Source organism: Rhincodon typus, chromosome 21, assembly GCF_021869965.1.
Source record: "Rhincodon typus isolate 14 chromosome 21, sRhiTyp1.1, whole genome shotgun sequence".
Taxonomy (NCBI): Eukaryota; Metazoa; Chordata; class Chondrichthyes; order Orectolobiformes; family Rhincodontidae; genus Rhincodon; species Rhincodon typus.
Window position 1 is genome coordinate 25986803 of NC_063352.1, and position 139787 is coordinate 26126589.

The 139787-nt window shown below is 39.4% G+C and overlaps 1 protein-coding gene across 1 annotated transcript; it reads left to right on the plus strand.

Annotated features, from left to right (window-relative positions):
• The first annotated feature begins 12067 nt into the window (after window positions 1-12067).
• Window positions 12068-75036, plus strand: LOC109911753 (probable helicase with zinc finger domain). Its single transcript, XM_048609637.1, has 17 exons — window positions 12068-12479; window positions 22399-22602; window positions 37726-37762; window positions 37941-38065; window positions 38162-38218; window positions 39825-39873; window positions 44083-44158; window positions 46000-46198; window positions 50494-50601; window positions 52895-53192; window positions 53449-53716; window positions 57443-57782; window positions 63645-63772; window positions 64736-64915; window positions 65664-65771; window positions 66980-67158; window positions 74942-75036. The coding sequence occupies exons 2-17, from the start codon at window positions 22414-22416 to the stop codon at window positions 75013-75015; spliced, it is 2415 nt and encodes an 804-aa protein (XP_048465594.1). The 5' UTR covers window positions 12068-12479; window positions 22399-22413; the 3' UTR covers window positions 75016-75036.
• The last annotated feature ends 64751 nt before the right edge of the window (window positions 75037-139787 follow it).

Below are 139787 nucleotides of genomic sequence, written 5' to 3' on the forward strand. Positions count from 1 at the left end.
GATTGGGGTGAGCGCTCGAGCTTTTTTTTATTTCCCTTAGATTTAAGATGGCGTTCGTTGAAACGGCGGTGGGTATTTCCTGATTAAAGTTGTTTTTCTTCGGGTTTTTTGTAAAAAGTGGTTGTAGTACTGCTTTTATTGGCCAGCTAAGGGTCATTAAAGAACGCTAAGATCTGAAGCGTAGAGTGACAGTTCGTTTTAACGAACTATTTTTGTATTTAGTGTATTTCTGAATATTTTAATATGAGCCATGAAAGAAGTTAACTTGCTTTTTGAAAATATGCTGTATATCAGTATAGAAGTGGTTGTGTTTATACTGATACACTGCAATGGTGTACTTTATTTCACTATTAGCTGCTTATCCAGCCCCCCGCCCCCCTCCCGAGGAGCTACCCCAGCTTATTCCGGTGCCCTAACCTATCATCTCATACCCTATAATTTAACAGATTTTTGGATTTCAGGTAACTTTGATAAGATTGGTAAGTAACTATTTAATTTAAAGCATACAGTAACTGAGACGTAGATTCTGTCACCTTATTCCATCCTCTCTTCCCCCTCAAAAAAAAGTTTTCCTTGCATTCACGATTTGTCATTCGGCATGTGTTCATTTAAAAAAATTGAGGTAATGCGATATAGTTGGAATGTGAAAAGCTGTTAAACGTGCTGTGTTTGAGATGTGTAATGCTGATGTCAAATGGACAACATACTCCCAGTGACCACAGTTTACTAATCTACTGATTTGCACGTACTATTGGCAAATTGTAATTGAATATTTTTCATTTTTTAAAAAATGATTTCTTAATGACTGTCAGCAAGTTTCTTTTCTTGTTAGTGATGAGTTTGCAATTCCTAGTGCCTTATTTTAGTCCAGACGTAAATTGTCCAGTTACCCAAAAAGCAGAACAAAACCAATCCTGTCAGTTACTGCCCTATCAGTACACTTGATCATCAGTAATATGATGGGAGGTGTCATCACCAAGCTATCAAGCAGCACTTGCTTAACAATAACTTGCTTGCTGATACTCACTTTGGATTCTGTCAGGGCCAGTCAGCTCCTGACCTCCATGTACCCTTCACCTAGACATGGACAAATGAGCTGAATTGAGATACAAGGTGAGTGTGACTGCCCTTGACATTAAGGCCAAATTTGACTGAGTGTGGCATTATGAATCCTGGCAAACTTAGTTCATAGGAAGATGCTTATGTTTGTTGGTCAATCATCTCAGCTATCCGACATCTCTGCAGGAGTTTTTTGAATAGATATTTTCTTGTTTGGAGGTGTTATTACAAATACTGGAGGAGATGGGACTTGAACTGGCCCTCCTCGCTGAGAGGTAGGGACATTACCATTGGCCAGAAGAGTGTTTCAAGCTATTTAGGGTGTTGTTCTAGGTCCAGCCATCTTCAGCTACTTCATCAATGACCATCTCCATCTTAAGGTCAGAAGTGGATGATTGCAAAATGTTTAGTATCATTTGCAACACTTAATCATGAAAGCAATCCATGGCTAAATGCAGCCAGACTCAGACAATATTCAAGTTTGGGCTGACAAATGACAAGGAACATTTGCATCACACATGTGCTAGACATGACCATCTCCCAACAAGAGAGAATCTACCCATCACTGAATTCTCCCACTGTCAACATCTTAGGTGTTACCATTGACCAGAAGCTGAACTGGACTAGTTGTATAAATACTTCGGCTACAAGCGTAGATACATAGGATTGCCACCACAGCAAGTTCCTTCCCGATCTACTCACCATCCTGACTTTGAAATATATCATTCCTTCAGAGTTGCTGTGTCAATATCCTGAAACACCCTTGCTAATGGCATTGGCCGTCTGACTACATCAAATGGTCTGCCGTAGTTCAAGAAGACAGCTCCCCATCACCTCTGAAGAGCAAATAGCGCTAGACAATAAATGTTAGATCAGCCAGTGATACCTGCATTCCATGAATGAATTAAAACAATGTTCATTACTGATACAATCCAAATTGGGAAGGACTAATGTTTCCAATTATGCTGTTATTGTTTTTCTACAGCTCTGGTGCCTTCATTTATTTCATACAGGTAGAGTGAAAGCACGCATATTATAAGAGTTGGTAGATACTTTCATTGTACAGAAAACTTTGTTTTAACTGGCGTATCATAAAGTGGCAAAAATTACTAATGTACTGGTTTGCATGCACTGTTGGGAAATTGCAATTGAATATTTTTTCATTTTTTAATGATTTCTTATTGACTGTCAGCAAGTTGCTTGTTTTTTGGGTGGCACAGTGGCACCTGTGACCTGGATTCGATTCCATCTTTGGGTGACTCTGTGGAGTTTGCATGTTCTCCCCGTGACTGCATGGGTTTCCCCCGGGTTCTCCAGTTTCCTCCCACAGTACAAAGATGTGCAGGTTAGGTAGATTGGCCATGCTAAATTGCCCGTAATGTCCAGGGGTATGTAAATTAGGTGGCTCAGCCATGGGAAATGCAGGATTTTGGGGAAGGGGTGGGAGGATGGGTCTGGGTGGGATACTCTTCGGAGGGAGTTGTGGACTTGTTGGGCTGATTGGCCTGTTTCCATACTGTGGAGATTCTATGATAAAGGACTGCGAAGTTTACTGTATTATTCTATCCAATTTTTAGTGTTTGAATTTATTTACCTCAACGTAAATGTACTTGAATTGCCACATGAAATATCAACCGTTGATTCCATTGAGTCAATTTCTCCTCAAATGCCACAATGTCCAAGTAGTCAGTTGAGGGTGCAAGTGAGAACCTCTCGCCTGGTAAGTTTTATTTAAGGTAAAATTGCATTTTAATTTGTGGTTGATGCTGCGAGTAAAGTATAACCGTGATCTGTATACCTCCTGCATTATGTTTCTATTGATTAGTGCGTGTTTTTACGTTAATTATGTGGACCTGTAAAATTTTGACGGAGCTTGACAGGGTGATGCTGAGAGGATTTTTAAAAACAGATGACATTGGACCAGCTTTTATTGCTCATCGCTAATTGGTAATGACACTGAATGTCAAGGGGTGATGGTTAGATTCTCTCTTGCTGGAGATGGACATTGCCTGGCACTTGTGTGGTGTGAATGTTAATTTGCTACTTATCAACACAAGTCTGAATGTCGTCCAGGTCTTGCTGTATTTACACACAGCCTACATTGGTATCTGAAGGGTTGTGAATTTTGCTGAACATTGTTTGTTGATTGCACACTCCCACCTCTGACTGTATGGTAGAGGGAGAGACATTAAAGCAGCTGAAAATTATTGGGCCTATGACACTATATCGTAAGGAACTTGAGGGTTTGTGTGGTGCAATGTTAGTGTTCCTACTTCTAGACCAAGAGGTGCGGGTTGGAGTCCCACCTACTCCAGAGATATTTAATAACGTTTCTAAACAAGTTGATTCTGGGAAATTGTCCAGAGCTGTCTCATGCATTACACATCTGGACAAGTTGAATTTTTTTAAAAAGGCATCCATTTACAGTGCCTTTTGGTTTTTGTGGTACAATGGTCATTGCCCTGACTTCTGAGGCAGGAACTCTCGCTTCAAGTTGCAACTGTCTCAGGTGTTTCATAACATCTCTGAACGAGTTGATTAGAAAACTGTCTGGAGGAGCTGCGGACTCTTGTGGTGCAGTGGTAGTGTCCCCTCCTTCTGAGCTAAGAGCCCTGTGTTCAAGTGCCACCTGCTCCAGAGGCGTGTAGTGACATCTCAGAACACGTTGATTAGAAAATAACTCTTCTGAGGAACTGTTGGGACTGAGATCATTGACTTCCACCAACCATGGCTATCTTCATTCATGCTTGGTATGATTCCAACCAATGGTGAATTTATATCCCATACCCTACCCTGCCCGATACCCATTGCCTCCCATTTTGTTCAGGCTCTTTGATGCCATATTTGATCATATTTTACCTTGAAGAGGACACCGTTGAAAACTAAAATGTGTTACCTATAAGGAACTGAGAAAAAATATTGCAAGAAACACACAGAATGTGCCATTCCTGATCTCTTCAAGATTACACAATTGAAGAAGTGATTTAAGGACCTGAAATATGACAAAGCAGCAGCACATGACAAGAACTAGAAGTTTTTCGACAGACTTGGCCCCTGTGCTCAGGCTGAGCTGACTTAGTTTGACACAAGAATTATCAGCTTGAACACGCTCCTGATTTCAACTCCACATTTAGTTGTGATTCAAGATAAACTTTTCATCAAATGTTCCTAGAAGGATAAAGGTCAAAACCAGAAAAAAAAAGACTGCTGGATTGGCCACTGCTACAACACACTTGACTTCTGTACTTTCCCTATTTGGCAAAGGTCATCGCTCGCTGGCATGCAATTGAATGTAACAATGGTATCATATCTGGAATTCTCTGCTGAACACCTTTCAAGTTGTCTGTCTTCCTGAAACATTATTCCTTTGGTTTCAAACACAGTGCAATTTTTCTCATTTGTGCTGCAAATGCAGGTAACCTGTTCAGGTCCCCCTACTCCTTGCACTCCATTTTGGCACCCTATAGGGATTAACTTTGAGCAAGATACCAGTAGACATAATTTAGATCAAGGAATGGGAAACATGGGAAGTGAGTGACAAATTTCCTATGACAAATCTGATCTGTTAAATGGAAAGCTTAGCAGAGGTGTTAAGTGACAACCGGTATCTGTCTTTACAAAATGGGAGATGCTGCCCAGGGCTCATAAATTGAAGAGGAAACTGTCACTAACGGGTTCAGAATTAATCAGGAAGAAGTCTTGGGTAGACTGTGGGCTGTTAAAACTTGATATGGCACTGGGATTGTATATGATGCATTTAAGGATTTTAAAAGAATGTGTAGAAATTGTGGGGGCACTGGCCATAATTTTTCAGTTTTCTCTGGACTCTGGGCGGTACCAGGAGACTGGAGAATTTCAAATATTGTTCAACAAAGTTTGTAAGAACAATCCCAGCTATTACTGACCAGTCAGTATATCTTCAGTGGTGGGAAAACATCTAGAACTAATTATTCAGGATAGAATTTGTTGTGAAATTTACATGGTGGGGGAAAAAATGGTTTGATTAGGAAGAGAGTCAGCATAGATTTCTAAAGGAGAAATTGTGCATCTAACTTGGAATTTTCTTTGAAGAAATTACAGGCTCAATGAAGGTTATGTTGCTGTGATATACGTAGATTTCCAGAATGTGTGGCACTGTGTCACGCAATAGACTTGCGGAAAGTTTTTTTTTGTAGGTCATGGCATAAAAGGGGCAGTAGCAATGTGGATTCAAAGTTAGCTGCGTGATAAGTAATAGAGTAATTTTCAAGCGGGAGGAAAATTTGTAGTGGTTTCCCCCAGGGGTCAGTATGGGGCCCTTGCCTTTCCTGATGTATATTAATGATCTGGATCTTGGTGTGCAAGGACAATTTAAAATTTTGCACTTGACACAATTTGGAAGAGTTGTAAATAGTGCAGAACTCCAAATGAACATTGACAAGTTGATACAGTTGTATGATAGGTGACAGATGAGGTTCACTGCAGAGAAAATGTGAAGTGATACACTTTGGTCAGAAGAACTCTGGAAGATTATATACATTTTTAAAGGAACTGAGGGACCCGGATATGTTCGTGCACAGATCATTGAAGGTGGTAGGATAAGTGGAAAGAGAAGTTAATAAACATAATGCCCAAGCCTTTACTAATGGGGCACAGAATTCAACAGCAAGGTGGTGATGTTGAACTTGCATAAGAGACTTGGTGTGGAAATCAGCTGGAGCATTGTGTACAATTTTGGGTACAATAAAAGGAAAAATGCATTGGAGAGTGTCCAGAAATGATTTACTAGAATGAGAAATTGAGAAAATTCTGTTGAGGATAGATTTAAGTAGTTGGGACTGTTCTCTTTGGAGAGAAAACAGTTGAGAGGAAATTTGATAGAAGTTTTCAAAATCATGAGCAGGCTGAATAGAGAGAAACTGTTCCTGCTTGTAAAAGGAATGAGACAGCATAGATTTAGCAAGAGTGCATTCTGCTGAGATTTAGAATGAGGAAGTGTTCCTCCTTAGCCATCTTCCATTTGTGGAGCCTTGGTACAAAGTCCCTGTATCCTTGTGTGTGTCTTTTGCTTGTTTGTGTCTTTTCACACTTCTGGGACATGCCCTGCTACGGACTAAGTGACAGACTAATCACCTTTAAATTTAGCAAATGAGAAGGCTATTGCTTGGCTTTGGACAAATATGCCACAGCCTCCTTGTATAGAGTCATAGAGTTGCGCAGCACAAAAACAGACCCTTCATGGCAACTTGTCCATGCTGAGCAGATGTTCTAAATTAATAAAGTTGCAGCTGCCAGCATTTGGACCGTATCCCTCTAAATCTTTCCTATTCACGTACCCATCCAGATGCCTTTTTAAATGTTGTAATTGTACTTGTACCAGCCTCCTCCACCACCTCTGGCAGCTCATTCCATACACACACCACTCTCCGTGTGAAAACGTTGCCCCTGAGGTCCCTTTTTATATCTTTCCCCACTTGCCTTTAAACCTATGCCCTCTAGTTTTGGATTCTGCTACCTTGGGGATAAAAGACCTTGGCTGTGCACCCTATTCATGCTCCTCATGATTTTATAAACCTCTATAAGGTTTCCTCCCATGGCCTGCTGGGCTCCAGCGAAAATAGCCCCAGCCTGTTCAGCTTCTCCCTAGAGCTCAAACCCTCCAATCCTGGAAACATCCCTGTAAATCTTTCCTGCACCCTTTCAAGTTTAACAACGTCTTTCCTATAGCAGGGACACCAGAATTGAATGCAGTATTCCAAAAGTGGCCTAACCTGAGTCCTGTGCAGTTGCAACATGTCACTCTAACACCTACGTACTCAATGCACTGACCAATAAAAGCAAGTGTTTACTACCCTGTTTATCTATGACTCCACCCTCACAATAGTCACTTCTACCCCAAAGGAGATTCCAATGACCCAAAAATGTGCATCTCTGCCCCCTGTACCAGCTTCTCAGCCATGCATTGATCTGCTCTATCCTCCTGTTCCTACTCTCACTAGCACATGGCACTGGGAGTAATCCAGATATTAGTACCCTTGAGGAGCTACTTTCTAACCTCCTGCCTAATTTCCTATTTCTGTCTTCATGACCTCGTCCCTTTCTCTTGAAATGTGTACAATGACTTCCTGCTGATCACTCTCCCCTTTGAGAATATTCTACACCCTCTGAGATTTCCTTGACCCTAATACCAGGGAGGCAACATGCTATTCTGATGTCTTGCTGTTGGCCACAGAAATGTCTGTCTGGACCCCTGTCACAATCGATTGCTTGGAACCTGACATACACCTCATTACAGTACAGCCAGTCATGGTACTGGAAACCTGACTGCCAGTGCTGCATTCTCCTGAGAATCCATCATCCCCTGCATTTTCCAAAACAGCGTACTTGTTTGAGATGGGGATAGTCACAGAAGACTCCTCCACTACCTGCTCACCCCTCCCTACAAGTAACCCATATACCTGACTGTATTAGAGATAACAAGGTGTAGAGCTGGATGAACACAGCAGCCAAGCAGCATCAGAGGAGCAGGAAAGCTGAAGTTTCGGGTCTGGACCCTTCTTCAGAAATGGGTCTTTGTGCCTTAATCTACAGAACCGGAAAATAGCAGTCTTGCTGCTCTAGGATAAATTAATACCTGTGTTTTATATTAAAAAAATTAATCGAGACAGATCTCAGCAAAACATTAAAAATGTCACCCTACTCACTAAAAATCAAGATTTATAAGTTTTAAAAACAAACACTTAGCTGATCATTGAAATCCTGACATTCCCAACTGTGAGCAATTCTAATGCGGTCTCTCCAAAGTCAGCTGTGAAATTTCACTCCTTTTCTGGAATGAACTCCAATTTCCAGAGGTGCTTGTACTTTCACAGTCAGTCAACTGTCTAAGTTCACTGCTAGGTTTTTTTTTGATGAACTCTAGAGACGTTCTCAGACGTCCTACGTGGTCTCTATCTCCCAGAGGAAACTGGAAGTCTTTGAGGGGTGGGGGGGGAGTGGGTGAAATGGTTTAAAATTAAGGAATCTTGCTATTCCACTTGAGAAGGATATGGACAGGTGATGAGTGGGCAAAAATTTGGCAGATGGAGTACAATGTGGTAAAATGTAAGGTTGTTCACTTGCGGAGGAGTAATTATAACTGGCTGAATGGCCTGCTTATGTTGCTATGTCTTACGGTCAATGCATTTAGATCCTTTTTTAAATGAAGAGACCAAAACTGCAGTGTATTTGAGATGCAGTCTCACCAATGCCCTCAATAACGGAAGCATGACCTCCTCACTTTTATACTCGAATGCTCTTGTAATGAAGAGTAGTGTCCAAGTCACCTTCATGACATACTGATGCTGCAAACTTACTTTGTGAAACTCGTGCACTCAAAACCAAAACCCATCTGCACTTCAATTCTGCAGTCATTTTCCATTTAGTAATACTCTTTTTCATTCTTCTTGCCAAAGCGAACAACTTCACATTTTCCCATATTATACTTCATCCACCAGATTTTCGCACACTAACTCAACCTATTTTTATTTCTTTACAACCTCCTTATGTTTTCACATCAAACTTTGCTAACAATCTTGGTGCTATCTGCAAGTTTAGCTACCATGCCTTTGCTCCCCTCTGTTAAGTCATTGGTGATAATTGTACTATTCAATTTTGTGATCCAATTGACAGAATTTGTTGCAGCATAGGAGGTTATTTGGTCCATTGTGCCTATACCAGTGCTTCAGAGCCTTATTACCTAGAGCCAATCTCCTGCTTTTCCCCCAAACCCTTGCACGTTATTTTGATCCAAATTATCATCTAATGGCCTCTTAAGTGTTTCAATTGAACCTGTCTCCACCATCCTTTCAGGCAGTGCAATCAATATCCTAACTTATTGCTGAGTGTTGAAATTTTTTCTCACATCATTCTTGCTTCTTTTGCATGTGACTTTAAATCCTCTGCCTCCATGTGTAAATCCCTTTTGGTCTCTGGCCCTACTCCTCCTCTTACTACTATTATTTACTATTTAGATGCCTTTGGAAGACTTTGGGATTCCCCTGTTTGTTAGCTTCTAGTCTTCATATAATTTCTCATTGCTTCTCTTTGCTTTTTCACCTCCACTGTGAACGTTTGGTATTCCTCTTTGCTCTCGATTGTATTCTCTGCCTTACACTGTCACAAGTACTTTTTTTTTCTAATGTTAATTTCTCTCATTTGTTAACCAGGGAACTTTGGATTTGTTTGTCCTGTCTTTATCCCATTTGAAGGATGTACCTTTTGCTGTGCTGACCCACTTCCTCTTTGAAAGTAGCCAGTTGTTCAGTTACTGTTTCTCCTGCCCACCTCTTGTTCTGATCGGTCCTACCCAGGTCTGCCCTTACTCTTTTGAAATCAGCTCTCTGCCAATTGGTTTTACTCTAGATTGTTTCACAACATTTTCTTCATCCATTGTGAACCTTATGATACAATGATCACTGCTTCCTAAATAGTCCTGAACTGATGATTAATTCACTTGGCCCAGGACCAGGTCCAATAATGCATCCTTTATTGTTGGACTGGACACATGCTGTCATGGGAACTCTTTTTGAACCAATTCTCAGGACATCTGCCCCTTATACTACCAGTATCCCACTCAATATTTGGGTCATTGAAGTCTCCCATTATAACTACAATGTTGGGTTTTTATCTAATTTTCTTGCAGATTTGCCTCTCTACATCTGTTCCTTGAGTTGGTGGTCTGTAGACTACACCAAGCAATGTAATTGTGCTTTTTTTAAATTGCTTAGCTGTAGCCAAGTTAATTCTGTCCTTGAATCCAATGAGACGTTTTTCTATTTCCAGCACTGCAACGCACTCCTTAACTAATACTGATACTCTTCCTTTCCCTGCTTTTTTTACCTTTCTGAACAACTTGTATTCAAGAGTATTTAACAGCTGGTCCTAGTGTTCTTTCAGCTAGGCCTCTGTTCTTGCCACAGTATCATGTTTCTATGTGGTAATCTGCGCCTGTATTCACCAACCTTACTTTCTATTCACTGTATTTACATACATGCATGCTAACTCTGTTTTGAACTTTATTTCTCTCTCCCTTACATCAGCTTCACCTATTAACTCGCCGTTCTCTATGCTGTTGCCTGCTGTACCCTCAAGTATTTTGTAAACCATGTCATTCTCCACTACTGTTCCCTCTTGGCCCCTGAACCTTTGCCACATTGGCATGAAGTCCTCCTAACAGTATGAGTAAAATGCCCCGCAAGGAACTCCATCCCAACTCTGCTTAGGTGCAAGCAATCCGTCTTCGTCCATCGTCCCCAGAGCCTATCCCAGGAACCTGAAGCCCTCCTTCCATCCACTGATTCATCTACCTTATCATCCTATTTCTGTACATGCATGTGGCGCTGGGTGTAATCTGGAGATTACTGCATTTGAGGTTGTGTTTGCTAACTTTCTACTTAACTCCCTAAATTCTGATTGTAGGACCACATTCCCCTTCCCATATCAGTCGTTGGTACCAACTGGACTATGCCTGTGGCTGTTCACCTTTCTCCAAAAGAATGTCCTGCAGTTTTTCTGACATTCTTGACCCTGGTTCCAGGGAGGCAACATACCATCCTGAGTTTGTTGCCAACCACACAAACACCTGTCTGTTTCCCCAACTAATGAGTCCCCTATACTGTTGCTCCTTCTTTTTCCTCCCCGCTGCACATTCGGGCTGCTTGCACTACAGTCTGAAGACTTCTACAAATTTTTCTTAAAAAACTGCTCTTTTGTTCGGCTGACTTTTCTTGAAATCAACCTATTAGTGGTCCCTGACCATCTATTTCCAAATCATAAAGCTCAGCCTTGTAAAAGTTCAGCAATTAACACTTCTAGTGAGCTGAGTCATTTTAACTTGAGTCCCATTGTTTCTTGGAAAACCTGTCAAACAAGTCAGATTCACAGAATTGAAAAGTGAAATCTATTTTTCTTTCACTCCAAGTTCCCAAATAGCAACTTAATACAAACCTACATATAGTACTGATGCAGTTGCTGCATCATTTAGCATCATTTAACAGTTAACGTTATTTTTCCAAGGGTTTTTACAGCAGAACAAATAGCACAAGAGTGAAGTTCTCATTTAATTCCGTATATTTTCATTGATTTTAAAGTATCAATAGCACACCCCATGGAGAAACACTGAATCACCTAAAAGCAGTTTTTGCACTTCCACATTGTTGACCTATTTGTGAACCCGAAAACCTGCTGTCAGTTATTGTGGAGCAATGATAGTGAACGCTGGCAATATCATCTTTGTTACATTTGTAAATCTTTGGCTTTTTTTTGTGACTCCCTCGTGATTTTTTGATGTTGTATTACATTTTTAATACAACTGCAAGTATATGTGTGTGTGTGTGCTCTAAATCTTTTTTTATATAATGTTTTGCCCTCTATCGTCAGTGTGCTTCAATTTTTAGTCCAAAATGTATAATCACACAATTCTCTCCATTTGATTTTATCAGAAATCTAACTTGTCTATAATCTCCTGTAGATACTTGCTGCTCACAGTTAAAAGAGAAACACTTCAATTTTGTGTCTTTGGCACATTGTTGATAGCTTTCAAATCCAGATCTTTTATCAATTTGTTATGAGTTGTAATCTTGTCGATGATCTCTTGGACTGTTATGGACCAGACCAAACCCCCTCAAGATATTCAGAAGATAGTCTCAACCCTAAGCTTTTCTTATTTTAAAGTAAATGTAAGATGTTGCATTTCAGATGCAATTCGATTTGTCCAACTCCTGGATTTAAAGCAAAACACACTTTTTGTATTTTAACGATAGTGTAAAAATAATGGAAAAAAAAAGGAATCAGAATAACTTACTCTGTTAAGCTTTCCAATAGAGTTAATAGATACAGTAACTATTAGTAATTAACTGTTCCAATATGGCAAAATCCAATAAATGCACCCTTGGCAAAAAGCAAATGCAGAAAACAGATTGCCTCCAATAGGATTCACGTGTGAGCCAGAGAACCCTTAGCTTTTGGCTGTAACCAATAGAGGGACACCTCTTGAAGAACCCAACAGCAACTGCTGAAAGCTAAATTTAAAATCCCTGATTCTTTGGGTGTAATCAAGCTCACACCCAATCAGGCTGTTTCTATGGTTCCAACTTTTCAAAAAAATAAACGCAAGGCTTCACAAGTTGTTCATTTTTTCATAGTTTGCCACCTGTCTCCAAATCTCTCTTTCTAAAAGAAACCAGGACAAAACACAACTCTTAAAGCCATAATATCATCTCAGGATTCCTCAAATATGGAAAGACCGTTAATCATTTCCTTTCCTAGAAGTATATCCACTCTTAATATTGATCTCATAGGGTCTTGATGCTTCACTAGTCGGGAGGGACAGTGCTCGAGGAAAGGAAATTAATATTGCAACCTCACAAGGGTGCAGTTGCTCGGAGGCAGAGAATAAAAAGGTCAGTCGTTCTCTTTTTCTGAAGAGGGAGACAGTGATGCAAGGATAATGGTTCTGTCACGTTTCCCCTGAGTAGGAAAGAATTTGACATAGGGCCTACATTTACAAATACTTGTTTGAATCTGTTACCTGCAGAGAAGGCAAAGTCGAGGGTGTTTTTTTTTAATTATAAGTATCCCTTTTCTTTAATAGAAGAAAATAAGTTTTCCTATAAGTTTCCTTTGTTTTTAAATTGTGAATTTGAATGTATTGCCCTCTTGGCAATTTCAGTATTCTTGTTATAAATGAGATAGTTGAATGATGATTCGTTGTCACTTGTACTCTACAATGAACAACACGGTAAAAATACAGTGAAAAGCTTCAACTGTCACCACAATCTGGCACCATTTTGAATAGTTTAAGAATAAAAAAAATAGCTGGAAGAATGTCCATCTTCATTCCACCGCCTCTGCCATGAGCCGTGAACCCAGAGCCGGCTCCCCAACAACACCTGCACTGCCACTCCTTGCTGCCTGCACCGAACCCACCAACGTCTGTGTCACCACTCTTCAGGTGTCATCTGTATTATGTGCCCACCTCACTAGGCAGCTGATGCTAGCTCCTGTGCTGGACCCACAGTGGCCCTGCAGCCAAAAGCAACCCCCCCCGCCAACCCCGGCCCTTGTTCCAGGTCCATTGCTGCTACGCCCTTGCTGATAACCAGGAGTCCCTGCATTGGGCCTACTGCGACCAAGAGTCCCTGGCTCCTCTGCTGCAGCCACCTCAACAATGCCTGGAGTTCCGCTCCAGGCATAATCCACACTGCTGCCTGATGTATGTTCACAGCAAATAGTGAGTGATTTGTGGGATTTCAAGCTTGCGTGCATCTATTGAGCAGGGCAATGCCAGAAAAATTTGTACTCCCAGCCTGTAGGTTAGTTTGAAATTGTTCTGCCTTCTGTTTACCTTCAGAATCTTTCTGGTGTGCAGTCTATTCTTGGTCACTGCAATAGCCTGGCAACAAGGGGAACTTAATTTGAAGATCTTATGTGGGAATAAACTGGCTTAAAAAGTGCCCTGCCTTCAAGGGTTCTTGATATAGTGGGCATGCTTGCTGCTGGATTTGTGAAATACTTTTTCTTTGCAGTTGTAAATGTGAATATTAGGTCCAGTTATTCCTTCTTGTCTTACCCAAACAAACTGTTGGGCTGGAAAAACAAGTTCCACTTGAATTTACAAGTTAAAGCTTACCAAGAAATAAAATTAATATTTTTTCTGAATCGTAGATTGTTGCTTGGTAAACTTATTGTATGGAGTGATCAAATGAAAATGTTTAATGGTGTGGGTGTTCTTCTGTCAGGATTGAGCCAAGAAAACTGTACACTGCAAGCTTTTGGGGAGGGGGGGGGAGTGGGGGCAAGAGAAAAGCCAATGCTGTTTAAAACCACTGTTCAGAAACTATTTTGGTGACTGAAAAGGGAAAAAAATACTGGTCCAGATTATCATCTTTGATTTCAGTTAAGTTTTTATGACCGAGGCCAGAGGAGTGCAATTTCCCTCCTCGTCCTTGTATTCCATGGTCACAATATAAAATGAAGCTAGTTTTTTTCCCCTAGTTATTGAGAAGACCAATAAATAGCTTGTTTATATTCAGTTTTAAATAAATAAAATGGCTTCTTAAAGATTATGGGCTTGACCTGAGGATATTTTGGCTAGCTGTCAATTAAATTGAGTTTCAGAGGGTTTCTTTCCATGAGGTCTAATGTAATTTCTTGCCACATATCCCAAACCCTTCTCATTAACTAACCACCATGCCATAATGGTGCCACTCTTGTCTGAAGCTAGTCTGATTCTACCGTCTCATAGTTGGAAGAATTGCCATTCACCTGATAACCTGGATTGTACCAACATCCCTGGTGACAGCGCCATCGTTAAACTGCAGCCAAATGCCTGGCCAAGCAGTAGCACAGTAGAGGTTCCCTTTGCCATCAAAGTAATGGCACGGCATCCCCAAACATGCTGCTCCATAGCTGGCGGACACTTCCTGGCATATACAGCTACACTTTCTTTCCCCAGTTGCTGTCTGTCCACCAGACCGCACAGTTATGTGTCTTTAGTCACATCTTAGCCTACCATTCTCTCAAAAATTGCTGCTTCTCAACCGTAAATGCCCACTGCAACCAGCACCTTATCATTGTCCAATGAGTGACATCACAGAAGGCAAGCATTCAGACACTTCCAAAGATGAGCTTTTCTTTGCAGTTTTCAAAACTGAACACAAACAAAAATAGAAGCTGTAATTTGCCCTCACAGTGCAAATTAAAAGCTAGCATGATAACCAATGACCATTTCACAGTTGTCTGCTGCTTTCAGCTCTCATTTGCTGGAACCGGGTGTCAGTCAAGTACTGATTGGCTTGTACTGCCCACTGCAGCTGAGCTCGGTTGTGCAGAAGGAGAGCTTCATCCAGCTTGATGTCCTTTATCCTCTTCCTTGGAAAACTCTGTTCCTAAACATCCAGCACATTGCTTGCTCCAGTTGTGCAGAGTGCAAGCATACTAGGATGATCCTGTACACTCTCTCCCATGTATTTTACAGCAGCACCCACCCCCCAAAAAAAGCAGAATTACATGTTCAGCCTTATCTTGTGCTCCACCATCGCCTTACTTGAAGTATATGCGGCATTGTATTTGTGATTCGCATCAGTTAGGGAGTTCTGTAATGCTCGCAGTTGGTAGCCATTGTCCCTTGGTTAACCAGCTTCGTAAGGCAACTGGACCCTCGGATGTAGCAGGTACATGAAAATGCTCATGATGTCATGGTGTCTGCCAGGGTATCCCATGAAGTGGAACCAGTGATTGCAGATCATCTGAACGTTTAATGGAGTGGAAGCCTTTCCTACTGATGAAGTCTTTATTGTTCTGGTATGGCCCCCTCCAGTGTGATATGCGTCCAGTTCAAGGTACCCTGCATCTGTGAGAAGTCAGCTATGTTACCAAATCTTCCTACCTGGATTGCAGCACTGACCTCGTGAGGAAACAAAATGAACAGGTGTAGTCTGCACAGATGGCATCAGTCACTGTCCTGATGCATCCATGTGTGATGACTGAGATTCCACACTGGTTACCCATCACTCCTTGGGAGTAGTTAGTCACGCACAAGATTCCAGCAGCTGTCACCTTCACGGCCACTGGGAGAAGAGGTCCCCCAACCCACGTCCTGGAAGCTAGCGCAGCGCGTTGCGGCTCCCTCGGATGGAGTCTTTGTTGATATCGGGCCTTGGTCATCCCGATCAAGTATATTTGAGGTTAAAAGATCCTGACCTCCTTTGCCTCCAATACATTCTGACGGGCTGTGCAACTGCATTTTTGTCTGAGCTGAGTGTTCCTTGGCTTCTGCAATGTCTTGCCACTGTTCTTGGAATTGTTGTGGAACCTGCTTCTCCTGCATTTGTAATCACTGCCTTAGCAAGGCAGCCACTGTGTACAACATTCAACCTGTGGCTGCACCCATGTCTCCAATGTTACAAGTGTAAGAAACAGACCAAGTTCTTGGGTCAGTGTTGGCATGCCTTGCAAAGACCATGACACATGCTTCAACGTACAATGACATGCAGCTCCCTGACAACAAAGGCCATATATCAAATTCCCATGGCTTGTTGGGATAGCCACTGAAACAGTAGAAGCGCTTACCAGTTGAATGAGCGACACTGAACACTCGACCTTTCGCATTCCCAGACTAGGGAACTCATCATTGCATGCACTAGTGTTTACTATTTTAAACTGAAAATAAAGCTCTGTCCACACTCAAACTCCCAGGACAGGTACATAATGGGGTTGGATACGGAGTAAAGATCCCTCTACTCTTTTAAACAGTCAAAAAGTCAAACAGATCCTGCTAGTTTCAGCGGAAGTGTAGGAGGATCAGTCTGTGTCCTTTGAAGTCTCCTAAGTACAGTGTTGGTTATGGCCTCTCTTAAAGTCAGTGGCAATGATTTCTTCATTGAGATCTCTGTGCAAGAATTGTATTGTGACATGGTGCATGTCATGTGACCAGCATTTGAACTTCAAATACTGTCAGACTGCATGTACTGTCAGTTATGCTGTAGCGCAATAGTTGCGTTACTGTGCAACATTCCATTATAGAAAATCGTGCTAAAGGAATAACAGGGCCTATGGGCAAAGCAGGATTGGGGCAGATCACTTAAAAATATCACTATCACTCAAAAAATCACTCAAAAGCCTAACACACAGGATAGTGCAATTTGAATAACTGTTTAATTCATACCTAATCATGAAATAAAAGTAAATTTAACACCTTATCTTAAAAAAACAAATGTCAAGATGACTCCGGGGGGAGGAGGTTTTGAGGTTGCTCTGTTGTTAATGCAGGGGCTGAGGGTCTTTACCATCGTCACCTTCAGGTGCAGTTGTGGTTGCAGGGTTAAGGCAAAAAAATAGTTAAACCAGAAGTGAATGGCTGTGATTCATTGTCTTCTGATTGTTTCTTGGAAGTTGGCTTAAAAAAGACATCCAGATTTTGCTGCTTTGCCCTTTTTTCTTCTTTCATGAAGTTGTCCATAGGGTGCCAAATAAGATCTTATTCCACAAGCTGCTACCCTGCTGCATTCTGCATTGTAATCATTGTCCTTTAAGAGCTGCACTGCTTCTCAATTTCCCTTAGGATAGAAGACAAAACAGAAGTGGAAAGCTCTCGTGGTGCTGCACCCTGGACTACTTCATCTTCATCCCCAGCTTCCATTTCCCATCTCAGCAACAAGTTGTAGTTCATCTGTAGAGAGGTCTTCACGGTGGGACTCGCAGCTCATCAACATCTTCACTCTCTGCTCTTCAAATAGCATTATAGCCAACACAAGTTTGCATTTTAAAAATAGCTTTTCCCATTCATCAATCGCATTATAGCCAATTTATGTTGCCGGAACACGCGTTATAGCAGAACTGGCTGTGTATTCCACGTATTCTCTGATATGATTGCAAATGAAGTGGATTTTCATTTTGCAAGTGTGTGATTGCCTTTGCCCCCTCTCTGCTCTCCTATTCAGCAGAAGTGTTCTTTTGCCCATCAAACTGATGCTGATGCTGACGCTGACACTGACCTGTCCGCCCTGGGCATTGTTCAAGGCAATTTATAATTTCAGGTGTTTACTAGAAACAGCAAGTGATGGCACAGAACGTAGCTCATGGTGGACACCCTCCGGACTGGGCGCGGCCTGATTGCCAAGTAACCTTTTTACCTTGTATTCCCAGATAACCAATTTCTAATGTGTTTCCACGTGGGAAGGGAAAACAATACATAGGACTGTGACTCTCCTGTTTGTCCCCCGAGCCTTGGAGTTGTACTTTTTAATAAGGCTCACCATGCTGTCTTCAGCACCACCTCACCCCCCCACAACACGCACGCACACACCCCCAGTGGGGGCCACGGACATAGTCATTGCCAATGCTCATAACCCCCCTCCCCCAAAAGGCCTTTGGAGTGATTGCAGGCTCTTCGACTTGATGTAGGACTGCCACTCCATGTGCTTTGAGACATGGCCATTTATATGAAAAGTCATGTGGTGTGTTTGCCATGTGGGTAGCTGACTCATGCTGTATGTGTGAGATTGGTGTATCACTGTGCCACAAAGCAATATGCCCATCCCTGGACTGTCACTAATGACAAGCAGCTTGGGTATGCGTGTGCTAAGCAGCAAGCCAGTATAGCAGTACTGTGAGGCTTTAGCTCTGGCTGAAGCCCCAATGTGCTCAATGTCTGGTTTCTTCACAACAGGTGATTGAATAGGAGGCTGCACGCCAATGAAGCAAGATTCATTGTTAGTTAAGCTGTCAACAAGCAATATTCCTCCTTAATTAGCATGTTACTGTTCTCTAGTGAGAATCTTTTCTCAACCCCTTGGTCCCTTTTGAAAATGCAACAAGTTGCTTCTGACAGGAATGCTTCACTCAACTTTGAGCGATTCTTCTAAATTTCTAGCCATTGTTTAGTTGTTCATGCCCCTATAAGATTCCACTGTACTGGTTTCTTGTCCACAAGTTGATGTAATAATCGTTTAACTTACTTTAGTAATACAGAATTATGAATGCTTACCTTAATGTACACACTTTTCAAGACAAGAGAGAACAGATGGATTTCTGTATAGAGGTTTCTTTTCTGAACAAGAAGTCAGCTTTTTAGTAACTGAGTTATTGTTGAAGGCAGAAGGATAAAGCATAGCATGTACTGACGTTTGTTGCGTGGTCAAGTCACTAATCCCGCACAATTGTCTCTGGAGTTTTCGTGGGCACATCTTACTTGGGGAAATACAATGATACGATCTTCATGTTCCTCCAATCACTCTTTCAAAAGAACAAAATAGTTTCCCCCCCTTAACTTCACAAAGGACTCTTTTTAGATAATAGAGATTAATTCAGCAGCCCTTCCTAGCAGGTTTCTTAACAGTCAACTGAAGACCAGATGAATCATGCACCTCTGCAGGACACATACTGTTCAAAACATCCCTGGATGGAGTCTACAGCAAAGCAAGTAAATTTCACCTATCATGTGAGTTTTAGAATGACCTTTTTAAAGAAAAGTCTTCAGTGTCCACCATGAACTTTCAACAGTCTCTTTTTAAAGAAACCACCGCAGTTACTTTGGCTAAGCTTGAAATAAATTTATTTAATCTTCAACAGATGGAAAAAGTGCTCCAAGAAATATTAAATATTAAGTGCTTTCATAACATCTGTGATTAGTTGATATAAATGTTTTTTTTTTTCTGTGAACTGAACTTTGTGTTTTAAATTAAATACCGTGGTGAAATGGGAGACTTTTGTTTTGGTCATCCATTTTCCAGATGCCTAGATCAATTTAGATTCATTAAAATGCATCTTTTGCATTATATTGCCTATTCCATAAATGGACTGCATTTTGCATCATTTTCATTATCAGAGAGTTGTGTGGCAAGAATCAATTAGCCCAAAGGAATAATTTGCCTTCTAAAATGAGATTTACGTGTGTTTGCATGTCCCTTCTCCACTTTGTCACAATTCCAAAAACACAAGGTTCAAGTTCTGTATTATTTTCTTGTTCAGTGCTTTGTCTCCTAATGTTGAGTTATGGTATTCATTCTGCGTATTTTAACAAAGCTGTGGTTTTTACATCTAGTGTAAGTTTCTGTAGATACTTATTAGTGACACCTCGTCTATTGCCATAGGAAACCACATTTTTGCTTAATGTTTCTTTTTCATGCAATTAAGAATATGTAACAGACTAATCAGACATTTTACACTGAACACTGCCATGGTCCATTTTCATTGTGCTCTCATTAAAGCTTTATCAATCGTTTCTGAACAGGATGTTGTCAGTTCATGGGCAGATTACAAATTTCCTTGATTTTATTTTTGTCCATATGCAAATGAACCTTCTAATTTGATTCTTCCTCCATCTTGTTTTTTATTGGGCTGCATCCCAGAAGGCCTCTTCCTCTTAACAATCACTTAGACCTTTGATCTTTGTGTAGTAGATTGAGCATGCTGTATCCTCAATGATGTGCAGTTATACAGTCTGTCTTAAGCAATCTTGTCTTTACTATTTTCATCAACGGAATTGTTCATGCTTTTTAAAATGTGTGGGATAAAGTTAACTTCAGCGAGGAAATTGAAGGTAAAAAGAATTAATGAATGTATGTTGTATTATGTGGGGCCCTTTATAGAATCAGATTATTGTGTCCAATTTTATTTTAACTCTTCTCAATGATAGAAAATAATCAATTACTTCTTGTTCAGAATGGAAAGAATCATCAAGCCTAGTTATGGAATGTACTGTAAGGAGAATTAAGCTGTTTAATGAGTCTGGCTCAAACAATCTGTGTACCACCATTTCATCCTAGTCAGGAATCCCACCAACTACAATAGATCTTTCCTTGTGTCGCCTGCTAAACTATGGCCTCTAAGCAATAACTTCAATTATGTACTAGTAATTAATACCCATTTCTCTTTGTACTCTTTCAACAAGTACTTAAACAGATATTTAGTATATCAGTTGTCCAAATGAAGTTGTGTGAAGCATGAAAAGCTAAAATTAAAGGAAATGCAGCAGAGATTATACATAGTGGGGTAGGAAAGGAGGTAAATTAGTCATGACCAGTTAACCCAGATGGCTTAAAATATTTACAGTGGCTGCACAGGGAACTGGGGGCAAGATTCTCTATTCCAGTCAAATGGAGAAGTGGAGTAGGAAACTGTATGTTAAGTCTTAGTTTAAACATGGTAGGGTTGAAATGAGAAGAGTAGGTAAGGGAACAAATTGGTTATATTACAGAGCTTGTTGCTCGGAGGCTTGGTTTAATATTTCATAGAATGAAAGTTTAAATCTCACCAAGGCAACTGAATTACTTGAATTTCACTGTAAGCAATGTTGTGGAATATTGATGTGAAAAAGTTGAATAATCCAAGAAAAATTTATTGTACAGACTAATAATGAAATATTGTGTGTGGATAAAGATATGGGGAAGGGAGTTGAGGCTCAGGAAAGGGTCCTATAGTATGGATGTGGCAGGCAAGATATGGAAAAGTGCAACTTGGAAAGAAGAGAACTAGGAACTAGTAAATTACCAAGCAAAGTTAATAATACAATACTTGGTTATTAGGAAACACTAATTTAGAATTGTGTGAATATGGAACTCCTCGTTATGATTAGTTGAGGTGGATAAATTGAACAGAAAGTTAGATAAGTTTGAGAGAGAATATGGATTTAGGAAGTAACCCTGACTGAGTTCTTTTGAGGAAGCAGGATTGGTTTGACTACTCTATTTCTGTGCTGGCCATTCTAAGTAATTCAGTTTAAAAATAATTTTGCCAACCAAAGCAGATAATAATATGTATTTGTACCTGTGATTAGTTTTAAAAGCCCACTTATTTCACTGCAGTTGCAAGAACAACTTAATTTACATTGTGCCTTTAACATCAAAACATTCCAAGGGGGTTATCAAACACATGTTGACACTGAATTGTGTGATATTAGGAAGGTGACCCTCCCATCTATTTGTATCTGCAAATTTGGATATGTTACACTGTGCTCCTCCCTCTAAGTCATTAATATGGATAATTAATAATCGAGATCCTGATTCTTGTGGTACACAATTAGTTGCACCTTTTTCCAATTCGAAAAAGGTACACAAATCCTGACTCTGTTTCCTGTGTGTTAACCAATTCTCAATCCATGCTGATCTATTCCCCCCCCCCACCTCCATATTATAAGTGCCAATGTTGTGCAATAATATTTTAGGTGGCACCCTATCGAATGCCTTTTGGAAGTCTAAATACATTGCATCTACTGCTTCCCCTTTTATCAAATCTGCATGTTATATCCTCAAAGAATTTGATCATATTTACCAAACATAATTTCCCTTTTGCAAAACCATGTTGACTCTGATTGCATTCAGCTTTTCTCAAATTCCTACTATTGCAGTGACATATTGTCAATGTCACTGGACAATAATCCAGGGCTCCAGGTTAATGTTCTGACAACACTGTTTGAACCCCACCATGGCATTGGATGAAATTTGAATTCAATAAAAATATGGAATTTAAAAAAAAACTATCTGGCCTAATGCTGAACATGTAAACATTGTTGATTTTAGTTAAAACCCACCTGGCTCACTAATCTCCTTTTTAGGGGAGGAGATCTATGGTCCTTAACTCCAGATCCAAAGCAATGTGGTTGACTTTTAACTGCTGTATGGGCAATTAGGATTTAACAACGAATGCTGGCTTTATTATCAATGACCACATGGAAAAAGATTTGGACCTTTCTAGGTCTTTTTTTAAAAAAAAAAAAAAAAAATCTATGGATGCAGTGGGAGCATGGAAGAGGGCTTAGTTTCAAAGTACAGAACAATAGAACTAGGCTTTCTTCAATTAATTTGTAACTATCTATTTCAGGTTGTCTTCTGAAACATGGCTGAAAGAAGATTTCAAGAGTTTTGTGACCAAGCATACGAGCAGACCTGCCAACAGAAGTGTAAACTGGCATATAGCTGCAAGGAAGGGCTGGGTGTAGCCAGCCATACTGATGGTTCTACTGCATCAGTTGAAGCTGTTAGACTTCAGGAATTACTGTACAGAATCTTATGTCTCATACGGCTGGTAAATACTTGATTTTAACCACAGTATCTATATCTTATTTCAAAAGGTTTCACAACACTGACATTCTTGTTTCTCAGAGTCCTTTTTTTGTTGATACACTGAGCTATACAGACTTGAGCAAAATGAGTGATTCAATTTTCTTCTAAACAAGTTGTGAAAACTTGGGTTCAAAAAGACAGAAAATTATGTCCATACAATGAAAAACCTGTAGTGGATTTTCTAATCCTTGTTTCAGTGATGTGCATGCCATTGTTCCATGGACAAAATTGATCCACCCCTGAAGTGCAAAGTATCTTCTGGACCAGAATTATGCTACAGTAAAATAAATAAAAAAAACCATGGTAACTTGGGTGCTGTGGAGAAGTCGTTCCTAACAGTTTTGCAGTACATATTTAAATTTTGTGGATATGTAGCAGTGCATCATGGGTAGGAATGACATGCACTTACGTTGAGGTACTTTGCAACTTGGAAAATGGTGGTGGGAGCTGGAGAAATACTCAGTTTAAGGAACTTATTAGAGATTGAAAAGAATGGCAACATGCAGGTATGATTAACCTGTTGAAAGGAACAAAAAAATCATGAAAGTCAATATGACTGACAACTAAAATGGAAATAAAGATTTGGAATGGCAGCAGCAATTCCGAATTCTTTTGAATAGCTTTTTGTGTTTAGGTTAAACTGCTATTTCTTTGAGTGGATTGGCTCTCATCAGAGCCAAGACATGTTTATTATTTACTACATATGATTAAAAGAGCCCAGGTTTTAACAGTTAGATTTCACTCATGCTGAATTGTTTGCTGAAAAGTATCTGAGATAGCTACCTCTATCACCTGAAAAGGTTGAGGAAAGCAACACCATCAGATGACTGCATTAAAAAAACATCAGAATTTATTTTAAATGAAAATAAATCTGGTCAAGTTCTATTCAATCCAAAACATCATGGGAAAGTAGAACCAGTTAATTTGCTCTATCCCAGAAAACATCAAACATCATTTTTACACCTCTGCCACTTCCTTTGTATGAAACTGTTTAGTTTTCTGTCCCCTGTTTTTTGTTTTGGATGAGATGTTGCACATGGAATTCAAGAGCTTCAAAAGCCCAAGAATTTTATGCAGGCTTAGGAGAGGATAGAGAAACATTGAAAAATAAACCTGTACTTTTGAAGTAGATAACACACTAATGAATAAAGACGTAATACATGAGAATAATATGTTAAGCTGAACACAGTCTGCATCATCAGTGTTGGTAAAATTTGACTATTGACCTGCACCTGGAATTAAGCAAACCAAATTTCATTTCGTTATCAGTAATTCCTGGACACAGCGGAAATTTGCTTACATGAATATGTTGGATGGTAAACTGAAAATTCCCCTTTTATCTGTATTTGTTTGCTATCAGAGTCCTTCTCTTCACTAATTTTTGGATAGAAGGCAGTGTTTGATTGCATGCAGTCATCAATCTCCTATCTTCAGTTATGGTCCTTAGATGAAGTGAAATGAAGATCAATTCCCAAGTGGACAAATGGGTTGTCAAATTGAAGCAATTAATACACCAGTTTGTGCTGAGGTTATAACATACATTGTTTTGAATTATCCAGAAGTATTGGGAGCCTGAATTCTCTGGTGCTTTCTCCATTGCAATGCCTTGACCAACCAGTCATTGACTCTGTCTCCTGGAGTATAAATTTGTTGTGATTGTTTGAAATTTGACATTTTTGTGTTTATCCTAATCAATGCAAGGTGAACAGCTTCAGCAGCATGTCTCTCCTCAGCAATATTCAACTTCAGTTCTTCCAAGCCACTGTTTAGATTCAAATCAAACATTTAGATTTTATCATATTGGTGGAAATATGTTTTGTATTCCATTTGGTTCAAACTTGAATCTCAATATTCAAAACCCAGTGATTTCAACTTATCTTGGTTAACTTGTGTGAACAATCCTACAGTACATTAACATGCTGCAGAAGCCACGTGAGTCCTTCCAGTATTTCTGTTTGTGAGGACAGAATATAAATTTATATGCTGACTTTGTGCTGTTAGAACGTAATTGTCAGATAAACTCCTGATACTGGCATGCTTGTAACAAATTGAACATTCTTCATTGTGAATTGTGCAGATTGAATATTTAGTGCATAGGCATTGCATGTAAGGTCATTTAAATCATGCAATCAAATTCATTTTTCTTTGTTTTTAATTTTGTTAATAAATTTTATTTACAAAAATACGTTGTCAAACTTTATGCATGTCATTCTCATGAGATTCATTTTGTTTTAAGAGTTATGCACTTCATGGAAGGATATCAATTTACAATTTTAAAAATATGTATATGTAATTGGATGAAGATATTTTTGGAAATAAAATGGGTAGGTCAAAAGTCACATGAATATTCATCTACAGGAATACTTATCAGAAACAAATCTGGTTTATTGCAAGATGATAAATGAAAGTTGTAGTTCTGTTACCAGAGTCTGATTCAGATGCCTTCTTATTCTGTTGCTGCTTAGTTTCTTTAGTGGGTCTTTTTGCACTTTCATTTTCTGTAAAATATCTACTTTGCTCCGCTCTTTACTACTACCAGCCTGAATAAAATAATGTCCTCCGTAACAGTAGGTAAGTGTCTTTTTCTTTGCCAAACCATTTTAATTTTAACTAGCTAGTCATAGTTGAGTCAATAACAGGCAAGAACTCTACCATCAAAACTTGGAAACAGGAAACTAGTTTTGGAAGTATGTTCCTGAAAACTAAACTGGAGGAGAAAGGGAGGCCAATGCATTTGTCCATCAACTAGAGTAGTCTTTTAATTCAAAATTTCTGCCCTTTGAATCCATTATATATTTTTTCCTTTCTTAATTGCTGAATTTCCCACTTAAGTTATGTACTTGCTATTATCTCAATAGTTACTGTCAGGTAGAATCAGTTAGCTCAGTTGGCTCGGTGGCTGTTTTGCGATGCAACGTGAAACCAACAGCACAGTTTCAATTCCCGTACCAGCTGAGGTTACCATAAAATCCCTCACCTGAAGTGTGGTGACTTTCAGGTTAAACTCAATACCAGTCATCTCTCCAATGAGAGAGCAGCCCAACAGTTCTCTGGGACAGTAGTGACTTTACTGTTTACTTGGAGGTAATAAATTCATATTTTTAGCTTATTTTTTCAGTCCAGTGCATTCATTATAAGAAAATGCTCACATTTATTAGTGAGTTCATGGTGTTAGGGTACTTTGTCAAAGATATTAATACAAAATTGAAAGGAGAAAGACTTCAATTTAAAAGGTTGAGAAACAAAGGCACCCTTTTAAGTTCCCTGTTACAACAGACTACCACTTAAGATGGAGTTGTTACTAAGATGGTAAGCATAGCAATCATTTCACATGCCAGGGCTGTTGTGAAATGAATGCCAAGTTAATGTTGTGGCTGAAAGTGGACATAAGGAAATGTATGTTCTTTGCTGAAGATTCTCTGGCATTCTTCAATGTTGTTACAAAGCAGAGATTGACCCCCGACCAGAACAGCCCCCCTCCTCCCAGAACTAAAACCGAAACACCCGAAGAGGAGCGCCTCACCTATAATCTGTTAAAGGAGTGAGAAAAGTGGTGTAACCTGCTTTTCAGCAACTTTTAGTGGTTAAATAAAATAAACCTCTAACACTCCCTCTACAATTAACAAGTAACAATTTATTTATCTGACTGAGTGAACAAATTATTAACAAACCAAATAAACCACTCTTAACTACTAATTATTCCTGAATAAAACAAGAGGCTACTGGCATGCTGTTCCAATAAATACAAGTCCCATATATATATATAAAATAAAATTTATTAAAAAATAGAATTTAGCCTCTCAAAATCACAGCAAGGTTATGTGTCTTCTGGAATGTTTTGTGCCTTCTCCCTTGAATATTCTGTCAGTAGTGTTAACTAGTTGTGCCGTAGGTTCCTTTGATTTAGATGGTGCTCTCTTTAAAACTTAGAAGACTGTGAGAGCTAGCGATTCTCTCTTGAGAGCTGACAGCTGTTAATTCTGATAGATGGCAGTTTTCTCTCCTGTCTTTGCCCAACTGCCACTTTTTTACCCTTGATGACATATCAATTTCTTACAATAGGATTGGTCCTATGTTGTCAAAATCATCAAATGTAAAGTTAATTGGTTTTTGGTATCCAGGTGCCTGGTTCAAATTGGCTAAATTCAAAACTTGTTGTCTTGATAACAAAACAAAATGCTGCTTGGCCTGCTAACTGTACGGTTTTTTTGATGCAAGTATTTCAATTCAAGCGCTCTCTGTACTTGCAGACTTTCAAGCTACCTACAGACATTTCTTCTAAAATCTCTATAAGCATAGGAAAAGCACATCATCCTTTAAAGGGACCATGCAGTGCTTTCCCTCCCTCTTTTCCACCCCCCCCCCCAGCATTTTACAAATGCCAAATTCTAACTTCCTGCCTCCCAATCCACAAGAACTCTACCCAATTTCGAAACATTCCTCCCTCTTAAGAAAGAAAGAACCATCATTACGAAAAGATGGCATCATTTTTTTTTTCTTGAAAAATCTAAACTCCATTATATTACTAGATCCACAGCTCATTAATCTAGAGTTACACATTTCATACTGGTTCTAAATACATAGGAACAGCAGTGTTCAATCTTATATAAGCATTTTTCTTTTAAACCCATGATAAAGCATCCATGATAGTATTTTCATGACCCTCAATATGTATAATGTGTGAGTTAAATGCTTGTAACATAAGACTCTAATGAAATAATCTGGTGTTCTTGTCCTTTTAAATCTTTCCAGAAATGACAAAAGATTGTGAGCAGTGTACACAACCATCTCTGATGCATTGTTTGCAACACAAACATTAAAATGTTGTAAGGCCAGTACCAAACTCAATAACTCTTCTTCAATGGTTGAATATCTTTTCTGGTGGACATTGAGTTTTCTTTTTTTTTTTTTTTTTGAAAAATAATTGGCCTTTCAATTCCAAAATCATCCTCCTGTAACAACACAGCTCTAACATCTACATTGCTTGCATTGATGGTGACTTTGAAGGGTTTCAAGAAATTTGGCATGGCTAAAACTGGTGGGGTGGTTAAGTTCTCAAATACCTCCTGCCATTGTTCTGTCCACAGAAATTTTGTGTTCCTTTTTAACAAGCCCATCAATAGTGCCACTATGCTACTAAAGTTTGGTACAAATTTCCTGTCAAATCTGCTCAATCTTAAAAATCATAGCACCTCCTCCTTCGAGGATGGTCTTAGAAATTCTTCAGTGGCCTTTGTCTTCACGTTTCTTGGTGTCATCTATCTGTGTCCGATGTGCCCTAAGAATGTCACTTCCGCCTTCGTGAATTTTGTTTTTGCCAAGTTTATGACCAACTTTGCCTTGCATTGTCTCTCAAAGAGCTTTGCTCAATGCTCCATGTGATTTTTCCACAATGGTTAAAGATCACCAAATCATCTATGTAGACAGCACAATTAGTCAATCTTGCAACAACTATGTTTGTAAGTCTTCGAAAAGTGGCTGGTGCGTTTTTTCATTCCAACGGGCATTACTTTTAAATTGATATAGCCCATTTGGCATTACAAAAGCAGAAACATCTTTCACTCTCTGATAAAAGTACTTGCCAGTAACCATGAAGTAAGTCCACCTTCGTGATGTAGGTGGCTCATCCTACTTTTTCCACATAGCCAATTCCACGGCTGGAGTACTATGAGTCAGATTTGGTCACAATGTTGTCCTTCCAACAATCTATCAGGTACTATCAGGTTTGGGAACCAACACGATTGGCAAACTCCACTCGCTTTGACTTGGCTCTATGATGTCTTCTTGGAGTATCACTTCTACTTCCTTCTGAACTTGTGTTACTTTGAGAGGATTAAGCCTGTGGGGCTGTTGTTTTATTGGAACAGCATTCCCTACGTCAACCTCATGTACTATGGTATTAGTCCTCCCCATTCTATTTCTGCATATGTCATCATAGTGCTGTAACAAGTCATTCAATTCAGTTCTGTGCTCCTGGGACAGACAGCTCACTACACTATTCCATACTTTAAAGACTTCCTCATTATTCGATTTATTCTGAGGCACGTCAAAATCTAAATAATCTGGATTTGATTCCTCACTTTGAGTGGCAGTAACTAATACCTGTTTCTCCGGTTCCATTTCCTTGTCACAGTAAGGTTTCACCATGTTCACATGACATCTGAAATTTTTTCACTATCTGGCATCTTTACCAGATAATTCACCTGACTTAACTTCTCGCTCTGGGGACCACTAAAGCTTGCTTTGAAGGGACCTCTTACCACTAGTAACAACACCAATACTTTATTCCCACAGGCAAATGTATGAATTTTAGATTTCTTATCTGCTTCCTGTTTCATTAGATGCTGTGCCACCTTGAAATGTTGTCTAGCTGATTCACCTACTCTGTTTAATCTTTCTCTTACCTCAGATACATAATCGAACTGTGAGATCTCTGACTTCGGACCATCAATTTTTCCTTAATTAATTTTAAAGGCCCTCTTACTTCGTGTCCAAATATCAATTCAAATGGAGTAGACGGAGTTGATTTATTTGGAGCATCTCTAATAGCAAATAATATAAATGGGATACATTTATCTCAATCATTTGGATAATCCTGGCTATAAACCCTCAGCATTGTCTTTAGGGTCTGATTCCACCTTTCCAATGCTCCCTGGGATTCAGGATGGTACGCAAAGGGGTTGATGCCTAAATTATCTATGACTTCCTTAAATAATTTGGCAGTAAATATGGACCCTTGGTCTGACTGAAGCTCCCTGGGTAGTCCATAACGGGTAAAGAAAGCAAACAACTCTTCCACCACCATTTTTTTGCCTTGACATTCTGCAATGGAATTCTGCCTGGTAGACACATCCATTATGGTTATTAAATACTGGTTCGCACTTTTGGTTTTAGGGAGGGGACCTACACAATTGATTATAACCTGTGTGAAAGGTTCTTCAAATGTGGGAATTGGCATGAAATGTGCTGGTTTTATTACTGCCTGTGGCTTTCCTACCGTCTGACACGTATGACAGGTACAGCAAAATTCAACAATGTCTTTATGTAATCCAGGCCAATAGAAATGCTTCCGTATCTTAGCCTGAGTCTTTATCACTCCTAGATGACCTCCTACAGGTAATTCGTGTGCTACCCATAAAACTTCCTGTCTATATGCTACCGGCAACACAATCTGGTGCACTTCCACTCTTTTCTCCTCGCACTAAACTTGCCAAAGTCTCCGTTTCCACCTTAAGATTTAATCCTTAAGGTAATAATGTTGTGGAATACATTCTGATTCCTTTTCAGAGCAGGCTTTATGACATAAATCCTTTATCATCTCATTATTAGTTTCTCACAACTAAACACCTCTGCCTGATCCTCTACCTGCTTAGGTTTTTCCTTTACCGTTTCTTCAAATAGAGTGCCAGCTAACTGGACCTCAACTTCTTCATTTTTCTCTTTTGTTTTCCCTTCTTGTTTTATCTTATGGCTGTGGGATCTTGCCACCACACAGCCTTGAAAAAATCCAGGATATTTTCCTTTTAACTCCTGAGTTCCCTGGTTTTCTTTTGGCTTCTCCACTACAATGGTCATCACACCCACCTGTGATTCGGCTATATCGTTTCCAAGAACAAACTGTAATCTTGGAATAGCCACTTTTTCAATCACTCCCACTAACACTTCCCCTGTCTTGATTAGACTCTCTCGTCTTATCTTAAACAGGGAAACACTAATTCTCTCTCTATTTATTCCACAGATTATCACTCTCTCTGGCAATATTTCAGAAGGAGTGCAAATATTTTCATCTCTTACTATTATAGACTGACCAGCTCCCCGTCTCTCAATATTTTAACTTCTTTACCTACTTCCCCCTGTTCTACCTGAGTAAACCTTACTGGTGAAGTCTTCGAAAAGATAGGGCACTATCTTACTATCCAGCTCATGACTAGCCTGTGCTCTCTGCTGCAGCTCCTGGATTTCTTTTGGGATTGTCTTCACTACCTTAAATAGTCGCACTGGTTTAGCCTCTTTTACCACATCCTTTTCCCGAGTGCCTTTCTTAAACCACCAGCACTGTGACTGTGTCCAACTTTATTGCAGTGAAAACTCCTGAGCCCCCAATCTGTTATAAAGTAGAGGTTGACCCCCCCCCCCACCCCGAGAGCTAAAACCAAAACACCCAAAGAGGAGTGCCTCGCCCTATAATCTGTTAAAGGAATGTGAAAAGTTTTGTAACCTGCTTTTCAGCAATTCTTAGTGGGTAAATAAAATAAACCCCTGACATTCACTTTACAATTAACAAGTAACAATTTATTTATCTAAATCTAAGCGTGAACAAATTAACCAAACTATTAACAAACTGAATAAATCCCTTCTAACTACGAACTATTCCCAAATAAAACAAGAGCCTACTGCTATGCTGTTCCAATAAATATAAGTTCCACTTATAGAAAATAAAATTTTAAAAAATTAGCCTGTCAAAATTACAGCCAGGTTACATGTCTTCTGGAATGTTCTGTGCCTTCTCCATCCAATATTCTGTCAGGAATGCCTTCTCTTTCAAATATTCTGTCAGGAGCATTGACTAGTTGTGCCATAGGTACCTTTGATTTAGATGGTGTTTTCTCTAAAACTTTGAGAAGACTGTGAGAGCCAGTGATTCTCTCTTGAGAGCTGTTAATTATGGCAGATGGCAGTTCACTCTCCTGTCTTTGCCCAACAGCCCCTTCTTTTATGCCCTTGCTTTCTTACAATAGGATTGGTCCTTTGTTGTCAAAACCATCAGATTTAAACTTAACTTGTTTTTCGTATCTAAGTGTCTGGTTCAAATTAATTGGCTGATTTCAAAACTTGTCTTGATAACAAAAAAACTGCAAATTAGCCTGCTAACTGTACAGTTTTTTGATGCGAGTATTTCAATTCGAGTGCTGGCTGTACATGCAGACTTTCGAGCTGCTCACAGACATTTCTTTTAAAATCTCTAAGCACAGAAAAGGCACATCATCTTTTAAAGGGACCATGCAGTGCTTTCCCCATTAGCATTTTACAAACACCAAATTCTAACTTCCTGCCTCCCAATCCACAAGAACTCTACCCCACTTTGCAACAATCTGACCCAGCAGACAACAGGTAGGGTCTTAGTTTAATGTCTGATATGAAGGACTCCCTGCCCAGTAGTGCAGGACTCACTTTGGTATTGAGTATTATTCAGCTTCTTGAACTTGTGTTGTTCTAACTGAAGGGGTAGGATGGGGTAACCTCTTAATTAACTAATTCAGACATGTTATTACACATTTCTGGAGCAGGTGGGACTTGACCTCTTGCCTAAAGATAGGGCATACATTGGCTATAAATTGTCTTGGCATGTTCTGAAGATATCAAAGACATATTATAAATGTGACTTTGTTTGTAAGATCCAGACTGATAAAACCAAGGATTAATGGCTAAGATTCCATGGATCTAGCATTACTGCTTATTCAGCTGAGATTGTCATATCCATCAGAAAGATAGGTTTTATTTAGCCAAGTATTAAAAATTCTGACATCTAGTCCCAGAATTTGCTTTCATTGGTAAAACAGACAAGCTGACCAACATCTGGGAGTAATGCAGACTTGTAGAATTCCTGAACTGAAATAGACCTATGGCAAATTTTACTGAGGTATAAGTGATGTGGGCTATGGCAAGCTGAGTGGCAGAATTAGGGGACACATGAAGTGAGGCTCATTTTGACATTTAGTTCACCTTGTTACATCTTTCACAATTTACACAAGCAGCATCTCCAAATTTACGCTTGCCAGTAACAGGATGCTAAATGGTCATTATTGCTTGTTAAATGCCTTGTTAACGTCACAACTTTCCTCATTAATACTCAGACTCCCGCCTTGCCAAATTCTTCAACAAGCTAAACATCCGGAAAACTCTATGGAAGCCAGAGCACCTGGCAGCCTCGGCTCACCACTTGCGCCAAATGACCTCCTTTTGAAAACTGAGCACCAACATTTCTGGGCACACTCCATTTACGTTGACCATATACACCCCATGTCTTGGAAATTAGCATCTGATGTACTAATGTCTGCACCTTAATGCTGTATAACAGGCTGCACTGGCAACTATCACTGTAATGCTGTAGCAAGGATATGCATCCAGCTCATGGACAGGTTGTATCTCCAGGCTTGTTGTTTGATGTCATAGTGTTCACTTCTTCTTAACCTACCTGGATTCTCATAGAATCCATGTCTTTCATTGCTTTGCCTATTTTGTGCTTTGACCCCTCCGCCAGATATGCAAAGCTCAAGTGACTGCTGCCTTGCCTCACTATTTAAGGTAAATGCAAAGCCATCTTGTCATAGTATCAGCAGGTCTTAATCAAGTGAATATGAATAGCCTGCTTTCCAGGGGGGGGTCCCAGCACAGTCTGACAAGGGCAGCCTTTGAAACCAGTCCATTGCCCTGTTGAAACAGTCAGGGTCTGGATGCTCCTGTAAGGGATGAGGAGTCAAATGATGGCAGCACCACACTTCTTTTGACTCTTTCTGCTCTACTGTGTGAGATGAAAGTGAGTGGCAAAGCTGTTCCTCTTGATACAGGTGGATAAGTGTCCTGAGAGAGAGCATAGGCAGCACAGTGAGCGTGCAGGGCTAGTGGTGTTGAGGGGTGGAGGACAGTGAGTGGGCAAGATATTGTAGGTAAAAGGGGCTGATAGAACATAAGCCATGATGGTACAGTAGTAGAGATAAAGCCAACGTGCGGTGTCTGAGAGAAATTGCATCACTTAACCTGGCAGAGTGGAGAAGGGCATTCATCTTCCTATAGTGTTGAACATTCCTTCAAATGGCTGAAGCTGCTTTAACCTAGGTGGCAACTTCAAACCAGATTTGGTCTTGTGCTGTGGCCTCCACAGCTGGTTCTGGGGGAGGGGTAGGTTTTGCCTGTCTACCACACCCTCCAGGAGCAGGGACCCTGCCTGCAAATTGTAGCACCAATCTCCCCCACCCCACCCCCATCTGCTATGTCTGGGACAAATATTGGGAATCGTGTGGGCAGTTCCAGACTGAGGCTACTGTTTGGGTGTACAATGGGATTTTAAAGATGGTGTGAGTGCAAGGAATCCTTGTAAATTCTGGGATAGCTGGTGAATAGTGAGTTGTTCCACAAGCAGCGTGTAGTAAGATGGGGCAGAAATCAGGCATGAGACACACTACATGGTGTGGTAGCTAAATAATGAGGGGAGTTTGGTAAGATAGGATGACAAAATCCACTAAGCCTTCTGGCGACAAACCCTTTGTTTAAAAAAAAATTCGATGCAACTTGGACTTAGCCAGTAAAAGTCAAATTCAGCTCTTGGACTTTTTTGCAGCTAGTGACACGTGAGGCAGATAAAGTTCTACAGCTAATTTGTAGTACTAGATTACCTCATCCTAAATTTTATCAACAGTTATGTAATTTTTAGGCCAAAGGGACATTTAAAAAAAATATTTTTGTGGTAAAGGGTGATAGAATTATCTCCTTTTTACAGTCCTGCTTTGACCAAGGCAATTTTTAAAGTAAGAATACATTTGCCAATTCAGTGTTTAACTGTTCAAACATTGTGTTTGTAGAAGTTTTTATTTTAGGTTTCTAAAAGATATCTAGAATATTATTCTACGGGAGGTGACAGCCTGCTGGTAATATTGCTGGCCAGTTATTCCAGGTAATGTTCTGGAGACCCTGATTTGAATCCCACTGTGGCAGCCAGTGGAATTTGAATTTAATAAAAATCTGAATCAAGTGTTGAATGATGACCACAAATCAATTGTCAATTGTCAGGAAATACCCATATGGTTCACTAATGTCTTTTTATGGAAGGAAATGGCCATCCTTTCCTGGTCTGGCCTACATGTGACTCCAGGCCCACAGCAATGTGGTTGACTTTTAACTGTCCCCTGGGCAATTCGGGCTGGGCAATAAATGCTGCCTAGTCAGCAACACCCTCATCTTGTATGTAATTAATACTCAATCTAAATAAAAATGATAACATCCTGTTTCTTTCTCCCTAAATTGAAGAGTTCCCACATTTTAAGTCATAATGTTGGAGAATAGGTTAAGTAGTTTAAATGTCTTAACCTTGAGCCTGCTCTGCCATTCAATAAGATCATAATTGATTTGATTATAACGCATTCTGGTTCAATTCTGGTCTCCCTGCTATAGGAAAGATGTTAAACCTGAGAGGGTGCAGAAAAGATTTACAAGGATGTTGCTGGGATTGGAGGAGTTGAGTTTTAGGGAGAAGCTATACCAGTCTGGGTTCAAAACTAAAACTGTTTCTTCAGTTTATTTGTCAGTTTAGAATATAGAACTTAAGACACCACAACATAATTGTCAGAAAATGTTCCACAGGAAACAACTGTGCATTTTTCTTGCTTCAGGCTTCAATGCTGAAATGGAAAAAGTCCTGTATACTCAATCCCAGCAAATGCCATTTGGTTTGATCAAAATTTTCATTCATAAATAGTACAATGTAAGCTTTTGTTATAAAAGCTTCATCCTGATGTGCTTATACTGAGACAGAAAGCCAATAAATAACAGTACAATTCTTGAACATTTTCTGATGAAGATTCATCTGGACTCAATGTTAGCTTGCTCTTTCTCCACGGATGCTGTCTGACCTGCTGTGATTTTCAGCATTTTTTGTTTTCAGTTTGAACATTTTCATATAGGGTGTGGTTGATGGCAAAATCATAACTTTTATTTCTCATCCTTACTTTATCCTGAAGAGGTGATTAATGGACTTTGCCTTGAGTTGCTGCAGTTTTTGTGCTAATGGAACTCCTATTGTGGTAAGTAATGAGTTGAAAGGTTTTAACTCAGCTTTGAAAAAACATAGATTGTGCTAAGGTTAGGATGGTGGAAAACTTGCAGGTGCTAGTGTTCCAATGATGCTCTTGCTTATTCTGTGGTAGAGTTTGCAGGGCTGGAAGATGCTTAAGATGTAAACTTTGCAAGTTGCGATTGCGTGCCCTGTGGTTCATACATTGTGCAGCCAGAGTGTACTAACAGCACACAATACTGAGAGATAACAAGCAGACTGCAGTGTTCTGATTGTTTTGAACGTACTGAATATTGTTACACCTGCACCCAACTAGGTGAGCACTGTATTCCATTGTACCATCAAGTAGATGTCAACAAGTCTAGGAGATGAATGACTTGTCGGAGTACCTAGTCTCAACCTTGCTCTTAAGTTTTGAAAAGATGTTGGTAGTGGGTTATTTGCAATCATGGCACCTTTTAAGGTCAGCAGGAAGTGTACTTATTTGCTTAGGATAGTTTTTCCCAATACTTAGGGACTGTGATGCTTTCTGTAACTTAGTTAAATGTTGTCCAGGTTCTGCCGTATGCTTGCATGGGCTCCCTTATTATTAAAAGAGCTAGGAATGGAGCTGTATATTACAAAATGGCTAATGAACAACGACACATGAATTTATATTACTGGCAAGGTCATTGAAACAAATAGAGACGTTGGAGCCAAGATTGCTGTTATGAGGCATGCTTGCAGCAATGTCCAGAGGCTGTAATAGTTGATCTCTGACAACCATGACTGTTTTCCTTGACGTTTGATTCTGGCCATTAAAGGGTGTTGCCTTTTAATCATTGTTGCTCTCTGCTCTGTCTTTTGTTGCCATGCTAAATGTCTTCATGGAATTTGCCATCACTTTTTTTCCGATACTGTACTTGTTTCACGATCTGGATAGTGGTGTGGCAAGATTAGAAGATTTTAAAAATTATAATATGCATTGAACATCTAAATAAAAATGCTCTCCTCTAAAAAGATTCTCTTGGATTTATGGTTGAAGTACAACATTTCAAAGCTGGAGACAGTTGAATGATCTTTTCAAATTTGCACTTCACTTGCAGTTTTGTAGTGTTTCATCAGTACTTTAAACTATTCTCATCTAATAAATATTTTTATCCTGATGAAGGGTGTAAACCCAAAACATCGACTTTCCTGCACCCCTGATGCTGTCTGACCTGCTATGTTCCTCCAGCTCCACACTGTATTGACTCTGACTCCAACATCTGCAGTTCTTGCTATCTCCTAATAAGTATTTCTTTTCCTGCCTAACTCTTGATCAAGAAGACTCTGCCTGGATTATTGAAGATCATTCTTGATACATCATTGTAAACTTGGGGAAGGGATATCCTGTTTTCAATTTGAGTTTCTTTTAAAGCCTTTACGTGTGGTTAGTTGTCTTATGAGAAATTACAAGGAAAACGTCATAGAGTGATTGAAATTACAGCATAGAAGGAATTTAAACGGTTCCATTAGTTATTCAGTGGTAGAATTCTCACCTACTATAAAAGAGTAGAAGGCATTTAATCAGCCATTATAATGATGCTAGATTACGAGGTCCTTGACAAAATCTGCTCCTTTATCACTAATTCTTAACAGCTGATCACCGTATCAGACTGCATTATAGTATTTGCATCCTTGGCATCCTATCAACCTTGAGTTGCACACAGTCCCTATTTCCTTTACATCATAAAGTCTGCTACTGTCACCTGTCCAACATTGCTCACCTTTTCCTGTTTCAGTGCCTATTCCATTGAATCCCTTGTACCACAACTTAGTTATCTTCAGATTTGAACTTTGAATGCTATTTTTGCTGTCCTTGTAGTCTTCATCCTGTCAGTCCCAGCTAATTCAAATCTGTTACAAATAATGCACCCCTCTTAACAACACAAAAATAAAACCAAGAATTGGTGATGTTGAAACCTGATTCAAAAACAGAAATTTCTCGAGAAACTCAGCACGTCTGGCAGCACCTGTGGAGAGAAAGCGGAGTTAGCATTTCGAGTCTAGTGACCCTTCTCCAGACACTTCTGTACAGTTGCAGATCCAGATTTGTCCTCAATTTTTGGAGGGGGGCTGATGAGGAAGATAAGAGTGATGTACATTGAATGTAATGGGTAATACTGCCATTGGGTGAATACAAGCCATGTAAATTTTTAGTTTTTAAATTGCGTCTTATGCTATGTATTTTGTCAAGAAACATAGTTTTTAAGTTTTACTTAGCATAAGTTATTTTTGCAACTAAATAAATGAAAACGCTTTTTAATGTCTTTACAGAAGAATTACAAAGAGGCCGAAGAAGATTGCAAAAATAGTAAGTTATGTAAAATAAATTACTTTAATTATATGTTTAAATGAAGATCATGAATCCAGTTTTTAAAGAATTATTCTTTGGTAAGAGTTTTACTATTAGGACAAAGTTAAACATGTCTAGTATTGTTTTTGGTTATAGCTGAAATCTTAACATGTTAAATTAATTGTTCTGTTCCAAGTTTTATGCTTCCATGAAATTCTGGGGGAAAACCTGTTAAGAGATGTGTTGGCATCAATGGTTCTAGAGGGAAAACTGAAGGATGTTTATGATGCTTTGTGCGATTGTAAGACTACGGACTGTATGGTAGGTCAGCATTTTGGCAATTGAAATTTTTTTGTAATTAATGCGATTTCAGTAGAATTCATAGCGCACAAAGCACATGTCGCTTTATGCTTCCAGAATGGAGCCTCCTTAAACCATCTGAGACGGTTACTTCACTTGCTGACGGAGTTGCAGGTAAGAGACTAATGAATGATTGTGGAACTTCATTCTTCCCTTCAGTGAAGTAATGCAGGAACAGAAAACTATGTTGTATATTTTTTGGAGGGTGAAAGATTGGATATTGTTATGTAATGTATTATTACATTAGATGTAGAATGGATGTTCTAGAAACATGAAGTTCCTCCTAGTATCACGAGCAATATGCCTTGTCACAGAATAACAACTGTTGCAGTGCTGACTCGCAAAATGGTCATCTCACTTTCGTGCTATTTCCCTGCCTTCTCCCTGTAACCTTGCATGTTTTTGCTTTTCAGATAACCATATAATTCTCTTTTGAATGTCTCAATTAAACTGTCCCACCACACTGTCTGAATGCATTCCAAACCCTAACTACTTGTTGCATGTAAAAGCATTTGCTCATATCGTCTTTTGCTGCTTTTGCAAAATACTTCAGATCAGTGCCCTCTTGTTCTTGATGCTTGTTAAAGTAGGAAAATTTTCTCTTTATTTACTGTATGCAGTCCTCTCATGACTTTGAATGCTTTATCAGATTTCCTCTCAGCTTTCTCTTCCCAAGGAAACCAGTTCCAACTTCTTCAATCTGTTTTTATAATTGAAGTTTCTCATTCCCAGAATGATTTTCATAAATCTGATCTGCATTCTCAATCTTATCTTTTTTCTCTAAGAAACACATTAATGTATTAATGTGTAATATAGTGTAATATTATAGTGTAATATTCTCACTGCTTAAATCAGCACTCTGTGGGTGACAATGCTGTATTAGATGCTGGTTCTAATTTGTGAATGGATTCATGGCTACTGGGGAACAACCCTACCTTTGAATCCAGTAGAGACCCATGATTATCTTAGCTAGATCAATTAAAGGTGCAGAAGATGAGACAGTGAATTTTGAGTGCCAATTTTGTAGTGCTATTATTAGTAGTTTCATATAACATTTCTTCTACTTTATCATCAAAGGTTCCTTTTGGCTAAGTTCGTAAAAATGGTTACCTTGAAAATGTTTTTTTAATTTAAACAAATAGAAGTATTCTGGCTATAACACAATGTGGAGCTGGAGGAACACAGCAGGCCAGGCAGCATCAGAGGAACAGGAAAGCTGACATTTCGGGTCGGGAGAAGGGTCCCGACCCGAAACGTCAGTCTTCCTGTTCCTCTGATGCTGCCTGGCCTGCTGTGTTCCTCCGGCTCCACACTGTGTTATGTCTGAGTCTAGCGTCGGCAGTTCTTACTATCTCTGAAGTATTCTGGCTGTCGTTGCAAAAGAGCTATGTGTTGTCATTTCACAATTTATTACAAGTTAAAATATTTGAAGCTTCATTATGCTACTATGTTAACTGTGAATTTCCTGGACTTTCTCAGAAGAGTATAACAAGAAAATTGCAATCTCTTAGATTTCCGGTTTTAGATGTGACAAGGTACCTTACTGTGTTCAAGTGGGACTAAATAGTTTTTGGTGTCAGACTAATTATGTGATTTGTGTGCAGCGGTTTTAATCAACTGTTAATAAATGTGCTGCAGATTCTTAGTCAAATTTGTAAAAGGTGATGCAGACTAGAAACTTTCAGGATGTTAAATATTTATATGAATTTTCTTTCTTCAGCAGGCAGCAACTAATGATGCTCTCTTTTCATCAGAGCAAGATGCCAAAGGTCTGTGCTGACATCATGGAGCTAAATGCAGTCATGCAACAAATTATGCTGGTTAAAATGAATAATATCAGCTATGTCACTGAAGCAACATTTTATTGACTGTCTCCCTGATCAGAGAAAATCAGAAGTTACACGACACCAGGTTTTAGTCCAACAAGTTTGTTTAAAATCACAAGCTTTCAGAGCATAGCCCCTTCATCAGGTGAAGTGAGAGAGAACTACACAGAGCACAGAATTTATAGGCAGAGACATCGAGGACAGAGAGATCAAAAGATCATACAAATGGTGTGAGTGGAGTGTCAAAAAATAAGTCCCTGCAGGTGATCTGAACTGTTAGACAATCTGAGTAAAGTGTCAACATCTGAATAACAAATGAAGGGATGACTTATAATCCAATTATTTTGAGGCAGAGAGATAATTACAAAAAAATTAAAAATAAGGTGGTGCTGGAGACAAACTAAATGACTGGACTAACATGGTAGGTAATGGAGTTGCATGCTGAGAGTCTAGCCAAAGTAATAAGTAATCCAAAACTGTACAAACTAATTAAGGTAGAGAGACCATTACAATTTATCCAGGTGATGGTGTCAAAACAGGACAGTAAGGAAGATTTTACAGATACAGAAGTGTAGTGGGGCCACATGTAGTGCGACATGAATCCAAGATGATAGTTGAGGCCACTTTCGTGGGTACAGAACTTGGCTTTCTGTTTCTGCTCAGCGATTCTGCATTGTTGTGTGTCTTGAAGGCTGCTTTGGAGCACGCTTTCCAGAAGATCGGAAGCTGCATGTCCTTTACTGCTGAAGTGTTTCCTGACTGGGAGGGCACATTCCTGTCTGGCGATTGTTGCACATTGTCCATTCATCCGTTGTTGTGTCGTCTGCATGGTCTTGCCGATATACCGTGCCTCGGGGTTGGCAATTGTTGGTATTGAGTACTGAGGCTGTCGCAGTGATTATGTCGTCATGAGTTATGCAGGTGTAGAGTGCCGAAATGTCCATTGTGACAAGGAATGTTCCTGGTTTGACTGGTCCGTGGGTGCTGAGTTTCTGTAATAAATCTGTAGTGTCGCAACAGAAACTGGGGGTTCCTTGTACAGTGGGTTTCAAGATGCTCTTGACATAGCCAGAGAGGTTCTCACACAGGGTCCTATTGCCTGATAATGGACCATCATTTGCAGCAAACTACCCAGCCTTTAGGAGAACAGTGACCATAACACCACATAACCCTGCCACAGCAACCTCTGCAAGACATGTCAGATCATCGACATGGATACTACCATCACACGTGTGAACATCACTCACCACATACATGGCAGATACTCATGTGACTCAGCCAATGTTGCCTATCTCATAAGCTGCAGGGAAGGATACCCTGAGGCATGGTATAATGACGAGACCATGCAGATGCTACATCAACTGATGAATGGATACCGCACAACAATTGCCAGAAGGGGATGTACCCTCTCAGTCGGGGAAACACTTCAGCAGCCAAGGACATTCAGCTTCCGATCTTTGGGTAAGCATCCTCCAAGATGGCCTTTGAGATACACAACAACGCTGAATTGCCAAGCAGAAACTAATAGCCAAGTATCGAACCCTTGATGACAGCCTGAACTGTGATCTTGGGTTCATGTTGCACTACAAGAGACCCCAACACACTGTCCTGTATCTGTAAAATCTTCCTTACTATCCTGTTTTTGTCACCATCACCTGGATAAATTGTTATGATCTCTCTATCTTAATTAGTTTGTACAGTTTAGATAGCATATTACTTTAGTTAGACCCTTGGCATGTGACTCAAATACCTATCATGTTATTCCAGTCATTTGGTTTGTCTCCAGCACCACCTTATTTTAAATTTTTTGTAATTATCTCTGCCTCATTTAATTAGATTATAGGTCATCCCTTCAGTTGTTATTCAGCTGCTCACACATTTCTCACACCGTTTAACACATCAGATCACTTGCAGGGACTTATTGTTCGACACTCCACTCACACCATTTGTATGATCTTTTGATCTCTCTGCCCTTGATCCCTCTGCCCATAATTTCTGTGTTCTGTGTACTCCTCTCTCACTTCACCTGGCGAAGGGACTATACTCCAAAAGCTTGTGATTTCAAATAAACCTGTTAGACTATAACTTGGTGTCATGTGACTTCTGTCTTTGTCCATCCTTGTCCAACACCAGCATCTCCACATCATGATCAGAGAAAGTTAATGTCCTCTACACTGAGAATGTGCCTCAACTGGTGTTTAAAACACTTTACTTGAGGTGACTTTAGAAAAAAGTTAATAAACACTACTTTAATATTCATCACTACTTCAGTACATATGCAGTATACATAAAAAGGAACTCATGGTGACTTTTTGGACCCTCTATCCGAATTGCAAACTAGAATATATTTGAGATAACAAGGTGTAGAGCTGGATGAACACAGCAGGCCAAGCAGCCTTCTTCAGAAATGGCCCGAAACATCAGCCTTCCTGCTCCTCTGATGCTGCTTGGCCTGCTGTGTTCATCCAGCTCTATACCTTGTTATCTCAGATTCTCCAGCATCTGCAGTTCCTACTATCTCTAGAATATATTTGGACCCCTTTATCAGACAAAGTTACAAATAAACCGTTGGAACAGAAGTATCCTGCATATTCTCAGAGATATTTATTTACCAGTACCGTGTTGCGTTTGGATCTGAGAGCAGTAGGAAAGACTCTGATATTTTGCCATTTATCTTAAATTAATCTCGAATCACTGGTCTGTGGTGGTTGTGCCTCTTGTGGTCAAGGAGTGCAGGCAAACTGGAGGGAATATGGGTGCACCTGATACTCATTGGTGGAAGAGTCCTAGGCTCTAGGAATATTATTGCTGAAGAAGATTCCAGGGCTTTGGTGTGTGGCAGACGGTTTGGGATTAAGGAACTCCGAATAGATAAGGATTGAACAATACAATCTAGAGGTTCTGAGTAATAAGGAGTCTTGGAGTTGTGGTGAAATGATACAGGACAAGTTTTAAGTTGGTGGTTTATTGCTGGCAAGGGTGAAAGCTAAAGGAAGGACAGATTTTTCTCAGTCTAGTGAGCTTTGTGTGAGCTGACTTGAAGAGTGACACTGGGACTCAGTTTCTAGTTACACCTCAAAAAATGAATAGAACAATTTAGTACAGGAATTCATTCAGCCCATCATGCATTTGTTGGCTTGTTGAAAAAGTTTTCCTATAGGTTTCAGCAAGCATACCATCTATAAGTGTATATTAAGCTCTCTTTTCAAAATTACTGTCATGAAATGCATAATCAGTCTTGTATCTAAAACATTTTTGTAAGGAGAAGAATTAGAATATCATTGGGTGATGGCCTAGTGGTATTATCAATGGACTGTTAATCCAGAGACCAAGATAATATCCTGGGGACTTGGGTTTAAAGACTGCCACAGCAGATGGTGGAATTTGAATTCAACAAAAATGGGATTAAGAGTCTAATATTGGCCTTGAAACCATTGCTGATTGTTGGAAAAACCCATCCGGTTCACTAATATCCTTCAGGGAGGGAAACTAAAATCCTTGCCTGGTCTGGCCTACATGTGACTCCAGACCCATGGAAATATAGTTGACTCTTAACTGCCCTCTGGGAAATTAGGGATGGGCAATAAATGCTGGCCTAGCGAGCAACACTCATGAATGAATAATACAAAAAGATAATAGGAGAGTGATGACGCAACAGATTCTAATAAACGAGCCAATAAATTAGAAAGTAATTAATAGACTTTGGTGAATAACTAAAAACGTAGGGTAGATTTTTTTGGCTCCTTTGCTGTCTTGTAATTAACCACACTGAGTGACAGTCCTGTGGAGTATGTGGAAGGTGGTTTATAACAGACCATTCCTACATTGACGAAATTTACTGGACAGATGGAAATCTTGTGTTTGCCATCCGTACTTGTTTTAATTGGAAATAGGTTTTATTAAGGTGAGGGAGTGGGTTTCAGATTTCAGCTAGAGCCATTTGGGAATATGGCTTCATTACATGATGTGATGAAAATCTCAAGAGAACAGCCTTCTAGAATTCTATTATGTGTGTTTTTATCCTGGATGATAGCATTCATATGTCATTAATTGTGATTACTACACAAGTTCCTGCTCACTCCCTGAGAAGGCTAAATTATTATTATTAAGAAGATCTTACATGCATAAGTTACATTTCTAACTGTCTTTCAGAAAATGATTGTCGATGGAAGTTCCGTCCACCCCCACGAGGAATTATTGGAATTGATGAGTATTCCTTGTGTTGCCAGTAAGTTTCAGATTTTCAATGTGCCTGATGCAATAATGCCCTAATGATGTTAGTAGAACTGTGCTCTCTAACTATATATATTGCAAAAACTGCTGGCAGTATTTAGAAAGTAAGGAAGGATTGATGGAGAAAGAGATTTAACATTTTTGGTCAATGACCTTTCGTAAACTTGGAACAAGTTAGAGATATTGAGGGGTTTAAGCAAGTGCAGGTGCAGTGCAGGAGGAGGTGAGAGAAGAACAAAAATAGAGATCTGTCATAGGGTGGAAGGTAGAGGTTAATAGGAATGGTGATGTAAGGTGAAAGAATGGGGATTAGCTATCATCATGGGTCTGTGGTATGCTAGAGAATTGATTTCTTGATCTGGATTTCTTACTTGGAGATGTAATTACATGATTTATAACTTGGAGGAAATTTACTGAATGGATGGAAGTCTTATGTCTGGTGTCTAAACTTGTTTTCATTAGAAATAGGTTTTATTAAGGTGGAGGAAGTGGGATTCAGATTTTTAAGATGTTGAGAAGTGTACTTGTGAGCAGACCTGCAAGGTAGAGCTTTGAACTTAATCAGCTTCAATAAAGCTTACAAGACTTATTATTGCATTGATTTCTTCGCTCCTTTTTGTCTTTGAATGAGTTAAGCATCATAATTGGAAATAGAATGAGTGCTAAGATTATCAACTGAGATTTTTGCACACTTCATAGAATATATGATTCATCAGCTACTATCACTACCCCTTCAAATCTGCCGTCATCATCGTTCTCCTTTCTTTAAAAAGACTTGACTTCTGTGCTTGCAAAGAATCGCCTTATCTTCAACCTCCCTTTTCTTGCAAGGGGAAATGGATGCAAAATAGGAATTCATTGGTACAGTAATACAGGGCACTGGTGAGACTGCACTTCAAGTATGCATAGTATTGATCATCTGATTTAAGGAAAGTTGTCTCTGCATTAGAGGTAGTTCAGGGAAGGTTTACCGGACTAATACCTTCAATGGGGGTTGTCTTATGAGGAAAGGTTTGACAAGCTAGGCTTGTATCTACTGGAGTTTACATGTCAGTGCTGAAGGGTCTTGACAGGGTAGATCTGGAAAGGATATTTCTCCTTATGGGAGAATCTGTTTAAAAGTTAGGGGTTGCCCATTTGAAACAGTGATGATGCAAAATCTTTTCTCTGAGCATTGTGAGTCTCTGGAACTCCCTTCCTGAAAAGGAGAGAAGCAGACTCCTTGAATATTTTAATGACAGAGATAGATAGATTTGTTTTTAAGCAAGGTGATGAAAGGTGATCAAGGGTCAGCAGGAATGTGGTTTTGAAGTTACAGTCAAGTCAACCATGATCTTATTGAATAACGGAGTAGGCTCAAGGGTTGAATGATCTTCTCTTAATTTGTAAGTTCACACACTCTGTATTTTGCATGCATCTCATTCTCTGTCTTAGATATTCTTGGAGCATGCTGGCTTTTCTGTCTGCAGTTCTGCATGCTTCAGTCCTATGTAGTCCACTATAGAATATGACAATAATATAACTTGTTGTAAGCGATATTAGATGAATGTTATAAACTCGTTTGGGTTTTAAAATAAATGAAGCCAGCTCTACTGTCAGTAAAAAGTTCATGTTATAGATAAAATGTTGTTACTGTAGAATAGTATGCTATCTTTTAAATCCTTATACATTTATATTGTGCCTTTAATGCAGAAATGGGTCATGCCACTTCAGAGAATATTGAGAATAATGTTGCTGACATTGCTTAGATAATGTCAGAATAATATCAAATATTACTATGCTTATGGATTGAACTTTAATGTTTATGTCTGAACTCAACATTTTACTCTGGCACAGATATTTGGAATGTGGAGCATGCCATTTTGAAGATTTCTGTATGTTTGCTCATTCTGACTCTGAGTTGCTAGAATGGAGAGAGCGGCATGCTTACAGACAACTTCAGTATCAGCAACAGAGGGAGCAACATCACCATGGTGGCAATTATAGTGAAACATTGATCGAGAAATGGATTAACAGTCCAAGTCCAGACAGAGTGGTAAGATAAAATGCTTTTGTTTGCATAGCATTTCTAGTGCAGTCTTGCATTATTTTAGGTTGCACACTTCTTTACGTGTCATATGTTGTGCGTTGCATGCAGTTTTCCAAAATAAACCTCTCCACAAATACTGTCTGTCCCTGCTTCAATAGGTATTTTGGGAAGGCTGAGACAGACTGATATGTGGATTTTATAGCATTGAAATAGCTCTAAGTTGATAAAAAATTGGAAAAGTCTCACAAAGGACATATTTTGTGTTCTCAAAGTGGTTAAGGCAGATTGCACAGTTTCTCTCAGCACTGCTGATGACTGACCAGGCACTCTTTGTCATTGATGAGAATTGTGGCTGGGGAAGAGATTAGTAACAACGCTGGAGTGCCCCACATACCTCTGCGTTAATTGGTGGTTAGGTTGCTTATCTGAGCTTATAAGCTGTTGACTTTTGCTCTGTGTAACTCTAGGAGTTTCTTAATACAATCTTTAGTTTGGTAGCCATGTAAAAGTCATGAACTTTAAGTTTATGCTTAAATTTTCCTTGCCTGTCGGACATAAGGCCAACCAAAACAATTATCTTATCTCGACTAACTCGTGTAAATGCTGTTTTTGTTTACAGCTTCATTTTCCTATTCAAAATTAGTTTTGGTTGTTATGTAACTATTTAGTTAGCAGTTTCTGGACTTAATCCAATTTAGTACTTTTTCCTTCTTTTGGTGAGCAAGGATTCTAGTCACAATAGCTCATAAACGATTGGAACTGGGTGGGCTGGGATTGATGGACGAAGCGGTCACCTTACCTGTCATATTCTATGTTCACAACTGGAATTAGACTTTTTGGCATAAATTAGCAGGACTGGACACTGTACACTAGGTGACCTGGGTTCAAGTCCCACCATGACAGATGGTTAAATTCAAGATCAGTAAAAATCTGGAATTAAGAGTCATACGATGACCATAAAACTATTGTCGATTGTTGGGCAAAACCAGCTGTCTTAGTCTACTGCATTCACTGCTCACAATGTGGTCTCCTCTACGCTGGAGAAATGAAGCACAGACTGAGTGGCTGTTTTGCAAAGCACCTATGTTCTGTCTGCAATAAAGACCCTGAGCTTCCAGTTGTTTACCATTTCAACACACCACCGTATTTTCTGGCCAACATTTCTGTCTTAGGCTTGCTGCAAAGCTCGGCGCAAGCTGGAAGACTAGCACCTCATCTTCCGCTTGGGAACTCTGGAGCCTTCTGGATTTAATATCAAATTCAACAATTTTAGGGCCTGAGCACCCTTACCCATGCTTTACCTCACCCCCCCACACCAGGCCTTGTCACCACATGGGCTTCGACCATACACTATCCGTTGTCAGTCCCTAATAGATCCCATTAGCAGCTATCCATTCCCCTAAACTGACCTTTAACCATTCCTTTATCTGTCCAACTGTTTTTCTCTCTCTTTGGGCTCTATCTCCACCTATTGTTTACTCTTCCCCCACCCCTTGTTTTGTATAAAAGCCATTGTTTTCCTAGCTACCATTAGTTCTGAAGGGTGACTGGATCCAAAATGTTAACTCTGATTTCTCTCCACATGTACTGCTGGACCTGCTGAGATTTTCCAACAACTTTTGTTTTTGTGGCAGGAAAAACTCATCTGGTTCACTGATATCCTTTAGGGAAGGAAACTGCTGTCCTTACCTGGTCTGGCCTACATGTGACTACAGACTCACAGCAATGTGGTTCTCTCAGAGATAGCAAGAACTGTAGATACTAGAGTCAGAGACAACAAACTGTGGAGCTGGAGGAACACAACAGGCTAGGCAGCATCAGAGGAGCAGGAAAGTTGACGTTTCAGATTGGGACCCTTCCTTAACTGTCGTCTGAGCAATCAGGGATGGGCAATAAATACTGGCCTAACCGGCAACGTTCACATCCAGTGAGTGAATCATAGAAGAAAATATTGTTAAGTCTATAGCCATTGGCGAGGTGTTTTGATTTAAAAAGGTTTGCTTCAATACAATATCAAAAGGGGAATATTTGTCAGTTTTTACCACCTCTCTGAATTGATGCAGACATGAATAAGACTCGAGAAGAAAATTGTTGATGGAGTTAGTGGACATTGGGGAATATAAGAAACAATTTGATATCAAATGACCTTCCTCAATAGCAATTGGGTTATGAATGTTGAGCTATTTTGGCTCATTGCAATTTTGAACAGTGAGAATAAATAGTAAGCTGTTCCAGACGCTATTTAAACAAACTTCACTGTTTTAGGGTTTGCATTTAGCTTTTCCTCTTGCAATCAGTGGGAAACATGTCTTGTGTAGATTCTTTCCATTCAGTGATGCTATGATGAAATTTAACTGAACAGCACATTTTCAGTTTCTGTATACCATGATTGCCACCATACAAAGGTACCCATAAACTAAGTGATCTGGCAGAAATGGTACAGTCTTAAAATAAGGCAGGTCAAGGGAAAAAAAAAACGCATAGTTGATGTATATGCAAAGTTTGTAATTTTGGGACCCTTGATTTTTGTTTAAAAATCAATTTGTTAGTTTAATATTATTGTAAAAGGCATTGCTTTTCCCTCTGCATCAGTAACCTAGAATTTTCATTTTGGTGTTTCGCAAATTTTCACCATAGTTTCTTCCACATATCCACTTATGTTTGGTGAACGGCCAAATTACTTGTTGGAACTGCAAATGAATGGATCAGTTACTGAAGTAGATACAGGTTGTACAATACTAGATATTAATTATTCCCTTTACAGAAGATATACATGGCTATATATATAGTGTAGCTACCAACCAGTACATAGGCATTTATTTTCCTATTTTGGGGCAGTTTCATTTTTGTTGAGGTTGATGAGGGTCTCTGTCAATGATGCTTTGCAGGTTTTCTTGCATGATCATCCCAAACTCACCTTGTTAACTACTCTGCCATGCCCCTATGATGTCCCTTTTGTCTGATGCTAATCTGATTCTACCATTCATTGTAGTCAGAAGTACTTGCTATTAGAGGGACAACTCAGGATCACTGGCACCATCTTTAAAGGCCATTGTGCAGTATGCTGTACAGCAATATGTCCACCCCTTTGGTTGATGACAACTGACAAGCATGTCAAGCTGCCTGGCTTTCTGTCTGCAGTAAACTGCATGGCAAGACAGAGTACTGTGAGCCTTTAAATTGCGTTTAAGGGGTCAAAACATTGAAACACAAAGCAAAAAAGGGATGCTTTGAGCATCCAGGTAGGTGCAAAGTGAGTGTGCGCTAAGAGAATAAACAAACAGCCTGAGATGCCCCCTTATCCAATCCATGAGCTGGGTGCCTGACCCTGAGTGCAGAGTTCCTTGCAGCAACATTGCTTACATCCAGTGCATTCCAAAGTGCAGCAGAAGTGTTATGTAAATGGATTAGAAAAGTGCTGTAAGGGTATAGTGAGACTGGCATATATGAGATGCCATAATCTATGGCCATGGGGTACTTGTGGCCGAAAGATCTGCGGATGCTGTAAATCAGGAACAAAAACAAAGTTGCTGGAAAAGCTCAGCAGGTCTGGCAGCATCTGTGAAGGAAAAAACAGAGTTAATGTTTCATGTCCGGTGACCCTTCCTCAGAACCTGAAGTGTACCTAAGATGTTGGTGTTGGGTATCCAAGGTGGAAATCTGGAGGAACTAGTGGTAAGCTGGGTTTGCCAGGTACCTATTCAGAATTTCATGTTGGGAATTCTTAGCATCTAGTTTCTATCTGCCAGAAGGGAGAAGGGAATTCTGCATGTTAATGAGGTGAGATTAAGTAGCAATGGGGTGATAATGAGCGATAATCCCTGTAGACAGGTTTCTTGCTGCTCACTAATGAGAATATTTTCTCAATCCAGGGTTTGGTTGAAAAATGCAATTAATCAATCTTGACCTTGCTTGATATTTCATGAGATTCTCCAAAATTTCACATCATTGCCCATATCATTCGGGACCTAGGAAGGATTCTGCCCAATGTATGCAGAAATGCCTTGAAGACAATGCCTTGAAGAATAACTTTGGTACATCAATTTTCCAAAAGATCTTTTCGGGTAACTGAAAGAAACATCGCTACTATTGCAGTGAACTTTTTGTGGTTCTTTTAAAAAAATTGTGTGACTCAGCAGGTACTTACAAGAGTGTTAGATAGAAATCTGATAATCGTAGGATTTCTAGGTTCTGGTTACTTTGTATTCCAAAATCAACTTGAGGCAAAATGCACCTTTTTGTCGTGGTAACTGAACATTTACTGTGTTGTTTGCCTAAATATTTGTGACTTTTTTCAATAGGTGAGTGGGGCTGTTGAAGGTGTGAGAGTGGAATGTGCTCAGGAGTTGAATCAGGTCTCTGACAGCCGAAAGTATGACTTTTCGTGGACATTTGCTTTTACTTGTGATGTAAGTTCAATATGGGGGCTCTAAAAGAAATTGTGTGCAAATGTGCTAAACATGAGTTAAATATTGCTACAGATCAGTTAAAATTCAAGTGTTGGAATAAAGGCTGATTTGTTAAGTTAAGGATCTCAGTTATTCCTAGCAATTGAGGGCTGCAGTGGCCTTTGCATCCCTGAGTTTGAAGAAAAAAAAAGTTTCTGCTTTTAGTCAGTCTTCAGAATTTGTGAAAATTAAACTGTTCACCTGAACAGGATATCAGTTTTCCTTGTTCTACTAACAATAACTTGACCAAGAATTTAAGTAATACTAGTCATGAACTATCACAATGTGCAAATTTCTGAGATTTTTTTTGCTTGAAATAATTGACTCCTTTATGGATTACAGTTCCACAGACAGCAGAACCCTGTTGAAATGTACATAAATGAACATTAAACAAGAACAGTATTCTTTTTACAGTTGACCAACCTGAATGTCCTAGCTACTGGTTGGAGATACAAAAGGGTACAAAATGGATCCCATTTTGAAGTCTTTTTTCCCTTTCTTTATATCATATATTGCACTAGATTTTGTATGATTTGCAATTGAATACAAAATGTTAAATGGAAAAATAAAATTGGTTTTGGTGTTAGAGATCTCTGCCATAAAGACATGGCAGTTGTGTTCAGACCAAGGCTGGAGGAGTGCATTGTTGCCATGGTTCCATTACTCCACGAGTCACTCTTTTTTCACTTTTCTACAAACACATTTTCCAGTTACTAAGATGGTCAATTAAGTATGCTATCTATATCAGGTTTCAGTTTTAGATCTATCAATCAGGCTTTATAATAAACACAATTCTGTGTTTCTAATCAAAACCAAACTGATTCAATAAAGATGCAATCATTGGTTAACAGTGAGTAATATGAGTATAAATGCTTATCCCTCTTATTATTCCTAAAACTCATGTAAACACATAGGCATTCTTCAGGCAAAGAGGAAAAATCCCCAGAATCTTCTGCAGATTGGCTTTCAGAAAAAAAAACACTTTTGTCATTGGGTTATTCTTGAAGACAAAATGATTAAGCATAGGATATTCAGGAGTCTGTTGTTCTGACGTTCTGGCATGTGTGGATAAATCACAGTTGACCTTGAAGTCTGTAGACAAAGCCTGATCAGGAAACAAAATATTGAGATGTTAATTTCAATGCTCTTTCAAAAGAACAAATAAGTTTCACCCTGAATTGCTGATGAGAGTTTCCCCTTCAAAAAAAGGAGAAATCAGGTAGGCAGCTTGTGTGTGATGTCTCACAGTTAGTATGCTGTATACCTTTAAGAGACATGCTTGTCTATCACTGTATTGTAGCATCTAACCTGAGGGTATAAAGTTCTCAGGCTCTATCTTAATAGGGCCACTTGAATTAAAACAGGTAGGCAAAAGCATGCAACTCTTTGTAACCAAACAGCTGAATATTACTCCAGACATTATGATGTGCCTATGATTGTAATTTGTATATATATATATTATATATATTTGGTGCAAACTTTCAATACCACATAACCCATACTTAGTTCTTATGTCATGGGAGCTAACAAAAGTATTACCACACTGGGTATAAATACCATGCTGGAGGTAATGCCCACACCCTGGTGGCATTTGACATGGCAAGCTTTCTTCTACATCAGCTGTCCTTTAGCAGGCTTTCCTCTAATTGAATCAGATAAAACAAGAACCTCTACAAGCCAGTCACTTCAAAACACGTACAGCAGGCTCTACAGCAAAGCAAGCAGCCATCACCAGCAAAAATTTGTCAGTGTCCATACGTGAACTTTTAATGATCTGTTTTAAAGAACCCATTGCAAGTATTACCACAAAACTGGATAAAAGTTCTTTTCTCCACAATCCTTTAGGACTTAAGTTCTACAAGCAATATTAAATATAAAGAGTCTTTGTAACATTGAGAGACACCAAATTAAATCCAACATTGCCACTATTGGAAGGTATAATTACAATTTACAAAAGCTATATCCAATGTAAAGATGGAACTAAGAATGTTTGATAGAAATAATTGGCAAGGGGGAGTTTTTTTTGGATCTAACGTGTGCAGGCATGAAATTTTTAAATACGTTACAAATAGATTTTGTCAAATTTATCAGACATTTTACTATGCCATATTTATTAATGGCTTAAAAGCAGTTAAAAATATTGTATCTTTTTTTTAAGACCAGCTTTGATGTTGAAGATTTCCATACAGGATATAAACAATTTTCTGTTCAGTGTGAAATTGTTGTAACAAAGTCCTTTTTTGTTTTCTAACAGCCTCCACGGTTACTCAACCATGTTGCATTTCTGACTAATGCCTACACACCATGCTTTCATATTGCTTCCATTGCTGCTGGTGACTCTGACAGTCTCCACCCATATTCCATATTGAATAAATGCCAAGAGTGGAGTCAACACTTGAGTGGTCAGAACAGGATTGAGGAACGTGTTTATGAAATTGTCGTCAAATTTTCTGCAGAAGTCTTTGGAAATTTTCAGCAAACTATATTTTTTGACTTTGGATCTGAGCCAGTTTTGATGCAGACAGTTACAGTGTCCACACTGTCAGATCAAGGTATTTAGTTGCTTATCATATTTTTCATTTGTTAAAATAAGGTGAATGCCATTTCTCCAGCTGCAGGAAATAATCAAGATGAAACAAGAACAATTATTAATCAATGAAGCAGAGCCTGTTTTTTTAATCATGAGAAACAATTGAAGGTGATTTAATAACTGTGTACATTGTGAAGATGTTGAATGTCAGCTTCTCAGCTGGATAGAGTGGTAAGAAGAAAAACTGTTCAATTTATTTAAAAAGATTTCTTTGACAGGTACAGAAGCATTGCTACAGCATCAGCAGCAATCCCTTACAACATCACAGCGTTGGGATTCAACGTGCAAGCAAGTGGTTGATTTTCGACCTCAAGAGCAGACTGATCTTGATCTGACACTATTGGTGACCTATCAAATTCCTGCTGCTGCTGACCAGTTGTTCACCCGGTCAGTTTTGGACAAAGCATTGAACAGACACAACTATCATTCTCGCTTTCACGATCTTCTTTACATTGAGGAAAATGCACAAAATAAAGAGATAAGCAAGTAAGGGCTTTTCACGTTTGTAATTTCTGTGAAAGCAGAAGATGTATTGTATTTTGGTAAAACAAACAAGTGTAGGACTTACATAATTAAAAGTAAGGCCTTGGGTTGTGTTGTAGAACAGAGAGACCTAGGTGTTCAGGTACATAATTCTTTGAAGTTTGCATCACATATAGATAGGGTGGTTAAGAAGGGTTTAGCATGCTTGCTTTCACTGCTAAGACCTTTGATTATAGAAATTGGGACATTATTTGATGTTGTACAAGACTTTGGTGAGGCCTCTTTTAGAGTATTGTGTCCAGTTCTGGTCGCCCTGTTATAAGACTGAGCTGGAGAGGGTTCAGAAGAGATTTACCAGGATGTTGCCGGGAATGGAGGTTTTGAGTTATAAGAAGAGGCGAGATAACTTTTTCACTGGAGCATTGGAGGTTGAGGGTGACCTTATGGAGGTTTATAAAATCATGAGGAGTATAGATAAGGTGAATGGCAGATGTGTTTTCCCTAGGGTGGGGCAGTTCAAGACTAGAGGGCATATTTTTAAGGTGAGAGGAGAAGGATTTAAAAAAGACATGAGGGGCAAATTTTTTGTACAAAATTGTTGTGCGTGGAATGAACTTCCTGAGGAAATAGTGGATGTGAATACAGTTACAACGTTTAAAAGACATTTAGATAAGTACTTGAATAAGAAATATTTGGAGGGAAATGGGCAAAACACAGGCAGATGGGATTAATTTAGTTTGGGATTATGATTGGCTGGTTGAACTGAGGGATCTGTTTCTATGCTGTGTGACTGTATGACTTGGCTTCTGCTGAAGCTTTGAAAATATGCATTTGTCTTGTCATATACAATCTGATCCTTTATCTTAAGATTGTAGGACTCCAGATTACCCCAGAAAGTCATTAAACTTTCATTGCTAAATTTTACATTCCTTCCCTATTTTCTTTTGTCACCTCTTCTCACATTCTGTCCATTGACCAAGTCCTGCAGCTACATGCTGACCCACTCCAGTGTGAGCCTCCATTAGTGTTTAAGTATGCAGAGCTGAACACTGGTATTAGTACTGTTGGATGACAATGTTGTTGTCTTTTGTAAATCTCCTTGGCACAGGATGTTAATGGTAATTGTAGTCACTCAACCGCAGACTGTGCTGATTTCTGTTACGTGTGCGGGCCTAGAACTCTTTAAACTGGCTCAGCTACGTTTGCAATATACTGACAGCTAACGTCCAGAATGTTTTTTCTACACAGCTACATTTAAAATTACAACAAAATATGCCAAGAATTCATTTAGAACAGTTTTGAAAATTTGTTGAGGGCAAATAGTTAACCGTGTGCATCAGTCCATGCCCTTGATAGTTAATCTTTGATTCAGTCTGCAAAGTGTATATGTGCGGCTATCTGATGAGATGATGATGAGATCAGGTTTGCCTTTGCGTTCCAATAGTTAAATAGCTGGATATCATTGCACACATACACTAAGAATGGTTCCTGAGAAAGGTATTGGAAATACTTGTTTATTCTTTGACAAAACTTGGGCATCATTGTTGCCCATCCCTAATTATTGTTGTGATGTGGAGTTGCTGGTGTTAGACTGGCATGGACAAGGTCAGAAATCACATGACACTAAGTTATAGCCCAACAGGTTTATTTGAAAACATAAGCTTTTGGAGTCTTCTTCTTCAGGTGTTGGTGAGATAGGTAGTGTCAGACCCAGAGTTTATAAGTAAAAGATCAAAGGGTCACAGCATTGATGAGGATGTACTGAACAAACCTGAGATGCTGTTAAGTCTTTAATCAGTTAGAAGGTTTTAATTGATTAATATGTATATGTAAATCCCCAAATTCCTTTCAAGTCCCTGTCCTGTGAGAACTAAAGGTTTTATCAATGTAAAAAAGAGGTGACATTTTAGGTCAGACAAAGAATGTTAGGGGTGAGGCCTTGTTTAGAATCTTTTTGTGTTTTGGTTTGGAGTCAGACTGGTTTTATTTCTAAAGGAGGAATTTTAAAATGCCACATTGAATGACTGTTTATAAATTGTGTGCTTTTTGAACCAAATAGAATGTATCGAATACAAATTCACCCCATGGATTCACATGTGTGTTGCATGTGTGTGTGTGAGACAGACAGAGAATATGTGTGTGTGTGTGTTTATGTGTGTGTGAGAGAGACAGAGAATATGTGTGTGTGTGTGTTTATGTGTGTGTGAGAGAGACAGAGAATATGTGTGTGTGTGTGTGTGTGTGTGTTTGTGTGTGTGTGTGTGTGTGTGGAAGAGTGTATAGTGTGGTGTATCACCTGTAGTGCGATATGAACACAAGATACCAGTTGAGGCTGTCCTCATGGGTGCCGAACTTGGCTACCAGCCTCTGCTTGGCAACTCCGCGTTGTTGTGTATCCCAAAGTCCGCCTTGGAGGACATTTACCTGAAGATCCAAGGCCAAATGTCCTTGACCGCTGAAGTGTTCCCCCACTGGGAGGGAACATCTTTGTCTGGCGATTGTTGAACGGTGTCCATTCATCCATTGATGTAGCATCTGCATGGTTTCGCCAATATACCATGCCTCCAGGTATCCTTGCCTGCAGCGTATGAAATAGACAACGTTGGCCAAGTCACATGAGTATCTGCCGTGCACGTGGTGAGTGGTGTTCCCATGTGTGATTGTAGTGTCCATGTCAAAGATCTGACATGTCTTGCAGAGGTTGTCATGACAGGGTTGTATAGTGTTGTGGTTGATATTGTCCTGAAGGCTGGGTAATTTGCAGCAAACAATGGTCTATTTAAGGTTTGGCAGTTGTTTGGATGTGAGAAGTGGAGGTGTGGGAAAGATCTTGGCAAGGTGCTCATCATCATCAATAATGCATTGAAGGCTGCGAAGAACATGCCGTAGTTTCTCCCCTCCCGGGAAGTAATGGATGATGAAGGGTGCCCTATCAGATGTACCCCGTGTCTGTCTTCTGAGGAGGTCATTATGGATTTTCGCTGTGGCACATTGGAACTGGTGATCGATGAGTTGAGCATCATATCCTGCTCCGTGTCTGTCTCGTTCCTCCTCATCTGAACAGATCCTGTGTATGTGTAGGGCTTGTCTGTAGGGAATGGCCATTTTAATGTGTTTAGGGTGGAAGCTAGAGAAGATTATTGTTGAACTAATAGACTTCCTAGGCTACTTCAGAGGGCAGTTAAGAGTCAACTACATTGTTGTGGGCCTGGAGTTGCAAGTAGGCCAGAACAAGTAAGGATGACAGACTTCTTCCATACATGACATTGGTGAACCAGATGTGTTTTTATAACAATCAATGATATTTTCATGGTCACCATTACTGTCACTAGACTTATAAATGAAATTTAAATACTACTGTGGTGAGATTTGAATTAGTGTCCCCAATTGCTTCTGAATTGCTAGTCTAGTAATGTTACCACTACGTTTTTGTCTTTTCCTAAGTTTGCATGAAAGTTGGGAAACAGAAGGATCTTGAGCAAAGAAGGCAAACAAATGAAAATTATTTGAACAAAGACTTTTTTAAAATCTCAAATGACAATAAGCCATTTAGGTTTTCTGTGACCCCACTCTTGAAATCTCATGGTTGAAATTCTACCCTGTATATTAGATTCATCCATTATTCTGTATATTCCTTTGGAGGAAACATGATGCAGGAAATATTATGTTGGTGAATTTAAAAAGAAAATTGTTCCTTGATTAGTTTAAAATTTCTCCTCTTTGTACTAGGTTTAATGTAAAAGCAAATTTGCATATAACAACATCCTATGCGGTTCCTGGCAATCATGGTGCTGCTCGGCACGTTCAGAATGGTCAACTACTTGCTTGTGTTTTGTTGAATGATACTGTGATAACCAAAGACACTGCTGCGGGAAGACTGGTAATGGAAAAGGTCACTAGCGTTCTGCTGATACCACTCAGCAAAAAGAAGGGTCTCGGAGTGAATCAGGGAAATAAAGAAAAAGTGTATGAAGCGCTTGTGGAAGATCGGTCCAGGGAGTGTATGTTGCTGAGACTCTCCAAAGAGTGCTGTGAAGATCTGAAACTTCGACCAGAAAGAGACATAGAGGCAAGTTTATATAAATTCATGTGATTACATCTTTGAGACATTATCTTTTACCAAAAATTTTCCTATTTCCCTTGGATCATCGCTTTGAAGACAGACCCACAAAAGTTGAATTGAGAAATTCAGCCTGTAGATGGGAAAACCTTAAGATTTCTGAAGTAATGCCTGCCTCTCTTTTGACCCATTTAAAAGAATCGAGCCGCAAATGTACAATTAATGCCACAACATGATATTAGAAAAATCTTCTCTTCAGAATGCATCTGTAAAATTAGTTATATGATGTTTGTATTTCATGTTTTTAAAAATAATTGCATTGCAACTCATAGCAAGGGTGGTTGTCAGCCTGACACGATCATCTATTTATTAGTAATCTTTAAGTTACTGAAGTTGAACTTCTTCACTGAATATGTGGTCTGATCACCACTTCCATGGCTGAAGAATATCAAGGACAGCCATTGACTTATTCTTGACTGACTTAGGCCATAAGACCAGAAGATATTAGGAGCAGAATTAGGCCATTCGGCCCTTAGTGTCTGCTCCACCATTCGATCCTGGCTGATATGTTTCTCAACCCCATTTTCTTGCCTTCTTCCTGTAACCTTTAAACCCCTTACTAATCAAGAATCTATCTATCTCTGTCTTAAATTCACTCAATGTCTTGGCTTTCACAGCTTTCTGTGGCAACGAGCTCCACAGATTCACCACCCTCTGGTTGAAGAAATTCCACCTCATCTCAGTTTCAAAAGATTGTGTCTTTACACTGTGCCCTCGACTCCTTGTCTCTCCTACTAGTGAAAACATCTTCTCCACATCCACCCTATCCAGGCCTCTCAGTATTCTGTAAGTTTCAATGAGATTCCCTCTCATCCTGCTAGACTCCGTTGAGCACAGACCCAGAGTCCTCAACTGCTCCTCATATGATATATCCTTCAACCTGAGAATCATTCCTGTAAACCTCCTTTGGAATCCCTCCAAGGCCAGCTTTCCTTGGATAAAGGGCCCAAAACTGCTCACAATATTCCAAATAGAGTCTGACCAGAACCTTATACAGCCTCAGCAGTACATCTCTGCTCTCGTATTGTAATCCCTTCAAAATTAATGCTAATATTGCATTTGCCTTCCTAACTGTCAACTGAATCTGAATGTTAGCCTTAAGAGAATCCTGAACTAGGACTTCTGACTCCATCCATGCTAGTACCTTGCCCCTAACACCATGGGCCCTTCTCTTATTTATCAGCCTCCAGAGCAACACCTTGTCAAAGGCCTTCGAGAAATCCAAATAGATCATGTTCACTGACTCTCCTCTGACTAATTTGCTCATTCGCTCTTCAAAGAATACTATCAGAATCGTCAGGCATGCCCTCCCATGCTGACTCAAGTCCTATTTTACCATTCATTTTCAAATACAGTACGATCTCCCATAATAATGGACTCCAAAATCTTATTAATGACCAAGGTCAGGCTAACCGGCCTATAATTTGCCATCTTCTGCTTCCCTCCCTTCTTAAACACAGGTGTTACATTCGCCATTTTCAAATCCTTTGTAACTCTCCCCGATTTGAGTGATTCCTGAAAGATCACAACCAATGCCTCTACAATATCCCCATCCTGGGATGTAGTCCATCTGGTCTGGGTGATTTATCCACCTTCAGACCTTTCAGCCTCCCAGAACCTTCCCCTTAGTGATGGCTGCTACACTCATCCCTGTCCCCTGACTCTTTTGAAGTTCTGTAATGTTACTGGTGTCCTCCACGGTGAAGACTGACACAAAGTACCTATTCATTTCCTCCACCATTTCTTTGTTCCCCATTATACTTCTCTAGCCTCATTTTCCAGTGGTCCAATGTCCATTCTTATCTTTCTCTTAATTTTTATCTGTTTAGAAGTCTATTGTAGTCTTCTTTTATATTACTAGCTAGCTTGCTGGCATAATTCATTATTCGATTACTTTTTTAATTGTCCTCTGCTGGTTTTTCAAGGATTCCCAATCCTCGGCTTCCTACTAATCCTCACCATATTGCATGCTTTTTCTTTTGCTCTTATGTTATCCATTATATCCTTTGCCAGCCACGGTTGCCTCTTCCTTCCCTTAGTATATATCTTCTTTGTTTGCATGAATTCCTGCTGTGCCTTCCTGCCAACATGAAATTCCGGCCATTGTTGCTCTACCATCTTCCCTGCCAGGGTCCCCTTCCAAACAACTCTGGCCAGCTCCTCCATCATGTCTTTGTAGTTACTTTTACTCAATTGTAATACTTTTATGTCTGATTCAAGCTTCTCCCTTCCAGACAACAGGATGAATTCTACCATATTATGGTCACTTCCCCCCAGGGGTTCCTTCACCCTAAGCTCCCTACTCAAGTGTGCCTCATTTCACATTACCAAATCCAGAATTGCCTATTCCATAGTGGGCTTTAATGCAAGTTGCGCCAAGAAATCATCTCATAGACATTCCATAAATTCATTTTCTTGAGATCCACAACCAACTTGTTTTTCCCAGTCTACCTGCATATTGAGGTCGCCCATGATTATTGTAATAGTACCTTTCTTACATGCCTTTTCTGTCTCCTGATTTATTTTCTGCGTCACATTCCTGACTACTGCTAAGAGGCCTGTACCTAAATCCTATCAGGGTCTTTTTATTTTCTGGTTCCTCAACTCTACGCACACAGATTCTACACATTCCGAACCTATATTGCTTCTTGCTATCAATGTAATTTAGTTTCTTATTAACAAGGCAACCCTGGATTCTCTGGAAATCTGCCTGTCCTTTCAATTGGACGCATATCCTTGGATATTTAGTTCCTAGACTGATCCCTTGCAGTCACGTCTCTGTTATCGTACCCACCAATTTCAATCTGTGCTACAAGCTCATTCACCTTGTTTTGTATACTGTGCGCTTTCAAGTACAACACCCTTAGTCCTGTGGTGACTGCTCCACTTCTCATAGTTGCCCCTTTATTTTCTGCCTGAAGTTAAATCTGACCCTTTCCATATTCTCTGTCCTATTACTTGTTCTCGAAACTTTAATAACCTCTCCTGAGCACTCCTCCCCTTTGACATTTTTCCATAATTTTGTTTAAGAAACTAGTTTATTTAATTTGTTGATTGCTGCTCCATGATGATCGGTTACATAAAACACTACATTTATGAATGGCAGTAGAATTCTTTCAATTTTACCATTAGCTGCATTGATCATATGGCGTGCATATCACATTTTTAAAAGAAATAAGCAAATTATGAAGAATTTCCCGTGTGCAGCTTTTATATTGAATTCCGTTTAGAGCTGGTTACTGTTTTGCAATTTTTACATCCTAGCATTTGATTTAAATTTGCATGATCTAATATTTATGTAAGTGCGATAGTGTTGTAAAATCATAAAGGCACATGAGTCCATCCTAGCAGCAAGTTCCAGGGCATTACCTCTCATTGTGCAAACAAAAGTTCTTGACATTCCCCCCCTCCGCCCGCTTCATATTTTGTTCAAAATCTTAATACAAGGACTAGGAGAAACAGATTTATTAGCTGAAGGAGAAATTAAGAAATTAATATAATTGGAATGTACTGAGGGAGCCTAGTCATAACCTATAGCCAGCACAATATAATTGTTAAGTTTTACTCTTGAATATTTTGGAGTTAAGTTCTGAAGTTACTGTCACACCTTAAAGTATATTCTGTATGATACTTACATAATATTGTGGGAGTAAAATAATTTGAAGTAAAAGGGTGTTTTTTACATGTAATTTTATCACCCCTTTCACAATGGATTACCAATAATTAAGCAGTTTGGCTGACTGTATTACTGTTTGGAGGAAAATTTGTAACGTCCTCAGCATTCTGTTCTTTTCTTTAGTTTTTCTTTAGTATTTGCTGTATTCCACAAATAATCAAAAACTTAAGGTTTTGATAGTATGACCCACATTGAGTGCTGTGTTACTTGATACCAAATTGGTGGGCTGATGCCAGTCACTGATTAATTGACAGAAAAAAATGGTCTAAGTATTGCTGCTTTGAGTCAGTCAGATTGAAAATTAGTTTTTACGCTGTCAAGTATTACATTTCAGTGCAGCATTTTGTTCCAACAATAGTGTAGACTATATTTTTGATGACCATCTTGCTTTGAGTATTGTACACCACTGTAGTCCAGAAGTAGCCATTATCAAGTTGTTGACATTTAATGGAATAGTAAAGTGGAAATCCAACCTAACACTTGGCTTCCCATGATGTTTCCTGTCACTTTGATATCCATTCATCACAATCTTCTGCCAGGTACAGCTAATTGGGGATAATTCATTTCTCCAATCAACCTGAAAATTGTCCCTCAACGCTAAGAGAAGTCTTTCAAGCCCTTATTGACATACAAACTAATCTGCAATGTATGACTTCAGTCCTGATGTAGCTTGAAGGCTGATTTCATCTTATAAGAAACCACAAGCCAACACTTCATGGAAAATCCAGTGCAGAAGATCCTTGGCTTCAACCTTTTGCGAAGTTCAAAGTTAGCGTTAAGCAGCATCAAAACATATATTGCAGATAGGAACAAGAGCACAGGAATAGATCCATACTGTTTTCTTGCATTTTGTCCATTTACCCAAATATCATTAATATCATAGAATGATATTAATGATAGAATATCATACAGTGTGGAAGCAGGCTATTCAGTCCATCGAGTCCACACAGACCCTTTTAAGAGCATCCCACTCAGAACCATGCCTCTACCATATGCTTGTAACTTGTATTTGCCTTGGCTATTCCACCTAGCCTGCATATCCCTTGACACTATGGACAATTTAACGTGGCCAATCCACCTAACCTGCACATCTTTAGACTGTGAGAGGAAACCGGAGCATCCAAAGGAAACCCTTGCAGACACGGGGAGAATGTACAAACTCCACACAGGCATTCATCTGATGCTGGAATCAAACCCAGGTCCCTGGCACTGTGAGGCAACAGTGCTAACTACTGAGCCACTGTGCCGCCCCTAGAAACCTATGTAGAAACCTATCAGTCTTTGTCATGAATATGCTAAATGATTATGCTGCCACAGCCCTTTGGGAAGGGTATTCCAAAGATTCACCCCTGCCAGAAATCCTTTCTACTTTCAGTCCTAAATTGATTGTCTTTTATTCTGATACTATGTCCCCTGATTCTGGATGCTTCCCTATTTCCCACCTCACCTTCAGCCAGGAGAAACATCCTTTCTGCATAATGTCTACCCTTTTAAGAATTTCGAGAGTTTCAATGAGATCACCTCTCATTCTATTAAACTCTTACAGAATATAGGTTTAATCTCATCAGTCAATTCTCTTAGGGTAGTCCTGGTATCCCAAGAATTCACCTTGTGAACTACTGTTGTGCTCCGTCTACGACAAGGACACACTCCTTTCAGGTAAGGGGACCAAAATTAAACACAATATTCCAGGTCTCATCAAGGTTGTAAACAATTGAAGGAAGACATATTTACTCCTAGGATATGGGTACTCAATGCAAAAATGGAACATTTGTGGTCACCTAGGAAACATGGAATATATAACGACTGAGTGCTTCATTCACAAATAAAAGAACAATTCACTTTTCTATTCCTGATGTAGTCACAATTGTTGATGTACAGCCACAGCAGTCATAAGAAAATGTGAACTGCAAAAGAGTTCAGAATGGTACAGTGATGGGTCACTGTAGTAGTGTCCAACTTAGTTGTTCACAAAAACTAAAACTGAAGAGTATTTCTCCCTTCATTTTGCTTTTTATGGAACTTTCATATACTAAGTAAAACTCTTATGTATTGGTTGTATGAACTTTATCAGAATCCATTCTGATTCTTCAATGCATTTAAATTGCTTAGTGATCTCTTGATTCATTCAACAGGTGGAGCTTCAGTTTCAGTTGAACCGCTTGTCTCTCTGTGAGATGCACCTAGCTTTGGATAATCTGAAAGATTGCAGCCTGGTATCCCCAGACGTTTCTTCTCTTCTAACTCTTGATTTGCCAGATAGGTATGGAACTATTTTTTTCTCCCCAGTGGCTGCCAAATGTAGTGATTTTCCAAATAACTCATTAACATTTTGTACTCAATGGTTTGAAATGTGCTGCGATATGAGGAAGAAAAACAAAACTGAGGAAATCAAAATTATAATGGCTCTTGAATCAGCAATTTTCAAGACCATTTTAAAAACCAGTGACATGGATTATAAGATTCTCAGAAAATGTTGGAAGGACTCTGCTTTGGCTCAGGGAATGAACCAAGAAACAGAAAGGAAATTGTTCCATATCAGTCTGTTAGTTATAGTTGTGTTAGTTTGTGGAGAGCCTTGCAATTATACTTCTTTACAGGTGAGAACTGAATTAATCTTTCTTTCATTTTAGTCTTTTGGAGAAGTAATATCTCATTCATAGGTGCTTTCCTATTCCTGTTCTCAAGTCACAATAACTACACCCACTTTGGCTTGTAATCTCTGCTGGTTGTGATTTTTTTCATCTGCTCTTTTTTCACTTTCAAAATTGTTGAAAGTTAGGTGCTACATCTTTTCTCCTTGTGGTAAAGTACAAACATCCCGTTTATGGCCTGTGATAGTTTTACAAAATCAGTTAAATTTTACTTCTGATCTTCTGCTTATTGGACAGGTGGAGGAGAATTTTACAGTATTCATGTTGCATTTTTCAGATATGGACCGGTTTTGCGATTGTTGCTGAAATGGGAGTGTGTGGAAACCTTGTGAAGAGGCTTTTCTTTGTTCTGAAACACTTGTGAAGCATATAGAAGATATTATATAAATGCACATTATTGCTGAAATGTGTTGAGAACATTGGCATGTTACTGAATACGGGAATTGCTGCTTAGATATTTTCTTTCAGATTCAATATTTTTCTTTATTTCATATCTATTAATTTTTTCTGTGCTGTAGATATGACATAAATGTACAATTTTCAAAATAATGATTTTCATTTTTGTCCTTCAGGGACTGGGAGAAGCAGCTGGACCCAAGGCTAAACTCCAAACAGAGGAAAGCAGTTGGTGTTATTACAGCTCCCATATTGTTCAGTCTACCACCGATTCTTCTGACTGGGCCGTGTGGCACTGGGAAAACGTTCACTTTGGCAAATGTAGTCAAACAATTGGTGAAAGACCCTGACAAAAGGTAGAGTGAAGTTGATGGATGGACTGAAAAAAAAATTGTAATATTCTCAAGACTTTGGTGCATGAGTGCACAATCAGGCACAAGCTAAAGTATTTTAGAACTGTGCCAATCTTCTTGATGACTAGATAAAGGACGTACTTTAAATTTACTCTTTCCCTTTGTAACACAATTTTTTTCCCCTAGTCTATTCTGTTTGCCCATTCCAGATGGTGACTTTTTCTGGTGTATGCTAAATAGCTGTTTATTGAATATCACCCCAAGTATCTGCTTCAAATCTATGAGATTGCAGATGTAGTATTGGTTGGCTATTTAATTTCGCAGGAGTTGACAGCTGATAATTTGTCGTATTAGAAGTACAGATGTTCTGGAAGGGATTGATATGTCGTAAAGCTGAGTGGGATTCAAGGATGTGTACATGATTCCTTTCTGTCCATGAACTGTTGAAGTTAATTGTGACCACGCTAGCATTCCAACTGAGATTGGCTTATTGAAAGGAGACCAAGAATTAATGTATCTGGTCTGTATAGCTCAAGACCACATCATATGACACATTTACTGACTGAACTATTGGAGTTAAAGCTTTGTGGCCATGAGTGTTCCTGATATTTCAGATGTTTCACTGTGTGGCATTAGGGGTACAGGAGAGAGAGAGAGACATGGATGAACTCAAAGTTTATCATCATGGATTTTAAGGTACAGTGCACCACATTTCATTTTTTACAATGGATTCCCATTCTGTTTCCTCCAGTCTCAGGATTCTGTTCTGTACTCATTCTGATACTGCAGCAGACAGTTTCATAAAGGACTACCTCGTTCCTATGTTTGAAAATGATGCCAGTAATCTTACTCTTCTCAGGTGAGAGCACTATCCACTTAAACATAAGCAACATATTGTTAGTTTATGACCCTCATAAGGGTTGATTTATATAAGTAACCATTCCTGCCCAATATTTAACAGATCTGTAATGTGTTCACTTGGAATTAGTAATCTGTGCTGGTCTTCTGGAGGTACGACAACGAGAGCAATAAGAGGAAGGACACCACAGCATAGCAGTAATGTCACTGGACCAGTAAAACAGAGGTCTAAGCTAATACTGTCAAAGCACTGAGTCGAGTGCCATTACAACAGTTGGTGGAATTTAAATTCAATTAATTAATAAAATCTGGAATTAAAAATCTGGCTTCACTTGTGTTGATCATGAACTCATCATCAATTGTCATTAAAAAAAATCTGGTTTGCTAATGTCCTTTAGGAAAAAAATCTAAGTCTTACCTGCTCTGGCCTTCAGTCCCACAATAATGTGGTTGATTCTTACCTGCCCTCTGAAATGGCCTATCAAGCAACTCCATTTAGGGGCACTTGGGAACATGACAATGAAATAATGAAACAAAAACTATTGTAACTGATTCTCTCACAGGAATTGTCAATTTAAATCAATTTCTTGTAATCCCATGAACCTTCTGAATTTTCAGTGTGTCAATCTATTTACTTGGTATTTGTAAAGCCACAATAAATCAATGGTTTGTTGTGGTGTGCTTCAACCATTATGATTTACTTGCTGGTGTAACATACTGAGCCATTGTGTAGGGAACGTGGAAGGGAATACTTACATTTAAGCACAGAATTGTGCCCCTTTTGTAAAGGAGAGAATGGATTAACGTGCATTATTTGTGTCACCTTGAAGCAGATATATTTTTGTGGATCAGATTTTCCTTAATTTGAAATTCCTTGTGGCTAATTCAATTATTTAATTCAAATATATTTGAGCTATATCATAGAATCTTGCACAGAAGACATTCAGCCTATTGTTCTTCCACTGACTCTTTAAAAAAGCTAATCAATTGTCCTAGTCTTTCGTTCACCTTACACAACCAATTTTCTTTAATCTTTTCAAGCATTCATCCAATTCTAGTTTTTGAAAATTATGATTGCACCTGCTACTGGTTTGTTTCAATCACAAAAAAACTTCCAGGCAAATAAAACCTCTCTTCAACCCCTCTCTGATTCTTTTGCTAATTATTATATATTTGTCTTCTGATTAAAACTCAAACCTTCTTTTCTAGAATCTGTCACAAAACCAAATATGTGAAAACTGTGCATCCCGCAGTACAGCGCTATTGTCTACTTGCTCGGAACCAGTCTACATTCCTGCTGCCAAGGAAAGAGGACATACTCAAGTGTCAGGTGGTTGTGGCAACTGTGAGTTCATCAAAATACCTCTGTTGTGCTGACCTCCAACATGGTACGTTTACTCTAAGCTCTGAATTTCCATTATATGCCCAATGTGTTATTTCCATACTTGTTTCTCCACCACTAGAGGTCCTTCTAATACTGTTTTAAAATTAAAATAAAACAGGATAGTCAAGCTGTACAAGCCTGTAAGTGATGCGACTCTCTCTTTCCCATAAGTGAACATGGTCCAGTAACTTTAGTGGAAAACTAGCCCCACAAGTGAGAATAAGAACTTTGGCAGCTTTCCGTCCAGGATTTTCTCTGGCACATGTTGCAATTTTCCATCTTTCTAAATGTATCTTCAGTAACTAGTTTAAAAAGTTAGAAGCATTCAGGGCTGTTCATTGGCTGATTGGAGTAATGAAACTGTAATAAGGACAGGATTTCACAGAAGTTCATGAAAATGCTTTGGTGGAAATTGTTGACCATGTCAGGATTGAGGCTGTGGGTTGTGCACTGGGGCGTCCATGATACACTTTGTTGCAATATACATTATTTTGCACTCACATCACTGACTTTTTGAGGAACTGAATGTAAAATTTCCCTGCAATCATGTTGTTGCATTGGTTTTGACTCAGTTCAGTTTAATATAGAAAACGTACAACTCATAATTCACGTCTGCGCTACCATCTTTGCATCTGTTCCTAGCATCCTGTCTGATGCTTCTGAGTCACACTGTGTTCTCTCATGTTGTTCATAGTGACTTCACATCACAATCAACATGAACTTTATCAGAAATTATCATTGCAATCCTTCAACAATGAGTAGCAAGTCTATTACTGTAGAACAAGGAAAATGTTTTACAGGGTGTGTTTATACCTTGTGTTGTACAGTATCATATATGTATTGTATGTATTTTGGTTGCTAGGTATGAAACACAACATTTCCCTAAGTTACAGTCCCTATCCCTACCTCATTCCATTGTTTCTTACAGGAGAGATTTCTCCGATGTCAGTTGCATAGGTGACTTTAGCGCCTTTACAGTCCCTATCCCCCTGTATTTACATCATTCTTATGGAGGCAAATTCCTCAACGTGAGTTGTTTGGACATAAGTTGTACTTTTCTTGTACATAACCTCAATGTCGAGGACCCCTGTATTCCAATTTTATATTTATACAGATTATTGTTTGCACCTTTTGAATATTATGTACTTTGTAGCGGGGAGCCATGACAGAATTAGTCACAGCACTGTGAAAGGATATTGTCTCCTTTTTCGGTTCCATTACTGATGGGTAGTGCAAGGAAGTAGATATCTGATGTGAAAGAAATCCTTCTCTGTTTCACGTGCATGGTCTCCTTGTTAGATTGAATGCCAATCTTAAATAGATTCTCAGACGGAGATAGATGGAGGTATGGAGCTTCTCATTAGAAAGAATTGAGAGAGACAATATTTAGTTTGTGAACGAACAGTGTTTCATTGATATTTTAGCCAACTTATTTTAGATGAGCATAATCTCATGCAAAAGGAACTAAAAGTATATGGAAACTGAGAGAAGGACATTTCTTTGTTTCAAACTGCAGCTGACCAAAGATCAGACTTCAGTCAAGTCAAACTGTTATCGATTGTTTGTTTCAATCTAAACTGAAGCATCTCATCCACTGCCCGTTGCAATTTTTGTGATGGCTTCATTTTACAGCAATAAAATATTAAATCCTCATAAGAGGAAATGTAAGTTTGATACAATGATGACAAATGTAATTTATCACAGAGCTGAAGCTTTTTGTCTTGTACTCATGAGGCCTGCCGTGCAAGAAACAAAACTTGGAAAGTGCACGTCAATTTATGCAACATCGACAAGCATGCTCATTGGTTGGCATGAGGGATGTAACAGGGATTTGCAGTCTCCATAATTTGTTCCTTAATTAAAAAGGTGCAATGTATGGACAAAATTCCTTGATCTGTGGAATTCTTTATTGCAGAGGGCTGTTGAGGTTGGTTTGTTAAGTATTTTCAAAGATGTGATAATTAGTTATTTAATCAGTGTGACAATCAAGTGTATATTTAAGGCTGAGACACAGAGATTATTGATCATTTAGGAATCAAGGGTGATGGGGAAAATGCAGGAAAGTGGATATGATGAATGTTGGATCGGCAATTGAATGGCGGAGCAGACTTGGGGGGGTCACTGGCCTACTCCTGTTCCTATATCTTATGGCCTATGGTTATGGAGATAAGACCATGAGGTGCAGGAGTAGAAGTAGGCCATTCAGCCCATCAAGTCTGCTCTGCCATTTAATAGCTGATCCAACATTCTTCATATCCACTTTCCTGCATTGAGGTCATGACCAATCTGCTAACCCTCAAATGCAGTTTCTGAAAGTTATGAGAGATTAATGTTTCAGGTGTGGTTTAGCTTGAGTGTATTTTAAATATTTTCAGTGGAATTTGTTGACAGATGAATACCAGGATTAAACTGTGAAATTTAAAACTTATTTTTCATGCGTTAATGAAATTTTGAATGTAAATTATTATAAGATATTCCATGCATTAAGTGAGTTTCAAGGTGACATTGAGCCCTTGTTCCACGTCAGAAATTATAGAATATTTGAAATTGCAAAATGTTTGCCTAAATACTGGCAGTTAGTATGAAGTTTTACCTTTTCTACTCTATTGATTTCAACATTTTTAAAGAAACATTATTTATGTGGAAGTGTATAACTATTTTTTTTTATACTTCCTTCAGTAATGCTTTCTTGAATAATAAGAACATAGGAAAAATTAGGGTTAGCTGAATATTCTCTTCAGCAACCAGAGCTAGCCTTCTGAAATGGCATGGCTAATAATAAAACCTTAGATTGAGGTTGTTGACTTGCTCGCCGCGCTGGCTTGTTTTCGTTCAGACATTTCGTCGCCATGCTAGGTAACATCATCAGTGAGGCCTCCGATGGCAATGTTGTTCTACTGTACTTGGAATTTATACTGTCCGGCCCGTTATGGTGAGTAAGTGTCATTTCTGGTTTTGTTCTGTATGGGTTTGTATATGGGGTCCAATTTTATATGTTTATTGATTGCATTACGGGTTGAGAACCATGCCTCTAGGAATTCCCGTGCATGTCTATGTTTGGCTTGGGCTACTATAGTTACATTGTCCCAGTTAAACTGATGGCCTTCATTGTTCGAATGTACTGATATTAAAGAAAGTTCGTCGTGTCGTTTTGCTGCTCGCTGATGTTCGTGTATTCTGATGGTTAATTTCCTTCCGGTCCAATGTAATGTTTGTGGCAGTCGTTGCATGGTATTTTGTAAACTATGTTGGTTGTGCATGTTGTGGGAATGGTGTCTTTAATCCTTGTGAGTGTTTGTCATAGAGTGGCTATGGGCTGGTGCGATACCATGATTCCTAGTGGTCTTAGGAGTCTCGTTGTCAGTCCTGATATGTTCTTGATGTAGGGCAATGTGGCAAGTGTGTTAGGGCGTGCTGTGAGCTCTTGTCATTGTCTATTGAGTAGGCACCTGCAGATATAAATTCCAAGCAGAGTAGAGCAACATCACTTCGCCGGAGGCCTCACTGATGATGTTACCTAGCATGGTGATGAAACGTCTGAATGAAAACAAGCCAGCTCGGCAAGCAAATCAACAACCTCACCCACAATCTGAGCTACAAATCTTTGCTGAAACTTTAAAAACCTTAGATTCAGTGGTATTTGGATTACCTGTTCCTCATTTCCCTTTTCACAGTAAAGTGAACAGTAACAACAATAGGCACATCATGGATCTTAGTTGCCAATAACAAAATAAAAGCTGGTTGATCATGTAAAATTTGCTTTGTTCGTATGTGTTTAGTACTTCATCCATGACAATGAAAACAGATCAGAATCTGCAAATTGAATCCACTTAGTACATAGCTTCTGCTTTCATTCTGTCAATTTCCAGTTACAAAAATGGTAATTGTTCTGAAATCAGTTAATTTGCTCTTTACTCCACATTCGTTTAAGGTTGATGTTATAATGAGAACACCTGATGAAAAGTCATGGACCTAAAACTTTACTCAACTTCTCTTTCCACAAATGCTGACAAATCTGTTGAGTATTTTCAGCATTTTATGTTTTTATTGAACATGTTGATTGCTTGGGCTCAATATATTTTGAGGACATTGAAATTGGTGGCCATGACAAGTTAAAACATCATGGATTGCTAATTTTAATATATTCACAATTGTAGCCTTCAGTAACTGCTTATCTTACCTAATGTTTGAGGTTAAAGCTTTTGTTTAAAAGATATGCTGAAGTTATAACACAACAGTGGGAAATTCAACTCAACCAGTCTGTGGCAGCACGTAGCCCTCATTGTAGGAAATAGTTTTTGATCACATTTGCCTACCCTGGTCCCGTAGCATTTTATTCTGTCGATGCTTCATTCACCTATCCATTGTATGGTATCAAGTACAGAAACATAGTGATTTGTAAAGATTAATATTTGATTACATTTAATTCTTTGTCAACATTTTATCTAATTCTTGGAATATGGACTGGAAATGAGAAAAATGGACACTGCTTTAAAATGGAGAGAAGGTATATGGAATTGTTTTCAGCTTGAAAAAACAGGCGAAACTAACAGATACTAACCCTAACCATAATTTTATTTTTTGACGATATTGAGTAAAGTGCATCATTTATCATGTGTTCAAAAGAACTCAACAAAGCAATGACTGCGTGACTTGTCGAGTTGTAGTTTAACACAGGCTCTGTCAGGTTAGTGAAAAGGAGAGAAGCAAGAAGACTTCCAGAAACTAGCTGCACTAATCTTTTCTCTTTCCCCTTTTTTTGTAAAGTTACTATCTCCAATATTTTATCCAAAGAGCATTAAAAGAATTACACCCAGAAATGCTGAAATAAATAATCCTAAAACCCAAAGACAACCTGAAAGACCCCAGGTCCAACCAAATGGCCAATAAATTAAAGACTCATCTTCACTGTGCAGATAACATCAAGGTATCATCGAGGAATTCAGGATTGTGGATCCTGTGATTTTAAACTGATGATACAGAAACCTGTTTCTGTGTTTTTCCCCTCAACTCCTATTATTTGTGTTTTATCCTGATGAGTTCATCTGCATCTACTTATTTTCCAGTATCAGTTCTCTAGGGTCACTTTCTATAGGATCAATACCCACTTTGGTTACTTTATATATAAAAAAGAAACTCTTGCTATCTGTTTTTGCACTTCTAGCCATCTTTCTCACATACTCTAATTTTTCACTCATTAATTTTTGAGTCATTGTTGGTGTTTTTAATATTCTGTCTAATATCCCAATGTGCCATCTGTCTTTGCACAATTATAATTTTTTTCTCTAAGTCTGCTTCAATCTTTAACATGCTGTAGTCAACTTTGGAACTTTTCTTACTGGTTGGAATGTATCTATTCTGTGTATTCTGAAAAATTCCTTCAATGTCTGCCACTGCATTTTTATTGACCTATTCTTTAACCCAGTTTGTCAATTCACTTTAGCCAGCTCTGCTTTCATGCCCTCAACTTCTCTTCTTGGAGCCTAATCAGCTTCTTTATTATTGTCGTTGTGTTGATTGATGTTCACAATTAATATATCTCGTTTGTATGACAATTGATTTTCCTGGTTCAGAAATGATTTGAAGCCAGGAAACAGGTAATCCTGTTTTTAACTCTATTGAATTATTGACAGAGCTGGAATCTAGTTTTAATATTGTGCATTATGTCAAGTGTCTGGTCTGTCTCATTATTATGAGTGGTGACTGCGCCATATGTTCTCTGCAGATATCCCAGGAGAATGGAAGCTTTTTTCTTAGACTTTTCTAGACATTGTCAATTTTGCATCGGTAGACCCACAATGCCAGGAGGGAGGGTGTTCCAGAATTTTGACCCAGCCACACTGAAGCAATGGTGATATATTTTCAAGTAAGGATGGTGAGAGTCTTGGAGGGGTATTTGTAGCTGGTGGTGTTCACATGTATCTGCAGCCTTTGTCTTTCTAGATGGTAGTGATCATGGGTTTGGAAGGTGCTCTCAAAGGAGTTTTGGTGAATTTCTGATGTGCATCTTGTAAATGGTACATGCTGCTGTTTCTGAATGTCAGTGGCTGAGGGGTGTGGATGCTTGTAGATGTGATACCAGTCAAGAGGGCTGCTTTGTCTTGGATGGTGTCAAGCTTTTTGACTGTTGTTGGAACTGAACCCATCCAGGCAACTGAGAAGTATTCCATCACACTTCTGACTTACATCTTGTCGATAGTGGTCAGGCTTTGGGAAGTTAGGAGATAAGTTACACACTGCTGGGTTTCTAGCCGCTGACCTGCTCTTGTAGCCACTATATTTATATCGCCAGTTCACTTCAGTTTCTGGCGAATGGTAACCCTTAGGATATTTATAAAGGGGGATTTGTGTGGAATGAATACTACTTGTCAGCCCAAACCTGGATACTGTCCAGGTCTTGCTGCGTTTGGACATGGAGTGCTTCAGTGTCAGAGGAGTCACAAATGGTTCTGAATGTTGTGCACTCATTGGTGATCTTCCCCACCTCTGACCTTATGATGGACGAGAGGTCATTCACGAAGCAGCTGAAGATGATTGGGCCTTGGACAGTACCCTGACGAACTTCTGCAGAGATGTCCTGGACCTGAGATACCAAACTTTCAACTACTACAACTATCTTCCTTTGTGCTAGGTATGATTCCAACCAATGGAGATATTACCCCCTGATTCCCATTGACTCCAGATTTGCTTGGGCTCCTTGATGGCACAGTTGGTCAAACGCAGCTTGATGTCAAGGGCAGCCACTCTTGCGTTACCTCTGGAATTCAAATTCTTTTTCTATGTTTGAACTAAGACTGTTATGAGGTCAAGATCTGAGTGGCCCTATAACATTTTAATCTAATGATGTATACCATTGTTTGAGGCTCTAGTATAAATCATAGCTGGAAGTTGGTAAGAAAACTGAATTCAGATTAAATATTTGTAGATGACATCATTAACCATGAAAACCAAAGGCCTAGATTTTCACTCTCAAGGAATATATGCTAAGTCAGGAAATTTTCTAGTTTGCCACTAGTGGGAAGAAAATGCTCAGAATGCTGGAACTTATTTCTGGAAAGGTGATGTGCTGCAATTGATAGCGAAAATCGCTTGCAGGTGGGAATGGAGGCTGCTGAGTGCTGAGGTGTGCTAATTATAAGGCCTTTCTTGGTTTCCTGGGACTTTGAGTTGTTTTGTTCAAGGTTGGAATCTCTAATCTTCACCCCTCAAACCCCCGCGTGTCTTCTCACCTCCCACCTTACATACCCATTGTCCCTTGTACAGTCTATGCCAATCTATTATCTTCCATCCATCCCATGTCCCTTTATAGGCTATGCCATCTTACTTCCAACCAATGCCCCTTGCCCTCTCCCTTTGCACTTATACTCTCCATGCCAGCTTACTTAGTATCAACCTTGGGCATACCTCACGAGCCATGCAGTTATGAAACAGAGTAATATTCTAGTATCTATTAGAAACTTCATTATAAATGTAAAAAAATCGACTTGACCAAAGCCCTTTCAATACATTTAAATTCCTTCAAGTACTTAATTCATTATTAATCAAATATTTGTACAGTTAAATCATACCATTCAGAGGGTTATGTTCTTTGAAAACTTTGCAAACAGCAAACATTTTTTAGAGCGGGAGCCAATTGGATAGATTACAATCTATTCAAAAATTTGATAGCAAACACAGAAGATAAAACAAAATAACAGGAATATTTTTAATAAACAGGAATAGGTTTTGAGAAAAATGGTGTAATGAAATGAAAAGTAAATAATTTTTTGTCACATTTATTCTTACAGGTTTTCCACCAGAATGTGATAGGTTTGGCAGTGAAGTTGATGGAGGTTTACTTGAAGTTGGAGGGAGAGGGTGAGGTGACTGATGTTGACATGGCATTAGATAAAGGCAATATTATTTTTCACTGCTGAGCCTTTTGCTTTTCAATTTTTATAAAATTATTGGTCAGAAGTAATAGCAGTATCAATCACTACAAAATACTCTGCTTCTTTCTATGTTTCTGACAAACTCTGTCTTTTTCAATTCTTCAGCCGCTCTCATGAGTCAGATATCTAGAATGTTAATTGAGTCATCTTTAGCTCTCCTCTTTATATGCATTTGATTTCTTCAATTCCACTAATTTTTCTGTAGAGTTTACTGTTTTTCATTAATTTATTGGATGTGACCATTCCTGCTTAGGTCAGCATTTATTCTCCGTTCCTAATTGCCCTTGAAAAGATGGTCCAGAAGTCTTTGGAATTCTCCTCTTGAAAAGGTAGTGGAAGCAGAACCCTTGATAGATTCCTATTAAGGGGTTGAAAAGTTATCAGGGTAGGATAACAGGCAGGAATGTGAAATAGAAATTGCAATCAGATCAGCCATGATCTTATTGAATGGTGGAGCAAGCTTGAGGGGCTGAATAGCACACTTGCTTCTGATTCATTTATGTAGACTGCACAAGTGCACTGTGTACTTTTCACTCCAAGAAATACAGTTTTAATGCGTCCACATCGTAGGTTTTTTTTAGGTGCCTTTACATTATTTTGTCAATTCCTGCAAGTTTTCTGCATTTTTTAAAATATGAAAACTGTGAATAAGTGAACATTAGACCCACAATGAATAAAATTCTATACATAATGCTTTGTGTACGTAAGCAAATTCATAAATCGTGAAAGAAGCAAACGGTGGAACCTCACTGTATTTATAACCCTACATCAGAGAGAGGTAGTCCTTCAATAATCTCTTGAAGAAGCCAGTGAAACTGTTTACTTGCTTCCCCACTGTGGTGATGACAGGTTTTAGAAGCAGTCAATCAGTAACAATGTTGTATGAACAACAGAAATTGTAATCAGACTTTTTTGTCAATTTGGAGATGGCAAGCTGTTTTGTTTACAAAACTTAAAGGTTGGGACTTTTAGATAACTTGGCAGTTGCCAAGACCTTCACCATCCTTTATGTACATTTCCTCTTAAAAATTAATAAGTTACGCACTGTGCAATAAGCCCCTCACTCCAGCAAAAACTGGATCTGTTTGAATTCAGCATTGACATTCAATGGCCCTGCAGAGTTCAGGTTTCGTCCTATCTGTACATCATGTCCAGACCCAATTTCCTCACGAAAAAGTAAGAAGTGTTGATAACGGGAACTGGATGTCTGGTTCTGAGTTCCCATCACCATTTTGGAAAAGCCATGAAGGCTAAGGCTCTGCAAAAATCTAGGCCAAATTTCGAATAGTTTGTGGCGGTCACTTGAAGCTGGAAAAATATTCCAAGTCATTATTGTATCCAGCACATCCCCATTATCAATTTTTGTGTCTGAGCTATTTGTTTATTTTGATTTATAGAGAACACTATTTCTTTTGAATAAACTTGGTAAATCAAGGAAAGACAAGTGAACAATTTGTTCATTTATGTAGCTGGTGAAAGTGCAGACAAGTAGTAGTTTGTATTATATGCAATCTTTTTCTTCTTCCCTAGAGATAATTGCTGAGCTTGTCATGTACCTTATAAGAAATTGCAGCAAACTTACTCACCAACTAATAATCATCTTAATCCCACTTTTTCAGTAGTATGGAAATGTTCATTGTTAGCAGAGAACTCTAAAAGCGAGGTACAACTGTTATTCTTCAAACATTTGAAACAACAGCTCATGATGTTTGTTCACACTACTTTTGTTCATATTTTGTTTTACTGTTGGATAAATAGGAAAACTAGGACAGTGGATGTTGTGGAGAGATATTAGGAACTGCAGATGCTGGAGAATCTGAGATAACAAGGTGTAGAGCTGGATGAACACAGCAGGCCAAGCAGCATCAGAGGAGCAGGAAAGCTGACGTTTTGGGCCTAGACCATTCTTCAGAAATGGGGGAGACAAAGGGAGTTCTGAAATAAATAGGGAGAGAGGGGGAGGCGGATAGAAGATAGATAAAGGAGAAGATCGGTGGAGAGGAGACAGACAGGTCAAAAAGGCGGGGATGGAGCCAGTAAAGGTGAGTGTAGGTGGGGAGTTAGGGAGGGGATAGGTCAGTCCAGGGAGGACGGACAGGTCAAGGGGGCGGGATGAGGCTAGTAGGTAGGAGATGAGTGTGGGGCTTGAGGTGGGAGGAGGGGATAGGTGGGAGGAAGGACAGGTTAGGGAGGTGGGGACAAGCTGGGCTGGTTTTGGGATGCGGTAGAGGGAGAGGAGATTTTGAAGCTTGTGAAGTCCACATTGATACCATTGGGCTGCAGGGTTCCCAAGCGAAATATGAGGTGCAACCTTCGGGTGGCATCGTTGTGGCACTGCAGGAGGCCCAGGATGATCATGTCGTCTGAGGAATGGGAGGGTGAGTTGAAATGGTTCGCGACTGGGAGGTGCAGTTGTTTAGTGCGAACCGAGTGTAGGTGTTCCGCAAAGCGGTCCCCCGAGCCTCCTCAAGCCCCACCCCCATCTCCTACCTACTAGCCTCATCCCGCCCCCTTGACCTGTCCGTCCTCCCTGGACTGACCTATCGCCTCCCTAACTCCCCACCTACATTCACCTTTACTGGCTCCACCCCCGCCTCTTTGACCTGTCTGTCTCCTCTCCACCTATCTTCTCCTTTATCCGTCTTCTATCCGCCTCCCCCTCTCTCCCTATTTATTTCATAACCCCCTTCCCCTCCCCCATTTCTGAAGAATGGTCTAGACCCGAAACGTCAGCTTTCCTGCTCCTCTGATCCTGCTTGGCCTGCTGTGTTCATCCAGCTCTACACCTTGTTATCACAGTGGATGTTGTACTGGGCTGCACAGCTCTAGATCCAGCACAGAGTGGGCTGACAGTTTCACTGAGGAGAGTGAGCATGAACATAACTATGAATCTGGAAATGTTTTCTATAAAAATTAGTAATTAAATATCTATTCCCTTAAAATTATTAAAACACATTGTGGCATTATTCTCATTTGTTACAATGCATTATGATTGAAGGGGAAGAGACTCTAGTATTGCTAATCCATTTGAAAAGGGCTCTTCTGCCAAAAAGATCTAGGAGTAGAAATTTTGAAAGCATCTAATAATTTGTGAATTTGATTTAATTGAGGTGATGCTAGATGATGTCCTGTCTCCATTCTGGAGTGGAGCCTGAGTAGTCTGGAAAGAGAAGTTTGGAATGGGAGGTCTGGATGGAGGATGGTATAGGTCTGAACTGAGAATAGGTCATCATGAAAGAGGTGGCTGGCTGGATCTTGTGCAAGATAGGAATTTCAGCTATCACTGAAGTCAAATTAATATTCTCAACTGCTGGAAAGAAGCTTGGATCCCATAATAAGATGTGTTGTAACTAACTAAATTTATGACAAACTCAGACCTTAGTGAAAGAAAAAGACTGCACGTTTTATACTGAAAGGTGGTAGATGTTTATTGAGGAAAAACATGATGAATCTTGTGTGTGAAGTACCTCTATCTATGCGTGAATATAGTTGAACATGTGTTGCCTTAGCCTGTGGCTAGTAATTCATTTCTGTTGGATAAAGCTTGCAAAATAAAAAAAAATCATTCATACTATTCTTGGCTTTCTTGCCTAGCTACTTACTTCTTATCTCTTACTTACCTACCACTTACCTCCTTCAGAACCAGATTTGATTTTATTTATTTCATTTCGCAACCTGAGGAAATAAGTATTTCTTTTTTTGCTAAATCAGGCATTGGCTGAGCTCATTACTGACGTGCTTCATATGAGTCTCTGTGGTGATGGTGAAAGTGACCATCTCTTAAAAATGTAACTATGAACTTAATACTATATGATGAATACTTCTTGAAATTGGAGACTATTCTCAGTCAACATCCTTGTACTTTGTTGTAGATCTGTTTTTGCATTCGATTAAAAGTTGGTTTTATGTTTAAGATGCAAAATGTTTTCTGTCAGAAGTGGACTTCAAACTGTGAATTTCTAAATTACTGCAAGTCCTGACTTAAATTTGTGGTAGTTTTCCTGAAAATGAAGACTTTACACAAAACAACTTAAGCGAAGCATGAAACGAAAACAGAAATTGCTGGAGAAGCTGAGCAGGTCTGGCAGCGTATGTGAAGAAGGGTCACTGGACTCAAAATGGTTAACTCTGCTTTTTTCTCCACAGATGCTGCCAGACTTGCTAAGTTTCTCCAGCAATTTCTGTTTTTGGTTCAGATCTTCAGCATCTGCAGGGCTCTGTTTAATTTTAAGTAAAGCATGGTTTCCCAAGGGAAGCAATGTTAAAGCCAGAGTTGGGTTCCTTGGAGCATTTCTTATTCTTTAAAAAAAATCTAATAGTTGAAATACTATACTGTACACATACAACCCTGCATTGTTCGCTGAATTAACTTGCCAAATAAAATGCACTAAATTTAAAATAAATAGAGTACAATATTTTAAAAATATCTACTCCCCTATCGTGATCTGGCTTTATCTTGTTGCAGAAATTGGTTAGTGCAATTGGACTTCCAGGGCTACATGCATTGACCAATTTCTGCCATGAGATGGAGCCCAGAACTTTACTTTCCTCCTGAATTGGAACTGAGAACCCAAGAATGGAGCCAAGGGCCAAGAGAAGACCAAGCCTGATGCCTAGAGGTAAGAACAGAGGGCAAAAGGTGAAGCTGAGGCAAAGCAACACTGGAATAACAAGTTCCAGGGAGATAAAACAAGAATGGGATGGAGCAAACTGGAGACATGTCCAGGAGGAGACAGCACTGGGAAGCAAGGCCAAGAGGGAAGCAAGAGTCCTTGCCCACAACCAGAACCAAAGGGTGAGAATGTCTGGGTTGCATGCAGTACAGTACTGAATGCTGATCAATGATGACATTAGGTGCCAACAATGCAGCAAAAGACATTAAATTGAAAATGGTGATGGCAAATAAAAAATAGGCCCCAAAGAATGAACAAGGTTAGAATGATTTTAAGTGGGACAATAAGAGAGGACTACCTGTACTTACAATCGTGTCCCTTTGCTCTTATCAATTTCTTTTCTTTGTAGAACTGTCCAAATGAAATTGACCTCTGGATAAGAGGGTTTACCGATTGATAGGGTTAATTCACAGTGAGCTAGATAAAAATTGATCAAGCTACATAAATCAATGTTTGTTTCAGGTTATTCTCTGGAGATTGAGGGTAAGCAGCATTGTTGGCTTTGCACATGCAGTGGTGATAGTTTTGGAACCAAACAACTCTTTATCTTTGGACTGGAAACTTGGAACAAATATACTAATATTTACTTCGAATAGTCTTGAAACTACTTCTTTTATTTTGGTTTTTTTCCCAGGTAAGAAGGGATAAACTGACACCCCTCATCCTCCTTTACCATCCATCTCTCCAGTAAGAAATGTAGTTAAATATGTTCAGCTGTATGTGATAAGCCAATTTACAAAGCTTTCCTGAGTCAAAGGAGCAAATTTATTCCCTGTTCAAACCAAGAAAAATAATAAAATTTTGGTGCCCAGCAAGCAGCCTTTGTGCAGTCACTTGGGCTGTACACACACACAAACAGGCACTATGTTAAAAGGGAATATTGTCCAGTGTAAATGGCAATGTAAGAATATAAGGTTTTAGAGTCCTTTGGTGATCATTAAAAACGTGTTTTTCATAATCTGAGGCCAATGTGTTTAGCTGGTTTCCTAATTGCAATTAGTCATAGTAGAGCTTCCATCTATTTAAATGTGTTGGTTTGCTGTCGGTCTTCTCTCAGGCCTGATCACTTTTTGTAGAAGTGAATGCTGATTCCAAAGAAGGAGAGTGTGTCCTTCATCTGGATGTTACTGCAGTTCCTGAATGTTACTCCTTTTTTTATATGGGTCCTTGATGTTGCCAAAAACACAGGCTTACATCCATGGCTTCTAACAGGAGGGCTTTTTTGATATGTCAAAACTGCCTGTTGGCTCATAACTGGGGATTCTAAAATTTTACAAAGAATTTTGATGACCCATTGTCAGAGTTCCCCTGAGATTCGTCTATAGATGAAGGGGTGGGGAAGAGGCAGGGGTTCACTTTGTATTACAAATTTTGGATTTAAATATTTGTTCTAGCAGTTGTTGTAGATGATCCTCATTGAGGGCAATTTGTTTGTTTCATCCCCTTTCTCTTGGATGACAGCCTTTCATTTTTAAGTAATTTGCTTAGTCTCTGTCCAATCCATTCAACATTCCATTATGTAGTCCTCAGAGTATGGCTACTTTCAGGATAGGTGACTTTGGCAGGCATGTTAGTATCCCAGCTCTTTTTTTAAAACTCTATTTCTCCCAACCCCAAAGTCCAAGACTTTTAATAAAAGCAAAACACTACAGATGCTGAAAATCTGGAACAAACACAGAGCATGCTGGAGAAACTGAGCACATCTGGCAGCATTGGTGGAGAGAGAAACGGGGTTAATATTTCAAGTCTAGTATTACTCTTCTTCAGAATTGGACCAGAAGTCAAAACATTAACTCTGTTTCTCTCTCCACAGATGCTGCCAGATATGCAGTTCAGTGTTTGTTACAATACTTTTAAGCTTGTCAATTTTAAAGATTAATAGTCCACATTTTATATCATCAGGACATTGTGCACTACATTTTTCACGTCCCCAACTGTCCAATACTTTCCACCCCACCTCTCCTAGTTATGCTTCCACCCCTTTATATGCCATTTCTTCCAGGAAAGTGGCTGTTGTCTGATGTCTTTGTACTATCAATTTCAGTCAATATAAAGCGTACTTGTGTAATCATCTAAGGCATCGAAGCAATGTCCTGTCTACATTTTCATTGTGAACAGCCTATTTAGTGCACCAGGAGATACATTCCAGATTGCTGCACAGTGACATACCCAAGAATTCAATTGCATGAAAAGAGGGAACAGACTGTCTCAGACCTTATCTGCTCCCATTTCACTGTTCCTAACAAAACTATAGTAGAGGACAAAGTGTGGAGCTGGAGGAACACAGCAGGCCAGGCAGCATCAGAGGAACAGGAAAGCTGACATTTCGGGTCAGGACCCTTCTTCAGAAAACATCAGTTTTCCTGTTCCTTTGATGCTGCCTGGCTTGTGGTGTTCCTCCAGCTCTACACTTTGTTATCTCAAATCCCAGCATCTGCAGTTCTTGCAATCTGTATAGTAGAGGACATATTATTTGTTGATCTATTCACTATTTGGGGTTCATGTGACCATGAAGTGAAGTAGCAGCTCAAATTTCAATGTCTGGTTGAAGTTTTGAAAATTATAGAGACTCAAAATAGATCCAAGCAATCCAATACTGTCAAAATACATGTTTAAATGTTAACATAGAAATGGAAGTAAAGCCAAATTAATACAGTTTATCAGATTATGGAATACAATATAATTCAAGGATATTGAAATAGACAAGTGTCAATGAGATCATGAGGTAATTAGTTGTATTGTTCAAGAAGCATAGTGTTGAGAAAGGTGGTCAACATGTTTGATGCATTTCAAAAAGCTTAACCAGTTATTAGGCCTAATCATCTTTTTCTGTTCTTGCATAACTTTGGAGGTTTTTCTTTTGTTATATTGAATGCTATGCTATAACTGATGCATTCAGCAACAACTTCTAATTATAAATGCGTGTTCTCTGTCACAGTTTACTGCATAGAACAGAATTTTGCTGTCCTCTGCATACAGAGTTCATTTGTCAGCTGCGTTGTTAAGAAGCTGAAGAAGTAAATTCACATTTGTTTCATGAGGACTGCCAAGAGTGCTGTCCCTGGGGAGATTTTGTGGACTGGCTGATGCTTGCACTTGGCCAGATTCTTCCTGCACTACTTGTCCCTTGTAGTGTCAAAGAACTTGCCTGATGGAGGATGAAGCATCTGCTCAATTTGGAAGCAAGTGCAGGACATTTCTGAGGTAAAACAGTTTAAGCAAGTTTTCTCTTAGAAACAAATGTTTCTGGTGAAATGGGTATTACTGATAAGGCTGACATTTATTGTCCATCCTTGGCACTCGTGAGAATGTAGAATGTTCACTTTTTGAATTACAGCAGTCCCATGTGGGTAAGATGCCCACAATGCTGATATGTAGGCACTTCCAGTGACAGTGAAGGATCAGTGGTGTATAGCCAAGTCAGATGTGTACTGTATGTGTGACTTGAATGGGAATTTGGAGATGATGATAGCCCTGTGTTCATACAGGCCTGGTCTTTTCAGATGGTGGAAGTTGTATGTTTGAAACATGCTGAAGAAGCCTTGGTGATTTGATGGAGATCTCACACACTGGCTCAAATCTTTTTGGACAAATGCTTTGTCTACCCCTGTTGTAAAGTAGTACCTCCAGGCCTCATTTGTAGGAGCTTCTGATCTGGCCTGTGGCCACACCAGGAGCTCTAAGGAAGTAGTTCAATGTAGGTTAGCCAGTGATTGGTGGCAAGAAGCAGTTGCTTTGAAGGAGTGTGACTGCCATGTTAGGGGAGGTGAGTGCATGTGCTAGAGCACTGACTACAGCATAAAGTAAATACATTGGGGATTATCTAATAATATACCATAGTTTTGATTTGCACTGTGGGTTTTAACAGTCAGTATGCTGGAATTTCAAATCTTCAGCTGACATTTTGTTTGGTTTTAAAACTTTTCTTTTTAAAAAGTCAACTGTCAGTTTTCTTTCCTCGTTTTCTCATTTTCTAACTTAAAGTTTCTGATTCTTGTGGAGGTCCAGTGTTATGGGTACTGGTAGTCTTTGGGTACAGGCCTGTAAAATGAATGTTGTTAGGCTGTTTGGCACTGTAGCCAGCTACTGTCCTATCCAGAACAGTTACATGCTTGGGAGCTGGTGTAACCACTATTGCTTCATTCTGTTTCAGTCTGCTGAAGGAAATATGTACAGAACTAGCTGGTGTCTTGGTTTAAAAACATAGATTTCCCTACAGTCCCATTCAGCCCATTGAGTCTGCACTGACCCTCTGAACAGCATCCCATCTCAAACAGATCCACCAACCAAACCCTCCTGCCATCCTTTAACCACACACTTAGGGGTATTGATAAGCAAAGAGATCTGAGTGTGCAGTTCCATAGATCACTGAAGGTGGCAGTGCAGATGGATAAGGTAGTAAAAAAGGCCTGTGGCATGCTTGCCTTCATTGGATGGGGCATTGAGTATAAGCATAGACAAGTTAGTCTGCAGCTTTATAGAACTTTAGTTAGGCAACACTTGGAATATTGTGTACAGTTCTGGTCACCACATTACCAAAAGGATGTGAATGCTTTGGAGACGGTACAGAAAAGGTTTATCAGGATGTTGCCTGGTATGGGGGATTTTAGCTATGAAGAAGTGTTGGATAGACTGGGCTTGTTTTCCCTGGAATGCAGGAGGTTGAGTGGCGACCTGAAAGAAGTTTATAAGATTGTGAATGGCATAGATAGAGCGCCATTCTGTGTGAAAACATTGCCCCTTTGCCCTTTCTAAATCTTTCCCCGCTCACCTTAAACCTCATCTCACCTGTCACCTCTAGTTTTGGACTCCGCTACCCTGGGGAAAAGACTTTGGCTAATAGTCCTATCAATGCCCCTCATGATTTTATAAACTTCTATAAGGTCACCCCTTAGCCTCCGATGCTCCGGAAAAATAGCCACAGCCTATTCAGCCTCATCCTGTAGCTCAGACCCTCCAAACTTGGCAACATGCTTGTAAATCTTTTCTGAACCATCTCAAGTTTCACAACATCCTTCATATAGCAGAGAGACCAGAATTGAATGCGGTATTCCAAAAGTGGCCTCAACAACGTCCTGTATAGCCGCAGTATGACCTCCCAACTCCTATACTCAATGCACTGACCAATAAAGGCAAGCATACCAAACACCTTCTACACTATCCTGTCTACCTGTGACTCTACTTTCAAAGAATTCTGCACCTGCACTCCGAGGTGTCTTTGTTCAGAAACAGTCCCCATGACCTTACCATTAAGTGTATAAGTCCTGCCCTGATTTGCCTCTCCAAAATGCAACACTTTACATTTATCTAAATTAAACTCCATCTGCCATTTCTCAGCCCACCAGCCCATCTGATCAACGTCCCATTGTATTCCGAGATAACCTTATTGGCTGTCCACTACATCTTCAATTTTGGTGTCATCTGCAAACTTACTAACCATACTTCCTGTGTTTGCAACCAAATCATTTATATAAATGACAAAAAGCCAGGACCCAGCACCGAATCTTGTGGCACACTGCTGGTCACAGGCCTCCAGTCTGAAAAGCACCTCTCCACCACCACCCTCTATCTCCTATCTTCGAGCCAGTTCTCCCTCTATTCCATGTTATCTAACCTTGCTAACCAGTCTACCATGCAGAACCTGGTCGGACGCCTTACTGAAGTCCATATGGATCATGTCTACCAGTCTGCCTTCATCAATCTTCTTTGTTACTTCTTCAAAAAATCAATTAAGTTAGTGAGACACGATTTCCCACATACAAAGCCATGTTGCCTATCCCAATTAGTCCTTGTCTTTCCAAATATTGGCAAATCCTGTCCCTCAGGATCCCTTCCAACAACATGCCCACCACTGATGTCAGGCTCACCGGTCTATAGTTCCCTGACATTTCCTTACCATCTTTCTTGAATAATGGCACCATGTTAGCCAAGGTCCAGTCTTCCGGCACCTCACCTGTGGCTGTTGATGATACAAATATCTCAGTAAAGGGTCCAGCAATCATTTCCCTAGCTTCCCACAAAATTCTAGGGTACACCCTAGGTCAGGTCCCAGGTATTTATCCACCTTTATGCATTTTAAGACATTCAGCACCATCTCCTCTGTAATATGGATAATTTTCAAAATGTTGGTATTTGGTTCCCCAAGTTCTCTAGTTTCCATATCCTCCTCCATAGTAAACACTGGTGCAAAATACTCATTTGGTACTTTCCCTATCTCCTGTGGCTCCACACATAGGTGGCCTTGCTGATCTTTAAGGGGTTCTATTCTCTTCTTAATTACCCTTTTGTCCTTAATGTATTTGTAGAATCCCTTTGGATTCTTCTTAACCCTATTTGCCAAAGCTATCTCATGTCCCCTTATTGCCTTCCTGATTTTCCTCAAGTATATTCTACTGCCTTTATCCTCTTATAGGGATTCACTCAATCTCTGCTGGCTATACTTGACATATGCTTTCTTCTTTTTTTGACCAAAACTTCATTTTCTCTAGTCATCTAGCATTCTCAACATTTACCCTTGCCCTTCACCCTAACAGGAACATACTATCTCTGGACTCTCATTATCTCATTTTTGAAGGCTTCCCACTTTCTAGCTGTCCCTTTACCTGCAAATATCTGCCCCCAATCAACTTTTGAAAGATCTTGCCTAATACTGTCAAAATTGGCCTTCCTCCAATTTTGAACTTTAACTTTTTGATCAGTTCTACACTTTTCCATCACTATTTTGAAACTAATAGATTTATGATCACTGGCTCCAAAGTGATCCCCCACTGACACCTCAGTCACCTGCCCTGCCTTATTTCCCGAGATTAGGTCAAGTTTTGCTCATTCTCTAGTAGGTCCATCTGCATACTGAATCAGAACTTTTCTTGAACACACTTAACCAATTCATCTCCATCCAAACCCTTAACACAATGGCAGTCCCAGTCTATGTATGGAAAGTTAAAATCCCCTACCACTACCACCCTATTATTCTTACAGGTAACTGAGATCTCCTTACAAGTTTGTTTCTCAATTTCCCACTGACTATTGGGGAAGTCTATAGTACAATTCGTATAAGGTGATCATACCTTCCTTATTTCTCAGTTCTACCCAAATAACTTCCCTGGACATACAACCAGGAATATCTTCCCTAAGTACAGCCGTAATATTATTCCTAATCAAAAGCGCCACTCCTCCGACTCTTTTGCCCTCCTTTCTATCCTTTCTATCCTTCCTATAGAACATTAAGCTGCCAGTCCTGTCCATCCCTGAGCCATGTTTCTATAATTGCTATGATATCCCACTGCATGTAAGGATTTGGGCATATAGGGTAAGGATGACCTATTTCCTTCACTAAAGGACTTCATGGGTTTTTACAATAATCAGCAATGGTTTCATGGTCACCATTAGAGTAGCTTTAAATTCCAGCTATATTAATTGAATTTAAATTCCACTAACTGCAGTAGTGGGATTTGAATCTGTGTTTAGAGTATAAATCTTGGCCTCTGGATTAATCATCCACTGACATTATCTTGTTTTTACAATTATATATCTGCCGTCTATTAAAAAAATTCTGTCTGTGTTTATGCCCTGTCAATCTTATTACATTTACAATAGAAGCAGAGTGGAGACGGTTCGTTAAATGAGAAGATGGGGGAAGCTGGAGTTTTTTCTCTATTAGCAGAGAACTTTTTGTAGTGACTGAAGAGTTGGTAACCAGAGGACAGAGACTTAAGTGAACTGGCAAAAGAATCAGAGAGGAGCATAATTGTAGACCCAACAAAAAAACTTGACTTACATTTATGGTGAGGAAGGAATTAATATATAGAAGCATAAATGCTGCAATAACTACAGTGAGTCCCATGGTATGTATGACTAAAGATCTCCACAAGCTATACTGTGACCTTTTAACAAGTTCTTTTGCCTCAGTGGATGGATTGATCTTGACAAGCTTGGTACTTAAACACTGGCATCCATTCTTAAGGGTGGATATAGAAACAGAAATGCAGTTACAGTTGTGGCTCAGTTGATGGCACTCGTTTTCTTCTAAGTCAGGAAGTCTGGCTTCAAGTACCACTCCAGGACTTGAACACAATGTTCCAGGGCTGATGTTCCAGTACAGTCCCAAGGGAATGGTGCAATGTTAGAGATGGCATTCTTTAGTTGAAATATAGATTCAAATACTTAGGTCAGAATGTTGAATCTTATTTTGTCCTCGTGCCAAGTCCTGATTGTATGTAACTACATCAATTTCTGACTTCATTCTTTGCTTCATGCAATTCAGGATGAACTTTGTACCTCCTCAAGTAAATCTAAGTTCCTAAATATCTGCAAGATGGCACAGAAAATATTTGTTTAACTCCATCAATGTGTGCAAATAAACATCCTTGCTCAGTGAAGCACAATAAATCTCACTACAGATCGACATCTCCTTATTGTGGATTTTCACAAGAAGAATGAGACGACATAATAGAAAATAAGGGAGTGGTAGATAAATTGAGCAGGATAGTTTGCATCAGTCTTTTCTGTAGGGGATACAAATAACTTTCTAGAAGCAGAAATACATCAGAAAATGTAAAGGATGTAATGAATGGTGTATCACAGGGTACAAACAAGTCAACTGAGTTGGGCAAAGTTGTGGACAAATGTGAAATTGTTCATTTTGGCAAGAAGAGTAAATAAGTACATTGTCTAAATGGTGAGAGATTGTGGAGACCTGAGATACAAAAGGATCTTGGTGCGTGAATTGAAAAAAGCTATCATGCAGGTACAGCAGATAGTTAGGACAACTAATAGAATGATTATGGCGAGGAGAATTGAATACAAAAGTAGGGAGGTTTTGCTTCAGTTATGTATGGCTCTGGTGAGACCAGAATGTACAGTATTGGTCCCCTCAGCTAAAGAAGGATGGAATATGTTGGAGACAGTTCAGAGAAGAGTTAGCAGGGTAATATCTTTAATGGGCAGGTTATCTTATTAGGAAAAATTGTACAGGATCAGGCTTGTATTAGCTAGAATTTAGAAGAGTAAGGTGTTATTTGATTGGAATATGTAAAATCCTGAGGGGTTTTGACAGGGTGGATGAGCAGAGGATGTTTCCTCTTATGGGAGTACCTAGAACCAGGGGTCAATATTTAAAAATAACAGAATACCATTTAAAACAGATAGGAGGTCTTAAGTCTTTGGAATTCTCTTCCTGAAAAGTTGGCGGAAGCAGAATCTTTGAATATTTTTGAAGCAGAAGTAACTAGATTCATAGAAAGCCAGGATGAAGGGTTATTATTAAGAGAGATGACCAACTACATTTCGAGTTAAGCCAAGATGGCATGAAAAAACGGGTAAATTTCCTTCATTAATGAATAGATTTGTTAAAATGCTACAATTTTTTCTGTTCATTCATACAAAATTTGTCTTTCTTCTAATTGATTATTTCTTGAGAATTGATGGTCTGCCATACAAATTCTATACCCAGACTGGTCCTCCAGCTGAAAGGTTTGCCCATTCCTGCTATTAAAATAATGCATATGAATAACAAGCAATGGCATGGTGTGGGACTTTTCCAGATCTGAGAACATGCAATTTATTTTGAAATCATGCAAAAAGTGGCTGATGCGCCCTTTCAAGTTGGCAGAATTTAAGATGCAGACAGAACCATGTGAAGAATTTGAATTCAAGGGAGCTTGGAGTATACTTGAAACCCTGTATTTTTAGTTCTGTAAATTTACATTGGTAATGAACTGCTATTGAGGGAATTAATTGCCAGCAGGATTATTTCCTTTTTTTTGAGGTAAGAGGCCTTGCCTTGAGTTTTTATTGCTAAGTATAGGTGTCTATCAGTACTGGAGTTGACTGCTGTACTGCTGTGATGTAGTTTGATTTTTCTTCCTTGGTGGAATCAGAGCATGAGATTGATCTTTACATTCCTTGAATGAAATGATTTAGCAAAGGAAGAGAAGTGACATTGTGCTCCTACAGGTTGTGTGGGAGGGAGTGGGCAGAAACAGAGAGACTGCTCTTGGAAATGTTCAGGTTGCAACCCAGAAATTATTCTTGATGAAAGATCAAGACTAGAAAACGTGCACAATACAACACAATTGCTTTCTTGAAAACAGTGCTGTGTTATTCTCAGCTTTCTAACAGTTTTGCATTTACTCTGCCCACTCTCAATTTCAACTGAAGTCAAACTAAATCTTGTGATCTGAAACCAAGAGTCCATATTTGTATGCAGTGGCGTGAGTGTAAGGTTTGAAACTAAATTTGTTGTTTAATATTACATGAGGAATCTGAAATATCAGGTTGAGCTTTAGTGTGCATTCAGATTGATGGGGAGGAGTGAGGCATGTTTGTAAACCTAGGGCGTAGTTTCCTTGTGGGCTCAGGGGACTGAACAGGATGGCTTTATTCAGTCTTATTAATATTGATTTGCTAGAAGTTTTGGTTTATAGATAACTTTGTGGGTTAGGCAGTCACATGGCATAGTGTCATTATAGTGCAGTTGCTCAGACTTGAAGCTGAATATCATCATGATATGAAAACCATTCATAATTTGCCTGTTGATGAAGCATAGGAGGGGAGCAAGTTGGAGTAAGAGGCATGGAAAAGCGAAACGTTTGTAGGAAGTGTGCCAGCTCATATTCTGCATGTAGAAATATGAAGACAGGAAGAGATACTGGAGAACAATATATAGTTAAGAACTGGAAGGTGCACAGTTTGTAGAGGGATGTTGCAGTGTGTTCAAAGTCAGAATAATGGCATTCATAATAGAATAATGCTGTAGGCTGGACAGAAAGCATACTGACAGGATTTGAACAAGAAATAGTGGGCAATGAAGTGCAATGAATATACATGTACAGTCAATCATGCCATTAGCTAAGATGACTAATAACCCCATAAACAAACTCATGGGAAATAAATACTATAACAGTAGGGGCTCCTTTTGCGGTTATAAAATTTGATTGACATATTCTGGACTACCTCTAACAAGTTTCATTAACTTATCATTGCTCACAGCAGACAGTTTAAGCAAAATATAAAAATTCAAAGATGGGCAGTGATGACTGACTGGCAGTGGAAATTCAAGTTGATTGACTTTATGTGCATAAGGAAATCCAGCAGCATTTTCTGTCCTTCATTAAGTAATAGGCTTCCCAGATACTCTATTTTTTAATGTTGTGTCATATAATCCTTAATCCAACCTAGATTGGATTAATATAATATTGATACAGTGCCAGAAGTGGCAAGTGCTGTCAGCATGAACAGTGATTATGATGATAGCAGAATAGAAGTTGCTCAGTGAGTACAAAGTGACCACACTTTCAGCATTGATTTAAAAGCACCTGTCCGACCAACTGTCACTTTTGGCAAGGCAGAAAATGGTCTGAGCAAAAGTGGTTGTTGATAAAGTAAAGAAGCTGTAGAAGTTTTCATATTCTTAGGACCTTCCAAAGTGCCTTGCAGCCAATGAATTACTGTTGAAGTATAGTCATTGTTAAGTGGCAGTGCTTTCACCATAAATTTCATAAATTAACCTTTATACCATAACAAGGCAAGCAAATCTATGACTGCTTCTTTGAAGTCTATGGCTGCCTTCTTCAAGACTGTAACTGTTTAAATAGCTAATTGTATGATTGATATAAGTCTATATCAACAGCTACTGGGGCTCCTGAGATGCAGTGGTTGTGTCTCTATCTCTGGACCAGAAGGTCCACTTTCAAATCCCACCTGCTCCAGAGGTGTATCATAACATATCTGAACAGACTGATTAAAAGTACTTACCGACTGCTGATTGATCTGCTTAGCAGCTTTAGCACTGTACCACAATCGAGCTCAGAGGAGCAGAGATCAAGTCTGATCACCACATTCAGAAGGAATGCAGTTCACATTTGAGGCTGATTCATTGTTACCCAATGAGTAAAATGGACTAATGCGTAGCTTTTTTGCGGTTATAACCCTGTGTAAACAGTACGATTATTTCTATGCTGGATGGTTGATTGATCTGAATCAAACTCTGATGTAGAGGATGAAGAAGTTACCATTTCATGCAGCTCTTAAGGAAGGTAATGGGCAGTCTCCAGGAGTAAATGCAAATGTTGGTGTGTAAGTCACGAGTTTGGATATTTTTGTGCTAATGACGAAAATGGAATTGTTAATTGGATATAGATAATTAAATTATGGCGTACTTTCCCTAAAGCCACCAACCACATCATATACACGTTACATCTCTTGCATGATTTCTGCTGGGCTAGTGGTAAATTGTTTCTGTTGATAGATGAGATTTGCATAAGTCATCTTTGATTCTTTTCTCCCTCCCTTTGATGCATGGTTAATGTTTTACATTTATTCCTTGTTGCACAATTATGATCACCTGCTTTCTGGGTAGTGTGTTATAGGTGTAAAGCTGTGTCCCACTACTCTGGTGCTGCTATTATTAAAATCTATTAATTGAAACTAAAAGCCAAACTAATGGATGTGACACTGAAGCTGGTTCACTGTCCTTTCTTAAAAAAATAATTTCAGGGCATTGAGAAGTCACCAATATAATGGTATAATATCTGAAACAGATGTCTGCCTCATTAATTTTTTTTTACTTGATTTACTTGTGAAACAAAGGGAGAGATCTGCCCTGGTTTCACAAATCCTTTTGTTATGACCGAGATGGGAGGAGTACACTGCCTTTCTCTAGTTGTGACTCCGTGGGTTGCAATATAATGTTAATTGTTTTACCTAGTTCTTGAATTGGTCAATTGTTTGCTTTCTCTATGTTAGACTTGAAATAGAATTATTCAACCAGGTTTCTTTACAAAATTATGAAATAACATGTATTCAATGAAGGTGTAAAATTGATTAACGTAAAAATAATATGAAAATATAAAATACATGGGCAAAGGGGGCATAAAACATTTCTCTTTGCAGCAAATCACAATGAATGGTGGTGGTGGGGAATCACTTTTGGCTAATAGGTCTTTGTTCTTGAAGGCAAAGAAAGGTTAGGATGTGAAATGCTCAGATGGCTACTGGATGGCTTGTGAAGACAAGTGTCACCAAAAACAGGCAGATGCCTCTGGGATCTTTGCTGATGCAGCTTGCTGAGGAGAAAGAATATCAAGGATCCTTTCAGGCACTGTTCATGAGGATAGTCAGGGTTCTGACTAGACCAGGGCTCCAGGTATCATACTGGACCTACAATAAGAGTATTTTTTTCAGACATAGGTGAGCTGGGCAGGGAAGCTCTTTCTCTTATTCAGACTAAAATCTAATATCCAAAAAGCCTCCAAAGCAGATCCTGCAACTTGATGGTCATAAACCCAAGCAGGGGTCTTCAGCAAACAGCCAATTATCACCCAAAATGTGACTTGAAAGAAATGTAATAAAAAAAAAGGTCCATTGTCCTTTCATTGACTTCTTTCTCAAAACAAATATTGTTGAGTTGTTGACAACCCTTCAAACTCAAGTCCACAAAAATATTGTTAAAATTAAGCATCTTCATAATGCTTTGCTAAAGTCGTCTTTTTACCCAGAACCTTCAAGTCAGTGTCATATAGCATGGAAACAGATCCTTCAGTCCGATTTAACCAATCCCAACTCAACTAATCCCATTTGCCTGCATTTGGCCCATATCCCTCTAAACCTTTCCTATTCCTATTAATGTACCTGTCCAAATGTCTTAATGTTCTCACTGTACCTGCATCTACCACTTCTTCTGATGTGGAGGTGCCGTGTTGGACTGGGCTGGACAAGGTCAAAAATCACACAACACCTGGTTTATTTGAAGACACTAGCTTTCAGAGCGTTGCTCCTTCATCAGGTGTAGTGAGAGAGGCATCAAGACACAGAATTTATAAGTAAAAGATTTGCATTTTAATCAATCAAAACCTGCATCTCTTTTCTAACTGATTAATGATTTAACAGGAGAGACTCAGTCAGCTATTTTAAGTTTATTCAATACATTTGCATCAGTTGTATGGACTATAATCTGGTGTCGTGTGATTTTTGACCTTACCACTTCTTCCGGCAGTCCATTCCATTTATGCACCACCCTCTGTGTGAAAATGTTGCCCCTCAGGACCCTTACAAATCTTTCCCCTCTCACCTTAAACCTGTGCCCCCTAGTTCTGAACTCTCCTACCCTAGGGAAAAGACCTTTTCTATTTACCTTATCTATGCTCCTCATGATTTTACAAGCCTCTATCAGGTCACCCTTCAACCTACTTCCACTCCAAGGAAAAACGTCAAAGCCTCTCCAACTTCACTTTATAATTCTCACCCTTCAGTCCATGGTTGCCTTGTCCTCCCCTTAGTATGTTTCTTCTTCCTTGGGATAAGTTTCTGCTGTGCCTCCCAAATTGCCCCAGAAATGCCCCATCATCTTTGCTGCTAGTTCCCTTTCCAGTCAACTCTGGCCAGCTCCTACCTCATGTCTTTGAAATTACCTTTTACTCAACTGCAATACCATTGCATCTGATTCCACCTTCTCTTTCTCAAAAGGAAGCAGTTTAACCCATCCTAGCCATTTGTTAACGAGCTGCTTGAGAACAAGAAAGCTATAACAACATTAAAAGCTGAGTATCAGACATTTCAAAACTGCTAAGCCTGGACACACAGGAAAAAAAACAATTAATTATGTTAAGATTCACATGTTGGTATTTTAAACATTTAAAGGGATTGAAATTGGCATGGAAATTCAGAAGGATTCTGGGAAAATAATAAAACACATAAAATCTCAGGGGTTTGAATGTATAGAAAAGAATTCTTACAGCTTCATCAGGAGGAAAATAAATTAAATATTAAAGGCAGCATCAGCCAACATAGTTATTTGAATTCAGGGAAATTTTGAGGTGCAGGAAAAAGCTCACTCCGTAGTAGCTTTATCTTGCTAACTCACGTAAGATTCCACACCATGGCTGAATTTAGTCTACATTACATGCAGATCAGCAGCATCAGATTCACAAAATTAGTCCAGAAAATAGGTTTTTATAAGACATTAGTGCTGTCCTAGACCTGATAATGTACAATGAGACAGAATTAAAGAAAAACTTGAAAATAAAGAAACTTCTAGGTGATGGTGGTCACAACATGATTCAAACTGAATATGAAATTATAAGGGAGAATGTGGGTCCACAGCCAGTGTTTTAAACCTAAACAAGTTAACTATGACACCATGAAGGCAGAGCTGGCTAAAATGAAGTGATAAAGCTATATTAAATGGGTAGGACAATAAAGTTGTAATGCAGGATTTTAAATAAATATTTATCAACTCTTAGCAAAGATTCATCCCAGTGAGAAAGAAAGGCTGTCTGAGAAAATGCATTGTCTGAGGCTAAATAAGGAAGCTAAGGATAGTATTAAATTGGAAGAAATAATTCACAAATCTGCAATGATCAGTGAGAGGTCAGAGGATTGGAATAGTTTTAAGAACCAGCAAAAAAATGACGATAAAGATTACAAAGAAGGCAACAAAGCAGACTATGAGAAAAAAACAAGCTCATAACATAAAAGCAAATTCTAAAATTTACTACAAATATTTAAAAGAAAAATAGTAACTAAAGCTAGTGTTTGTCATCTGGAGACTGAAAAAAGGATCATGGAAAGCAAGGAATGGTGATGACTTAGAAAAAGAATCTTTTGTTAGCCTTCACATTCGAAGGTTTAGAAAACTTTCCAAAAATCATTGAAAATCAAGAGACAATAAGGAAGGATAAACTCAAAATCATCATCACCAGGGAAAAGGTGCTTGGAAAATAATTGAACCTATAGGACAACAAGACCACAGGATTGGACAACCCGCATCCTAGGGTTGTAAAAAGAGGGGCAGCACAGATTGTAAATGCATTGGTTATAATCTTCCAAAATTCCTTATAATCTGGAAGATACCAAGTGTATTGAAAAATAGCAAATGTACTAACTTAATTTAAGAAAGGAGATGCAAAGAAAGCAGAAGAGTTAGCCTAACATCTGACATTGAAAACATGCTGGAATCAATTATGAAGGAGGTTGTAGTAGGATATCTGAAAGATCACGATGTAACAGGGAAACAGTTGTTAACTAATCGATGAAAGTTTATTGACAAAGAAATATTTACAGTGGATAGCGGGGAATTGGTTGTTGTGGTGTATTTGAATTTCCAAGAAGCTTGAGTCAATCGTTGTAATAATACTGGATGTAGGAAAATAAAATCTCTCAGCTTTACTGGACTACCTCATGTCGTTGATTGAAAAGCCAGGATCAAAACAAATCCTTGGTCTTCTTAGTCATCCATAATTCCAGTCAAGTTCTATCCTGTTTTCAGGGCTTTCCAAGTGTGGATTTAAATTAAGAAATCACTGGTGGAATGTTGGTTTTGTATACTTTGTTTAACATTCAACTGGCTAAATTGTCACTGTGTTAGTTATGGGATTTTGCTTAGGTTCCTGTCAATTACGAGCAAATGAACAAGAAACAACTGTAGACAGTTGGCCCTTTGAGGCTGCTCCACCATTTAGTAAGATCATGGCTGACTCCCCAACCCGCTAAGGATCTTACACATTGGATTAAATCATCTTCGACTCTAGATTTTCCTCCATAAGGAAATCCGCTCATTCCAGGTATTAGGCTAGTAAATCCTCTCTCAACTACTCTCAATGCATTAACATTCTTCCATAAGAATGGTACTCCAGATGCAGTCTCACTGATACCCTGTATAACTGGGCCAGTGGGCTGAGGAATGGCTGGTGGAATTTAATTTAGATAACTGTGAGATGTTGCAATCAGGGCAGAACTTACACAGTTAATGGTAGGGTCCTGGGGACTGTTGTCAAACAGAGAGATCTAGGGGTGTAAGTATGTAGTTCCTTGAAAGTGATGTCACAGATGGACAGGATGGTGAAGAAGGCATTTGTCATGGTTCAGTTATCAGCTCATTGCTTCATTGGTTAGAGCATTGAGAATAGGAGTTGGGACGGCTGTACAAGTCATTGGTAAGGCCTCATTTGGAGTACTGCATACAATTTTGGTTGCCCTGCTATAAGAAGGATGTTATTAAACTGGAAAGGGTGCAAAAAAGATTTACAAGGATGTTACTGAGACTGGAAGGTTTGAGTTATAAAGAGAAGCTGGATACGATGGGACCTTTTTCCCCTGGGGCATAGGAGGCTGAGGAGTGGCCTTACCAGGGTTTATAAAATCATGAGATAAGGTCAATAGCTATGGTCTTTTCTCCAGCACAGGGGAGTCCAAACCTAGAAGGCATACATTTAAGATGAGAGGGGAAAGATTTAAAAGGGACCTGAGGGGCAACTTCTTCATAAACAGGTTGGTGCATATATGCAACGAGGTGCCAGGAAATGGTTGAGGTGAATACAATTACAACATTTAAAAGACATTTGGACAGGTACATGGATATGAAAGGTCGAGAGGCATATGGGCCAAATGCAGGCAAATGTGACTTGTTTAGTTCAGGAAACCTGGTCGGCATGTACGAATTGGGCTGAAGGGTCTGTTTCCATGCAGGATGACTCTATGACTCATAACCTCCCCATTCTTACATTCAATTTCCCTCACAATAAAATATAACATTAATTTTCCTGATTATTTGCTGTATATGCTATTAATCCTCCGTGATTCATGTGTTAGTGCACACAGATCTCTCTGCATCTCAGAGTTCTGTGACCTCTCACCTTTTGGATATTATGCTTTTTTTTATTCATTGTGCCAAAGTGGGCAATTTCAGACTTTCCCCAGATTGTACTCCATTTGCCAGATATTTGCTCACTTAACCTATCTATATTCCATTGTAGGCCTCTTATGTCCTTCTCAAAGCCACTTTCCCTACCTATTTTTGTGTCATCAACAAATTTGGCTTCTCGACCTTTGTTCCATTCTCCCAAATTATTTACATCAATTCTAAAGAGTTGAGGCCACTGCACCGATCTGTAGCACACCAGTCGCGACATTCTGCCAGCCTGAGAAGACCCATTTATTCCTATTCTCCTCTTCCTGTTAGCCAGCAGATCTTCTATCCATGCCAATATGTTATCCCCTACACCTTGAGCCTTTATTATCCCCAATAATCTTTGTTGTGGTATCTTATCAAATGCCTTCTGGAAATCTAGTACAATATATCCACTGGTTCCCCATTGTCTACAGCCCAAGTTATTTCTTCAAAGAACTCAAATAATTAGTTAAACTTGATCTCCCTTTGACAAAATCATGTTGACTTTGCCTGATTACCTTAAACTTACCCATGTGCCCTGATATAATACTTTTAATAATGACTTCTAACTTTTCTCCGTAACTGATGTTAAGTGGCCTGTAGTTCCTGGCTTTCTGCCTGTCTCCATTTTGAATAAAGGAGTTAAATTTATCTGTTTTCCAATCCAAAAGAACCTTTTCCAAGTCTATTGAGTTCTGGAAAATTAAAAACAATGCACCAACTATCTCACTAGCTGCTTTTTTTAAGAACCTAAAATCCGTCAGGACATGAGGACTTTGTATCTCGCTGTTCCAACAATTTACTCAGTACCACTTACCTTGGATTTGTAATTTTCTTGAGTTTCTCTCTCCCTTTTAGTTTCTGATTTACACCTATTTCTGGGATGCTACTTGTATCCTATCTTGTGAATGTTCCCCAGGGGAAACAGCCTTTACCCTCTCTCCCTTTCTCTAACATTGCTCTCATCAAATCTGAGAGTTGTAAACCTGGAAGATAACGTCACTGCAAGTGGAGATTCAAGAAGACTGCTTGAGCATAACGGCATTCTGCACTTTTTAGTCATTTCGCACTACAGAACCTGCATATTGCTTATATATCTGGTCAAGCGTTTTGTTTTACATGCATCAGAGCAATTTGCAAGAAATACCAATGAATATAGCATTTAAACTCTGAGAGGAGACTGCTGATTGGCAAGTGGACTCTGACTGGTAAAGGAAGTGCTATGTAGAAGATGACTGACAGTTAGCTTCCAAGCTTTGTTTAAATTTTAAAACAGGTAGGTTCCTTCTGATTGCTCTATGTATTGCTATGAAAAATTAACCAGAAAAATATGGCTGTCACCCATTTTGCTGTGTTGAAACAGGTGCAGTTGGTTCAGGTATTCTTCCTGTCTGCAAAGAACAAGGCATATAAGTGTACACAAATACTCCACACTGTGATCCCAACCAGCGATTCTAAATTGCTTAAATTGTTTTGCAAATATTATGCAATTGTGGAATCATGTCTATGATGGATACTGTTTTTAAGTTTTGCAAGCATGGGTTGGTTGAATATGGTAAGTATTCTGGTTTAGACTGTGTTACTTTCTCCCCTACCCTAATTCCAACTAATAACTTGCTATTCCTTATTTGAGTGCTATCTATTTCTCACAGTAATCTGGACCTTGGCCTCTAATATTACTGACTGGTTCCCACATCCTGACAAAGTTAGTTTCAACTATCTCCAGTAGTGCAAGAAAATCACCCGCCAAAGAACTTGGTCTCAACTCTGTTTGATTTAGGAGAGACTGAGAAGAAATTCCCACAAAAACTGACGCAATTAATAGACTCAAAGTACTCACTACCTGTGAGGACAAGGAGAAAGACTACAGGGATGATAGATACAGTGCACATCAAGACATTTGATCAGAAGGCTTTCTGGGTGTAGCAGTAGTGGGTAGTGAGAAATGAATAGAGTTATGACAGTAATAAGGCATTCTATACTGCAGAGTATAGTGCCCTATACAACCAAAGATAAGAATCCTGAAGATTGTGTTTCTTACCTGGTACCAGAGCAAGGGATATCTCTAGTGACTACAGAGGAACTTTGAAAGTTGGGGAGTCGATTAAGTTTTATTATGTCCACATTAGAACAACTTGGGTAAGCAGCAAGGAACCAGCCCAGCAGAAAAGTATCAGGAGTTAGGCTCTCAATTGGGAAACATGACCTTGAGGATCATTGCCTGAACCATACGCAGACTAGCATTGAAACAGAGAGATCAAAGAAATTAACATGGGGCCAATGGTTGGTGTAGGGGGTCCATGTTCATTGAATATTTCTCCTTTTCTGGTACAGGTGATTCTGAACTGGGATGGTTATAGAGACAAGGTTTCCTTTTGTGGAAAGAGCATAACTAGAGCTTATCAATGTAAGATAATGAGACACTAAAAATCCTATGGGGAATTCAGAAGAAACTTGACCCAAAGAATATGTAGTACCTGAAACACATAACCACAGGCATTGGTGGAATAAACTATTTAGGTACATTGAAGGGGGAGTTAGACAAGCAAATGAGGAAAGAGGCAATTAAAGGTTATGGTGATCAATTTACACGAGGAAAGAAGTGAAGAGGCTTAAATGGAATGTAATTCTAGTATTGACTGGTTGGTCATGGTTTTTATGTACCCTGTGTTATCCTCTGTAATAATTAATCAATCATTCATTATTGTTGACTTCAGTTGGTGGACCTCGCAGAGCCTGGATGTAGGTGATTCCTGCTGAGGATTCAGGCACAAGAACACGTGAGATATGTGCAGAAGTAGACTGTACAGCCCATTGAGCCTACTGGGCTATTGTATACAATAATGCTTGATCTCTGACTTCAATTCAATTTTCCTGCCTGCTCCCCATGTGCTTTGATTGTTTAAGAGACCAAAAATCTGTCTTTCCCAGCCTTAAAAATTACCAACAATGGAGCATACATAACTCTCTGGCATACAGAAATCTAAAAATTCGCAACTTTTTCACTGAAGAAATTTCCCCTCATTTCAGCGCTCAGTGATTGACCCCTTATCCTGAGGTTACAGTGTCCAGTTAGCAGAAACTACCTGTTCAGATTTTTTAATGTTTCAATCCCCACCTATTATCGAGCGCCCCTCTCATCTCAGGACTAATCTAGCCAACCTTCATTGTAGCATCTCCAAAGCAAGTTTATCTTCACTTAAATATGGGGAACAAAATTACACACAGCACTCCATGTGTGATCTCACCAGTGCCCTAAATTATTGTAGCAATATGGCCCATTCTTGCACTGTAGTCCTCTTACAATGAAGGCCTACATGCCATTTGCTGCCTTAATCGTTTGCTGCACCTGCATGCTAACTTTGAGTTCCAAATCTCTCTGAATATCAACATTTACATGTTTCATGCCATGTCAAAAAAGGTTTGCTTTTTTTATCCTTATGATCAAAATGACTAATCTCTCACTTCCCTATGTTATCCTCCATCTGCCACCTTGTTGCCCGGTCACTTAACCCGACTATATCTGTTTGAAGACTCTGTCAATTTCAAACTTAAACTAAGACAAATTAAATTATTGGTATCATTAATATTGATTATAAATAGTTGAGGAACTAATACTGAACCTTGCAACACTCCACTAATAACCGCCTGCTAACTCCAGGATGCTTGCTTTGTGCATTCTCTGTTTTTTGTATTTGTTCACAGGATGTAGACATCAGCTAGGCCACCATTTATTGCCCTTCCTTATTGATTTTGAGAAGGTGGTAATTAGCTGCTTTCTTGAACTACTGTAGTCTGTTGGGGGGTAGGAACATTTGCAATGCTGTTAGGAAGGGAGTTCTAGGATTTTGGCCCAGTGATAGTGAAAAACAGCGATACATTTCCAAGTCAGAAAGGTGTGTGGCTTAGAGGAGAATTTGCAAGTTGTTCTGTTCACATGCATCTGCTACTTTTGTCCTTTTAGGTGGTACAGTTGTCGCAGATCTGGAGGGTATTGTAAAGGGAGCAGTAGTGAGTTGCTGCAATACCTTTTGGAGATGGTGTACAATGGTGCCACTATGTACCAATGATAGAGGAAATGAATGTTGAAGGTGATGGATGGACATCATTCAAATAGACTATTTTGTCCTGGATGATATTGAGCTTCTTGAATTTTGTTGGTGCTGCACTCAATCCAGGAAAGTGGACAATATTCCATCAAATTCCTGGCTTGTGCCTTGTAGAAAGTGGACAACCCCAATGAAATCAAGGTTAGCTATTCATTGCAGAATTCCTAGTCTCTTGTAGCCAAAGTATTTCTAAGGCTGGTCTAGTTCAGTTTTTGGTCATTAGTAACCTCTAGGATATTGTTAGTGGGGAATTCAATATTGATAATATCATTGAATGTCAAGCAGAGATGGTTATATTTTCTCATTAGAGATGGCCACTGTCTGGTACTTGTATACTGTAAATGTTACCTGCCACTTTTCAGCAAAAACCTGGATGTTGTCCTGGTCTTGTAGCACATAGATGCAAACCGCTTGAATGTCTGAGGAACGTGAATGGTGCTGAACATTGTGCAATTGTCAGTAAGATCTGCACCTTTGAGCTCTGGAATGGTAGGAGGGTAATTGATGAAGTTGCTTAAGATTTTGGCTTTAGGATTATACCCTGAAAAACTCTTGCAGTGATGTCGAGGAATTGAGATAATTGACTTCCAACAACTACGGCTCTCTTCCTTTCTGTTCTGTATGACACCATCCAGTAGAGATTTCTCCCTTCATTACATTGACTCCAATTTTTGCTAGGACTCCTTGATGCCATTCTTGGTCAAATGGCAACAGCAATCACCTCCTCCTCACCTCTGGACTTAAGCTCTTTTATCCATATTTGTATCAAGGCAGTAATGAGGTCAGCAGCTCAGTGGACTTGGTGCAACTCAAGCTAAGTGTCAGTGAGCAGTTTATTCATTTGCAGGTGCTGCTTGATAGCACAATTGATGACTCCTTCCATCAAATTGATGATGATTGAGAGAAGGCAGAGAGGTAATTAATTGGTTGGTTGGATTTGTCCTGCTTTTTGTATATAGGACAAAACCACATAATTTTCTACGCTGCTGGGTATATCCAGTATTGTAGCTATAGGGCAATAGTTTGGTACGGGAGTGCAGTTAGTTCTAGAGCATAAGGTTTCTGTGCTGTTGCTGGGATATTGTCAGGGACAGTAGCCTGTGCAGTGACCAGTGCCTTTCGTCCTTTTTTCACATTATGTGCAGTAAATTGAATTGGCTGAAGTCTGGCATTAACGATGCTGGATCTCGTGAGGAGCCTGAGATGGAACACCGATTTGCACTTCTGCTGAAGATGGACGCTTCAGTGTTATTTTTTGCACTGATGTGATGGACTCCCCTGAGATTGAGGATGGGGATGTTTGTGCAGCATTCCCCTGTTGTTTAAGTAATTGTCCACAATCATCCACCACAGCTGAATGTAGCAGGACTGCAGAATATAGATCTGCTCCATTAACTGTGGGACTGCTTGGGTCTGTTGGATGCTGTTTCTGTTGTTTGGGATACAAACACTAATTCCTGTGTTGCAACTTCCTGGGTTGACACCTCAATTCTAGGCCTATCACTGGCTGCTCCTGGTATGCTTCCCTGCATTGTTAATCATAATGGTAGAGTGGCAGTTAAGCCGGCCTTTAGGTTACACATTGTGGTTGAATACAATTCTGCTGATGGCTCTCAATGTTTCAATGTTTTGAATTGCTATTCTATCTGAAATCTATTCAGTTTATAAAGGTGATCATTCCCACAAAGTGATGGGGCGGAGCTAGAGGGTAATCAGCAGGAGGTTTCTTCTTCTATGTTTAACCCGATGCCAATGTTATTTCATGGGATTTGGAGCTCGTGTAGAGTGCTCCTGTGAATCTATCCTCTATTGATATTGATAGATTTCCCATATCCATGAACCTATAACTGTCCAATTGACCTTTTCTATGGCATCTTTATTGACTATCTTATGTAAATCCAGGTGTAAATCTACTGGTTCTGTTACAATCTCAATATTGCCAATCAATGTGTAAAACAGAATTTTCTTTTTGTAAAATAAAACTAAAAATTGGATGCTGGACACCCAAAACAAACAAAAACAGAAATTGCTGGAGTTACAGCATCAGTGGAGAGAAAACAGTGTTAACATTTCGAGTCCTGTGACTCTTCAGATGTGTAAAACAATGTAGGTTCTGTCTGCTCATTGTCTGATTTTCTAAGTACGTTATTAAGATTTCCTTAATAATGGATATCAGCCCTTGCACAACAATTGTTTCTTGTTTTCTCTCTATCCAAGTTGAACAGTAGTGTCCCATGTGCTAATTTCCATTGCCCTGCAACTGTTCCAGATCTATGAATTTTGAGAAAATGATAACCAGCACATCCACTTTGCCTGCAACTGTCTTTCTCCAAGATCTAGGATGAAGATGACCTGATCCTGGGCGCTTGTTTAATTTTAGTCCCTTAAAGTTGACCATATCTTTTCCTTAATTTCCTTACTTCTTAGGACTGTGCAACTGGTGTCTGTCTTCAGAGTAACAGGCAATATGTTTGTTCAATTTGTCTGCTATTTCTTCATTTTCCATAATTTCTTCTGGTCCTGCTTCTAAGAGACCAATAGTTATTTTAGCAATACTCTTCCTTTCTATGTATTTGTAGAAATTCTTACAGTCTGTTTTTATTTTCCTGGCTTGTCTTGCTGTCGTTCTACTTTCCTCCCCTTTTCATTAACCTTTACTTGTTTCCAAAAATAGTCAACCCTGAAATTTGTTACCGTTCTTTGGAAGAGAGGAGCAACCTTCCATTGTTGTGTATTTACATTTTTTGGTAGGGGAAACCTCTACTTTGGCTAATTTCAGAATTGTCTGATTATTGTATTCAGTGACAGATACAAAAATAGAAGTTATTTTTTGTCATTTGAATCTTGTACCAGCTTGCACAAAACAGCATAAATCATCACCTTTAGTGATCTGAACATTTAATTAGTAAATGACCTTTGTATTTTCTCATAATTTTGGTATTGACCATTCTGATGCTTTTGACATTTCTGTCTTTATTGTGTGTGACAGTAAGCTCATCTGTCTCCCATTTCTTGTGTAGTCAAACCCAAATTGGAGCTGCTATTACTGTGGCATCCTTCGGAGAAAGTAGGGAAAAATGAGCTTAACTTAATTATTCGTACAATACAATATGTATACACCTTGCAGTTTCTTTATCTGCAGTCAAAATTGAATGAACTTGTGTTTGTCTTGAAAAACATAAGATTCTATTTGATGGAATCTCCTTATTTTTTGCAAAACACTATTCTGAGAATTAAGCAGTTCTTACTTTTGGAATTTCACAATCTAATCAAAATTGGGTATTACACTGTGAAAACTATGTACGTGTTTTCATTAAAAAATCACTAGCTTTTGGTGATATTGATGGGCTACCTACTTTAGATGAGTCATCTTAGCCTCTGGAGACCAACAACTACCTGCACACGTTGCTGGAAAAGCTCAGCAGGTCTGACAGCATTTGTGAAGAAAAGTCAGAGTTAACGTTCCACATCTGCTGACCCTTCCTCAGAACTGAACTCCCAGTTCTGAGGAAGGGTCACTAGATCTGAAACGTTAACTTTGATTTTTCTTCACAGATGCTGTTGGACCAGCTGAGCTTTTCTAGCAACTTCTGTTTTTGTTCCTGATTTATAGCATCCACAGTTCTTTCGGTTTTTACTACCTACGCATGTCTGTAGTTTAACAAAGAGTTTATTTAAATTGAAAGCTATCAGGTTCCTGTAATATTAAGCATTAAACATCTATTAAAGGCTATTACTAACACATTTTGTTGGCTTTTGATCAGTGGATGTGAGGGTGCTGGTGTCTTGTCTGACAGGCATGGTATATCAATCAAGAGCGAATCGGGTATTTCAATAAAAATGATTAGTTTTCTTCAGGGTTAAACTGTTTACATCTGTCAAAACAGATACTGGTGCAGCTTTAAAAAGCATTATACGTTATGGAACATGAAAGGAAGCCACAGCGGGAGCTCATGTTGTTGATAAAAATGACTTTGGTTTACAAGGCTATCCGGCAGCTTAAGTGCAATTCCCATTGAGGAGGTTACGTTAAGAGTACAGGGACTGCCTGTCACTTGGACTGCTTTTGCTGTCTTTGTTGAGGAAAGCCAGCAGTCATTCAATCTCAGTTCCTCACTTTATGGCTGCATTTAAACTGCTTGGGCAGATGTTGAATTATTTCTACTTTTAGATTACATCTGGACTTCTTAGTTTAAGACAATTTTTACTATCATTTATGTGACTTGGTGTTCCAGCAATTTTCTTCACTTCTTCAAAAGCAAAATACAGCAGATACTGGAAATTTGAAATAATATGAGGAAATGGTGAAAATATTTTCTATGTCAGGTAGCATCTATGGAGACAGAAAAGGTTTAAATTTCAAGTTGATAACATCTCATCAGAGCTGGTTTTGACAAAACTTTGACCTGAAAACTTAACTCTTTTTCTCTTTCAACAGACACCACTATTTTTTTCCTCAACCTTGTAAGAATGATGCCTTCAGATGCAAATTCCACATCCTGGAATTTCCTCCTTGAACCCTTCTGCTAATACCTTCTCCTTTTTAGGCTCTCTCAAAAAACATTGTTTTGACTGAACCTCTTGTTCACCCTAAGTAATTGGCATCTAAATATTTTTCGTTATACTTTCGTGAAACCAACTGGGACTATTTACTACTTTAGAGGCTCCATATAAATGCAAGTAGTTGTTGTGTGTGTTGATACTTACTTGGCTTGTACGATATCATACACTCTTAATGTGGTGGTGTTTACAGTGTTCTTGCTAAAACTGAGAAATAATGCTAATGATGAGGAGTCAACATACTGAAATGGAAGGGTCAGAGGGAATAGAAAGAGGGACATGGCATACATTGCACAATGAGTCCATGTTCTTTGAAAAGGCATTATTTTAGGTGATCACTGGACTTCATGGATAAGCCCAGCAAGCAAAGATTGCCTGAAATTATGCAGTTACATGATGTGTTACGAAGCAATGCTTCACAAAAGAATGACTTTATGAATTTACTGTCTGGGAACCATTAATTAAATTGTTAGACTGTTTAAAACCACATTCTGTGTTTTTGAAATCAGTCAAACATGAGCTTACCTATCCGCAAAGCTTCACTAGGAGCACTTGCTTTGAAGAGTACGGATGGGAACCATCTCCTACCCACTAGTAAAGGATCCAGAAAATCACCTGGATACTTTGCTGGCTGGGCTACTGTATTCGCTGCTCAGAATACAGTTTCCTCTTCATTGGTGGGACCAAACACAGACTGGATGACTGCTATGCAGAACACCTCTTCTCTGTCAGTAAGAAGACCCCAACCTTTAAACCACTTGCCATTTCAGTACACAGTTTTGCTCTCATGCTCACATTTCTGTTCTAGCCCTGCTGTAGTTTTCCAACAAAGCCAAATATGGTATCTCATTTTCTGCTAAGGCATTTCACAACTTCAGGGCTCCATATTAAGTTTAAGAATTTCAGGCCATGAACTGTCTTTCGTTTTGACTACATCCTCCCCCTCAATTGTTTTATTTGCATGGGTTGTCTGTCAGCACAACTGACTTATTATCTATTGCTCAGAACTACCATTAGAATCTGTAGCAAAAACAGAAATTGCTGGAGAAACTCAGCAGGTCTGGAAATGTCTGTGCAGAGAAAGCAGAGTCAACATTTCGGGTCCAGTGTCCATTTCTCAGAACTGATTGTGGTTAGGAAAAGGTGGCTTTTATGCTGAAGACCAGGGTGAGGTGAAGTGTAGAAGACTGGTGGAGATGGAGCTCAGGGACAGAGAACAGCAGCTGAGAAAGGGATCGAAAATGGTGAGCGGGGGAGAAAGCAAAGATACTAATGGGAACCATCATTACTTTCATTGTCACTCCTAGTGTTTGACAAGGTATTTGTCAAAACTCACTTCCACAGCCACATCACATTCCTCAGTGACGCCTTCGGCTCTGACTCACCACACATGGACTTCAATTGAAGATTCATCCTTTGTGTTTTGAATCCACCCAGGATCAGATGTATTCAACACTCCCCAGACAGCTGTTCTTGCTGTGTTCTGAGATCCACACTCAGTGCAATGCACTGCCGTTTGCACACCCTCAAACTCTCTCTTCGTCAGCACTACCTCACACCATCTCAGAGCTGCCCTGGTCCCCCACTTAATTCTCTGGCTTGTTTGACGATCTAACAAGAAGCTTTTTCTTTTCCTTTCAGGCATTAATGAATGCAAGCTGCAACAGCTCAGAGGTACCCACACCTTCTGGAGCCTTCCTCCTCTCTGCTTTTCTTTGTCTCCATCCCTTCTTTTTTGGGTAATTACTTTCCTTCCTGATCTTCTGCTTTCTGATGCTAAACATTCCATACTCAGCAATAGTCTTAGTTTTATCCCTTCGTTCCCCCACTACGATGAATTTTGGGTATAACATGACATTTAACTCTTCTTTTGTCATTTCACCTCCATGCTCATTTCTTTGGATAAGGGTCCTCTTCCCATCCCGTAAACCCTTCAGCCACCTCCAAGACTCACCCTCCATTTGGACCACACCCTCTAGCAAATTACCTGCACTCGACCTATTAATTGAGAACCATTGATGTGATATCAGTTGCCTTAATTTCTCTGCTCCACCCTCACCCATTCGAACCTATCTCCCTCAGAACTGACTACACCCCATGCTGTCAGATTCAACCTTGACTCTGTAGTCAAGCCTGCTGACAAGGGTGGTGCTGTTGTTGACTGGCATACAGACACCTACATTATGGAGGCTGAGCTCCAGCTCTTGGATGCCTCCTCCAATCTCCCCCAGACCATGACTCCCACATCAAGGAGTATAAGGCCATTGTGTTCACAATGATCACTAATTTCATTTTATCTGGTGATTCCAACACCCCCACCACCGTCACAACCTCTAAGCTTATAGTCCCCCAGCCTGCTTCTACCTTCTTCCCAAAATCCAGAAACAGGAATGCAGAAGCAGATCATTGCTTCTGTTTGCACCTGCTCGTCTTTTCCTACCTCAACTCAAATTTATCCCCCCTTGTCCAGTCCCTTCCCACTTACATCTGCAATTCTTCTGATACTTTATGTTAGTTTCAGAATTTCTAGTTCACAGGCACCAGCTACCTCCTCTTCCCCATAGATATGCAATCCCTTTACACATCTATCCCCCATCATGATGGTCTTGGGGTTCTCCATTCCTTCCTGGAAAATAGGCCTGAACTATCCCCATCCACCACCATCCATTTCTGCCTGGGTAAGCCTGGCCTCATCTTGAACAACATTTCCTTTAACTTCTCTTACTTCTTTCAGACCAAAGGTGTGGCCATGGGTACCGACACAAAGCTCAGTTATGCCTGTCTCTTTGTGGAGTTTGTGGGACATTCCTTGTTGCAGGTTCTTCTCCACCACCCTATCAATGCTATCACTGGTGCTGCTTCCCTGTCTCTTCCAGAATTGAGAAAGTTTATTGATTTTGTTTCCAGTTTCCACCCTGTTTTAACTTTCACCTGGTCCATTTCTGATTCCCCCTTCCCTTTCTTGACATATCTGTTTCCATTTTTAGGGATAGGCTGGCCACAACAAACTATGCTACAAACTCACTGATACCCACAGTTACCTGGGTTATACATCCTCACACTTGCTTCCTGTAAAGACTAATTCTATTCTCTCAGTTTCTCTGTCTCCTTCGCATCTGTTCTGATGATACCACATAACACAGAGAAGGCTCAGAAATGTTCACCTTTTTTTCTCAGTCAAGGATTCATCACCACTGGTTTTCACGGTCAAAGTCAAATTCGGAACCTGCAATGGCTTCTGTAGTGTATTAGTTTGAGGTCACTCCCATAGGTGAACAGAGTAGAACAGGGTCTGGGAGCAAATGGAAGCTCTTTTCTTTCACTTCCAAGGCAATATAAGTGGTGGCTCTCGGCTTCAAGACATCAAATGTGGATGCATCCTCTGTCTCTTTGTTTAGAAGCCATTGCTGTTTCAAAAGGTTTCTCTCATAGTGTTCAGCTGATCCTCTTCAAAGTGGATGTTTTCAGCCAGCTTTTACACAATCAAATAAATGGTTGCAAAGGTTAATTTTGATCAATTAATATACCACAAAGTAAAGTCAATAATACTGGAATTCTTTGTGACGCCCCTCCTATTTGCTGTTCAACACTACATAAGCTTTTGAGTCTTCACACTTTGTGAGGTTTCGATGGATATTGCTAGGATCCTTGGATTATTTAATGACCGGTTGTTGATTGCCTGTTAAGATAATACAATCTGATTGTCCGCTTTTGGCTGCAAATGAATCCATAAGAGTAGTATCTCCTGGGGGCCTTTTATTACTCATTTTGTCCATTTTAAAGACAGATTGGCTTTCTTTACATATTATATAATATTATCACTCCATATACATGACAAAGAGATGGGAAAGGAAGGAAGAGAGAGAATTGTATCTAATTCAGGGAAGAAAAACAAACTTTTCAAAAGGAAAAGCAGGAAAGGTTGAACCAAGTGGGGAAAGGTCCTCTGTACCCATTGAAACCACTACTAGTGAGGTAACCACCTCAAGCTTAGGACCAAAGGTTGAGCTCTTGAAGAACTCACGACTGACACCCAAATGAAGGAGATATGGACACGTTGTTTGTCAATGTCATTTGTAAAGCTATCCAAGTGGCTGAAGGCCAATAGAGGTCTGGCCTCTTCTACTGCAAAGCCTATTGTACTCCTTGTTGTCTGCTGAGAGTTTATCAGACTGTAAAATTACTGAAAATACTATATTCTTGGTATATGCTAGCTGGTACTGGAGGCATGCCAGCTGAAATTCTGAACTTTCTTACAATGACCTGAGCAAACCTGATTACTTTTGAAAGGATAAAGTGACTTGCTATTGACTAATGGATAAAAAAAATAGATTCCAACTATGAGAATCTCAGAGAAGTGATTCTCCTTAAGTTCAAAACTTTACTCCCCATTTCCACAAAGTCTCATGTGAAAGAACAAAGACTTTCCAAAGCCAGACAAGCAGCACTCATAGAAGACAAAACCAGGATTTATCCTACAATCTCTAACTCAAAGCAAGCTGGGATCTGATGGTTTTTATAAACTAGGGAGAAATAGGAGTGATGTAGACCAAATAGATATAGGCTTTGAATGAAAAGGGGAAGCAAAGACTTCAGCCTTTAAAAAGAAAGAAACTGGATGGTAATCCAGTAGGGGTACACCTGGTATGTTTTCTTTGTGGGAGATCTGGATACCTGAAAAACTAATTATTGGCATTACAGCAGTTGTTCAGCAGGGTGCTCTGTAGCCAAATGCATGACAGTGGAAGTAGTCAATTTGTATTCAAATGTTACAATAACCAATCCAGTTATCAGTTAGAACCTTCTGTTTAAAGCAGTTTTAATTTGAGAGATCAGCATCCTCAAGAATATTGGTTTTTGGCAAACTTTGTTCATGACTGGAGATGGACATTTTCTGCCTGAAAGCCAAGAGGATACGAAAAATTTGTTTAAAGGGCTCACTAGAGAATGTGTCGAGCTTTCTTAAATAAAGGTACATCTGTGGAATAAGGTAGTTAGCTAGTTATAAGCCTGGTAATGGTTTGGGCGATTCCAAGCTTTCCCATGTCAGGAAGGATGTTTAGGGCCTTTGTTAAGTAAAGGCTGGGCAGTTTGGAAGGTTTTGAAGTGATGAAGCAAAATTCTGCAGTGGTGCAAAAGGCTAAGGGACTATAAAAGATTCCACAGGAGGTGATTAAGCCAGTAAAAGGTTGAGGAGGCTAAAGGAAAAACAGTAGAATTCTAAACGGTGAGGATAGATGCTGAAGAATATAAAAAAGGTCAAAACAGAGCCATAGGGAAACAAAAATACATGTATAGAAGCATCAGAGGTCGGCTAAAATACAGTAGCAGTGTGGTTAGCAAACCTTCTTCCAGGATTTAAATCAGGACCGAGAAAATTATATAGGAATAGGAGTATGCTATTCAGCCCCTCGAGCCCCAGCAAGATCACGGCTGATCTGTGACCTAACTCCATATGCCTGCCTTGGGCCCATATCCCTTGATACCTTACTGAATAAAAATTTGTCTAAATCAGATTTAAATTTAACAACTGAGTTAGCATTGACTGCCATTTGAAGAAGAGAGTTCCAAACCTCCAGTATTCTTTGCATGTAGAAGTGCTTTTTAACATCTCTCCTGAATGGCCGGGCCCTAATTCTTAGGCTATGCATACCCATCTTTCTCTGTTAATGTTCTGAAAACTTGCATTAGATCACTCCTTAACCTTCTAAATTTTAGCGAGTAAATACCTAATTAGTCTAATCTCTCCTCATAAACTTAACCCCTGAAGTCCAGGTATCATCCTTTTAAACTTGCATTGAACTCCTTCCAGAGCCAAAACATCGTTTCTAATGTGCGGTGCCCAGATCTGCTCATAGTACTCTGAGTGAGGTCTAACTTGGTTTTGTATAACTGCGGCATAATGTCTGCATCCCTTAGATATAAATGCAAGCATTTTATTGGTGTTCTTGTCTATTTTCTGCACCTGTTCACAGCATTTTAAAGAGCTGTGCACCTGAACCCCCAAATCTGGTTGGACATCTACTGTATTTAACTTGGCACATTCTAAAAATACTCCGATCTAGCCTTTTATGGCCTGAAATAGTTAATCTCATGCTTGCTTATATTAAAATCCATCAGCCACAGCTTTGCCCATTCACTATTTTATGCTGTCATCACTGTCTACAATGCTGCCCAAACTTAGATAGTTGACATTTTATACCATTATCCAAGTTGTTAATGAAACATTGTGAATAACACAGGCCCCAACACAGATCCTTGCAAGACACCACTAGTCACATTCTGTCAATTTGAGGACTTATCCATTATTCCAACTCTCTGTTTCTTGCCAGTCAACCAATTTCCTATCCATGCCAATAATTTACCCTCAATTCCATGGACTTCTGCCTTAGCTAACAGTGTCTTGTGTGAGACTTTATTGAAAGCCTTCTGGAAGTCCATACAAACAACATCCATCAGCTAACCCCTGTCCACCACCTTTCTCACCTCTTCAAAAAGCACGTTTGTCAGGCATGACATACCTTTCATACATCCATGCTGACTGTTCCTGATTAACTGAAATATTTTGAGATGATTTCTTGCCCTATCCTTGAATTATAGACTCCACAATTTCCACACTATAGATTTAGGCTAGCTGTTCCGTAATTTCCTGGTTTCTCTCTGTCACCCTTCTTAAAGAGTGGAGTGATGTGAGCAAATTTCTAAGCCAGAGGTACAACTCCTGAATCAAGGGAACTCTGAAAGATTGTGGTGAGGGCATTGGCACTGTAGTCTTCTACCTCCTGTGGATTTTGTCTGTCTTCAGTTCCAGTAACTTCCCCATTATTGATGATTTACTGAAGCTAATCATATTTAGACCCTGATCCTCTGTTAATTTCTTTGGGAATTACAGTAATCTGTCCTCCTTTCCTGCTGTGAACACTGAAGCAAAATAATTGTGTAGCATGTGTGCCATTTCCCCTCAGTCATTGACAATATCCCCACTTTCAGCCTTCAGTGGGCCAATAGTATTCTTAATCTGCCACTTTCTCTTCATATAGCTATAAAATCACTTCTTATTGCCTTTTATATCCCATACAAATTTTCTTTCAGAGTTCTTTTTAGCTGCTGTTTAAGCTGCTTTGTGGCCATTTTTAGGTCTTCGTATTTGTCCCATTCTGTGGATCTGTATTGTTCTCTGCATTTCTGTAAGCTCTTTCTTTTAATTTTATGCTGTCCCTTACCTCCTTAGATATCCATGGCTGTATTTTTTGTGAGGGTGAGCTTTTCCTTCTCATGGGTACAAATTGTTTCTGAATAGCATCAAATGTTTCTTTGAACATCCTCCACTGTTCCTCTGTTTATTAGCAGACCTTCCCAGTTTGCTGTTGACAGTCTCTGCCCAATCCCATTAAAGTCTGCCTTAGTTAAATCCAAAATTCTGTATCAGATCTTTGCTTATCTCTTCTAAACACTACATGAAACTTGATCATGTTGTGATCACTATGTGACAAATACTCGCAAATAACTACTCACTAATTGTATCAGGCTCATTACTCATTACTGGATCCAATGTTGCTTGTCCTCTTGTCACATCCAACTTTTCTGGAAGCTGCTTGTCTGTCTCTCCCAGTCTATGTTAAGATTAAAATCCCACATTAATACTATTCTGCCTTTGCTACGCAGTTGCCTAATTTCAGCATTATACAATCTAGCACTTTTGAGATGCTACTGGATGGTCTGTATATGACATCTACTGTAGTTTTAGTTCCTAATAAGGCCAGCAGAAAGTGGAGAAGATATCTCAGCTAGTTGAAGTGCCACAGAGAAATATAGTGGAAGTTGGACAGTGACCTGAATGATGTCAAGTCACAGAGGACATGGGGCAGATTGTGTGTGGATGCTCACCCCTGAGGTCAAGGAACAAGAAAAAATATTATACTGTAAACTAATCAGCATATTTGAAAACTACAGGGAAATGCAAATGTACTCAGCATAGAATTACCCTATCAAGGATCAAATTGTCAAGATCAAAGTTTCCACTTAATTCAAAGCGCAGGTGGAGAACATAGTCATCTCACAAGGCCTCAACAATAATTTAGCACCAGTCACCTTAAAAGTAAATTTATTCATGTACCAGACACAGAATATTTAAACCCATGGATTGTGAGCTCAGAACATAACAGTAAGCGTTTTTACAATAAAAAAAATGCACAATACAAGCCCGGGACCAAGAAGTTCTTTCTCTCAGCAGCCTATAAAATTTGCTTCTTCAAAAACTTGAGCATTGAACTTGATATTCTATCAAATTAAAACTCTCAAAAAATTGTAGTTCCATTGGCATTAAAATACCAAGAAAAACTATCATTACGTATTGCTGAAAGCCCAAACCCCTTTGATGATGCTTAGCAAAACAAAAAGAACAGAAGGCACCAAGTTTCCAAAACAACACCTTTCTTAAGCTGGACCCCAAAGCTAAAAGAGATTCAATTGTAATTGTGCCTCATCCGAAGGGAGTGATAAGAATTTTCAACTTAAACAGAGCATACCTATAGAAGCAAAGCATTAATATGAGAGTTGAACTGGGAAGATAATTTATACTAGACTTGAACTGTAAACTCTGTTTCTTTCTCCACAGATGCTGCCAGACCTGCTGGGTTTCTCCAGCTTTGCATTCCAGTTTGTTTCAAATTTCTAACATCCATTGTGTTTTGCCTTTATTGATATGAGAATGTCTGAGTATGAATGCTTTATTTTCCTACTAACATAATGAAATCATAGTGTTTCGTTATGTGTGGTGGGAAGGTGTAATGAAGCCATACTTTTTGAAGAATAACTGGATACTTGCTGAATGCCACCATTTGAATGTTTAGAAAGATTAAACTATATTGAGATTTATCGTCTAAGATGGCTGCATGATTGCATCACTACACTGTCTAAATTCCAAGGTCATTAAGTGGAGTCCACCTATTCTCAAAGCATAACCAGGAGCAACTGCCTTGAAGACGTATGAATGGCAGACATCCCTTACCCATTAGTAAAGGATCCAGCAGCCACTTCGGTCCATGCCTGGGTAGAGATAAACCCTGGCTTATAATCACTTGGATAATGAGACTGGTTGTGAAAGGAATTTGTCCATCATCTAATTATGGAAGCCTGTACCTGGAATTCACTATACCCTCATAATGTTTTGGGTAACTGAGTAGTTGGTGCAAGAGAGACATGTGACAAGCCAGCTAACCCTTTGTGTGTTTAAGCAAGTACTTTCTCTGCAGATCAAGAAAAGTACATGATACGTTATCCAGTGTGGGTTTTTCTCCATCTCTGTCTCTCTCTCTCTCTTCTCACTCCAGACAACTTGCAAGTTTCAAACCTTTGTGCTGTTTTTGACTATCTGTTTGGTGCTGGCAAGAGCTTTTTTTAAAAAGGAGCTCAACTCAGCAGCTACTACCTTCAAAAGAATGGATAAGTCATCTGCCTATGTTTTATGCTTCCTTGATGTCAAAGTCTTTTACAGTCACAGCATATAAATGGTTAAAATTTGGTGGAATTGGCAAGCATATCCTTTAAAAGAGAAGGGAGAACCTATTGTGGTCAGACAGGTGGAGAAATAGGAGAGCAATTGTGCAGATCTTCACCTGGATGTAACATAGGCTATGTAAAGCTAACTATGACAATGAATTAAGATAGAAGGTGAAGTATTTTCATATAACTAGTGTACATTTGAGCTCTGTGCAGATTTTGTAATGCTTTAAATGTGCTGTCTCTCCACAGGCTACTTTACACACATTTTAGTGGATGATTCTTCTCGAGCTATTGAATGTGAATCCATTATGGCCCTTGGGTTGGCTGATAAAACCACTAGAATAGTCCTGGCTGGAGATCCTATGCAGGTAGATCATAAGACAAAATATTTAATTTTACTATTGACAATATGTTATCTTTATTACCCTGAAGTCAGTCCAGATTCAAAAAGTGCTTGGTTCATCATGAAAAGGATAATGTCTCTTATTCTGACTAATGTGGGATTTGTTCAGTTTTTAATTTAAAAGTTGCTCTTCTCAGTGTAAGTTGAGTTGTTGCATTTCTTATATCCTTTCTATATAAACCATTCAAGTGATTGTATAGCAAATATTTCACATAGGTTACATTTAAACTTGTCAAAATATGGCGCTTGAGTATTTATACAAACATACTTATATCCTGAATCCAAAAGTCAGTTTAATACCTACTACAGAGTAGACTGATGGTGCGAATTGGCTGGGTTGGATTGTTCTGCTTTTTGTGTACAGAAAAGAACTGGGCAATTTTTCACATTGTCAGGTAGATGCCAGTATTGTAACTGGACGGAAATGGTTTGGCTAGAGTTCTGAAGTTCAAGTCTTCAATATTACTGCCAATATATTGTTGGGGTCCTTAGTCTTTGCAGTATGCAATGTTTTCTACCATTTCTTGATTTTGGGGGAATGAATGGAATTGGTTGAAGATTGCAATCTGTGATGCTGGAGACCTCAGGAAGAGGTTGAGATTGATCATCCAGCTGACATTTCTGACTGTAGGTGGATGCAAATGCTTTAGCCTTATTTTTAGTGGTTTTGTTGTCCACCACCATTCATGATTGGGTGACAGGACTGCAGAACGTAGATCTGATCTGTTTATTGTGGGATCACTTAACCTTGACTTTTGCATGCAGCTTCTGCTGATTGGCATGCAAGTGTTCCTGAGTTGCAGCTTCGACAGGTTGACATCTCATTTTCGGATAAGCTGCTTTCTTCGCATGCTCTCCTGTACTCTTCATCAAATCATGGTTGATTTCTAAGCTTGTTGGTAATGGTAGTGTGTGAGTTTTGCCAGGCCATAAGATTATGGATTGCGGTTGATTACAATTCTTCTGCTGCTGAAGGCCCACAGCACCAGTTTGAATTGCCAGTTATGTTTGATGTCTGTCCCAGTTTTGAATGGTGGTGGTGTCACAGTACATGATAGAGGATATCTATGTGATATGCTACAGGGCTGTGTTTCCTGTCGTCCTTTCTGATGTTTAGTCCATTGCCTTGTGGGCTTTCTGGTTTCATTCCTTTGTTTAGACTTTTGCAGTTTTATACAAATGAGTGGCTCTAGACCATTTCGGAGCCAACCACAGTATGGTGATTCCAATGTCACATGTAGGCTGGACCAGGTAATGATAGAGACGAAAAGAGAAATTGCTGGAAATTGCTCAGCAGGTGTGTAGAGAGAATCAGAGTTAACATTTCATGTCGAATGACCCTTCCTCAGAATGGCAAGGGAGCGATGATAGAGGCTTTCCCTCTGTGTAGGACATTCAACTGGATTTTTTATTTAACAACAGTTTATTCCAGATTTTTAAATTGTATCTGTCATGGTGGGATTTTTAAAAAATATTCATTCAGAGGCTGTGGGTACTGCTGGTCAGGCCATCTTTTATTGCCCATCCCTAAATGCCTGGTATAGACTGCAGTTTCCTTCCTTAGAGGACATTACTGAATCATATGGGTTTTCCCCGACAATTGATTCATAGTCATCAGTTGATTCTTAATTCCATATTTTGAATTCAAACTCAGTGATTTGCCATGGCTGGATTTGAACCCAGCTTCCCAGAACATTACCTGGGTCTCTGGATTAATAGTCTAGCTATAACATTACCAGGCCATCACCTCCCATTCAAAACCATGACTAGCCTAGTGACATTACCATGATGTAAGCACCTCCCATCAGGTGGTTAAGTACTTAAATATTCTGGAAGTTTTGCTTATGTGAGTGTGTTTCACAGGTACCTCAAGGCTTTGGTCCGTCTGAATTAATATGGGCATTTTGGGAATGCAGAAAAATATCTAAAAATGATATTGAACAATGTTGCCTTTGCAGTTTTTAATTGTTATATTTCTCTTTAAAATATGAAGTTTCAAATTATATCACATTGTGTGTTTATACTGCACTGAGTTTCATCTGGTCAAAAGATATCAGCTAATTAACCTTTTTGTGTGATGAAAAAATATTTTAATGTCACACTAACACATTGATTTTTACCATGCAACGAAAATGAGTCTTTCCAAATGAACAAGACCTAAGTCTTTTAGAGAAATATAAGTAGCAAAAAGGTGGCAGGACGAGGGGTGGTGCTGAATAAGGACCAGAAAAGAGTCTATGCACGGAGGTAGAGAGCATGGCTGAGTATGAAATTTTATTTGATTTGTTTTCATGGTTAATATAGCAAGTAGTTAAGTAGGTGATTGAGGTTAATTGATCAATGTTTTTCATTTGTTCATGGGATATGGGTGCATTTGTCCATCTCTAATTGCCTTGGAAAGGTGATGGTGTGCTGCCTTCTTGAACTATTGCAGTCCTTGAGGTGCCAATAGTGTTGCTGGAAAGGGAGCTCCTGAATTTTGGTTCAGCGACAGTAGGTGATATAATTCCAACTCAGGTGTTGTATGGCATGAATTTGAATTCATTGTCTGGATCGAGATAAAGAGGGAACAGGTCAAACAGGCCAAGAACGGAGCTGTTTGACTGAGTAGTTAATAAACTCTATCAACAAATAAAAAGGATATCTTGGTTTCTGTCTCATCCACTGGCTTTGATACAGACTGACATTGATAGCAGAGGATGGTTGCCTCAAGGTGAAGATTGGAAATTAAGTTCTTCTCAGACTGAAGATAGTAACTGGAATTAGTTTGGAGAAGAATGGCTGAAACCAAGTGTCAAGTGTCAGGATATTACTTTATGCTGAAGTTTTGTGAAGCTGAACCTGAAGATTAAGTTAAAAATGAAGTATATATGTCGACACGGGGTTATGCCTTTACCAAGAAAATAGCAAGCTATGGCCTTGGCATTGTCACTTCCTACTAGAAGCAAGATCAAGTGTCAAATATTCCCAAAGCTGAGGTTCAACAACTGGACACTGAGGAAGTTCTGGATATTTTATTTAAATATGGACAAAATTTAAGAAAGATGATCTATTTAATGCAAATGTGGCATCATCAGACTTTGATAGGTTTAGCAAGCTGGATGGCTATTTTATAGAAGAATATATAATGGAATTTAACAGATGTGATGCAAGATTGCAAAAATTCTGCTTGGAGACTCCTAATTCAGTGCTTACCTTTAAATTCTTGGACTGTGCTAAAATATTGAGCATGGATTGGCCAAATATTAGCAGCAGTCAGATTTTCAGAAAGAAACACTTTTGGAGCAGATTGTCAGAAGCCCTTAAAACAATCCTAGGAAAACATTCATTCCCAGCAGCCTTTCTCTCAAATGTGACCTTCAGCAGTTTCATAAAGAATGAAGGTTTCAGTGGTAGTGGCAATGTATGACTGCACAGATACAGACTGAAACCATTAATATGAAAGAAGAATTATAATTAAAACTGGTTAGGATGGCGATGCCTCTGGCAATTCTAATAGAAAAGAAGAATTGAAGAATTTTCACAGAACTGTGAACCGTAAGAATGCCTGCAGTTTGGCCAACAGGCGTTTGTAATATGAATCGAAATATCATTATGCAATGAAATGTCTTAAATGCATCAAGATGGTTTTGAAATTATGCATTACACGGAAGTTTCAGAAGAAGATGGTGATACTGATCAGCCAGAGAAATGATAACATTACAGGAAGGCTTGGCTCAGAAATGAGTGTTTTAGCTGCAGAAGCATTGAATTTTTCTGTGTTGGATAGCTAATACATGTACACATTGTGTGTGGAGTGGATTGATTAAAATGTTACTAAGATTATTTATATAATAAGAATCAAGTAGAGTTTAGGCATTTGAGAGCTCTGCGTGCTTCAGGCTTGGGGATGACAACGTGCTAAAATCAATAAAAAGATTAATGATTTCCTGTAAAATAGACTTATCAGCACAGATGTAATGTCAAATGAAATACCCTTATTGTTGAACATAAAAGAGGCTCAAATGAAACTGAACATGGAAAAAGAAAAGGTAATTATTTTTCAAAATTCTGTGGATCCACTGTTTACCCAGACTTCACATTATTGTATTTCTTTAACAAGACCTAACTTCATTAATCAAAATGTTAAACAGGTGGTATTGACACCAGAAAATGGGATTTAAAGGAAAAAAGACTAATTACTTTCAAACTACATCAGCACTTTGCTCATCCATCTTCTCACAAGTCAAATTTCCTGCTAAACGATATAGGAGTAATGGATGATGAGTACATTAAATTAGTAGAAGAGTTCAGTGATGTATGTGAAACATGGAGAGAAAAATCAGAGCAAGCCATTGCAGCCCACCATGAGTCTCACATTAGCAAGAGAATTGAACCAAGTTATAGCAATGGATTGTCATTGTGTCCACCATAAATATGGTGGCTAAATTTAGTAGTCAGACTCCAATAATTTGTAGTGAAGAGAGAGGTGAATAAGGTATGGACAAAAATCGAAAGGACTGGACTGGGGACCGTGACTAAATTCCTAATTGGCAATTGTGCTAATAGAGCAGGAGATGGATTTGCCAATAATGAATGGATTTAGGATATTTAAAGCAGTATTTATTTCCCCATTTTGAAGTACACAGTCCAGAAAAATGCAGTGATCTTCACATGAGTGATCATTTCCTAGTTGGTAAGGGACTACACTTGGTTGTACTTTTTCTGTGCAGCTAGATGCCCTGCATGCAAGGAAAAAGGCATTAAGTCAGATATTTTAGAGAATGTTTGGCAAGTCTTAAAGCATTGTATAAGGCCATCAGAAATAAATTTCATTCTAGGGAAATGCTACATGATAAAAAAAACTATAGGAAGGTCAGGACAAAACTATAGATGGAAAACATTTCACAATAACTTTATAGCATTAACAACCGAAATAGTAGAAAAGAATTTTACTGGTAGTGATTACACCGTTGTGACTCAGAGATAGCAAGCCAAATCAAAGTCAGCCTCATTATCATTTGATTTGTAACACAATGAAATGAATTCAATAATTCTCAAAATTGCCCAGTCTTTCCTATCTACACTTTAACAGATCATGGGCATCAAGTTTATAACTTAAAGAAAAATTATCAATTTAATTAATAATGTAACTTCAGCATAAACGACAAGGTAATCTAATTGATACCTATGATCTAAAGCCCAATCTTCTTTTAATCATAAGCCCCCACTCTCACTCAGACATACATAATTAAGGGGTAATTTAACAGCTATTGTATGCCAATGCATAAACAGTTTCAAATGAAAGATACCAGACCTTCAAAAAATCCTGGGACAATGGGTTATTCATAGGTAAGTGGAACTGTATACCTTGCTTGACTTCCAAAGTCAAGGGTTAATGCAAACAGTTTTGGCAGGCTTCAAGAAATGTTTCAGAGATACTAGGAACTGCAGATGCTGGAGAATCTGAGATAACAAGGTGTAGAACTGGATGAACACAGCAGGCCAAGCAGCATCAGAGGAGCGGGAAGGCTGACGTTTCGGGCCTAGACCCTTCTTCACCTACACCTTGTTATTTCAAGAAATATTTACTTACTTCTTACAGACTGGGATTCCTTTCTCAGGACATTCAACAATTCAATAATTGGAGAGAAATTAGAGAGAGGGAAAAACAAAGCTGCACAGTTTTGGAAGCTTCCAAGATTCATATTGCCTCCTCCCAAAACCCAGTCAGAACCGGTTCTCTTTTCAATCAGCATTCTCTGTGTTTCGCTGACTAACACTGGTCCTCCTTTGATTGACCAACTCAACATCCCTGAGCTGACACCCCTGAGCACAGCAATAACTTGGCGCCAATTCGCCTACTGTGTCCATAGATCAGTAATTATGTTGCATTATTTTCCACGCTAGTTCCCAAGAGAAAACATCTGTCGATGTTCTCTTCTCTTAAAACATGGCACTGTTCAAAGTTCAGTTCTTAATTTTATGTCAGTTCCAAACAAAATAAGGAGAAAAATAAAAAAAAAGTGATAGTCTCTATGACACAATTACAAAAGCTGAACACATCATAGAAAGTGCGAGGCACTATGAACTTTGTGTGTGTGTATAAATACATTCATATATATATATAAGATAATTATGAGCACTATATTATTGGAGAAGAGGGATTGACTGAATATACAGACACAGTGATATTGATATGCAGGATAAAGCTATTTTCTCCAGATGGTAGCAACCAAAATTTGATACTAAAGTAAAATATGTATGCCAGGAGGGACCAGTGTTTCAAAAGAGTTCCACCATATCGAGAAAGCAGGGAAGGCTACCTGCAAAGCAAACAATGGCTAAATTTCCGAGATGATGATCAGGACTTTAGATCCATAGGTTGGTAAAATGAAATGGGGATGTGGAAGATGAAAATGCATAGTATGAGTTCTTAAGGTGGACCTGAAAGTGAATGTGGCCTAAAGATAAGATGATAAACTTATGAAAAAATTTCTGATCATAGAAAGAGGAGATTTTCTAGTTGTAGTCCAGAAATGAGGTCGGAGGGTGAGTAGAGGTTGTAAAAACCCAAACAACTGCGGATGCTGTAAATCAGGAGTAAAAACAGAAGTTGCTAGAAAAGCTCAGCAGATCTGGCAGCATCTGTGAAGAAAAGTCAGAGTTAAGCTTTTGGGTCTGGTGAACCAAAGTTGCTTCCAAACCTGCTGAGTTTTACCAGCAACTTCTGTTTTTGAATAGAGGTTGTAGTTTGATAAGATGAAGGAAAGTGCAACTGACTAGAAAAATGAGAGTACAGATTCTTGTGATTGAGATGTATTTTATTGCCAAAAATAAATTAGAATGCAAAAGGATGCCACCGAAAAGAGTTGGAAAGAATGTAATGTATCCATAGAAAATAGGAACGTAATGGGCCATTCGGCCCTTTGAGTCTGCCCTGTTCTTCAATATAATCATAGCTGATCATCCAACTCAGTAACCTGTTTCCACACTCGCCTCATACCCTCTGATCCCTTTAGCCCTAAAATCGCTTTAACCCTGTCCATCTCACATCTCAAAAACAAAGTTTTGGCCTCAACCACTTTCTGTGTCAGAGAATTACATAGGTTCACCACTCTCTGAATGAAGATATTTGTCCTTATCTCAGTCCTAAATGGACTGCCCAATATTCTTAGACTGTGACCCCAGGTTCTGTCATCCTTGGCCTTCAGGAAAACCACTGACGTACCAGGTAGGGGACATCTGGACTTTCCTTACAGATGGATATACACAGAAAATGCTTACTTATGCACATATAAGGCTAAAGCCTAACTCATGGTCATAAGTTTCAAAGAAAAGCTTGGTGATCAAAATGTTACTGTAGATTCCTTTTATGCGGAAAATGTGATCTTGAAAATATCAGGTTGTTCAGCTACATAATCCCGGGAATAATCCTGAGGCCAATCAATACAAAATCTGCATTTTTAAAAGGTGACAATTTTCAAAGGGAAGTATTTTTTAAGATCACCTAAAGAAGCAGGTGATATTAAGGGAGCCTTTGGAAATAAAACAAGTGCATTTGTGAGTTGGATGATGCAGCAAGGAAATGGTATTTCTCTGTTAGTTCCATCTTGCTGCAAGTAGGGTGTATTCAGTTTAAAGCACATGAAGCAATGTTCCATTGGTATCATAGAGAAACTGATAGGCATCTTTTGATGTAAAATCAATAGTTTTCTGTGGGGAATTTTAATGTATTTTGAACAGATTTATGATTGGTCAAATAAAAAGCGAATTGATTGAATTTGGACTTTGAGGGCTTTTAAATTTATAGGATTAGACATTAAGCAGAATAAAGCAAGAGTGACTTTGGATCAACAGTCCTAATTGGAAAGTGTTAGCTACATCCCGATAAATTGGGCCAGGTCCTTGGCTCACATAAATGATGATTTTGTATCCAAGGAAGGGAAGAAACTTCTAAGAAGTTTGATAACTAGTTAAGCTGGTTGAACGCTCAGACCAAAACTGGTCTAATCCAGTTTCCAGCAGTCTTGAAGGATTTCTTACCACAGAGTTTAGCACTTCTATGCACACACACCAACATACATCCCACACGCAGAGGTCGTCACTCCTGAGGCTAAGACTCCAAATGCAGGGAGGGATTGGATGACTACCAGGCAGAGAAAGAGGACTTCGCAGGCAGTGTGAGAGGCACCTCTAGCTGGTTCCCTGCATAACAGAGATATCGCTTTAGATACTTTGGGGGGAATGGCCCCTCAAAGGAAAGTAGCAACAACTAAATTTGTTGAGGAGGAATAAGTATGAGTGCTATAACCATTGGAAATTCAAATGTAAGGTGAATAGATAGATGTTTCTTTGGCCATAAACAAGACACCAGAATGGTGTACACCTCCCGGATACTAGGATCAAGGATGTCTCGGCTATAAAGTCACTCCTCAACTTCCTACGCTTCAGTGAAAAGAAATCCCAGGATATCCAGCCTGTTGTTATAACTCAAGCCCTGCAGTCCCACTAACATCCCGCTAAATCTTTTCTGAATCCTTTCCAATTTAATATCCTTCCTATAGCAGGGTGACCAGAACTGTAAACAGTACTCCAAAAATGGCCTCAGCAATGTCTGTACAACCTCAACATGACATCCCAACTCCTATACTCAAAGGTCTGAACAATGAAGGCAAGTGTGCTCAACGCCTTCTTAACCACCCTGTCTACCTGTGATGCAGCTTTCAAAGAACTATGTACCTGAACCCCTAGGTCTCTCTGTTTGACAACACTACCCAGGGCCTTACCATTATATGTAAAAGTCCTGCCCGTTACTTGGTCTGCCCTACATGTGACGCCAAACCAACAGCAATGTGCTTGACTCTAAACTGCCCTTGCTATCCCTGCCTTACCTCTGTAGTCCTTCAAATTTTTGGTCTTTGGGTAAAGACCTTCTTTATCAAAGCTGCGAAGGGATGTGTGTTGCAGAGAGAGAATTAATGGAAAGATTCTTGGCAGTGTGGAGGAGCAGAGGTTCATGTTCACAGTTTCCTGAAAGCTGCCACCCAGGTGGATAGAGTTGTTAAGAAGGCGTATGGTGAGTTAGCTTTCATTAATAGAGGGATTGAGTTCAAGAGCCATGAAGTTATGCTCCAGCTATACAAAAGCCTGGTTCGGCCACATCTGGAGTATTGTGTCCAGTTCTGGTCACCTCATTACAGGAAGATGTGGAAGCGTTGGAAAAGGTGCAGAGAAGATTTACCAGGATGTTGCCTGGAATGGAGGGAAGGTCTTACGAGGAAAGGTTGAGAGAGCTAGGGCTTTTCTCTTTAGAATGACGAAGGATGATAGGTGACTTGATAGAGGTGTACAAAATGATCAGAGGTATAGATAGAGTAGACAGCCAGAGACTTTTTCCTAGGATGGAGGTAGCTTTTATGAGGGGACATAGTTTTAAAGTGAAAGGAGGTAGATATCGGGGAGATGTCAGAGGTAGGTTCTTTACTCAGAGAGTGGTAGGGGCGTGGAAGGTATTGCCGGAGAGGATAGTGGAGTCGGCCTCATTAGGGGCATTTAAGCGGCTATTAGATAGGCATATGGATGATAGTATAAGGTAGCGGTGGAGGTTAGATAGAGCTTAGGTTTTGGGTAAAAGTTCAGCACAACATCATGGGCCAAAGGGCCTGTACTGTGCTGTACTGTTCTATGTTCTATGTTCTCGTTTGTTTTACCAAAATGCAATAGCTTGCGTTTATCTCAATTAACCTCCCATCTGCCACTCCTCAGCCATTGGCCCAATTGATCAAGATGCTTTTGTACTCTTAGATCACCTTCTTCGCTGTCGACTATGCCACCGATTTTGGTGTCATCTGCAAATTTACTAATCATGCCTCCTAAATTCTCATACAAATCATTTATATAAATTACAAACAAAAGTGGATCCAGCACTGATCCCTGCGCAACACCGCCGGTCACAGGTCTCCAGTCTGAAAAACAGCACCACAGCATCACTCTCTGTTTCCTACCATCAAGCCAATTTTGTATCCAATTGGCAATCTAACTTTACTAATCAGTCCACCATGTGGAACCTTGTCAAAGGCTTTACTAATGACCGTATAACGACATCTGCTGCTCTTCCATCATCATTTTGCTTATGTCCTCAAAAAACTCAATCAATTTTGTGAGACAACTTTTCCCACACTTAAAACCATGTTGACTGTCCCTTGCCTGTCCAAATTCATGTAAATCCTATCTCTTAGAATCCCCTTCAACATCTTCCCACCACTGATGTCAAACTCCCAGGTCTAAAGTTCCCAGGCTTCTCCTTACAGCCATTCTTAAATAAAGACACAGCATTAGCCTCCTCCACTCCTCTGGCACCTCACACTTTGCTGTAGATCATACAAATATCTTTATTAGGGGCCCTGCAATTTTTTCCCTAAATTCCTACAACGTCCTGAGATATACTTGATCAGGTCTTGGAGATTTATCGGCCTTTTTATTTTTTAAGGCCTCCAGCAATTCCTCTTCTGTAATGTGGACTATTTTAAAAACATTAATATTTATTTCCCCGAATTTCCTAGCCTCCGTTTCTTTCTTCACCGTAAAAACCAACACAAAATATTTGTTAGTTTAGCTCCCATCTCCTGAGGTTCCACACTTGGATGACCCTGTTGATCTTCAAGGGGCCCTATTCTCTCCCTAGTTGCTCTTTTGCTCTTAGTGTACTTGGAGAATCTCTTTGGATTATCCTTAACCTTATCTGCCAAGGCTATCTCATATCCCCCTTTCGCCCTCCTCATTTCCGTCTTAAGAATGCCCCACACTCCTTATACTCTTTCAGAAATTCACTTGATCCCAATTGTCTATACCTAATATATGACTCCTTCTTATTCTCGACCAGAGCCTCAATATCTTTATTCAACCATTGTTCCCTACTCTTACCAGTCTTCCCCTTCACTCTAACAGGAACATAGTGCCTCTGAACTCACGCTATCTTATCTTGGAAAGCCTCTCACTTGCCAGTCATCCATCTACCTGTGAACAGTCTACTCCAATGAACTTTTGAAAGTTCCTGCCTCATTGCCATCAAAATTTGCCATATTCCAATTAAGAACTTTAACTTTTATACAAGGCCTTTCCTTTTTAGTAACTATTTTAAAGCTAACAGAATTATGATCATTAGTCCCAAAGAGCTCCACCGCTAATACTTCAGTTACCTGCCCTGCCTTATTTCCCAAGAGAAGGTCACATTTTGCAATAAATAGGCACATCTTCATACTGATAAAGAAATTTTGAACATATTTAATACATTCCTCACCATCCAAGCCCTTAACACAATGACAGTCCCAGTCTGTATGGAAAGTTAAAATCCCTTACTATTTATAACCCTATTATTGTATCTGAGATCTCTACATATTTGCTCAATTTTCCTCTGACTATTGGAGAGCCTATTGTACAAACCCATCAAGATGATCATCCCCTTCTTATTTCTGAGTTCCACCCATATAGCTTCACCAGATGATCCCTCAGAAATATCCTCTCTAAGTACAGCAGTAAGGTTTTCCTCATCAAAAATGCCACTCCTCCTCCTAGCTTGCTTCCCTTTCTATGCTTCCTATAGCACCTAAATGCCACAACATTGTGCTGCCAATTCTGTCCATCACTCAGCCATGTTTCTATAACAGCTATGATGTCTCAGTCCCATGTTCCTATACATGCCCTGAGTTCATCTGCCTTACCTGTGAGACCCCTTGCATTGAAATAAATGTAGTTTAATTCATCACAGTTACCTCAGTCTCTGACTTGCTCTTGCCTGCGTTTTCTAATTAACTTGCACTTTTTAAAATTCAGAACCATCCTCATCTACCCTTCTGTTCTCATGACTACTTATGATCCCCTCCACCCTCTAGCACTAGCACTAGAAAATCTCTCCACCAGGGTATTGGTTCCCTTCTGGTTCAGGTAAAGCTCATAGGTTTCTTCTGACCCAGAAGAGATCCCAGTGATCCAGAAATCTGACTCTTTGCCCACTGCACCATCTCTTCAGCCATTGATTTATCTGCGCTATCTTCTTATTCCTACTTTCACTAGCAGGTGGCATCGGGAGTAATCCAGAGATTACTACCTTTGAGGTTCTGCTTTTAACCTTCTACCTAACTTCCTATATTCACTCTGTAAAGCCTCAATCCCTTCCCTAATTATGTCATCCTTACCAATGTATACAGCATCTTCCGGCATCTCACGGTCCCCTTTGACAAAATGCTGCAACCGCTTTGAGACGTCTGTGCCCCTGACAGTGTCCCTTAAACAATTACTCTTTTGAATCTTGACAAACCCCACTTAACATAAAAGTCATACTTGGTGCACAAGATTTGGCTACTACTTCTATTTTCCTCTGAGAGATTATCCCCCTCAACAGTACCAAAAATGGTACATATGTTTGAGAGAGGAATAGCTACAGGAGACTCCTGAACTACCTTCTTACCTCTCCTGACAGTCGACAGTCACCCATCTATCTGACTAAACCTGCATTGTAACTTCTCTAAATCTACTAACCATCACACTGTGTCTCCAGTATGCTCCTCAGTGTCTGTAACTGCACGCCAACCCCCCACCCCACCCACAAACCATCTGATATGAGATAGATCCAAACATACCTCCTGCAGATGTAGTCTCCAAGGACAGTTAACTGTTCTGTAATCTCCCACATCAGACATGAAGAGCATACCAATCCATTGACTGCTATGATTACCCCTTTAAAATTTGCTCACTTAGATTTGCCTAAAAAGACCCACACTTTTGTCAAATCCAGTGTTTGTCAACTGATTACTGATGACATACTATGCTGGGAAAACTTAAAAAATGATATTCTGTGTTATAAGGCCTAAAAGAAGAAGCTCTTAAAAATCATTTTAAAAAAAAAACAACCCTTCCCTTCCCAAAGTTTTTAATTTTTAAGCATGCAAAGAGAAAAAAAACAATAAAATCTTCAGCACTTAGCTGAACTTCCTAGTAAACGAAAATGGTGACCTCCGCAAATAGTAAAGGAATGTTGATCCCCGATCCCTGCCATTATTTAAACCACTACCATCAAAGCCTTGACAAGCAAGTTGTAAAGGTCAATCTTCCCAGTTCAGTGCAAATAACCAAAAAAAAACTCCAGAGAACTGTTGGCACCTTGACAAGCACGTGGACAGGCCTCTTCCATAAAATCGGTGTGAACTAATCTTTTGTTCCTCATGTTATTTTGCTCATTTTTTTCTGTTTTGGGCTATAAAAGTTCCAAAAATTTTTAAAATAAAACAATTTCTGCTTCTGCTCTAGAAAACCTCCGAACTCAAGAGCAGCTGTGAGATCCACATACTCTCCGTCATTTTTTTTCATGTTTGTGGATGCCATTCATAGTTGTAACCTGCTTTTACTGGGCAAAGGTCTGTTTATATTGGTTTTTGGAGAGCTGATGGATATCCATTGAGGGATAATGTTTTGTAATTGATACAGTAACATTTTAATTAATGGTTTGAGAAATAAGTTGCTCTTTTACCTTTCCAAATGCCCAGTTGCGGAACAGTTCCTTCCAAAAATGCAACAAAATAGCGTAATTAAGGCACTGACACCTTAGTCCCCTGGCATCTTTAACTATAACATGGTCCAGCAGCGTAATATAATTTCTCAAAAGCTTTGCAAATCATATTAAAAAATAAGAACAACTGCTTGGAATTCTGATTGGAAGCTAAAAATATAGATAAAGAGGTCAGATCAAAAAACAGATATCTTGAAGTAAATTTTCAGGCAGGATCTGGACTAAAAAGGGCAAATAGACTGTTTTTGCATCACTCCTTCATGTGGAATAGATGTAAGTAAATGCAGAATGGTGATGTAATGGAGATGCTATGGTAGCAGTTACTCAGCACAACGATGTGAAGGAGCTGAATGAGCACAGTTGAAGTCATATAGTTACCATGATGCCAACATCTATACCACCATCAGTCCTCCCCCACTCATGACTGTCACTGCTAATTATCAGCTCCTTCATGCTGTTTAGTTTAGTTTAGTTTACATGTGACAAAAGCGAATGGTAAAAATGAGCTGCTTTCAGTGCTTAAAAAAGGCTCAATTGTCTGGTTTTGATTGATCCTGAATGTATGAAATGTGAAATAGAATGTCAGCAATAGAAGGTTTGAGAAAGATCATTGTTTGAGTTGGGAATTTCAGTCTCATTTTTAGGGAGGAATACAGAACACAACTAAATCTGCTATTGGGTTTCCTTTTAAAAAATTCCATCTTAAAAAGTAATCAGCAGTCCCCCTTATGTTGTTAACCAAAGTAGCTAGAGACATATCTTAACATACCCACTCATTTTATTTTCAGTTCTATAGATTCACTTTTGAACTACGTAGTTTGTCTTTACACACAAGACATCATAGGTGCCCAGAACCATTGTGAAGCTGGAGGAAATGGAATTCAAATGTCTGTTTGATTTGTTTTTTGTTCCATCTTGCCCTGAATCCATATTTTGATTATTTTGCGGTTATGTATTATTTGATAAGGTAGGAAGTCATTCGTTGTTGTACATCACTCCTATGTGAAACATGGGTCAAGAGACATGCTATATGCTATGCCTCTGCTGATCTTTAGCTGAATGAAATGTTAAGTCTTTTTCTTCTGCTAAATCAACTTTACTTTTACATGCATTCTCTTTTAAATGCACTTACTTCACAATATATTTAATTCAAGCTCTGGCAACATCAGCAATAAGCTACAGAGACCTGGAATGTACCAGCTGGCAGGAAGTGTGCAAATATACACTTGGGGTAGGAGTATCAAAGACAGATTGGTGTGGGAGTGTTAATGAAATACAGAAGCTTTGGCAGTGGGGAATGGGAGCCAGAGATGATAGATAAGGAAAGGCATTTTCTGGTTAACTAATACGTTGGTGATGAAAAGAGGGAGAAGAAATTTCAGGAAAACAGAAGAATAATTTTTCTGATATGTAGACAGCTGCTTATGAAAGAAGGAATTGAGGTACATTTCCAAAATAAGGCAACATGTATTTGGAAAAACTATGTGTTTTACATGGCTCCTAAAGGCATGTGAGCCCTTAATGGAACAGCATATTTTCTTCTGTTCTTGGAGACATAACTACAATTAAAGAATGACAAACAGACAATTTTTTCAATTAACTGATTCAAAACATTTTCTCTTTTGTTTCATTTGTAGTTTTTTGGATTGCTTCTCTAGTTCAAAGAACTTTTTGTATCGATTTCACCAATTCACAGCATATTTTGAATCATTGAGTAATAAGAGTTATTCGGCAGAGTTATTTGATTACTATCACTTGTAGAAACCTGGACTAATGCTCTGGAGAGGAGTTTAAATCCTACGACAGCAACTGTAGGAATTTGAATTTACTTAAGTAATATATTCGGTTGTTTTCTTTTAGGCAGAGAAGGTTGAGCAGGGACTTGATTGTGATGTATAAGATTTTGAGGGGTATAGGCAGGGTAGATAGAAAGCAGTTGTTCCCCTTAGTTGAAGGGTTAATAACAAGAGGACATAATTTTGAGGTGAAAGGCAAGAGGTTGGAGGGGATTTGAGGTAAAAGCTTTTCACCCAAATGGTGGTGGGAATTTGACTTGGGCTGCCTGGGGAGGTAGTTGAGGCAGGAAGTCTCACAATCTTTAAAAAGTAGAGCCATAGAGTCATACAACACGGAAACAGGCCTTTTGGTCCAACTCGTCCATGGTGACCAACTCTTCTGTCCCGAACTAAACTAGTCCCATTTGCCTGCATTTGGCCTGTAGCCCTTTAAATCTTTCCTATTCATGTGCTTGTCCAGATGTCTTTTAAATGTTGTAACTTTACCTCCATCTACCACTTCCTGAACACATTAAATATCAAAACATTGAAGGCTTTTGGCCAATTGCTAGAAAGTGGGACTAGTGTAGATTTAGAGTAGTTTTGTCAGTGCAGACTCGATGGCCTAAAGGACCTCTTTTGTACTGTTTGATTTTATGATTCTATTTATGCAACAATGTGCTTGTCTCAAATAATAATGATCATTAAACATTTGGAATAAAAGTTGATTCTTTTATAGCCATTCGGGGAGTAAATCTACTGTTTTGGTATACCTGTAACTCCAGACCCACAGCAATGTGGTTGACTCTTAACTGCTCTTTGAAAGGACTTAAAACCCATTTGGTGTATCCAATTGCTACAGAAAAGGTGAATAAGAATAAAGCAGGACAAATCACCTTGCATCAACTTAGGCACTGGTATTGACAGGCACATCTTGCCTAGTCAACCTGACAATGTTTTCCTCGTTAGCATTTGAGGACTCGTCCATGGAACAACTCTCCCAGTTTTAGTACAAGTCAAGCAACGTAGTCATATTCACCAAATTATACCCTTACGGCAGACATTGTCCTAGATGCTGCCATCACCTTTCTTGCATGTGTATTGTTGACAGGATAGCCCTACCAGAGGTGGCAGCACATGGTATACATTCAGGGGCAAGTGATCCAGGGAGTCTTGCAGTGGACACCAATGAGGTCAATAAGGAAATCCCCTACTGCTTACCACTTTTACCTTTTCTCAACTAATGAAATGGTGCTTCTTCATGTTGAGCACTGTTCCAGAGAGTAGGAAGGACATAATTGTCTCTTTGTAGGGAACTTCAATGTCCATTGCTAAGAGTAGCTGTGCAGTACTAATACTTACTGCTTCATTAATGACTACCTTCTCTCAATGATAAAGTCAGAAGTGGGTAACTTTTCTTTTTGTATGGTGTTCAGTACAATTTGCAACTCCTCAAATATGGGAACAATCTGTGCTTGGATGCAGCGAAGGCTGGGACACAGCAAGAACATTCGGGCTTGGCATGAGCATCAGCAATTGCATTCTCCTGGCAGCATGCTCAATTTTTTAAGGTTGAAGCGCTACAGCATCAAACTTCAGTGAAACAACTGAAGAGACTTCTTGTGTAAATTTTCCAGAAACATCAGGAGTGTAATAATTTGGATTTGGAGGCCACAGATACCTACAATAGGCAACTGACTGAATGTAAATAATATTAAGATCGTTTGTTAAGAAGCAACAGTTTAGATATGGTAGATCAGCTACATGGACAGGAAAAGAATATAATCCATGACTGTTAAGTGAAGTTCACCAATGCCAGAAAGCAAAGGGGTGATTGACACAGATTGTATTGATTCCTGTAGCTTATGCTGGCAGCATCTTGCTCTCCAGACCAAGTGATAGGGAATTTTTCTCTTGGACTTCCTCCATTTTTCCTGGTCCGTCTTTCATCTAAAGAAGGTAGTAGCTCGACAAGGATTGTCACCTGTTACTGGGCACTTGTTAAAAAAGAGATAGACGAGAGCACAACCCAAGATGTCAGGATAGTCACCTCCTTTGTGCATTTTTCAGTTCAAGATAATTTTTCAGGTTGCGTCTTGCTGAGCACCATTTTCTAGCCCTTTCTAAACACTTGCGTAGATAAAGGTGTCCACAAGATGCCACCCTACTAAACTTAGGAATGTCAACATAGAACTGTAAACCAAGACAGCTTGACATTTCCCTGGTCTGTTTATGTGTATTTCCAGACAGAGAGGAAGAAGATCATTTCCTTGCTGAGGTGGCTTTATGCTATGCATATCTATTTCTTTTTTAATATTTCTGTACTTGCTTTGAAAAGTACCATTTGTAAAAGTTCCATTTCTTACTGAAAACTATGATCATTATAAGCTAATGTCTGTTCTTGATTATTTGAATCACATGCTTGAAGAGCCAAAAGAGTACTTATAGTGAAATGCATTAAAGTTTCTTGAGAAATCATTGACTGGATGGTCTAAACCAGTCTTCAACATTGACTACAGAACCCATGAAACTCCCTGCTGATTACCACATACCACCCCATTCTCAGCTGATGAATCAGTGCTTCTCCATGTTGAATACCACTTGGAGGAAGCACTGAGGATGACAATAGTGTACTCGGGGTGAGGGACTTTACACTACCAAGAGTAGTTTGGCAGCGCCACTACTAACTGAGCTTGTCGAGTCCTAAAGGACATAACTGCTAGACTGTCTCTGGATCAGGTGGTGAGGGAATGAACAACAGCTGAAACACAAACAAACTGCCTCATCTGGATGGGTATATGAATAGGAGGGGTTTGGAGGGAAATGGACCAAATGCTGGAAAATGGGACTAGATCAGTTTAGGATATCTGGTCAGCGTGGGCGAGTTGGACAGAGGGATCTCTTTCTGTGCTGTATAACTCAGTGACTCTATCTCTACTACTCTGTTGTAGAAGCATCTACCCATTACAGTATCATTATGAGTGACCACCACACAACACTTGTGGAGACGAAACCCCATTTTCTCATTGAGGATACCGTCCATCATGTTGTGTGGCACTACCATGTGAAATGGGACAGATTTTGAACAGATCTAACAACTTAAATCTGGGTATCAGCAGAGCAGAGTAGTATTCAACCACAATTTGTGACTTTATGACTGGCATTTCCCTCATTTTATCTCTTATCTCTGGCATCAAGCTGGAAGATTAAACCTGGTTCAGTGAAGAATGCAAGATTGCATGCCAAGAGCAGCATCAGGCATATCTAAAAATGAGGAATCAACCTGGGGAAGCTAGAACACAGGACTGCTTTAATGCCAAAACAGCAGAAGCAGCATACAAAGACAGCGGCTAAGCGATTCCACAACCAAAGGATAAGATCGAAGCTCTGCAGTCCTGCCACATGCAGTCATGAATGGTGGTTTACACGGAAACAACTAGCAGTAGCAGGCAGCTCCACAAATGTCCACATCCTCAACAATGGGGAAGCCCAGCACATTGGTGCAAAAACACTTGTATTCACCTTCAGCTAGAAATGGAGAGTAGAGGGTTCACCTTAGCCTCCTTCTGAGAAACATCAAGGGTGCCAGTCTTATCCAGTTTGATTCACTCCATGTGATATCAAGAAACAGCTGAAGGCACTGTAGACTGCAAAGGTTATGGTTCCTGACAATATTCCAGTAATAGTAGTGAAAACCTGTGCTCCAAAACTATCTGCACTACTGGCCAAGCTGTTCCAGTATTGCAATAACAATGACATTCACCCACCAAAATGGAAAATTGCCCAGGCTTTTCCATTGTATAAAAATCCAACTAATTATCTATTGGTCTACTCTCAATCATCAGGAAAATAAATGATGGATGGTGTCATTGATAGTGCTGTCATCCGACACTTGCCAAGCAATAGCCTGCGCGCTGACACTCATTTTGTATTTCACCAGGGCAGCTTGGCTCCCAATCTTATTACAGCTTTGATCCAATTGTGGACAAAAGCTGAACTCCAGAGGTGAGATGAGAATGACTGCCCTTGATGTCAAGGCAGCATTTGATTGCATGTGGAATCAAGGAGCCCGAGCAAAACTGGAGACAATCTGGTTGGAGTCATATCTGACACAAGGGAAGATGTTTGCGATTGTTAGCAGTTAACGATCCAAGGTCCAAACACTTCACTGTATGATCAAATTACTGCAGATGCTGGAATCTGTACTGAAAGCAACAAATGCTGGAAATCACAGTGGGCCAGACAGCAGCCACGGAGAGAGAGCAAGCTGACATTTTGAGTTTAGATGACTCTTCTTTAGAGCTGAAGTCAAGTGTGGAGGGGACAGCATTATGCCGTAGTTGGGGAGGGGAGTGTAGGGGTAGTGGGTGTAGGGTGCTGGTGGAGAAAAAAATGTTGATAGTTCAGATAAAGAGATGTGAGAATGGCAGAACAATAGTGTGTCTCCTGCCAGACTTGAAAGAACAGACAGTCCCACTGGGATGGCGGAGGCAGGGTGGGGGGGTGGGGACGGTGGTGGCAGGGGAGAGAGGACATGATAACAGAATATAACAAGCTAAACGAAAGGGAAGAAATGGGAATTAGTTCACAATTTGAACTCAATATTAAGTCCAGAAGGCTGTAAGGTGCCTAGTCTGAAGATGAGATGTTCCTCCAGTTTGTGCTATAATTCACTAGAACACTACAGCATGCTGAGGACAGACACATGGGCATGTGAGCAGGACGCTGTGTTAAAATGACCGGCTATGGGAAGGTCGTGGCTCATGCTTGTGCACAGACTGGAGGTGTTCCATGAAGTGGTCATCCAGTCTGTGTTTGGTTTCTCTAATGTAGAGTAGGCCACATTGGGTGCAGTGAATACAGCACACAAGATTGGAGGAGGTACAGGTGAAATCCTAGGGCCAACAACCACATCCGACCTGTCACCCATGCTTCCGCCCTTGCCCCCTTCTGTCACTCGCAACAATTTGATTGGGTTTCCCTTATCCTCACTTTTCATCCCACCAGCCTCCTCATTCAAATGGTCATTCTCTGCCATTTCGGACAACTCCAGCAGAATGCCACCACTGAACACATCTTCCCTTCACTCCCCTATTTGCATTTCGCAAGGGATCGTTCCCTCTGGGATACCCCAGTCCAATCCACAACTGCCATCACTACCCCTCCTTCCCATGGCACCTTGCCATGTAACCGCAAAAGGTGCAACACCTGCCCAATCACCTCCTCCCTGCTCACCATCCAAGGGCCTAAACAGTCTTTCCAGGTGAAGCAGCATTTCACCTGTACCTCTCCAATCTTGTGATCACTGTATGAGTTCCACAGGGCAGTGGCCAAGCCCCAACCATCTTCCATTGCTCCATCAATAGCCTTCCCTCTGTCTTCTCTGAGGTCAGAAGTGCAGATATCCACTGATGATTGTACAATGCTCAGCATCATTCACAGCTCTTCAGATACTGAACTAATTCTTGTCTGTATGCAAGCAAGACCTGGACAGCATCTAGCTTGGGATGACAAGTTGGAGGTAACATTCATGCCACACATTGTCAGACAATGATCATCTCCAACAACACAATCTAAGCATTGCCTCTTAACATTCAGTTGCATTACTCTTGTATGTGTGGTTTGATGCCACACTAAGATTTTGGGTCAAAATTGACTGGTTGAGGAGAAAGCAAAATCAAGAACTACCTTCAGGCTGAGGTGAAGTGACATTAGTTAATAAACATTAATATTAAATGTGCTGATTATGGTAATGATAGAAATACAAGGCTGCTCCTGGGTCCAAAGCCCTTGCACAGCACCTCTCCCCAACTTTCCCCTTGTCATAAACATTAAAGAACAGTTAGATAAATACTCAAATGAGTTACCTAAGATACTTTTTTCTATAATATTTACTGTACATTTTTAAAAATCTTTTACCCCTTCTACTAAAGTGTTTAACCTGATTTATATGTTTTAATAAGTAGTTCAGGAATGTCTATGATCAGGTGTAGAGACACTTGAGGTAAAGTTGATGATTTTGTTTGTTCTGTGGTGGGTTCTATTATATACAAAACTCAATTAAACTGCCTGAAGAAATGTGTACTGTTGTAACTGGAGGATTTTATAAGAGTTACAAGGTGGTTATTCTTTGGCTCATTTTTTAGTGTTAGTTCCCTCACTACTTTCCCCAGACCCAGTCTAGCAGCTATATTAGGATTGGCCAGCTCTGTCAGTCATGGTGCTAACAAGCCATTCTTGGTGATGGCCTTTGATGCTGGGTTTCATCAGCTTTCATTCCTTTCTTTTGGCATTGTAGTGGTTTATATACAAATCAGTGACTTCAGAGGCCATTTCGGAAGTAGTTAAAAGTCGACCACATTGCTGTGGGTCTGGAGCCCCACGTAGGCCAGACCAGGTAAGGATAACAGATTTCCTTCCCTAAAAGGATATCAGAGAATAAGATGGTTTTTTATAACAATCGAAAGTAACGTTTGATTGACGTTGGACGAGTTATTAATTCCACATTTTATTGAATTTAAAATGCACCATATGCTATGACTTTTAACTCTTTGTTTTGGTTGCACCTCCCATGGCGTAAAAGAATAGTGTTTATTTATAGCGCCATACAGAAATTTAAGTTCCCATTCAAATAAATTTAAAAGGAAATGTAAAAATTACAGTCACTGCACAGCTTTCAGAGTAAATAGTGATGTTTGAAATGTTCAAAACTTCCACTAAACTGAGCTGATTTCGCTAACAGAATTACATGAAATATCTAGTGAAGCACTCCTTTTGTTCAGCATAAGGAATACAGTGTGAGACAGCTGGAAATCTAGCTGCCTCAATACAGCAGACAACAGTCCCAGGCTTGTTAGATTGTAATAACACGCACACACTTTTTATTGTTGTGGGCCAATTTTCCTCCAGGTGATTATTCTCTATATTTGGATTAGCTCCATCACTCAGTTCTTATAGATTATTTGGCAGAAGATACAGAACCAATTCTAATTACAAATGCAGGTCATTCTGTTATTGTTTATTCAGAGGTTTGAGAGATTATTTTCATCTGAAAACACTGGGCTTTGTTTACCTCTGAGGTACACTAGGATTGTCTCTACCATCTGAGGACATTTGGGACCCTTTTGCTGTCAGGTGTGATAGGCTGTTCTCTTTTCCTGAGAGGGTCAGGGGCAGCCCAAATCTATTAATGGAGGAGAAAAGCTGACACAGACTGGCTCAATCTATTAAATCCTACCTCCTGTCTAACAGTTGACTAGTGGCTATGGGAACATCTCTTTCCCAGATCCTACCAACTTCTAATCTGTGGCATTTGGTTATATAAAGCATTCTTTGGGTTGATTTGCAAATAGCACACTGAAGCTCCTAGGTATCGAATATTATGAAAGTAGGATTTTATTACCATTGTTCACTACAATGGGAAGAGATGCTTATTTTAGTGTGTAACTATGTGCAGTTTCCAGTTACTGAAATGAAAACTGTTGTTAGGACTGGCTTGGGATTACAGGTAAGTTTCTCCTTTCCCTCTTTACTCCCCAGACAACCTAAAGAAAACTTCAGTCAAGACAAGCATGGAAATGTTTATCATTTAATCCTTTGTAATGGCTCAAAAAGAAGAAAAATGTATCAAAGTTTATTTATTAATTGCTTGAACATTCTTCTTTATATGTGGACTTCTTTCCTTTATAATGTAGCAAAATATTTCTAACATATCTCCTCAATTAGATCATGAATAAGGGATATGAAATACTGCGATAACAAGGTGTAGAGCTGGATGAACACAGCAGGCCAAGCAGCATCGGAGGAGCAGGAAAGCTGACGTTTCGGGCCTAGACCCTTCTTCAGAAATGGGGGAGGGAAAGGGGATTCTGAAATAAATAGGGAGAGAGGGGGAGGCGGATAGAAGATGGATAAGGGAGAAGATAGGTGGAGAGGAGACAGACAGGTCAACGAGGCGGGGGTGGAGCCAGTAAAGGTGAGTGCAGGTGGGGAGTTAGGGAGGGGTTAGGTCAGTCCAGGGAGGACGGACAGGTCAAGGGGGTGGGATGAGGCTAGTAGGTAGGAGATGGGAGTGGGGCTTGAGATGGGAGGAGGGGATAGGTGGGAGGAAGGACAGGTTAGGGAGGCGGGGACAAGCTGGGCTGGTTTTGGGATGTGGTAGGGGGAGGGGAGATTTTGAAGCTTGTGAAATCCACATTGATACCATTGGGCTGCAGGGTTCCCAAGCGGAATATGAGGTGCTGTTCCTGCAACCTTCGGGTGGCATCATTTGGCACTGCAGGAGGCCTAGGATGGACATGTCGTCTAAGGAGTGGGAGGGGGAGTTGAAATGGTTCGCGACTGGGAGGTGCAGTTGTTTGTTGCGAACCGAGCGTAGGTGTTCCGCAAAGCGGTCCCCGAGCCTCCACTTGGTTTCCCCGATATAGAGGAGGCCACATCTGGAACAGCAGATACAGTATACCACATT

Bases quoted from the DNA above. Each gene is read 5' to 3' on its own strand.
- LOC109911753 (XM_048609637.1), top strand. From the start codon at position 22,414: ATGGCTGAAAGAAGATTTCAAGAGTTTTGTGACCAAGCATACGAGCAG. The intron at 22,603-37,725 runs GTAAATACTTGA...ATGTCTTTACAG, and splicing joins TCTTATGTCTCATACGGCTG to AAGAATTACAAAGAGGCCGA. The intron at 44,159-45,999 runs GTAAGTTTCAGA...ACTCTGGCACAG, and splicing joins GAGTATTCCTTGTGTTGCCA to ATATTTGGAATGTGGAGCAT.